We start from the raw sequence: 106931 nt of genomic DNA on the forward strand, positions 1-106931 counted from the left end.
TTAGTATTCAAAATTGACTCCTATCCTATCGATTATTTATAAACATTTTTTTAAATAAATATATAAATATGAGACAACATCACATACATTACTCTGATCCCAATGTGAGTAGCTAAAGCACTTGTGTTATGGAAAATCAGAAGTAACGAAGGTACTTCTGATTTTCCATAACTTCTGATTTTCCCCTGTTGGACCTTCTGCTCCCTGTTGGACCTTCTACCTTCTGCTGACTTCACATCCGGATGGCTATCAGGTTATCGTCGATCCCCCTCTGGGCTCGTCTGACCACTGTCTCGTCCGGAGTACAGTGCCGGTTGTGCGGTACTCACGGCCTCGCTTTGTTGGGTGCCGCCGAGTATGGCACTACAAGTCAGCAGATTGGGATGGGATGCGGTCTTTTTTTGCATCTTACCCATGGGGGCAGATTTGTTTCTCGCCGGATGATCCGAACGCTGCTGCTGACTCTGTTGCCGATGTGGTGCTTCAGGGTATGGAACTATTCATTCCTTACTCTGCAGTACCCATCGGTGGCAAGTCCCAGCCTTGGTTTGGTCGCTTCTGCAAAACGGCATCACGCCGAAAGTGGGAACGCTATCAAACCTGGGCTAATGCATCTGCGTCTCGTGATGTAAATACCAGCGCATTTAAAAAGGAATACAACTCTGCCTCTAGGTCCCTCAAAAACGTGATTGCTAGGGCGAAGACGGAGTACATTGGCAGAATTGGCGAGAGACTGGTGCGTCTCCCTTCAGGAACACGAGCGTTCTGGTCTCTCGCTAAGGCTGTCTTAGGGAATTTCTGTCAGCCATCTTTTCCATCTCTGCACAGAGACGGTGAGTCATTGGCCCATACCGCGAAAGAGAAAGCTGATCTTTTAGGCTCTCTCTTCGCGTCGAACTCGACTCTGGATGACCAAGGAAAATCTCCACCAACAATTCCGCGATGTGATACCACGATGCCGGAGGTTAAATTCCGGCAAAGTGCAGTTCGTAAAGCACTTCTTTCCTTGGACATTCATAAGTCGAGCGGACCCGATGGTATCCCTCCAATCGTGCTACGGACATGTGCTCCCGAGTTGGCACCGGTCTTAACGCGTCTTTTCCGGCAATCCTACACATTAGGCGTCGTCCCGAATTCCTGGAAGACAGCTTTGGTGCATCCGATCCCTAAAAAAGGCAACCGCTCAGACCCGTCCAATTATAGGCCTATAGCCATCACCTCCTTGCTCTCCAAGATAATGGAGTCCCTTATAAACTGCCAGCTCCTGCGGTATCTAGAGGAGAACCAGCCGATTAGCGACCGCCAGTACGGTTTCCGTCGGGGTCGGTCAGCCGGTGATCTTCTAGTTTACCTTACTCACAGGTGGGCTGAAGCAGTTGAGAGCAAGGGTGAGGCATTAGCAGCCAGCTTGGACATAGCGAAGGCCTTCGATCGTGTATGGCACAAAGCGCTTCTTTCGAAGCTTCCTTCCTATGGGCTTCCCGGGAAATTATGCAATTGGATTACTAGCTTTTTGGCAGATCGGAGCATCAAGGTCGTTGTCGACGGTGCATGCTCTGACTTAAAATTCGTCAATGCTGGTGTTCCACAAGGCTGCGTTCTATCACCCACTCTGTTTCTTCTGCATATCAATGATTTGTTGCAAATCGGGAATGTTCATTGCTATGCAGACGACAGTACCGTTGACACCCTATACACCGGCCGCGCTAATATTTCTCGGGAAAACGTCGAAGAGAACCGGAACAAACTTGTGTCTGAAATCGAGTCTTCATTAAACGAAGTCTCGAATTGGGGCCGGCTAAATCTAGTCCATTTCAACCCCAAAAAGACGCAAGTTTGCGCGTTAACCGCTAAAAAAACACCATTTGTCGTATCTCCACGATTTAAGAACATTCCGATAGCCGCTACAGGTAGTATCGGAATACTTGGCGTTGATATTTCGAGCCTCGTTCAGTTCCGCGGTCAATTGGAAGGCAAAGCCAAATTGGCTTCAAAAAAGCTGGGCGTGCTCAGCAAGGCGAGACAGTATTTCACGTCGGCCCATCGCCTTAAACTTTACAAGGCGCAAATTCGGCCTCACATGGAGTACTGCTCTCACCTCTGGGCGGGTGCTCCCCAGTACCAGCTCCTTCCATTTGACCGCATCCAACGTAGAGCGGCTCGAGTTATCGACGATCAAGCTCTTTCCGATCTCCTTGATCCTTTGGCTTTGCGTAGAGATGTCGGATCACTCTGCATCTTCTACCGAATGTTTCACGGGGAATGTTCCGAGGAATTGTTCGGATTAATCCCGGCTGCTGAATTTCACCTTCGGACATCTCGCCAAAATTCTAAGTTTCACCCGCACCACCTTGATGTCCGAAAATCCACAACAGCGCGATTTCTCAGACATTTTCTGCCTCGCACAACCACTTTGTGGAACCAGCTTTCGCCGGCGGTTTTTCCGAACCGATACGACATGGGAACCTTTAAGAAAAGAGCGTACTCCTTTTTGAAAGGCCGGCAACGCACCTGCAAGTCCCCTGGTGTTGCAGGTGTCCATGGGCGGTGGTAGTCACTTTCCATCAGGTGAGCCTCCTGCTCGTTTGCCACCTATGCCATAAAAAAAAAAAAAAAAAAAAAAAAACCCCAAACACCCCGACCCAAGACAACATAGAAAACTTATGGTAATCTACATCGACTCGGCCGGGAATCGGACCCGGGACCTCGGAGTGGCGTACCCATGAAAACCGGTGTACACACCACTCGACCAGGGAGGTCGTCAAATACATCTTCAAACAATCGCACATCTGTTCATATTTAATTTAATTATTTACTAAATTGAAATTTTCAAATTGTCTATAAACAATCCTCGTATGATACGTCTTCAAAACGTCACTTCTCTGTAGATAGACTACACGTTTTTAATAAAACATAAATGATACATACATTTAAACGTTAACATAGGCTCTTTGTGATTTTCACGCGAAATAATTTTAGTAAAGATTTTCACGCTTTTCCATAAAAAAAAGTAAATATTTATACATATTTACTTGCTTCTGTTCCAGGTTTCAGTAGCATCGCAACAAATTGCGCTTCGGCTTTGTTCATAAAGGCTTTAAGTGGAGCTACGTTTTCCACAGAGGCGAAAAAAAGGTTTTTAATAAACAAGCAATTCGAAAAATTGGTCTATGCTAACGGAAAATTCTCGATATAGAAAAAAAACTACGGCTCACGCGTATATTTTTAAAATACGTTGTTATTTCAACTGACGTGTGGAAAGAGTAAGCCTATAACAGATGTTAAATCCAGATAAAATTCATAGCTAACTAATAGTTGCAAAGCTACGGTAAAAGAAAACATGTACAACAATAACAACAGCCTGTAAATTACCACTGCTGGACTAAAGGCCTCCTCTCCCTTTGAGGAGAAGGTTTGGAACATATTCCACCACGCTTTTCCAATGCGGGTTGGTGGACATGTGGCAGAATTTCTATGAAATTTGTCACATGCAGGTTTCCTCACGATGTTTTCCTTCACCGATGCACGCGTTTTAACCCAGTGGTTAAAATGGCCCAGTGGCCATCTCGACTCAAAAGAAAACAATGATTTTTACCATTCTATATTAATATTATAAATGTGAAAGTCTGTCTGTCTGTCTGGCGTTATTTTAGGACCAAACCAATGTACCGAATTTGATAAACTTTGGTGTGAAGTAAATTTAAACTCGAAGGAAGGATATAGTCTACTTTATTGGCTAACACATGACAACCGTGCGAAGCCGCGGGTAACAACTAGTTAACTATAAACAAACAAAACTTAGCTTAATTTTGTAATTCTAAATTAAAATTTAAGAATATAATATTATTTTTATTTCGGTTTGCGATACACAATACGGAGTTTTATCTGTATCTCACAAAGCTATAGTTGATATTTAACGCTACTCGACTGAATTTCAGTACACGTAAAAGTACAACTTGCTTAACAATTTAAATGAAATTTAAAACACCTATAAACGAAGACACGATAAATATTTTATATTCGTGAAATTAATATTTCCAAACGAAAATATAAATTCAATATTATAATAAATCATTTTTTTATTAATTACCCGAGATACTATTTATATACGTCATTTAATTGCAGAACGTAAATAATGTTTCTTCGTAACAAAAGAAAAATACAAAGCATAAAACTAAGGTCGAGAAATAGTTTAATATGTAGGTTGATAAGCACTGTTCTGTTTCAATTTAATGCTCCTAACAAGCTTAGAATTGTTTCTCTTTCGTCTACCCACTAACAAATCAATAGATTCTTAATAGATGAACGCTAATTGATTCTTTTTACTGGAACTCTATGTAATGAATATAAGAAACCATTTAATTTGATTTTGTTACATTAAAAAAAAAGTTTCTTGCTGTTTAAGTTACCTAACCTACTAATAAATTATTATTATTTTTAATTATCTCATATACAATTACTCAAAGTATGGTATTAAACCTATTCTTAACTTGAACTTTTAACAATACCTATATTTTCTAAGAAAAATACGTTTGAATGTCTCGGTTTACTTATTCGCCAATGTATTAGTATAAATACTCTAGCATACTATAAAAAGGTATATCACTGTGTTGAATAATAAAAATGAAATTTATAGTTCATTTATAAAATGAATCTAAATATTCTGGACAGGTTTTAAATGAAAAATATATCGAATATTCGATTTCATTTCATTATTTTTTTTTATATAATAGACCATCTGATGGTATGTGATCATCACCGCCGATAAACGTTGGCGCTGTAAGATATAATGTCCAATCTTTACTTCAGACAAATGCGCTACTAAGTTTAGGAGATATGATGTCCCTAGAGGTGTCCCAAAGCCAGTAAATATTAATATATTTCATAAATATACCTCAAAAAGATTGTTTTAATGACTTCTTTATGTCTGATCATATAAAGAAATTAAATTAATATATTTAAAAATTCTGAGCTATGATTCTATGTAGTTTAATGACTATTATTAAAAGCCGGTTCATTTACTCTCACTGAAGACATTTCTATTAAACAAGTCCTATAGAAGACCAGTTATTTCTCTTACATTTTCTCGTCTCCACAATGTACATTAATTACATACTAAGTACTAAGAAAAATTTTGTGACGCTTGTTCCAGAGCAAATTCTACTTCTGGATCTTAAACCAAGTTAGTTTACTTATCATTAGTTTAGTTCTTGCCATTTTCATTCTTAACATTAAATGTGAAAGTAACTCTATCTGTCTGTCTGTCTGACGCTCTCTCGCGATCAAACTGCTGAACCGAATTTGATTAAATTTGGTGTGAAACAAACTTAAACTCCAGGAAGGCTAGGCTACTGTTTTGCCTGACACATGACAACCTACACTCTAAAACCGGCGTGAAGAGGCGGGCGACTTCTTGTCTAATATACAACCTGAATAAAAAGCTACATCAAATGATAGATAGATTCTAAGTAATCTTTATATAACGAACATATTATTATTCACTGATGGAAAAACATTTCTGATCTTTCAAATCTGTTATAAAAATGATTGAGAGTTAACCTCATGACGAACATTATTTCATCGTTGTAATAAAACTGTAATCCTATGAGAAATGTTCTAGCTAGGCAACATCGCTCGAATAAATACTGCGGTGAAATTGTATGCCCTTTCATTTCGAACGATCCACCCTCTATTCATTTCGACCGAGAATAATATTTTTTTAAAAAAGTTTCAACAAAATCCATCCAGTGATTGCCAATAAAATTGTAGCTTAAATTGACACATTAAAACTATTGTTATATTTGTATAAATTTTTAAATGTGGTAAATAATCATAAACAAAATATACAAATAAAGTTCAATCTAATACATTATATAGAAAGGGTAGTTTTTACAATGAAAACTAAAAGAGCTAAATCAGCTTTAATAAAATAGTAACTATTTAACACCCTGTGCATGTGTTATTGTGTAGACATATAATGCAAAAACACAAGTAACGGACTATATATAAAGATTTCCTTCCGATAGTTCGGAAATCCAATACGACTGAAGAGAAACCAACCAAACCAAAGGGTGTACTTATTTTCCGCGGAACGAAAGTGTAACTTTGGCAACGACTTAATCTCCGTGATGCTACTGAAAATATTTTTGACCGAAAAACCCAATAAAATTTAACGGTACATTTCATCTTTACTAGGAGTCAGTTAAACCAATATATAAAAAAAAATTACTCAAATGTAAAATCTCTAGTAATTGATAGGTGTATTTACACAAGGTTATATTTTTATTTAGAATAAATAGGTACATTGGTAAAACGGTCATATTATTGTAGTCGACTCTACTCAAATTCCCTTATTCAATATGGAAGTATTACACTTATTTATTTATAGTCAAATAAACACTACCACCGGTTCGGAAAAGGAAACTCCCAGACCTGAAGCTCAGTGTTTCTCTTTTTTTTATAAAACCAGTTATACATATATATTAAATATAAATAGAAATAGCCAGGAGCCGATCGTTTCATTCTCAAGGTGTGGTATCAATCATAAACTCTCTAATTGTATGGTAATCTTTCACATAAGCGTTCCTTAACATATTTTTTTTATTTAGCAAATGAACCATTTTGAACGCTTTCTGGGATCCTATTGTCGAACCGCATAGTTTGCCCCACAAGAGTTACTGACTGCATGCAGTCGAGTAACAGGAGTAACAAGTTTGTGTTTGTTCCTTGTACCGATGCTATGAAAATTACATTTTCACATAAGTGGTCATCACCGCCCATGGATATCTATATGACACTAAGCATTATTAACCATCCCTTACATCGCCAATACACCATCAACCTTGGGAACTAAAATAAAGCTACCCAAGCTGTTATTATCAATATAGCATGTTGTTCAACAACGTACTAAGTTAATAATGTGCAATAATTAAATGTTTCGTCAACTACGTTAGAAACTATCATATTAAATAAACATTGCAATTGGCTTTTTACCATTTAATTATAGTGATTTTAGTTTAAAATTGAACTCATATCTATTAACACGATACCAGTTACAATAATCACTGGTGAATTTAATTTTTTTAATTTTATCTGTTAAATAAATGTTTTAGGAAATAGACGTAATTCTCTTAAAATATTATGTACATAAAATAATCATTATAAAATCTATGCGTAAATTATTCTTTTAAAATTTTAAATTATTTTTTTAATTTTTAACATTCGGCACAAAAACTAAAAAATCTTAGATTTTTGATTGATCAAATCTTTAATTAGAAACAAGTGTAAGTTCGTTTAAGAAAATACTTGCTACCTAACAATCTTCGGTTCTTATACAAAAACAGGATTCGAAATTCAAATAAAAACCATTCAATTAAAAAAAAATCATTAAGTCTTACGAAAAAGTACCACAAACACAAAAAAAAGAATCTTAATAAGATAATATGTATGTTCCATTTCGTGAAACAAAAAGGTCGCCATTTAATGTCAACAGTTTATTCTGCACAAATATTTGAACGCGAAAGATCGTTTACAATTCCCAAATAATGATCACATAATTAATTGAGACCTTTTCTTAATTTTTAATAACACTAATGAATCATATTCCGGAGTATATCAACTAAATTTTTCTTGTAATAAACGTGTGACAGTTATCATGGACAAAATACTTAACTATATATGTACATACTTGTAACAAAATCCATCGTTGAAATTTTAGAGAAACATTAACGTTAAATCTTTTACACCCACAAAATAATCTTCTATATCTTATTTCTAAAAGTAAACCGAAACATCCCAAACGAAAAATAATAATCTAAACTACAATTCCGCGTAACAAGATTACCTCCGAAACGTTTTCAGCTTGTTTCAGAATTATTGCTATCATAAAATAAATCATGTCGTACATGTAAAGTATCGTGCATGTCGGTAGTTCAGAAAATTATGCATAAACTGCTTCGGCTCCGCGATGTGTTAGATCAGCGGGTCGGGAATTTGATATCGGCGCTGTTACGCAACCATCACATACGATGCATTCATATTAACCCTAATAATAACAATTAACCAACCCATTTCGTAAAACAACAGTCTTATGTTAATAGGTCCTTTATCATATATCATGTCATATCATAAAAACCGCTTAGGCCTATAATGTCTTATGTGTAACGAGTAAATCATTAAAAAATAGCAAATAAGTAAATTTATATTTTTTTTAATTACTTGTGTATGATTATACATTTTAATTTTCATAAAAAATATAAATAAACCGCAAGCGATTCGATTTATTACATTAGACATTTCAATTTGTCATTTTCTCACCTTAACTTTTGCATCCATTGAATCCGACACCGACTTCAAACGAATTGAAAGTCACAGAAACTATTTCTCAGTCCATGTCCATTCAACGGCACGCACTGTTAACTGAAAGTTTATTTAGTCGGCGCGGTTACGAAGCTGCGGGCGGGCGAGCGTGTGGTAGTGCCGCGCGCCACCCGAGTAGTGGCGGCTACGGCCACGGTAGGCGGGGGTTGTATCGAACGCATGCGTTTTTCATCCGTGCCCGGTCCCGCTGACGTCACTCGCAATCCGACGAGGGCAAGTCAGACCTCGGCCTCGATATCCTCGAACCGCACGTTCTAACCCTAAATTAACAAAATTCTGTATATCTGTTTAAGCAAAGGCAAATTATAAATAATATTTTAACATTTGACTTAGAAAATAGCTTTCCTATCGGCTTCACTTGGCCTACGATTAATATAGGTAATGATTTATATTAAGAATATTTAAAGAATATATATTCCTATCCCACGCGACTTTTATGCCTATTTTAATAAAATCCGCCTAAAGTGTGCGTCGTAATCGCAGTAATTTAATGGTATACTAACCTTTGATTTTAAATGTATAAAGCAGTATCATGTAAAAAATATTTTTCTTCTTGTAATTTTTAAAATTGTGTTGATAGTTATAGAATATATTAGGTACTTAATATGAATCAATAACTATGATATTTGAAAATATTGGTGAAAATTATAGGGTTAGGTCGAGCTCATGGAAGCTCCATTTAACTGAAATGGAAAGTCGTTTACGGGATCGTCACTTTTAAATGGGCTTTTGCTTAAAAGCGTTGAGTACCTACTTATCACCGTGACAGTAACTTCGCAGAAACATCGTGAAACTTGGTCATTGGGTTTATTTGAACCTCAGTCCGCGGTCCCCGAAGAATAGAGTCATATTAACTACTTAGGAACGTAGAATTTTGTCAGAAAACTTGGTACATTTTGTTCGACTTAGGAAGCAAATTAATGGCTTAAAATATTACATTGTTTCAGCGACGGATTATTTTATTTTACATTTTACAGGCAGGTGAGCAAATAAATCACTTGATTTAAGTGGTCACTATCTCATGTAGGCACAAGTTTAGTAAGTTTTAAGTAATATTAACTGCTCCTATTAACGATTATTCAAAAATCATCCTTAAAGGAAGATGAATAACCGGAGCATTATAATCAGTAATTATTTAAAGTATTCACCACCACCAACCCTGGAACTACGGCCACCCGCGATTACAGTTCAAATCGGGACTCACTTACAGTTAAAACCGGGACTTAAAAATCCTAAGTCGTATACACTACGTACAGTACATAAATTTGACTATAAAATAACTCCCTCGCACAAACTTTAACACCAGTAAAAGGTACACAATATTACCGTACTTTTTTACTATAAGTAATAAAATATATATTAGTTGAAACAACAATTTACATCCAATTAACATGCAGTTACTATGTAAGCAATACGAATATTACACAACCACTAATTAATTAATACAATCAAAGCATATTTGCAACTGTGATGTAACGGGTTGGAATATGGCGGTGGATTTGCAATATCTGAAATAAAGGGATTCTTTTTACGTTACAAATATTTAACAAAGAGTGAACAGTGAAACTTATTACATTATAAGTGCCGTTATTTATACTTACATTATAAATCTAAAGAGGTTTGTTTGGACGATTTTATATGGTACGATTTATATATATATATATATATATATATATATATATATATATATATATATATATATATATTTGCGTACAAATCCCACACTCAGTAAAAAAAGGTTTTATAATTAAATAACACCAAAGAGTGCATAATATTTAGAGCGGTTGAAACCGTGTGTCACAGTTAGATATACGCTTAAATATTGTATACTTATTATTCTGTAGCAACTTATGATATAGCCTTATGAATTTATTTAATACAGTGCCATGAGTCATCATTCAGTTGCCCTTATTCTATTTTTTTGAGGTCGACCAACTGTTTTTCTTTTCCATTTTTCTATATCGTTAATGATATATTCGTAACCGCCTCCTTGAAAATGACATTCTACAGACGATTTATTTCATGATCAAATAAGCGTAACAAAAGATCTAATCAAATTTTCAAATAATTTTAAATCATAAAATTTAGCTCATAAAAACATGCATTCACATGAATCACAAATCATAATAACAGTAAAAATATACCTTGGTACGTTTTTTCTGTTAAGTAAGGCGTCTGTAAATATTTCAGAATTAAAACTCATCTGGAAGACATTGTTTCATTAATTTAACATTGTTTTAAAAATTTTATTGTATTGGTTTAAAGCGATACTTGGGTGTTTTCTCTGTTAAAAAGATATTGTTGTATATTTCAATTATTTTTTATTGGCTGCTGTATCAATTAACATATGCAAACAGTTGAATACAATCGGACATATTGCCTGAAGGCGGTTAACATGTACACATAAAAGAATTTCGGTATATATCAGTTGACGGTAAAAAATATTAAACATTGTGGTGTTCTCTGAACCGATTTGGGAAAAACCGATCTCTTTCAATGCAGAAGTATTCACTTATAGACCTCTCCAGTTATTAAGGCTTCCCCTGTTACATTATTATATATATTATATTGAATGGGAATGAAATAAGTAAATGAAGTATAAATCGATTACATTACAAATTTAGAATAATAAAATACGCAATGTTATATGTATAACACGTAATCGCTCGGTCTTGTCAATGTATATAACCCTACGTTAATATCCAGTCGCTAAACACATTAAAATAAAAAATAAAAACAAATGAAAAATTAGGTTCACCAAACGCACGGACAATGTCTATGGACTTACAGCTGTTTACTGTACAATAGGTATAAGATATTGTATTTTTTTATGATATTTTGGCGGACGAGCATATTGGCCACCTAATGGTAAGTGGTCACCAGCACTCATAGACAATGATGCTGTAAGAAATATTACAATTCCTTACATTGTCAATGTGCCACACACCTTGGGAACTGAGATGTCGTGTATCTTGTGCCTGTAGTTACACTGGCGCACTCATCCTTCAAACCGGAACACAACAATACTGAGTACTGTTATTTGGCAGTAGAATAACTGATGAGTGGGTGGTACCTACCCAGACGGGCTTGCACAAAGCCCTACCACCAAGTAAGTAATTACCGCTTTAACATAAACTGAAAACAATGTCTTACTAATATTCAATATTTGTTAAATTTCAAAACGGAACATTATAAAATTCATCATCAAAACAGAAACTGCCATAGAGAATTAAGTCACAAAATACATATACCGCAAATTGTTCCAATGTACGAGCTAATTGTATGATTCGTTTGATTAGCGACATATCAAGTAAAATGGATTATAATAGATTTATCTGAACAATCCATTCGCATGTGTACTCCATAAATAATGTTCTTGTTTGCAACGTTGTTGGCAATTCATCAAGCGAATGCTACTCGTATAAATAAACATTTACGTTGCTCATACCTACGTGTATTTTTTGGTTTTTAATTGTATGATATCATTTCGTCAGTTTAACATATTCATATTTTTATTTTTATTCGTAAAGAATTTTACAAAATATACCAATACGAATGACAGTATTAAACTCTCAAGCGCTTTGAACTGCTCACTTCTGAAGAACTCAACTTAATTCTGTAGAAGATATTTTGATTCGTGTATCATTTAAATTTTATAATGTCACTCTCTGACAGTCGAAGTCTGCGGTAAGTTTCGAAATTGTTCTTACAGAATAGCTCCACAGGACTTTATTCCTGATCATTAATAGTTTCCCAAGAAATTAGTTGTTCCATTTCCATCAGCATCATTTTCTTTTTCGCTTAATGGAATTGGAGTTTTGTATTATATTAGTGAAATATAAGAGTATTTTTTTTTCTTACGAATAATATAAACGCAAAACTTTAGGTATTTGTTTGATTGTCATTCATTGATTCTTTCGGATTCAAAATTAATTTAATGTAAATATTGTGGAATAGAACAAAGGAATATTTTTCCTCTGCACATTTGATGAAGGACTAATTTTTTAATTTATTTTATTAATCAAATATTTTAAACGTATATTCGACTTCCATTTGATGATTTCAGTTCAAGATGCTCTTAAATGAAGTCACTGATATTATTTAACTACCTTTAATTTTGTTTTTAGCGTACTTTTAAACACGGTTTTTCTTAAACTTAGAAGGAAGAAATAGCTTCTTTTTTCAAAAAAAAAAACTTAAATACATTTATAACTAAAATAATTGTCACATTTGAATGTATTTCAAGAAAGATGGCAATAGCGAGCATGATATCATTTCATTTGAAAAGCTTATTATTTTTATCCCGATGCAATAATTTTAAATGCGTTCATCTCATCGCCTTTTTTACATACCTTGACAGATTAAAAATTACCATAGTATTTGTATACAGATTAAAATTTCATGAGTCGTTACAATAGAAACAAAACTCTCGCGTTCAGTACTTATGTTCTACACAGTATATATTTTCTCTAACACTTTATGCACAAGTAATATCACAATCTGATAATCAATAAACAATCCAAATTAAAATTAAATTTAGTTATTTAGACCAGTAACACATTGCATTCGGCAATATCAACAAACTGTATTTTAGTAATTTAGCCACATTAATCTAACTTAGGTCAAAGGCTGATTTGTAAACACATGTACCATAGAACAATAGTCCACATAATGACAATCAAATATGTGAAATTCCCTTACGACCTATTTAATTAATTTCAAATATAACATACCTTTTAATCTGTTATACAGTATTCATTTATTTTAAGCGTGTTATATATCGCCTATGGAATAAGCCAAAATTTTAAAATAAATACTTTTTTTAAAACTATTTTTTTACAATGTAACTAAATATTTGGTTGATTTATTTACAGTTGACTGCAGTAAAATAGTTAGTTATTTAAATTATCGTAACACTAAAACACAATTGTGGTAATTTTGAAAGCTTTACGCGATCGTGTTGTAAATAGAACTAAAATGATGTCGAAACAAGCCGTGGAATATTTGATTGGCTATTATTTCAAATGTAATAGTTTTGAATAAAAATATTTTTATTACATATATTTTGCTGTTTCAGTTTTGGAATATGATTTGAATTATAATTAATTTAATATCAAAAAAGTAATAACATGATTTATAGGGCATATTTCCTCTAGCTTTGTTATAAAAAAAATCATATTTTTTATCAAAATGTTTTATATACGCTACTTAATGAAAACTATATATTAATACATGTAGGTATATTAACAACAAACTGCGGTAATGATTTTATTTTAAAAGAAGTAAACAAACTATCGCCGTATTACCTTAATATACTTAATATATTAGCCTTAATATACGCGTGATAGAAATTATAAAATGATTTTTTTAAATTGTTTTTAACCTGATACCCTCGTTTCACAAGAGCCTAGGTAGCCCTGTGGAGAAGATATAAGAATCTTAAACAGTAATCATTGTTTAAGATTCTTATATCTTTTCCAACCCATCCCTAGCAACAACGGGCTTTGATTTGTTTAATTTTTATTTATAAGTCATCTCGTGCTAGGCGTTGAAATAAAATGTCGTCAGGAAAGCCCCATATTCCGGATGTAAATTAATTACTAATACAATGTGTATATGTATCTAACAGCATAAACTAGATCAAGAACAGAACTGGATCAGTCTCTAAACATTCTCCTCATATGGAAAAAAACCTCAGCCCAGCATTAAGACGCTTACAGAATGTTACTTTATACTTTACATAATTTTCTTAGTGTTGCATACTATATAATAAATATCATTTCGATGGGCACAACACTTTAACAAGTAACCATGGTTACCTATACAAAATAAAAAACTAATTTTCTTGAGAAAAGTTTGATAAAGGAATTTAATATTAAAAATTCTTTTATCAAACTTTGCTTCCGAAGATGATCGATCACTCATATTCGCTTCACTGGACTTTTACTTTCCGCTTTGCGGCATACAAGTGGTGTAGCGCTGATTCGTTTTGCTTTATGAATTACAAAGTACATGAAAAGAATGAAAAATTGTGGATACGGGAAGAATGATAACTTTAACTTGAAAGTCATTCTTAAAAATCGAAGACCTTATGCTATTAATCTAGTGGGAAAGAGAGAACGATCGTTTAAAAATATTTCTCAGTCGAATGTACTCTTGGAACCAGCATCCTTATTTAATCTTGTAAATTAAATATCATGAATGTCTCATTATATGTGCATAACAATAAAATCCTAAGTGTAACTGAAACTTTTCTTATTAATTTTCTTTCCTTCAGAAAGGTACCCAGGCCTCGTGGGACAACAGGGTGATGTGAGATTTTTACTCACTGAAATGACTACGATGGCTGTATTAGACACGAATAGGCTATTTGACTGGTTTTTAAAATCCATTTTATATTATTTAGTAGAAGTTAAGGAACCCAGTAAAAGTTGTGTTTTTTATTTCTAGTTCATATTTGCCGAAAAATTTCATATTAAAAATTCCATATTTAAATAGCGTGTAAAAACGCTACTTGGACAATATGGCGCTGCAATGAGGTCAGTGACTTCACTTTCCTGTACTTTAATCTGTGGTACATATAGTAGAAAAGCAAAGTTTACAAGAAAGTGACTTCATCATAAGCCCGGCCAATCAGGAGCGTTTTGTGTCACGTGACAAACGTTTGAAAAAATACATTTTTATTTATGAACTAGCTATACCCACCCGCTTCGCTGGGCATTAGTCGTAGAAAAATTTTTTTTTTTTCATTTTGTAGTTAATTACTGATCATCAACAATGTACAAATAATAAAGAAACAAATAAAGAGAAAAAAACGTGCGAGATCTAATCAAATTCTTAAAAAAAAAAATATTCGTGTTCTATTTCATGTTCTTCAATGATGTTCTCGATAGAATGCAGATTGGTCATAACACCTATAAACTTATACTATGTTGTATAGGTACGATGAAATTTTTAATTAAACTTATATTATAGTCTGTAAAAGTTTACATCAAACCAACAACACGTCCTTTTTTATCCGGTTCTATCGAATATCGATGTTATTAAATTTACAACCTTGTCAATACTTGCGAACGTCCCTCAAAGCATCCTGAGCATATTCGTGCACTGTACGAAGATCTTTGTCCAATATCAGCAGTTACTTTATCATTCGATATTGTATCTTGTAAATAAATTTACTCTTTGGCTCAGAGTTTTGATTGGTTGTATCGAATGTAGTTTAATCTTTCGTTCTCGACCATAGCATACATGTCAACAAAGAATTGTAAAAATAGTTGACGACACTTCAGAATATCTCCTATCATTATACGATACGCAAAAAAAATCCATACAACTAACTCTTCGATGTCACAGAGCCTGTCGTGAGAATATCTTGATACAGTCCGAGATGATATCCATCTTTTGCTCCCATAAACATAATTGGATAATCTTAATAATTGTCATACGATTGATGTGTTTAAGCGACCCCTTGATTGTTTTTGTATCGCTTAGTGATAACAATACCTCGTTTTGTAATTTCTGTACGGACAACTACAGCTGTGACTTCAAAACCTACGGCAGCATTAAAACGCCTTTGATGCTCTGCATTCAATTGCGTTCTATCTGCATTGATTGAATTATTTGTTTTTTCACCTTCTAGAACAGTTTTAAAATCTTTAACTAAACATTTATTTTCATAAAGCATACCAAATCCTAAATTTAGCGATGATTTCTCGATTAGTTGCGGTACTGAACATGCATCGAAGATCAATCTTTTTCTACGTTTCCATGGAATAAATGTCCAGAAACTGGATTTTATTTAGATACTGGAAGAAGTGAACCAATCATATGTACACTTTAAACGTAGACGCGAATATTTGTTGCTCCAAATGATGTCATTTCAAAGCAAGAATTGTAATTTCTAATATGCTTAAGGAAATATTCAGACTCCTCAGTAGTTCCCGTAACGTAAATCGTAATCGTAATCGAAATCGTAAATACATTTTGCCAGTGGAGTAGCACTATACCAGCAGTTTATTTTAAACATCATAGCGTAACAATATGGGCATACTATATTCATTGATCCAATGATCACATCGGGATTTATTGAGATTGTTTCTAATTCTTGACTTAGTCTATTTTAATCGTTGATCATCCAGTCGTTGGGTTCGCTCGTCAGGTTTTTCAGTATCTCTTGATGAAGATGCTTGTTCGAAGATCTGGAACTTGATCATTACGTTGACTAACTGTTTTGGCAACTCTCATATTAGAAATTCGGATTCTATTTGTTTTTAAACGTATTTCTTGTTGGTATGTTGTTTCCGTAGCTCTTTTGGATGAAGCTGCGCATATATTGTTGATGTTCCGATCTTTTGCTTCTTCAATGTCATAGTAGTTTCTATTTATATAAATTATTTTATTCAATGATGATCAATGATTTTCATTTTTATTTCATATTTTATACTTATCGGTTGATCGACATAGAAATGCATCGTGATACTCGTAAGGGCCATCTGTTGGTTATTATTAGTGATACGGATGAAATAATCACTTTCTCCGTGAAAAAATACTTGTACGTACTCATTTTCATGACAATCGGTTGAACGTTGTAGATATATTTATATCGCAGCTACCTGGTGGCGAGTTACATCAATGGGGAGAGCATAATCTCTTCATTCATTTAATCTTAATGATCGATCAAATAGTTTCTGAGTTTATCGATCACTCACATACAAACACATCCACTTTTGTATATAGATATATAAATAGCCTATCTGTGCCTAGCTGTGCGCAAGCACATGTTTTTATAAAGATCGGTGCATCTGTTCTCGAGTAATAGCAGAACATACAGACAGACAAAAATGTCAAAAATGGTAAAAATTATGTCAGTCAATCATAAAAAAAAATACTTATGACGAATTACGACAAAAATAAGTGTACAGACAGACTCAAGAGATTTATAGAGTAGTATAGCTTTTAGTATTCTCGTGCGATAGCTTTATTATTAGCATATTTCATGTATAATTTTGGTGTTTCGATACCGATTTCTATGCTTCTTTTTTTATGCAATAGTTAATACTGTTAACTTATTTAATTTGGGATGATTGAGAGTGTTATAAACGCAGGAATAGACAAAAACAATCAGAAAGCTTCGAACAACTAAGCTATTGGGAGTGACACGTGTTATTGTGAATCAACCATGAAAGATAGACCAAGGCTGTCAAGGGATATTTTTTATATAATTTTAAGGAGAACATTTCCGTAATACACAATTTCTATGTAGCTTTAACCATTAAGGCTAAACACGCGACGGAAGCTTAAAATATGGAGTAATTTCTCCTGTTTTTCCGACATTTCCCTTCACTGCTCTGCTCCTGTTGACTGTAGCCTGATGAAAAGTATACTATAACCATCTCAGGAGTATGAAAAATAATTGTACCAAGTTTCGTTAAAATCCGTCGAGTAGTTTTTGTTTCTATAACGGTTATACGGACAGACAGACAGACAGACAAAATTTTTTCTGATTGCATTTTTGCCATCAGTATAGACCCCTTTTCAACCTCTGATAGTTATTTTGGAAAAATATTTCATGTACAGAATTGACGTCCCTACAAATTTATTATAAGTATAGACTTTTGAATAAATTAAGTATTATTTTGAACTTTCGTTAGTAAATGACCATTTATAAAGTCATAGTATACACTGATTTCAATAATTCACAATTTATTTTTCGCATTGTCAAATAGCCTATTGTAGAGATTGCGAGATCGTGGAGATAAATCGCCTCCGCGCTACCATGCATCTTCACCGAGCTTGCTCCGCCGTTTCGCCATAGAAAGCGGCGAAGGCCCTTTACGTCGATTCTCTGCTAACTCCTAATGATATGATAAGGATCTCCTGATCCAAGTGAAAGCATTGGGAGATCCCAACCCGCGTTCCAGCCGGGGACTCAACTCAACTCAAGCGTATAAGCAACTTTATTACTATAAACTAATAATATCAAATACCTCTCAAAAAAAATCAGATTTGGTTAAATAATTATTTAGTCAAACTGATACCATTTTTATTTGTACAAAGAACGACATCTATTTTACAATCCGATAAACAACTCAGTTATGTCAAGTAAAAGTTAACATCAATTGCAGCGAGGAAAGAGAATATGCCGTAGTACTAGAATAACATACTAGATGGCGTTACTGAGCAAACATATATGTAGTTTCAAGGTGTTAGTTATTGGTGCCTTTTAATTGAGTTTCTTTTTGCTTTAACAATGTTAAGAGAGACTTTATGCGAATCGTAATTGTAGTCAATTGTCTAATGATATTACAGCGCTCGATCGAACGAAAAATACCTACACAAGTTATTTCGATTTTAAAATGTAATATAATAAGACTGTCTTAAAAATGTAGGTACTCAAATACTAATAAATTTGAATGCTCTTAATTTTTTATTTATGGCATCTTGTAAAAACTACCTGTTAATCGTGAATGGCTCAGACACCTGCTACTCTTATTCAGCTCGTCAAGTCGTCACTTTGAGAGTGCTATGCCATATACTCCATTTTTTTGTTTAACGAGGAGGAAGTGCGTTTACGCATGCCGCCCGGTCAGGGGGGGTATGTGGAACTCAACCGGGGCCATAAGGGCCCAGTGCCAGGGCATAATGAGGTGGCTGAATGACAAACGTGGAAAGCGTGCCTAGTGCGCACCTTTCCCCTCATCCACATGGTGCTTATGTGACGACGCTGACCGCCGGTGTAAAACAACTGGGAGGCTCGAGTAGCGAGCCCTCCCACTCCCTCCTAGCCAACGAGGCCACTCACATGGTCCGCTCTGACGCCAACCAGGAACGTATCAGGAGCAGCCCCGCGGCATCCCTCCCGCCAGTCTTAGCCATGACCGACGAGCAAGCTCAAGCCGGTCCCGTTGCCCAGGGTGCACCACGAGGAGGTGACTGACATGCATCCCATACCATATGCTCCTAACTAGTGTTTACGGCAAGTCGAAAACCTCCAACAACTTTAGGAACACACACGTACCTTTTCCAGTCAATACACACATTTCATAAGGGGCAAAAAATCGCATAATCTATTTGTCGTAAGGCTCTTCAATCGTAAGAGCCGCTAAAACTTTAATGTAGCGCGTACATAGAAAACTACGAAGTATATACTGGGAATGAAGCCAACAGCATAAGCATTCTCAAGCAGACCTCGTGCTGGCGGCCGGTTGTATAAGTTTGCTGAATCCTTTCTTCACGAACATGACATATCTTATAGTTCATTTTGCTTTGTTAAGTTGTTCTTGGAAATTACGGTACAAAGTACATACATATGAAGGCGAGGAAATAAAAAATGGAATTTATGTAATCTATAACAGAGGTCAACGTGAATTTAGATTTATTTCATAGAAAGTAAAAATGTAGTTAGGAAATGACAATAATATCTATAATAATTCCCTAGCTCAGGGTCAAATTATTTTTTCACGCCAATTTCCATATCATTCGTCGCAATGCTTTGATTTCTTTATTTACACGATCATATCGAAATCGAATAACGAAATATTACTTATTCAAATTAAAAAAAATCTCACCTAGAATCATGAAGTTACCCTTAACGCAAAAACTTAAATAGTTCAAAGAAAAAATTAAAAACGCTAAAAAAATTAACACTAATATATATTTATGTATATAGTTTAAAATATTTTACTTTATTAAAATTTTACGTATTTAAAAATATTTTGTTGGAACTGAACGGAACAAATAGGTACGTTTTAAATAATTAAATTTTAAAACTAAATGCACAAATAAAACAAATGAACGTGTATAAATTGTTGTGTGTCGATAACATAAAAAAAAAATGAAAAGAAACTCAAGCTGCGCGACCTTGATACATAATATTTGACGGGTTTCAAGTTGACCAGTCTCCGGTTACTAGCGAAATGCCAGTGTCTTATGTACCTCGCAAATGTGCCTTATAACAATGCTATTTTTATTACTTTAATTGTTTTAACAACACGTTGCTTGTTAATTGGTAGAAAATGGTAGTATGTGTGAATTTTCATGCTTACATATCCGCCGTTATATATCGGAGATAGCGTATTTTACAAGTAGAACGACGAAAGTTCAAATCCAGACACCCACTACAGAATTCAAGTAGGGATAAACCGAAAATACGTTTTATATTTCGTATATTAAACAGGTTTAGTGGAATATTGCATTACAAATTGCTAACTTGATAACATACGACATAAATAATACCTTTTATAAAGTTGAACACAATAGGAATTTTCATATATATAATAATTTAGTTATCATTTGAAGTAGTGTTACTATAAATTGACAAAATATATCCCAATTGAAACTGAAAGACATTTAATTATTATACACCAAAATATACGGGGTAGGTGGCGGATTATTTTCAGAGTAGTAAAGAGTTCATATATTTTGCATGAATGAAGAGTTTTGAAGTACTTAATATTCCAAATGACACACTGTCAAGTGCGTTAAGTGCTTGCGTGGTAAGAGCACACGCTGTTCGCGGTGGCTCATTAATATTAGTACATAATGGCATACTTTATAAATCTCAAAAAGACAGTATGTAGTTTTTTCTATCGAACGTACGATTGAACTATTTTTTGTAGTATTTCAGCGTTATAATTTCCTTTCTGAGATTTTAGTTGTTATGAGATTACTACAGTGACGTTCTTACAACTATTTGTTAAATAAATTGATTAATAACTGTTTGTGGTAATTTTAACGTAAATTTCTTCAGAGAAACAATGTTTAAGTTAAGATCGGTAATCTTGTTTAAATAATTTATATTTAACAAATATTGTGAACTAACCAAGATAACAGCCTCCAGGTCAGTCTTCTTCGAGTATTAACAATATCTTTTGTCACTGCAAAATATATAGTGTATTCATTATAAACAGTCTTACTCCCGAATATTGTTATCAAAATGTTTCCACGGAAGACAAAATCATAATAAAATCACGTAAAACAATATGTCTGAAACAGTTAAAAAATTAAACAGTTAATTGCGAATAAACGACAAAGGATCTTGACAAATTTTATACCTCTTTCTTTAAGTTAATAAATTAATTTGAAAGTATATTTAAAATAGAAAAAACTTTTTATAGAAATGTAATTGATACATAGTAATTGGGCTACGATTGTCATGTTTTTAAGTAGAAATTAATTATATCAATTATGTAACGTGAGGCAATGGAACCATGGTCACCTTTGTGGAACATGAACATTATCTAAGCGCTATTGAGAAACCATTCAATTGGTTTGTACTTATACTCCATATATTTATATAAGAAATTAAATCCTTAATTTCGTTATAAAAACAAGGCTACATAGGATGAAAATCAATGGTATTGGACCCTTAAAAGAAAATATATAATAATGAAAACTAAGAAATGTATCTGCATTTTTATTTCATGAAAGCGTGAAATATGTATCAAAATTACTTCTTACTCAAAACTTTAGGAGCCTGATAAATAAGGCTTCTATAATAAACGTTTCATTGAATTCTTTGATTGACTTGATTTTTATTCTGTTAAAACGCAGAAAATTCTGTAAAATAAATCTTACCATTATGATTACCATACCAAATGATCAATCATTTGGTATGGTAATCATAATGGTAAGATATGCTAGTCGGATTTATTACAATAATTTATCTTTTTTACCTACTGCAGTTTTATTTAGAATTAGGTTCATTAAAAAATATCAAAATGCTCTGACTTCACAGCTATATTCAAATATTTTGCTTGAGTAATCGTTAGTAAAATTAAGTAATTTGTATTAAGCATAATAACATTCTTTTTTCACTTCTAAATTAGGTCAAGCGTGTTTTTAATTTTTTTTTTTTTAAACTAGGCACGCGTGGTTTATGCAATTGTGCGTGTGGGTGACCGTAAGTTAACACTTTTCTTTAAATTGTTAAAAAATAGTATTTGTGTAAAGATAAAATTGTGGACAGTGTTACTTTTTTGTACTGATTGATCCTTAAGATTATTATTTTATTTATATAGGAAGATTACACGATAGATAAAAACCAAATCATAAAGATTTTTCTGTTTCATTTGAAAGTATGATCAGTAGTTATTTTACTATAATTTATAATAGACGACCATTATGTTAAATGAAAATGTACTCATTTAAATTACTAAATTAAACACATTATATTGGAAATTAGTAAACAAGAGATTTACTTGTGAACGTCCATATATATCTATCATATATCTCGGAAACGGTTCTAACCATTTTCCCCAAAAAAAACCACTTATTATATTTATAACTAACAAATTATAAAGCGATTAGAGCGAAACTCGGTCGCCCAAGTACTTTAAAACAACAAACAAAACGAGAATTAACTCGTTTAATATAATCTTACAAAAGAGAAAAATATTAAAGATTATTTTCTTTGAATTAATTGTTTCAAGGTTGGGAAAATAGTAAAAAAAATTTGTATAAAACTGGATCGCAGTTGATTATTTTCTTGGTTCGTTTGCTTCGTTTCGTATTTCAGTAATTCCTCTTACACGCATGCTTGTCAGGTCAAGTCCATCGAGTTTACAGAACGCTATTCGAAAGGGAGTTTTGCCCTCGTAGGCGAATTAAATATAATATAACATAATTATAATATAATATAACTTTACTGAAAAAACGAATACTAACTCCAAAATATTTTGTCGTCTTTAGATCACATTTTAATAATTAAAATATTCTAAATCATTTTTTTTTATAATTACTAACTAACTAATACAAGACAACAACACTTACTCTGATTCCAATGTTAGTAGCTAAAGCACTTGTGTTTTGGAAAATCAGAAGTAACGAAGGTACCACAAACACCCAGACCCAAGACAACATAGAAAACTAATGGTAATCTGCATCGACTCGGCCGGGAATCGAACCCGGAACCTCGGAGTGGCGTACCCCTGAAAATCGGTGTGCACACCACTCGACTAGGAAGGTCATCAAAAGACATTCGACGGTTTTTGATGCGGTATTCACTGTTAGAAAGAACGATAAACAAGACGGGTTTATATATGTCATAGAATGTGTTAATCTTCTATAAATTATTTAAAAAAAGGATTAACGCGAACCATTTTTCCCCAATGCGTTATTAATGCTTATTTAGTTAAATGCATTAACTACCTCAAGCATTTAATATAGATTAATATTATCTTGTATATTCGAAAGAGTTTAAAAAAAAATTTAAATTGAAATTCTATTTCAAATTTAATCAATGTGAAACGAAAAAATCGTGCGCTGCAAAACGGTCGCAACGGGCTGTAATAATAAAATTTTGACCTTCGCAGGTAAAATTATCCAAATTTGAAACTATAATCCGTGGTAACACATTTTGATCAATGTTTCTCAATACCATTATAATATTTTTTCTTATTTTTGACATAATTATATATTCCAATAAATAAATAAATAAGCGTTATAAAATAAATATGCCTACTTATTATTTTCTTGCTAACCGTACAATGTGCAAAGTCGGAGCAGGACGCTAGTATAACAATAAAAGGATGTTACGAATACATACCGGCGCGGCGTAACATACTCGCTCTTCTTACATGTAAAGTTATATTCGCCTAAAATTTCAATGAACCGTGACCGACGCTTTACGTAGTAATAGCTATTAAAAATGTTCATCAATGCATAATCGTCTACATTTTTATCGGTAATGCAGCGAAAAGAGAGACCTCTGTTTTTCTCTTTCGCGATCGTAAAGGTAGAGCCGTTGCGCGTGCGCGGGCGCCGCAAACGAGGTCTCAAGCGAACCGCCTAGAGCAGCAAGTCTCGTAAGTAAAAGTAACTTTTAACAATACCTTGGCAGCGCCTGCGCGCTGCGTATGTCAGTTTTGCTTACTCCTACCGCGCGGTAATACGTGTTTCACGATCGTTTACTTTCGGCCGACGTAAACCTCGCCAGTGTCATTTTCATAATTTGTTTTTCTTTACGTGACCTTCAACTCTTTCCCTATGGATTGGTTCAAACTTCACAGTGAATAAATTCCATTTGGGTGGTTTATTAAATACCATATAACGTTACTGATAAATTAAACATAGTTACCGCCAATTTTGGATGTTACACTCAGTAAAACGTAAGTTATTTTATTTTATTAATAGTTTGATAAATTTAATTTTTACGCCGACTACATATTTAATGCAATAGTTTGAAGTGGAGCTGGTTGCAATTAATTTATTATCACTCGTTTATATTTGTGTTAAACGCGTTACGAATGTAATGTCGAAAGTGGATGTCTATTTCCCGCCAGTGAGTGGTCAGCAGGCTAGTCGGTAAGCGAGTGATTATGACCAACTTGCAATCGAATCATTAAAACTGGTTCCATTTATTATAGACACGTGTTGCCTTGTCTCGGACATAAACCAGTATATCACAACTGTCACACAATGCATAAACCTGATACTTGTTATGCAGTCGTGAGCTAAAGACACACGCCCTACGAAACCCATCCCGTTGTTGTTATTCAGCGAGGATGGTACTTAAGCGCATCTTTTAAACTTCAATTCAGAATGTCCAGACTCTACTCGGTAAGACGTACGTACGTAATACCCAATAAAATCAAACTGTTGGTGTCTTATAAACAATGAAAAACAAAAATTAAAAATTCAATCGAGTAGGTGCACGTTTGTTATTATTATTTCCAATACTGTATTTGTAATATTTAAATGTCTAATGACAAATATATCTCTATTGTGTTTACAATAAAATCTTGAAAGTAGCAACATATGCAGTGGGCATGTAAGGTTGGACTTCAATGACAGAAGATTGAAAGTAAATCCTTATTAAACACCTGGCGACTATTTCGCTCACGATTTACCCATACGTGTCAATTTGCTTTCCCCTTATCTGATTTGCAATGCAGAGGACAAACGCCCACTATATTACTTATACCACTTTAGAATGCAGAAATACACAAAGCTCTCATGAATATCAATATCGTACTAAATTTACTTAATTAAGGATGGAAATGTGAATAATATACTTATTAAATTGGTCTAAAAACAAACTAATGAACGTATTGTCGTAATTACAGTCGTCTTCCCGGTATTAATACATGCAAAGATATCGTGACGATAAGGAAACTTGTTTCGCTTTTCTCTTTATAATCTATTTCCTAATACTATTTTCACTTTTAATCATCACATTACAAATAAATAAAACAATAGATATACGAATACTAAAAAATACTAAAATATCTTAAAACAAGTAAAGAATACATTTCATTATGGACTATTGGATGGCATTTGCTTCATAAAAATTACTCCTATCACAGAAGACAATCAAAAAATATATTTTTGAAAACAATCAACCAAGTTATTTATAATAACTTATAGGACACTCACGAACACTTGAAATAGATTTATCATCACAGACCTATTCCAATTGTATAGTTTTATTGTACATATATAATATTATATACAATCTAAAGTATAATCTTTGAAATGAACGGACTCATTCTCAGAATTTCGTTATGAATATTTACTATTTAAACCAATTCAAACAATCTATTTGTGTTTAAGTGTGAATATCCAAGTGAAGTTTTGAGTTTGTGAGTCCGGTCACGACGCGAGTTGTCTGATTATACACCCAATACAACATTCCTCTTAGTTTGCATTTAGGATCATCTGTATTCGAATATACACTGCTGAATACATATTCTGAAATCGCAAGGAAACATAATAATCAGATTAATGATCACAATTATTGTCATATATGAGCAACAGAACAAATTTATATAAAACGAATCGAATATTGTACCACTCTTTTTAATTTGTCACAGATCTTATAAGAATTACGAAAGACTTTAAAAGTACACTCGAATTAGTTTAATCGATTTAAACGATTTTTTTTTGGATTTATACATCAATTTTATTAATCGATTCGCATTCGACCTTTAGAAGTGGCGCAACTATTAACGTGCTTGCGACTCGCTCCAGCGAACACTTTCGAACGAGCCTGTCGTGTACGCAAAGCCTGAGCTCCTTAAGATTTGATTTCAGAAAAATTGTGACCTTCAAATGTCTTTAGATAAAAATGTATTGTCCTCATCTTAATTAAATCTAGCGCCATGTCAGAAATTAGACAGCCATTTGAGATCTAATCGCAATAGATAATTTATCTTGTATTAAAAAACCGTCAACGGAAGTCGTAAATCAAAATATATGAACTCGAATACATTCTCACATCAAATCTAACAACTAATAAAGTTCGGATAAACTATAACTTTTATTGTTTGATTTTTTTATACAATTTGAATTCAAATTTCATTTTCAAGGTCAATTCCAAATAAATAAATTGTAATTTTTTGATCAATATGCTTTCGTGAAGAGCCACTTCTTAGAGAGGTCGTTTATTGGATCAGTGATCCGCGGCGATTCCGCTACCCTCCGAGACCACTCCCATTTAAATATATTACTTCGAGGTATTATAAAAAATCAAATTCCATTCCGAGTTCAGTTCTTGATTTGACACCAGCCAGCACTGCGAAGAGAACACTTTGTATAACAGCACAGGCATCAACACTACACTCACACACACACACACACAACACTCTCTTTGACTTGCTAGTCGCGACCAGTCTCCGCCGATTTGCTTCCCGCTGCTACCCGTGTTCTGATTTGTTACAACATGCGTTATCTTCCTCCACGTCTTCGGATTTACGTTTAAAAAGTCTGCAAGGAGGCGTTACGGTTATTTCGGTTCTATGACAGTTTTCCATGACCTATCAGATCGTTTTAGTATTATATATCTGAGGATCGATTACTTCTACACGAATATTATATTGAACAAAGAATGTCTTCTTAATGACTATATTTTTTGAAAGAAACATTATCCTCTGAGACCAGTATTTATTACAGTGTACGTAGAATGATACAAACCATTGATTTTTCTAGATATGACCTTGAAATTGAAGTATCCGGGTAATTTATTATTGTCATAATTTATATTAAAGCGAAATACATTATTATTTATAAACAAAATCAGACCAACGAGGGGTAAGGGCTAAACGGTATTACAGCCGAAGTCTTTCCAAATTCCTTCCTCATTCTCGTTATACAAAACTATGCAACCACAATCTTAATGTATGAAATATCTTTAATGATTTGAAATCTCAATTATTAGTTTTAAATTAATTATGTAGATCGTATAATAAATATGGAGATCTTATAAAAAAAATAGGGTCATATCATAATCATGAAAAAAATCATAGCAATTTTTATCTGTTACATAATAAAATATTATTGAATGTTTATATAAAAATGTATTTACATTTGGCAAGTACCATATTTTCATTTGCGTCTTTGGCAACTGTTGTTGTATCGTTGATTGAAAATTTAATACTATTATACATACGTAATTTTCTTACGTTATATTATCGTTTCTTTGAAAAACGGTCAAACTATTATAAATTTACTTTATATATGTATGTATAGTACGGTTTTAATTCACTGAAATCATTTATTATGTATGTATTCTTATTCAAGGAAACAAATTTTAGTCCAAGAAAGACAGCCCAATGCCAAAAAGGTAAATCTATTACATAAAAATCCTTATCATTTTTACCGTATGACGCATCACTTGTAAAATATTTGCATAATCATATTTTTCAAGGCGGTTGCTTACGCTCACCCTAGATGAAAACTTAGTGCAAGATCGAAGCGAGTGAGTCAGTTAAGTTACAAGTATAAACAACAGCACATTAGAAAAAAGAGAAAATATACCTAGTAATATAAACGTGTTAAAAGTGCTTCTGTGGGCCTATTCAAATAAAGAATATTTTGTTTTTATTTTAAACCAAACACTCTGAAATTATAAGCATTTTTTCCTATTACCGTTCCAATATAGCAAGCTCCGTAAAATAAATAGGAACCATTGTACCATCTTATTCAAATCTCTATATACATATGTGATCGAGTTTTCTTTTAAAAATAATGTATAACAGCTTTGATTGTGTACTTAGCGCTAAGCTTCTTACATGCTACTCCTTTCAATTCTTCGTTGACTAGTGCAATATGTGTTTCCCAGCCAATTGGATAATGAGGTGTTTCGACAGGTGTTTAACATTCGACCGGCCTCTGACAGACGCTCTGTCCGACAGGTTTGACACATACCGACCTTCACATTTGTAATAACCCGCATCATAACGGATAATAGACGAGGCATCAAAGTATTGCGGCGAGCTACCATTACCATCATAAAAAATATAAATAGTGTTATTCGGTTCGGAATTTGATATTGGAATTACATATTTTTTCCTTGTTTGTGTATACTTGTCGACTTCCAGGCAGAATAAATTACATACATATATAATTGTAATACTACTAATAACAAGACAGTATTTTTAAATGTTGAAAAACAACTACTGAGTTTCTTGCCAGTTCTTCTTGGTAGAATATACTTTCCGAACCGGTGGTAGCTTCACTTAAAATAGTTGTTAAATGACGATTCAAAAGTGCTTCTAGCCAACTTGAATAAACTATATTTTGATTTTAATTTTAAACGTATGGTTTATAACTGTTACTTAAGCTAAATGTATTTGAGTATTGTAATTTAAAAAAAAATGTTTGCGTAATGCCTAGGAATAAATGTTACAAGAAAGAGGGTTGAGTGTAGGTGCATGACTAGCATCTGAGAAGCCCAAAATATGGACAGACGGATGACATAACATAGATTTTATCGATTTAAATCTTAGTCACGTTTTAAATATAATAATAATAATAATATGTATACTGTGATATTTTTTTGCATAAGATATTAAAACTACAGAAATGGCTCTTTCATTCTTAATGAATGTATTGATTATTTAAACAATACATTACATAATCATAATTTCCCGGAACGGTATGTCTATTATCGTAGTGTTACATCTGAAAGTTACTATTTATTCTGAACAACAGCGCACTTTGCTACGGCTCGCCAAAATTGTAACCAAAAACATGCTTTATGTAATCCAAATCCGTCCCGGTGATGTCTCTATAGTATGCACAATGTGTGTTACAAATACCGCTATTTTGTTACATTTGAACCTTTCTGTATAAAAAATAAAACCTTTAACAAAAACAGCAATTAGAACAACATACCTTAATAACTATTATAATTATTATAAATAAAGATTTATTTATGATTTAAGTAAGTACATTCTTCTAATTTCAAATTGTTACGTATTATTTTTAAATTAAAATTTACATAACTGGCACATAAATATCTTTGAAAAATGTAAGCGTTCGAAATATAAATAAGAAAGCTATTGTGACGTGTCAATTTAAAATGATAAAAATATCTAACGGAGCAGGCATGTCCGAGCGCGTTTTTAAAAATACATGACGTCAGCACAGCTGACGTCACGAGTGTCAGAGTTTCGATCTTTAACCATCTTCGGTGGTATGAAATAAAACTCAGGAAATTATCCTCTTTGATTTATTCCAATATGAGACGGTCCGATCGCTCCGACGGCTCGACCAAGTCTGTCGATACCGGCGGGTGCTTGATCTTTTATAACAAAAATAGGTGGGTAGACTTATTCACTCAACATAACAAATGTTTACAAACATTAAAATATTTCAGAGTAATTTAACATTTCAAAATTCACTAAAAATTATTCATTTAACAATGAAACAGTTTTAAATTATTAAAATAATCATTTCTGGACACGTGTTTTTCTTAAATTCGTGGCTCCGCGCCGACACGGCCATTCTGACAGGCGGTGCGCGCTCTGCACCTGCCTAAGTTGTGCGATTGGAAATCTGCGAATCAAAAATATTTTTGAAGCAGGTATCTGTAAGCAACACATCATGTTGACCTTTGATAATTGTTTTGTAAAACAGTACACAAAGAAATCTCTCATGCACCTTTATTGTAATAAATATGGGAAGATTTTACGCATACTATGCTCATAACTGTGTCATAATAACTGTTAAAGGTTCTCGTAGATCTGTGGTGTATACATGTCTATACCATGGTCCACAAGGTCTCCCTACGGTATCTCATGGTTCTCTGTGGATACATCAAGGATCCGCGGGTAGCTCGAGGGTAACACGTGGTTAGCTCAGAGGTATCACTCTCCAGATTACGGTATATAAATGGCTACCACGGCTCCACAACGCCTCCCAACGGTATCTCATGGTTCACTTTTGGATACATCAAGGATCCGTGGGTAGTACGAGGGTAACACGTGGTTAGCTCAGTTAGTTAGGTATCACTCTCAAACCGGAGTGTACGTGTCTAGTTATGGTTGCATGAGGAATCTCAATGGTAATTAATATTCAAATTTTTTTTTTTTTTTTTTTTGTTATTGCTCTTTTTTATTTCTTTAGATTTTAAGAGGTAAGATAAGTAAATTTTGCCTCACAGTTTTATGCGATGATTAGTTCTCGTCGATGCTGACCACTCGCACTGACTGACCAGCTCGTGATATGGACGACAACTCCCACTGTCACGGCCATTCTGCGGGACGGTGCGCGCTCTGCACCAGTCACATTTCTTGGTCGCCCGGCTGCGGTGCACGACGAAGCTGATCACGAGCGCCCTCTGCCGACCACCTTCTCCACTGTCGTTATTCTTATGAAACCTGCAAATCTCGAAAGACACAATTAATTAATCACATCAAGTAATGGTGGTTACGTGGACTCTTTATTAATGTCGATCAGGTTTAAGAGGTTCAGGTGGTATGCAATGTTTTCTTTGTGTAAAAAGTGGGTTGTGCAACTCCATATACTAGATGCACTGTTCGGTCTCGCAGTTCTTCATTTTTATTAACTCGTTTTTGAGGGTAGTAATAATTCTTTCCACTTGGCCATTTGCTCGGCTGGTTCCTGACGTGTTGTTTATCTTAGTGTGTCTCATTTCCCCGTGTTATCCATGATCTCCGTGATCTCCATGTGGATCACTTGTTGAGTTTTCAATTAAGATGTTCCACACATATGAACAGCATGGCAAATGAGGATGCCCTTGAAGCGTATTGTTCTTAATTGTAAGAAGTAGCCGCCTCAAGTGTTGACGAAGTGGGTACTCCCGCATTAATCGGCTTTGGAGCTGATGAATGATTTACTGGATCCGTGGTTTGCGGTCCTCCCACATAGATGGGCCCCATTACACCAGGCAGTAAGTGTACAGTGCTTAGAGATCTTCTTATCCCTTCGCAATATGGTTCTGTCTTGTAGCGATCCTTATATGACAGGTGGAACCGAAGCGGATGAGGACGTAGCAGAGATCGGAGCTTGTTCCAATCCCGCTTCTGATAACGGAGCAGGCATGTCCGAGCGCGTTTTTAAAAATACATGACGTCAGCACAGCTGACGTCACGAGTGTCAGAGTTTCGATCTTTAACCATCTTCGGTGGTATGAAATAAAACTCAGGAAATTATCCTCTTTGATTTATTCCAATATGAGACGGTCCGATCGCTCCGACGGCTCGACCAAGTCTGTCGATACCGGCGGGTGCTTGATCTTTTATAACAAAAATAGGTGGGTAGACTTATTCACTCAACATAACAAATGTTTACAAACATTAAAATATTTCAGAGTAATTTAACATTTCAAAATTCACTAAAAATTATTCATTTAACAATGAAACAGTTTTAAATTATTAAAATAATCATTTCTGGACACGTGTTTTTCTTAAATTCGTGGCTCCGCGCCGACATATCAAATATATCTGCATATTCATTTCAATTTAATAAGATTTTTTCGCACAAAAGTCATAAAGGTCGTTGAATTGCCAATGGAACTCGCGATGCGCTCGCGCAGTGTCGTCGCGTGCGAATTGACGCAAGCTATGAAGCAACATCGCATGTTACGTGACCGCGGATCACTGATCCAATGTACGACCTATTTATATTTTAGCTGCATCAAAAAACCTATTAACATCATTTAAATATAATGAAATAATTATTTAAATAAAAAAAAGTATTAATATCAAAACCATAAAATTAATTAAAAATATTTACCGTGTAAAAATAAATAAATATAATTAATTTGTAGCACGATTATACATATGAATATATATGCCAGAGCTATCAATTGTTTTATAATATATAGTAAACTTACATTGTATTTTATCCGTCGGAAATATATCGTGCATGTTATATTAAATAAAATCAAGACAATAAAAATATTTAGGTAACCGAATTTGTATCATTACGATGTCATAAAACATACTTACCATTATGTAAGATCTTATTACAGTTACTTGTAAGCTAAATAAAATAGAACGACGGCAACATAATTTTATGATTTTACGTTCAAAACGATAAAATATCACGAAAATATTGCCAATATATTAAATGTATATCCGTATACTTACATTGCGCGCACGCAGTTGTAAGTATAAATTTTAACATAAATAAGTCATAATATAAATCAAGTAAGAATTAAGCAGATAATGAGCTATATAAAAACCACCTGTACGTGTTATCATGTATTGTTAGTGACTATTAATAACAAGTGATAAATAATTGTGCCGTCTCTCACGACATCAGACACACGGGTCGTCGACCCGTCTCTGGGTTTATTCCAGTGTGATCCCAGAACTGATTTTAAAATTAATTACAAATTACAAAATACCGTTAATAACACTGTTGTAAATATATATTATTTTATATGAAACAGAAAGTTGTCCAAGGTCTTCTTTGAAGTGACTTGTTGTTCCTATAATTTATATATTATTTCTTATCGACTTTCAATTTTTTTCCGTTTAATGTCACACAAACAGCTGACTGACCTGTTATCCGAATACGAAACCGCAACGCTTATTCCTGTGGTTGACGACCAATCATTTGTGTACAAATAATGTGGTTATAAAACAATAATACAAAGTAATAAGATCGTTGACCAAGTCATACTGCAAGATTCATATCCAGTAATGCTCTTATGACAATGTCAATGGCAAGAAACAAATATGACCACTAGTAAATAAATATACCTACAGCCCTACACTTAACATGTTTATGGAAGAATTCGTTTATGTGATATGAATGTTGCTTGAACAAGAATTTTATAATCGATTGTAAGCCCGCTGGTACTTCATGTAACTGTATATTTCTATTCATGGCTGTACACACCAGTGTGTACACAGAGATATTGACATCTATACATATAATAAAATTGAAGTGTCTGTTTATGATATTATATTGTCTGTCTTTTGTGCCACCTAACAACAAAAACAGCCTGTAAATTCCCACTGCTGGGCTAAAGGCCTCCTCTCGCTTTGAGGAGAAGTTTTGGAATATATTCCACCACGCTGTTCCAATGCGGTTTGGTGGAATACACATGTGGCAGAATTTCTATGAAATTTCTCACATGCAGGTTTCCTCACAATGTTTTTCTTCACCGCTGAGCACGAGATGAGTTATAAAGACAAATTAAGCACATGAATCAGCGGTGCTTGCCTGGGTTTGAACCCGCAATCATAGGTTAAGATGCGCGCGTTCTTACCACTGGGCCATCTCGACTTTTTACCACCTAACGGGTGGACTGATTTTGACGGGATTTTCACTGGTAAAAAGATGATGTTATGAGGAGTAACTTAGCCTACACTGATAACTTTTTAGGTGTCGCTGGCACAGCCTTAGTAAATATTTTATTTAATGACATACAAAACATTGGAGTTTAAGTGGTCCCAACAATATACAGTGAATACATTACTTAAAGTCATCCAATCTGTTTTTAAACCAATAACCCAACCAATTATATAATTAAAGTGCATTCAAAAATAATAATTCACTCTACATAAAGCTTTCCATAAAACTGTATACGCTTTTTACTTCTCTTGCAAATATTAAATAATATTTGGTAATAAAACCCGTAACGCCCACAAACTATTTGAGAAATGTTCAAATATTGAATAACAAAAATCATTCAATCATATTTTGTCAGAGCAATTTACATAATAATTAATATTTCTGTTGAATGTTATCGTTCAGTTCTAACCGAACTTTGGGTTTTCAAATTTAGACAAATCTCAAAAGTCGACATTATTTTCAAAGAAATGTATTTTTTTTTGTTAAGCATTTTGTATTTGCAGATATTTCGCAATTAATCCTTTTAAGGAAACATTTTAACAACAACTGCAGTCCAATTTTATCTGACGCATAATAGCCCAATCCACAACAAATTAAGTTTTTAACTTTTCAGTAAATCCGATATATCCGTAGACAGTGTTCAGGCAAAATTACATTCACGACCATTTTATTATTTATATTTGTTGCATATTTTAGTGCAATAATTAGAGATAGTTCGTAAAGAATAATATTAAAAACAAAAGCGTCATACCGACTCGGATCACGTAACAATAACGAATAAATTGATCATGATGAAAACTGTTCCACGCCGTCGCATGCAATGCCGCGATACTACTTAAACGAACTCATGTTACAAAAGACCTAACTATTACCAAAACCTATTTTAATCAAGGAAAATGAAAGAGTCTTAAACTCTATTTTAAGACCATGTTTACTTCATTATAAGGTAACCTACTTGATAGATAATTCAGATTTAAATGGTAAAGTTTGTGACATCAAAATAAGATCATGACTCACAAGTTCAGAACATAATTGCACTTTATCGACGTTTGCAAACACGCGTATCAAATCTATTATTGACTTGTTATTTTACCGAACATCTTTAAAATTGACGTCTTTATCCCGCAAACAATCTCGACGCTTCGCCAATCATAACAGTTCACGAACATTTGCGATTTCTTCCGATCGCATTGAATAGTCCGCATCACAATACGTTGATTGTCGCATGTGACAGGGCTATTGCGAAGGCGGGCGATTGTGCCTGCGTCCATGTGATAAGTTATCGACATCTTCGCTGGTCACGATTCACATTGCTGACTTGTTTGATTTAAACTTTCTACATCAAGCGGTACAGTTATAAAAAGCCGACGACATGTTACATCTTCTTCAAATGCCGCATTAGATATACTATACTGTCTTGTTAACATTCAATGTCATTTCAAGTATCAAATAATTGATGTCTAGTAAATGAAAATCAGGTTTCAAAAGTATTTTTAAGAACAAGCAACGGTATCTTTTTACCAGAAAACATGATACCTATATTTATAAATTTGTAACGATTTGTATTTGTAGCAGAAGCACGGTTATAATAAGGTTATTATACGCAGACAGCTGCCAGCGAAATACGGAGTGATGAAGTGGATGCATTAGAACGGATATCTTGTCATAACTGTCAATCAGCTCAGTGCACCTTTGACCTTGCACGTAGTACTTTCAAAATGCCGCATTCCTCACAGTAACGCGGCATATTCACGATCTACCACAATGCTATTGTTCCTAACTAAACTTACACGGTGTTATTCTTTAACCAAACTTTATTAACTCGTATTTCGTACATGCAAAAACGATTATCGGTTACTTTGGAACGACCTTTAGAAGTTTTGAAATTACTATCGCCTTTGGTTATATGTTATTGAATAAACCTTGTTACTAGGTAGGTTCTTTATTGAAGATTGTAGCGACATTAAACGTTATTAAATCTTCAAATGTCAAAATGAATATATCAACATTTGTAATATTAATATGTTAATTTAATTGTGCCCTGAAACCAGTGATATATTTTGATGTACTTAATTTTATAATGTAATATATGTATTTTATTTTTATTTTAAATCGATAATAATTATTTAAAGCCTATAAACTTAGAATGTAGAACTATTTTATTAACTTCTATTAAATATTCTTCTATATGAAAAATAATAGATTACCCAATAATACCTTGTTTATTATTTAATGGTTTATATTTCGATTTAGAATGTACTTACACTTCTTATACTTTAAATGTGAATTTTGGAGATAGATTCTTCATTAATATATAATAAAGGATGTAGATGTATATATTGCATGATACATATTTATAAAATAAGGTAACATATTGTAAAATCAATCGCAGTTAGAAAGTTCATCTTGCAAAACAAATAGTTGTTATCAATTAATAAATTATCGTGAAAATGCAAACTACTTTTATTCCAAATATTTTTTTTCATTTAATCGAATAACTTGAAATTGAAATACAGTTCAGATTTGATTATACTCAATTGTGTAATATATAATAATATGATTTAATAAAGAAGTAAAATTAGTTTTTATATTTTTGTATGTAGAGAATAATCTCCAACACCAGTGATCCAAAGTAATAAAAAACCAGTGGTAAAAAAATACATTATGCCTGTTTGCTTCAGGAATTGTTCGTCTTCATTGGACCCTTAATTTTGGGTAAATTAGGAAATCGTTTTATAAGTTAACGTTTCCTCTAATTACGAATAAGATATATTTTTTCGATACAGTGAGTGACGTTTTAACGCCTTAAACATATAAATAAATGCGAATTCGTGCTGTATAAAAATAAAACTCGATTTTACAGACTACTGGGCTTAATAGCTATATCGTGCCGTGACGTTGGTCTTCCGCCAGGTGCTAGAAAAAGTTAAAAATCGACTCATTGTTAATCAAATTCTTAGAGTTCCGTATTGAATTATTTATATAGAATTACTTTAAATAGTATAACTGAACAGGAAAATTGAAAACATCGCATGCAATGCAAGTATAAGTTGTATGTATTTGAAGAAATGAAATATATTATATGTTTGTTGATGAAAATGTTCTTGCATTTCACTTAGCTTATAAGGTTAGATTCTCAGGTGGTGTGTTGTGATGACGATTCAAAAATTGTAAAAGCCTACTTGAGTAAAGTAAATGATTTTATTTTGTTATGTTTTTTTTATGGTATAGGTTGGCGGACGAGCATATGGACCACCTGATGGTAAGTGGTCACCATCGCCCATAGACAATGACGCTGTAAGAAATATTAACTATTCCTTATGTACAAATATGTAGCCTATCCTTCCATTCGGTTCAAGTTTTCTTCCATATCAAATTTCACTCAATTTGTTTCAGTGGTTTGTTTAAACATTACAAACAGACAGACAGAACTACATTCGTATTTATAATATTAGTATATATATGATTTGTTAACGTATTTATTTTCTTTGTGTAATCATATAATGCTAGATTAGAGACTAGTAGCAGTTATAACAGAATGTCAATGTCAGACCTCAGATGCAATTACGATTGTCGAAAATCCATGACCTCTTGAAACTTATGATTTACTTTTTTAATTAAACGAACAGTTCTGTTTTAGTAGTAGTAGTTCACGATCGTGTTATGTGATGAATGAGAAGTTTTGTTATTATATAATAATTCTACATATTCATTTTGAAGAAGAGAAGTTGTTACCATGTATAAATGCTTATATCTTTACATAGTATAAAACAAAGTCGCTTACCGCTGTCTCTCCTTATGTATACTTAGAACATTGAAATGACGCAATGGATTTTGCTGCGGTTTTTTTAAATGTATAATTTGATTCAAAAGGAAGGTTTTTTATATACAATACATGGACAATATAGTAAAGATTCACTGATAATTTTAGAATAAACACATTATTTGCTTTAGATCGCAAACGCTGACTTAACCTGACCTGAAGCCGGGCGGTTTGCCAGTAATATAGTAAAATGTATTTAATTTGAATACGGTACTTTAGAAGTAAATCAATAAATATTATATTAATATACAAGATTAATTTATACTGAACCCTAAAATTCCGGTAGCAGAGCAGTCGTGACTGAAACTGGTGTTTGGTGAAATTTGTGGTGGGCCAGACATTGTCTATTATTTCTTGTCTATTATTAAAATAATACTTTATATGTCGTCACAATTGTGTGATTAGCTTAATTTCAAATCTGTTTTCTCTTTTTTTACGAACGCACTAAGATGAATAAACTATAAAAGTTAATGAAAGGCCTAATCATCATATCATGTAATTAATATAATTCATGAGAATGTTACTTTTTATATAGAAAAAAGTTATATAATGTTGGCACTAGTTTTGAATTTAGTATTTTTTCTAGCTAAAAACTCTGTGATAATTGGACTTTTGTCAAATTTTGGCACAGAACACACAATGTAGGTTTTTATTTGCGCACATAAATTTGTGCGCAAGCAAATACAGCGTTATTGTTTTCTAATAACTTACTTCGTATTCCGATTGTGTTATGTTACATGAAACCAATTTCATTTATAAGTTATTAAGATGCATGTATGATTGATATCACATATTACTTCCCGATATTTCATGATTTTCTTCTGTTAGAAGTTCAAGTTTATTCTTAAGGACTAGCTACCTAGCACTAGCTCTATATTATGTGGTCGAAATTATGATAAGCGCAAAGAGGCTTTACGTGATATCTAAGGCAGTGGAGTAATTCGATGACATTCCGTGACTCCATGATGTTGTAATGAAATTACTGGACAAAACATCTACGAACTTTTATAAGCGTGGTCATTCGAACATAAGACCTTTGCATCTGCAAAAATACTACTCATTCAAAAAACGATTTTTTAAAATATTTATCATAATAACCTTATCATACAAAATATTGAGATAAATCACTATATGTTCGTAAAATACAATAATCAAAACCTCTATGTCGTGACCGTTTTGTTTTATATCATTTGAATAATTGTCAGATATATTATCATTGGCGACTAAACAACAACTAACTTTCAAAAATTGCAACAGGAACTTTATACAGGCGGATTTATTTTTTGTCAAGTTAAGATTCTTATGTGAGCAGAAGTGGGCGTGCTATCGTGACTCGTTAACTATTTTAAACATACGAGTACACAATGTATCCTGTTTAATTCTTGTCTAACTCCGCTTCCTGGGGAATAACATTCTTATTCATTAAAATGATATACCTAAACATAATTTGAATTTAGAACACAATTATAAAAATGGAATCCCCCGAAATACTTTAATTTTACGTTAATATTGAGCTATAACAAGTTATGTCTGAGTCGAAATTTATTATAATACATGCAAAACAGCGCGATTATAATTTTAAAACTCGAGTTTTGTATCGAAAAAGAAAGCAACAAAGGAAAGTTCTATCAAAGAAATATATCACATACAGACATGGTCTACTATATGCAAAGAATACTGATACAGAAAATAGCGTTTGAAGTAAATGATTAATGCAATTTGTTCTCCTATGTGTCTTGCGACTGGATCAGATTTAAAGTAATTAACCCACTAAATCCGTTTTGACCTGCTTATAACGCTTTATGTTGAAATAAAATTGATACACCAGTCATAATTATATGACTCTCATATTGCGTGGGCCTAATACGGACTTTATAAGAACATTAAAACGAAATGAAAGACATTAAACGATCATTGCGTGATTATCGAGTTTAAGATACATAAAAAATATAACAAGCTTATATTATAATAATGTTGAACCGAGATGGCCCAGTTGTTAGAACGCGTGCATCTTAACCGATGATTGCGGTTTCAAACCCAGGCAAAAACCACTGTGCTTAATTTGTGTTTATAATTCATCTCGTGCTCGGGGGTGAAGGGAAACATCGTGAGGACACCTGCATATGTCTAATTTCATAGAAACTCTGCCTGTTGTTGTAGTATTATTAGTAATAATGTTTAGTATTTTTTGACATAGAAACCCCTCAGCTATACTGATATACTTGAGCATTTTTTTAGACATCGTAATCATTTATATCTAATATATAATATAAGTGATAATAAGTTAGATTTAGAAACCGTGACGCATTCGAAATTTACTTGCGTAGATTAATATGTATTTTAGCGATAACAATGAATATTTTTCATTTGTAACACAACAACGCAAAGAGTAATTATTGTCTGAATAATTTTAATATCAACTATCTAATATCCATCAATATTGTCTTTCATAAATTTTATTATAACGAACCTTTCCGTGTTGTTTAAATCATTAACAAAAAAAATTTATTATAAAAAAAAATTCCCTATAAATACAGACTCTACAAATTAAGATAAGCGCGTTTACTGTATTCCAACACGGCTTGACCAATTGTGATTTTTTTTCTACCTATGGTCACCTCGATTTTACCAACAGCCACATCTTTGTTTTATTATCAGTTTTAAATCTCTTATTGGGAAAAATATTTTATCTGTACGAAACCGGGAGGGACATTACATTATTCTTTTAATATCTTGTCTATGGTCTATAACGATTCTAGAAAATAATTACATGCGTGTACTCGCTAGAAATAATAAGCACGACTGGATATAACAAGAGAATACTTAAATTATTATTAATTATAATTAAATTAATATGATTTATAAATTAATGAAGCGTTAAAGAATAAACAGCTTAATAGACGTTTTTTTTTTGGTTTTAAACTAAAAAGAAACTGATCGTTATTGTTAGCTTCAATGCCACCCGTCTATAATTGGATATAATTCACTGTTTTAACCGCATTCGTTATACAATTATAATGTATAAAATTATTTCGAACCATAAACAGATAATAAAAATAATATAAAACCGCATTACGGAGACTTAATATCGATGTGATTATGTTTTTCCTTTAAGGACAAAGTTAGAAGGTGTTGTTTTGATATTAGTGGGCCAATGAATATAAATGTGATATGTTATATGTTTCTTTAACCATACAGCTTGCAACACACCTGCAATAATACATTTAGTGTATGATAATGTATGTGGGTACGAGATAAAAACGAGATTTTCATCCAGTTTCACAGTTTTAATTCGAACTATAAAAATTCGGTTAGTGACAAAAAATTAACTATTAAATATGATTTCGATTTAACCAAAGATGAGATATTTTTAAAATTCGAATGTTTTGACGACCTCCATGGTCGAGTGGTGTGTACACCGGTTTTCATGGGTACACCACTCTGAGGTCCCGGGTTCGATTCCTGGCCGAGTCGTTGTAGATTACCATTAGTTTTCTATGTTGTCTTGGGTCTGGGTGTTTGTGGTACCGTCGTTACTTCTGATTTCCATAACACAAGTGCTTCAGCTACTTACATTGGGATCAGAGTAATGTATGTGATGTTGTCTCCTATTTATTATTTATTATTATATTTATGGTTTGATTTTTTAAATATGGAACTGCTTAAGAAGCGACCCATTATTTAATAATATCTACTATGGCAATTTATTTAATTTATTTGTTTTAATATAATATGTAGGTACGTGTATACATAGCTTTCTGTTTCATTTGAACTATAATGTGTATAAACGTGTCCTTCTGAATGTTTTCGGCTGTGATTACTATTCTCATTGGAGTTTTAAACGGAACTAATCGTAAGAGGCGTTAGAATGCACGACTCTCAAAGCCTCGAAGAATGTTAACACGACAAACTCAAATGACTTTTAAACCCGAAACTACAACCTTATGATATACAAAGTTACAAACACACATTCTTTATCGGACAAATATATCCTGTATTTTATAAAACAAATTTCTTTATACCAACATTCACAATACAAAAATCCACAATAGCGCGATTTCTAAGACATTTTCTGCCTCGCACAACCAATTTTTCCAAACCGATACGACATGGGAACCTTCAAGAAAAGAGCGTACTCCTTCCTTCATGGTCGGCAACGCACCTACTAGCCCCCTGGTGCTGGCGTCCATGGGCGGTGGTAGTCACTTTCCATCAGGTGAGCCTCCTGCTCGTTTGCCACCTATCACATAAAAAAAACCAACAGCATGACATTTACTTAATTATAAGAAAACGCAATCCAGTCGCAATCAGATTGTCAATGATATGTATTACTGATTGGAACTAAGAAACATTGCGTCAAAGGGTAATTATGACAAAACCAGTGATTAGCTAATTGTGTCAGTTTTCGTAGACTTTCCAACACCGTGACTGACATTTTGTTTCTATAATGTTAAATGTTAAATGTCATATTATAATTGCTATCTGTTTGGCAAAATAAACTTAGATATCTTTACCTAATACATACCTTCGAGTCTAGAAGCAGGAAGTTCTTATAAGAGAACCTAAGATGTTTATATACGAAATTTGTCTATTATTTACCAAACGTAATATACTTGTAGAAAATGAACAGTACTTTAACACGAATGCTTAATGAATAGGTATTTTTGGTTTTATGTGTGTATGGTATCTTTTTTATTCCACTCGGACGATCAATTGGTAAATAGACCATAGACATTACATTGTAAGAAATATTAACCAATACCTTCCATCGTCCATGCGCCACCAATCTTGGGAAAAGATGTTTTGTCCCTTGTTCCTTACACTGGCTCTAATCAACCTTTTAACTGCAACACAACAATACCGAGCACTGTTGTTTGTCAGTAGAATTGACGAACGATTAGGTAACTGGCGATTAAGAAATCGGTCCATAGACAATACAAATAACTTCAAATATTTGAATGAGGAAATGTCAAACACATTTTCTTTTTTATTTACTAATCGACTCAAAATATGAAATAAATTTAAACGGATCGTATTAAACATTAAACTATTTTAAATTGAAAGTAACAAGCGGACAATTTATGACCGCGAAGCTAATTTATTGGTTAATAAAACCACATTGATAATGAAACTGCACGCAAACGAATATGTAAATTCACACTAGCCGCTTAATCTATTTTGAAACAATTGTGTTGACAACTTAAGCCTTGATATTATACAAACTAGCGAAAATCGCAAGAGAAATTTATATAAGGTAGCACATTAGTTTCGTATTTATGTATTCCTTTTCTTCCACAAAAACAAATTAAAGTAAAAAAAAGTAAAGTAACAGCGTGTAAATTTCCCACTACTGAATATATTCCACCACGCTGTTCCAATGCGGGTTGATGGAATGCACATGTGGCAGAATTTCGATGAAGTTAGACACATGACGGTTACCTCACGATGTTTTCCTTCACCGCCGAGCACGAGATGAATTATAAACACAAAATAAGCTTAGTGGTGCTTGCCTGGGTTTGAACCCGCAATCATCGGTCAAGATGCACACGTTCTAACCACTGGGCTATCTCAGCTCAAAAAAAATTAATTAGCTTAAGAAAATTATCAACCATTTTTATCTAGAAACGATTTTACATACATGTAACGACACTTAAACGAGATTTAAATAAATATTTTATTGATTTTGTTGTATTGTATATTATGTTATAATTCGATGAAATTTGGTATGAAGCAAACTTGAACTCAAAGAAAGGACATAGGTTACTTTTTTGCTTGACACATGACAACCAACACCCTAAAACGCGAACGAAGCCGCGGGCAACCACTAGTCATATATATAGAGAAAATATATATACTTAGTACGATACGTTACACTATTCTATGTGATCATCATTCGCTCATCTTTTATTTATGCGTTACCACAGTTTCTTTTTTGAAACAAAACAACAGGAAAATGAGCTTAACAAAACTTTTACGACCGACAGCCTGTCGAACCCACCACATCGTCCACTTTCAAATTATTTTGTTGGTGGTAAGTTACCCGCCTTCATTTCAAGAGTAACATTAAATCGATAATAACGGAATCGATAATAAAGAAAAAACAGGAAAAACTATCTTTAATTCTAATGATTCAGGTTGTTGGACAAAACACAAATCGTTTTTAAACGACTTCATTTATCTCATAAGATAAAGAATGACACTAAAAACTGATACTGTTGCCTTATTTAAAAACAATAAATTCTGCGTGTTTTCGCATTTCAAATCCTTTTGATCGTAATAACTCACGTAACATCATTTAGCAGGATCCGGTGCTACTGGTCAATGTATTTCGCAATCTATATATCTCCGGCGACTCTGTAGAGTTATAAATTTATAGACCATCGTTGTTTTTAAAATACGCAAAAAGAATAAGACAATCGTCATTAGAAGAAATTCAATAACTAAACTACAAAAAAATACGTATTTTATGACTATCGTTATAATTGTTTATGATTAAAATAAAATATTTTTCCTGATTGTAAAATTACAGAGGCTTTTTTTTCATTTTGGACATTGGAATTTTTGTTCTTAAAAGTAATCATAGAAATTTTCTTTATTTTTAATCGGCAAATTAATAAAATATTGAAATATCCTTATAAATAAAAATATAAACTTGTCTCACATTTCTTTAGGTACAATATTTGTCGTTACCGTTTCGTTAGATCTCAAATTTTTGATTTTAAGACATTTCTGTATCTTTAATAGTCTATTTTGATATTTGAAAGACTGGTTTGCACTGTCGCGCCTTGCGTGTTACGTGCGGGTTAGGTAACGAAGATGCGACCGAAGCGCGTTGGTCGCGTAAATGCCATCGCGCTTCCCACGACTATCATTGTACGCGGAGTGTGTCTAGTTCAACAATTAAGCTCAATATTTATTGCTATGCGTGCTCCGTATATAATATTGTTGCGGTATCTTAGCTACGTACAATGCGTACACAATATACTCGTACACTAAATACTTTAAACCGTACATGTTTCTATTTAGAATCGTCACTATTCGAAGATATTGTATTATGTAAATTTTTATTAATTTGCATTTTATCAAAATGAATGATTAATTTCAGAGATTATACTCGGGTTTCGATTGCGATTTTTCCTTTTTATTAAAAGTAGTGGACGCAATTAATTACTAATAGAATATAAGAGATAAATTGGTTCGAAATATGAAAAATAATGAGTGTAAATAGATTAAAAATTGGTACAAAATAAACCTGAGTAAATATAAAAAAACTACTTGTTCCTTTTTAATATGATACAACAACAAAATGTGTTGTGGCATATAAACCTAAACTATTAAAACTTTATTTTATTTATTTTTAATGATTTTGTAACTAGTTACAAAGAAGGTTTACTTTAACAAATGTTATACGTTTCTATACGAGCAAAATGTTTAACATCTATCATTTAAATATTATATTTTTTTGTTATCAAAATTATTTCGTATTAAAAATAAATTCGTTTAAATCATTGCATTTTTTGTTAATACGATTACATTGCAACACTGATAGTGTACTGTAATTTTTTATTATTGCAATATATTTTTTCTTAAAACACCCACGAGATATTATTAGACACCATTTTATTTAGTGAACGGAGGAGAAACAATTATTGGCAAATAGTTTCATGCGCTATTATATTACTTCTAGAGCGTACACAATAATATAATATCGTAATTCCAGCAAAAAATAAACGAATTGAAGGAAAGATAATACGGCATTAAAAGCAATTGTGAGATTTATAAGGCATTGTCTGGCCGTGCGACGCGGAAACTAAACAAATATTTCTGAACCTGCGTACAGGCATTCGTTTTCGTCAAGGTTCCAAATAATTTAATGATTATTGTTTATAAAACTACGATTCGCTCCACTAATGGATATAATTGATAATTGTACTTCATAACTACATACATATGCTCACTCGATATTCGTCATATTAGCTATTAACCTTGGCATAACGAGATAATCGAAAAATCGGGGCTAACAATATGTATAAGGTACTTTAAAAACCATTAGCACAACACGAAATATTTATTATCTGTTAAACAAGAAACGCCGTATTTAAATTCTCTAAGTGTGTTTTACAAATGTAAGTGATAATTTATAAATATTTATGACAAAAACTTTGTGCTTTGAATTTGATTGATCGAATCATAGGATACATTAATAAATTCAAATATAGTTTTTTTTTCTTGTATTAAGTAGAAAATGTGGGAGCGTTAAATAATTTGCAATTTTAATAATCTATTATATAATGGTGTTATATAGAGGCATTTTTTGTGTGTTCTCTAGTAAAACACATTAAAATAAAGCAATTATGTAACTCGTTTTGATATAAGCGTTTATATATAGTATCAAAATTGATGATACCAAACTAAAGGCCATTGACGTATATATTTAAAAAAAATGCTATAAACAAAAGAGGTTTGATATTCGGCGATCTATGATAAAATCTATTCAAATTCGAATATTTTGCTATCTCCTTAAGTGAAAGAATTCTCGCAACGTTTTATTTTGTTAACCACATTTTTTTTAACAAAATTGAAATTAAATTCCAAAAACTAAATATGTACATAGTTTGAAAAATTTATCCGTAAAATATATTTTTATCAAATTATTTTTTTAAATTTAATTTTAATGTGATTCATTAAAAACTAATTGGACTTAAATATTATTTTTATAAGAGTATCGTATTCATTATCATTTAATTCCAAACCATTCCGTGACACTAGGCTTAAGACACGCAACCCAATAAAAAAAAGTCTCAAGTAACTCGCAAGCAAATTTACTTGTATCTGTCAGCTTAATTTATGGTGGCTCCAGTATCGAAAGAGGTGAGATAAATTCCTTATGAACACGGTGAATGAGCAATTATTGTTATTGGTTATTATTCGCCCAGGCGAGGTCGCAGCGAGCGTGCGGTGCGCGACCCCGCTACGCGCCTTGGTACAATGTTTTTTGCGCCCGGGGACAATAGCCTACTTAGTTACAAAAAACTAAAGCACGCTTTCATTTCAACTATCTACGCCTCTGATTTAATTTACTTAATGCAACGAGTGCTCGTTAAGACTACAGTCAGGTACGATACCGCTGCGATAAGATCTCTCTCAGGTTTATTAATAAGAAACATTTAAGCTCTTTCTGTATAAAACTTTTTAATGATTTTATTTTTTATTTGAGTTAAGTAATTGTTGTAGTGTTCATAATTTTTATTGTACTGTCTGTTTTTTTCGTCTATAGTAAATTTATATCCCTGTTATGTTTGAAGAAATTATCTTTTAAGCAAAAAGACCTTCTTATTCTAGCCTATATGTGGTTGTGTGTGTTTGCTGGATGTGATTTACAATAGTAGAGTACATCTATCTATTATCGTTTCATCGTTTTATGTAAATCGTTACGGAGGAACAAAACAGCGGGATCTAATCTAAATAGCAGCATTCCATCTGAATGTCATCGGTATTGAAACCTTGTAAACCGCTACTATACTCGTTCGACATTTCGCGTTGTCGCCAAGCACTTGATTTGTCAATAAAACGAATATCTCGCCAATTATATCATCTCGCATGCCTTAAAGGCGCAGCCGATATTAAACGAAACCGGTCGGATGACATTTGACTTATCAACTCTAACATTCACATAACCATATTTAAATAGTCTAACTCGAATTATGTATCTCAATTATTTTGATCGATAAATAAGATGTATATTAATTTTAAAATAAATATAGAATATTATTATAATTAAATTTAATTTGATCGCTGATTCTTAATCTGTAACATAATAGAGACTGCCTTGACGTTTCTCAGTACTGACATATTTTAATACTGTATTACCTAATTTTAACTACCGACATTACTTCAATATATAAAAATAAAAGTAAATGAATAAATCAATCACCTTCATTACTGTTACCAAATCATCTGCCGCCTGTTGGTAGGAATACTTAGCGTTGAGTGCTCGACCTCTTGTTTTTTTATGTGGTAATTTAATATGTCTTAAGTTACGAATTTTGTTTAAATATCAGCGAACAATTTCTTTTTTCCGTTTCAACATATATAATATATTGTAATAGGTAACAGCTAAAATGTCCTAACTCTAGGCCTTCTTAAAGTTTGTGTAGAGAAAATGACCGAAAAAATTTACCACTTGCATGTTATTCTGTCACAAATGCATGTAAATAAATGACAACCGATTCACACAGGTTCCCTAATTATGAGTACTTTAAATCCAAACATAGGACCAGAATTTGAGCACTCGCATGAATACCAAAATAGCGTTTTACGGCTAAGATATATATTTCTAAAATATTACTTTATTAATTTACTTGGTGGTAGGGTCACTCATCAGTTATTCTACCGCCAAATAACAGTACTCAGTATTGTTGTGTTCCGGTTTGAAGGGTGAGTGAGCCAGTGTGGCACAAGGGACATAACGTTATAGTTCCCAAGGTTGGAAGCACATTGACGATGTAAGTAATAGTTAATATTTCTTACATTGTCATTGTCTATGGGTGATGGTGACCACTTACCGGCAGGTGGCCCATGTGCTCGTCCGCCAACCTATACCATAAAAAAGAGTTTAAATAGTGTGACGTATGTGTCGATATTTAAGCTAGGTGTTTTAACAGACATGTTAATATAACTATTTTGAATATTAAATTTTGCTGTCTTTGAAATGTAATTTATATATCGTATTATTATTAGCGTATCCGCAAATTGTATACACTATCGAAAATAATCCAGTAAAACATTCAAAATCCCATCAATCTTTTCAAAGGCTTGATGTATTTATAATAATCATGTCAGCGTTCACTACAAAGCCCGGACCGACGATTTTCTCTCAGACGCCGTTGACTTTATTAAGTTTATCTCCTAGAATGTATAACACATATATATCTATGACCTGATCGTCTAGGAACTATATAACGGTTGTAGATTTTTGTTTTAAAAATATTTCAAATGTGATAAAATTTTTAAATGATATACTAACTTAGAATTCATCTGTATTAAATATATTTTTTATCAATTCTTGATTAAATGATCAATTTTCACCAAACTTTAAATTTGTACGAGTGAAACTATTTTTATACCATTCTTATATACTGTTGATTTAATTAAAATTTGTCACACATTTTGTGCTGGTAACAAAATTAAATTCGTAAATTAATAAAATTAATACTTATTAAAGAGAACTTTATTCCTTTTTTAAACGAACTCATTAATCTTCTTACATTTGTGATAACTAAGCCTTTTTTTTTCAATCACATATGATAGCGAAGTCACAAATACACATATGACATAAGTATATAATCGAATCAAAATTTATAACGTTGTATGATTATGAATAATGACCGCATACCTGTCACCCGTGACAGCAATAAAATGGGATGGTATATATTTTATAAAGCTCTTTCATTTGTATACATAAGTACTATGAGTGAAACAATAAAACACAATGGAAGAACTAGTTTCTTTAAAATATAATTTTCACAAGAATATATCAGATACGGTAATAACTGTCAAGACTTGACATTAGTAAATCAAAAACAATTAATCATAACGCTATTTAAATAAATGTTTTATTAAAAATATAAGTGACCTATTACGTATTGCTTGACCTTTGTTTGAAGATTTCATCGAAATGGAATAAAAATTGTTCAAAGAAATAGCAATCGTGGCTCCGGAAATCATAACCAAATGTCACATTGATGTCAAGTTACGTCGTCTTATGTCAAATAATATGAAAGAAATATCTGTTGAGATTCATTGATTTTATATTATTTCGATTGAATTGTATTATGTAAATAACCTTTTTATTCAAGATGACCCAATACTTAGAATATGTAATTCGTTGCCGATGATTGCGGGTTCAAACTGAGGCTTACATCACTGAAGTTGCCTATATTTTAGATTATTATCGTTCATCCCGTGTTTGGAGCTGAAATGTTGAGAGGAAATATGAATGTGTTGTATGAAAATTTACTACGAGTGTGACTAGACATTAGATCACTATAGTGAAATTATCTCCAAAGCCTCTTAAAAACAGAGGAGGCCTTGCCCAACAGTGAAACATTTACAGACTGTTTCTGTTTTATACCTTAATTAACTCATTTGAACAATAATTTGAAACCAATAAAATATTTGAATATAGTTCAAATCTTATCGTTATAAACATAAACTAGCACAATACAATAAAATAGAAAAATAATCGGATCGAAGTTACTATCCCTAGGTTCTATAAAATTACAATAATTACTTATGAAACAGGCGAAAAGCGGAAGAATGTATCGATATAAGATTAAATAGTTTGTAGAAGAATCATATGTGAAATTCGATCAGTTTGATAAATTTGTTGTTTACTTTTCAGAATATGAGCACCTGAATGCACCTGAGCTAGTCTACTTATGATATGACGTAGAACGCGCCGCCAGCATCATGCGGGCTTCACGACACACAACCGACTAGCTGACATTCGCTGCACGTTGCTGTCACACTGAGGTAAGATTGAGACACCCAACATGTATACGATATAAGAAGCAGTGTGAATATCACTTTAAAAACACATTTAAAACTACACACGCGGTGCAATGTTAGAAAAGGATTTATATGGACGACAATCTACCTATAAAAATTCTGCTTGTAAAAGTAGTTCAAAATATTTGAACACTGCTAGTTGAAAAACCATCGTCGCATTAAATAACAAAATGATTAACGTAATTGGCCGAGAAATGACTAACCTGTTATTAGACATTTTTCGACAAAACTTACGAATCATTTTTACTATGAATAAAAACTTATGCCCCCATTTAGTTGAGAGAAACTAAACATGCTTGTGTGCCAAGGCCGGCGGACAAATTGATATTACATCGGGCGAGAGTTTGCCGCACCAACCTGCGCTTGCAAATTTGCCGCTTGTCACGTTTTTGTACGACTGCAACGCTCACCAATTATAAACTCTTCTGTCACAAGACAACTCATTAAGGATGCAGCAACAGGCTCTATGAAATGGGGAAATTCCTTAGACATATTTGACACAGGATTTTGAATAAAGAATAGGTAATGGAAACGTTTAAATCGATACAAATCACAAATCAACAGGTCAATGAGCCGGCGCAGCGTTGTGCTAAAATTAGCCGAGGCCACTAATGTCTAGATAAAGAGTTCCACAGTAATCGTCTGAAATATGACTCTGCCATCCGGACTCGATTAAATCGAGTTATTTTAACGCATTTTTTATCAAACAAATATTTTTAACTTGTTTAGAGAATATTTTATTAAAATTAATATGTAGCCAATTCAAAATATAAATTTGGCCATAACGAACCGGCAAGAATCTCAGTATCTGTCTTTCTTTTCTTTCTAATCCTAGAATATAATTTTTTCGTTTAAAGAAATGAACCGAATATAATAATAGAAATTTTTTTAATCATTAATACATATATTCTTCTACTGTGAAAATTTTATTAATGAATTTGTTCTTAATTTAGAATCAAGTACTTTTAAGTGCAGCTTTGCTTAGCGCTATCTTTGCGTTGATTTTGCAACTGGAAGAATACTTGCGAGACAACAAAAAGCATATTGCAGTAGTCATTTTATCACCACTCCTGGCTTTTAACCGCACTTAAGCTAGGTTGTTAATTGTGTTCTTGTTGCAGTAATTTTTATTATGAAATATATAAAATGTAAACAAATACATAGATTTCATTTTAAATCTTTAACAAACATGTTGTTCAGTTTGTTAAATATTACGATATAGATAATTTTAAAATAAGCACCACCGCTGGGCTAAAGTCCCACCCTTGTCCCTATGAGGAGCCGCTGCGCTGGTCCCATGTGGGTAGACATGTGGCAGAATATCATTGAAATTCGACACTTACTGGTTTCCTCATGTTTTCCGTCATCGCCAAGCATAAGATTTAAAAGATAAAATAAGCACATGAAACTATTGGTGCTTAGTTAGTTTCGAACCCGCACACATCGGTTACAATGCACGCGTTGTAAACAAATCAACTCTATCTATCCTTACGTAAACAAAATTGATACTTGCTCAATAGTGACAAGAATCTATTAAATGCGTACAGCATTGTTTTAGTCCATTTGATTTGGACAGCTCATTAGTCATTCTACCGCCAAACAGTATTAATCTGTATTTCTGTATATCGGTTTTGAAGGGTGAGTTAGCCAGTCATGAAAGTCACAAGGTTCATGATGTGAGTTCATGGATATCAGTGCATTGACTTTGTCTGGGTTAAGTATACTTAGCCAAATCTACCTCATTGATATACTACCGTAATAGAAAAAAATCAAATAAAAATCACTTGAGTTGTTCCTATGATATCCAAATGTTTACAATATACGTACGGTGGATTGCAAATGCTTAAAAACACAAATAGAAGAAAAATAACATCAAATAACAATCACTTGAGTTATTGATATGAAAAGGATATCCAAATTTTTATTATATACGTACGGTGGAGTGCATATGCTTCGAAACACGAAAGATATGAGAATTGAAAATCATCCAATCACTAATGCGGTTCCGCGCACTTGAACTGAATAAACATTCATATGACCGTGCAAAATGCTAATTCCGTGTACTATTGCAAGTGATTGCGATATAATCGATCCTCATCAATCATGGGTCGTAGTGGAACGAATGCTTATTAATGACGTGGTAATGATGATATTCAAATCAGGCCTTTGAAATCATATTGCACTCCACCGCTTCTATAACGGTTCCAAATAGCGCACTGTAATGAATAGCATTGAAGAAGTCTTCGAATTATAATTATTATGTAAAGCCTCTGATTTCTTACTCTATTGAATATGTATGTTCTCTCTGACATAATAACCATGAAAGAGCTCTTGTTATAGTCCAATAGTGTACTTCTCTAAGCTATTTATTATGAAAACTCGAGTGTAGTATTAAATACCGGTTATACTGACGAGTCTAAGAGTCGAGATGGCCCAGTGGTTAGAACGCGTGCATCTTAACCGATGGTTGCGGGTTCAAACCCCGGCAAGCACCGCTGATTCATGTGCTTAATTTGTGTTTATAATTCATCTCGTGCTCGGCGGTGAAGGAAAACATCGTGAGGAAACCTGCATGTGTCTAATTTCATCGAAATTCTGCCACATGTGCATTCCACCAACCCGCATTGGAACAGCGTGGTGGAATATGTTCCAAACCCTCTCCTTAATGGAAGAGGAGGCCTTATCTCAGCAGTGGGAAATGTACAGGCTGTTACTTTACTTTTTACTTTTTTTATACTGACGAATATAATACTTTATATTTCTGTGTCCTTAATCGTTGCTCTTTAAAGGGTGGGTCATTCTATTGACTTGAAATAAATATAATGCTCCTTGATCGAGTAATAGTAGCTTATTTGGTCCTAGGTCTCGAAGTCCGAAGTTTTAGAAGAGTCTGTAATCTGGTAGGTAATACTTACAGTTCCTTGCCTGGGAAAGCATGCAAAGCCTTTCTCCTGAAATCAACTCTGTTGACGGAAGAAATAGCGAGTGCACTTAAGTTTTTATGAACCAATCCTATATTCAACTTGGTATTTTACATCCTATGAGAATATTTACTAAGCTAGAAAATAAAAATAAATAGCAAATATCGTGAACAATACGATTATTCATTTCTCACGTCACGTCGTCGTCACACGTCGAATATGATTATTTGAAAGTGATTTGTGCTTATTTTTTTTAATAAGTGAGTTTACTCAATATACACTGAAAATTGTAAACAACTCTTACCATTTTACATAGTTCAGTAGTTTTCTATACCAATATTTATATAACGATATAATTTCTTACGGCAAAATAGTTTCTTGCTCAAGCTTACATCACAACACTTTATAATTTACAAGGTTGTAGGCTTTTGGCAAATCGAGAAAACAAGAAAAAAAACGACTGATTTTCCGATAGAATAGTACTGTACCATTTGTTCGAGGCTTAAAATAGCTCTCGTGTAAAGAACTTCGGTTGAAGACGAAAATATCCAAGATGCTTAGATAACAGTTTGTCAAGCAAACAGTCTAACACTTTGGATAGCACTGTCAACAGAGAGATAGGCCTAGGTATAGTTAGCAATGTCAGAAGGTCAGTCAGGATTAGTTAGTTTTATTTTTAATTTAGATACTTCCATAGTATACGTTGACACAACAAGCAAATAACAGTACCTAACTAAATTAAACATTTAAAAACATTACCAATTTCACGGTAGATGTACATCAGCGTCTTTCAAGTTCTTAATGCTGAGACCAAAAAAATATGCACTTGTATAAAAAAGTAACACGTAATTACGACGTTAAAATGAGCAGATAATTAGTTCAACTAAGAAACATGATCAGATAGTCACTCGCATTGGTCACACCAACAAAGTTCAAGACATACTTACCCACTGACATAAAAAGTTTTCACAGTTGAATGATACTGAATTTATACCAACTCGTATCCAAGTATAATTAAGTTGATCTCTTAAAAAGGACTTAATCAAGAACCAAACAAGAAAGCATGGTAATGTTATTATTGATATGAAAATTTAACTTTGTCCAGTAATAAATTTAAATCTCATATTAAAAAAGTTCACTAAGTAATTAGGCGTGTTACCTACTTAAAACGTAAAAAGCGTTAAGTTAACCTTCGTTGATTTCCACGCAGGATAAATGATAATTCAAATATATTTAGTTTCTTATTTAATTACTGTTTGTTTAATTTAAACGCGCTAAATGACGATACTACAATTTTCGTAAAATACTTAAATAAAGTATAATTTACAGTATACTAGCGGCCCATCCGAGCTTCGCAGGGTAGACAAAAGTTTTTCACATTTTTACCTTTTTTTTATTATATCCCAAAATAATTTGCAGCGTTTTCGGTGAAAACTCACTGACGGCTTGATTTTTTTCGAAATGTTTAACAATTGTGGATTTATTTCATCTTATTTACAGAAAAACCTTAATTAATTATATACCTAAAACTTCCTCAAGAATGCCTCTGTCTATTGTCTATTACGATTATTTTATAATGAAAACCGCATGAAAATCCCGTTAAGTAATCTTGGAGTTTATCTACACCTGGGGGACTTTGTTTTATAATGTGTTAATTGTATGTATGTATATAGTTAATTACAAACTATAATAGTAACGCAGTAGTTCCTATGTTTAATATAGTTATTTATTTAATTAAATAATAAATCAAAGCACTAAAACTAATTGTACGTCAACCTTGAATGCCTCTCAGCTACCGTACCGGAACCGAGGCTTGCAAATAGATTTAGTAACAACATTCGTGTGCATATTAGCGTTACTATCTACAATGAAAACTTTAGTAGTAGTTCTAACTATTTGTTATTGGCAATCAGAATAATTAGGAAATTATGATACAATGTACTTATAAACATTGTTATGAATCGATAAATAACAAAATTGAATACACTGATGCATTTGATAAGTCATTGTTACTGAAGTAACGACTGCTATTTATAAGACCGAAGCTCACAACTCATTATATATACTACACTTATCAATAGTTTTCTTTACAACTAGCTAGCCACGTCGTTGTCGTACAGATATAATCATTATCAATGTCATACCATTTTCCTAATTACCTTTCCAAATAAATAAATATGAGACAACATCACATACATTACTCTGATCCCAATATAAGTCGCTGAAGCACTTGTGTTATGGAAATCAGAAGTAACGACGGTACCACAAACACCCAGACCCAAGACAACATAGAAAACTAATGGTAATCTACATCGACTCGGCCGGGAATCGAACCCGGGACCTCAGAGTGGCGTACCCATGAAAACCGGTGTACACACCACTCAACCATGGAGGTCGTCAATGATGTATTAGTAAGCCTAAGTATTTAATGAACTTTATAGTTATAAATATTGAAGACGTCGATAGAAGAAGATAAGAAACTACGTGCAACACAAAAACTTTCCTTCGAAAAGGATGGTCAATGAAAACAAAACAGTAAGGCTGTAACAACAAATTTGACCTGCGCTTTTAATATTACCCAATTTGAATCTATAAGCCGTGTACTGATTCTGATCTATGTTTCACAATAATGTTACGACTCAAACCAATTTTTATATCATTCATATTTCTCATTTATGACATACTTATGTAAACTTATAAATGAACGTTATAAAATAAATGTAACAACATAATATTGATATGCGCACTTCTCAATTTCCTTTTTAGTAAGTTGCAGCCGTGAGAAGTTCCGACTTCTCACTTCTCTTCTCGGATCGGTGCGCTAGTGTATCTATAGTAACTGTCTGTCTGTCGCTCTTTCACGACCAAACCAATGAAGCGAATTTGATGAAATTTGGTTTGAAACACGTTTGAACTTCGAGGACGGACATAGGCTACGATTTTTGCTTAACAACAACAAACTACAACAACAGCCTGTAAATTCCTACTGCTGGGCTAAAGGCCTCCTCTCCCTTTGAGGAGAAGGTTTGGAACATATTCCACCACGCTGTTCCAATTCGGGTTGGTGGAATACACATGTGGCAGAATTTCAATGAAATTTGTCACATGCAGGTTTCCTCACGATGCTTTCCTTCACCGCAGAGTCCGAGATGAATTATAAAGACAAATTAAGCACATGAAACAGCGGTGCTTGCCTGGGTTTGAACCCGCAATCATCGGTTAAGATGCACGCGTTCTAACCACTGGGCCATCTCGACTCGACTTTGCTTAACACATGACAACCAATCCCATAGAACGCGAGCGAAGCCTCGGGCGACAACTAGTTATAAAATAGATCAGTACTTCATATTTTAGATTTCTAGATTAAATAATGTTGGCAGTGCATGTGTTGTAATAGACAGGGCAAACGATTTTAAATAAACGATGAAGCGGTTGAAATATAATACACCAGCTTGTCACTTTCTGACAACGTTAATTCAACATTGAAACGAAATTACAGCAACCATCGACTAACTCTACATCTACCTTAGCAAACTGGTAAATTTGTACAATTTTGGACATTGAGAATTTTTTGCTGAATCCGCTTCTATCATCTCGTAACTCCTAGGTTCCGTAAGCATACTATTGTACAGAAGTGTACAGAAGTTTTCATGGACACGTCACTCCGTGGTCTCGGGTTCGATTCCCGGGCCGAGTCGATGTATAAAAAGTTTATTAGTTTTCTATATTATCTTGGATTGGTGTTTGTAGTACCGTCGTTACTTCTGATTATTCATAACACAAGAGCTTCAGCTATTTACATTGGGATTAGAGTAATGATCAGTCAATATGTTTTTATTTAAATAAAAACATATTGATAAGATACATCCTTATTCAAAGACATTACAAATTTAGTCTCTTAGACGCTATACGGATATATTAGCAGTAAAACTTGAAAGCAATATTTAAAGGTCTTCACAGACGTGAGTGAGACTGGAGAAGTACGAAATGTCAAGGGCGAAACGACGTCAAACGGTTCATATTATCTGGATGTTGACATTTTTAGTCTAATGAAAAAAAAAATTGAATTCCTCAAAAATTACTCACAATTCACTCTTACGCATTTCAATCATATTTAATTCAACTTGATTCATTGAATAATTAATTAATGCCACGTGCCTATATAACTTTTACTTGTTTCTGGCATATTTTTGACATAAATATTTTTTAACGAAATATTATTAAAAGACATTTTCCTTTCTACTCTAATTAGTTTATATTTTATTTACCCTTAATTGGATGTTAATATTTCAATATGTGTACTAAGAACAATTAGTGAATATTAATTGTAATATTTACAGTCGTGATGTATGAAAATTAGTTTTAAACTTGACTAACGCAATTATCGTAATTATGCACCTGGGGACAACCCACGTAGATTACGTGTGGAGTTGTTGACTGACTTTGACATTTCTACCTTTGAACTACTTCACACGAACCAAATCAGTCTCTGGTTTCAATTTATTTGCAAAGCTGATTTGAGATAGAAAGATATTGAATAAAATATCATTACATATGATAATAAATCTATAAATAATCGTGGAGAAAGAATAATGATACTTTTTTGCTCATTCTAAGCATTACGAAGAAAGTAAAAGTTGCGTTACCTTGCATAAGGAGGTGCCGGTTGTAGCCATAAAAGTAGATTGATTGCATATACTCAAGTATTTACATTTAAAAATTTAAACATACAAACGATACGTGTCTCAAATTTTTATAAGTCCATATGATATAATGTTAAATAAACATATAACTCGTAAAGTGAGTTAGCTGTTCAGTTAATACTAACCATTACATCTTGCAAAATATATAAATCGATTTAATAGCAACGCTATTTAGTAAGATCGGTCATTGGAATGTTACAAAAACAGACGGTTCTACGTGAATACAATTTTTGATACAGTTTTACGTAATAAAAACGTTCCATGTAAACTGACTGGTGGTAAAAGCGGGTTGAGTGCGTTCCGATGTTGCGCAACGTTGCGCAGCGCTCCGTCACGCGTCGGACGCAAATGCTTGCTATGCAATTCTGTATTAGACTCCAGATATCCTCTTCGGAATATACGACCGACATGGTGCCAAGAATTACAGCTTAATTTGTACAACGTTACAAGTAGGTCGCAACCTTTAGGAATTTGTCCTCGCATCGGTCTTTGCCTACCTGATCTAGATGCTTAATTTATTAAGAAAATCTTGAAAACGAAAACGCGAAGTTTGTTTATATTAAACTAGCGACCTGACCTGGCTTCGCACAGATGCAATGCTGATACTAAATATAGTTGAGAATTTCTAAATTATCAGTGTTTCTTTGCAATATTATCCACGTCTTATATTCAAAAACCTTCCTCTAACATTACTCTATCTACTAAAAAATCGAATCAAAATCCGTTGCGAATTTTTAAAGATCCAAACATAGGGACAGACAGCGGTAAGCGAATTTGTTTTATGCTATGTAATGATAATAATTTACTATCAATCAAATTTTAAATTTCAATGTTTGAAAATACTCTTCCCTCTTCTGATTATCAGCCGATTTTCGTTTTTTTTTTGTTTCATAACTATTTAAGAGCCACGTGTGTATCGATAAAAATAATTGTATATAAGAATAAAACAGCGAAATTATCAATGAGATATAATAGAGAGCTGTCATACATGTCAAAATCCAAAGAAACATTTCCGGTAAATGTCTAACACTCGATTACATACCTACTCGTATGTAGATATAGAGGCCTACGCGAACATTAAATTAATCTTACGATCAGCGTGCTTCTAAGGAATTACGGCCTTGGTTAAAATAAGGTATAGAAAACGTTACTGCCCTTGGCTTACAGCAACAACGATTTGCAGCAATGCACAACGCACGCCTGTACATGCCACCTACAAAATTGTGCGTTTCTCATCCATTTGATGAATCATTACACTGGTGTTCGTGTAATCAGACGTAATATCTGGTCATGTGATGACACATACCTATCATAATAATAAACAGAAATTATGATTGATATTTGGTACGATTTTTTTAAATCAATGATTTAATTTTTTTTTTATTGTCAGAATGAAAACCCGCGACGTCAACGTACTTCCCCAATTAGTCTAGGTTTCTATTTAAATATTTCAATATACATACTTTAAATACTTGATCCATGTACACTACTTTATAGGTTTTTATAAAAATTAATGAAGTATATTTAAATGAGTCGTTTTATATATATGTACAGATTAAAAATTATTATTACAATTTAGAACTGTTCACACACTTGGGTGCCCTTCCACGTTCATTCATTGACTTGCATTATGTAATATGACGTAATTTGTATTTTTGGTGAGTACTACTACTACATTAGTTATCACACTCACACTATGATATTTTGTAAACACGAACTTCACTCATACTAATGCAAACAAAAAATGTAGTGCGGAGGGGAGCATCTTCGTCAGTGAATAGATCTTTAATGGCTTTACTTATAAATATCGGTTTGAGACCGATTAGCTAAACGACGCCTTTTCTTTTGAATGTCATAACAATGATGAATGAGAGAAATCAATGATTTACTAAATATCCGTTAAAAACGTAAATAATGCAGATAAGAGAAAATTTATTTTTTTCGAATTAGCTCTTAATTTAAATGTTTTCAAATAATATAAAGTAGATACAAAAAAAAAAACAATTTAATTTATATACGAGTACAAAATTGCTATTTTTTATTATTATCGATCACTGACATTGAAATGTCTTTTCGATGTTTAATAAGAAGACATGACGTCTCAGAGAAATGAACTGATTGTCACTTTCTCTATTGTTACGGTTAAAACACCGTAGCAGAACAGCGCAGACATTAATTTGCCTCTTGTCCGTATTGTACTCGAACGTTGACAAAAAATATGACATGCATGTCACGAGCGTTCTAACATCGACACATCTCATCACAACACACCTCTGGATTCAGTGCGACTTTAACTAACAGTCTCCATAATTCCATTCGTTTTGAGGACAACAAAACAAATAAATAATAATATATAATATATATATATGAGCGGAGACGAACCAGTGATTTGAACACGTGCATCTTAACCGATGATTTCGGATTCAAACACAGGTTATCACCACTATATATGTATATATATGCTTAATTTGTGTTTATAATTCATATCGTTCTCGGCGGTGAAGGAAAACAGCGTGAGGAAACCTGCATGTGTATAATTTCGTTGAAATTCTGCCACATGTACATTCCACCAACCCGCATTGAAACAGCGTGGTGGAATATGTTCCAAACACTCTCCTTAATTGGAGCCTTAGCCTTAGCCCAGCAGCGGCAAATTTACAGGCTGTTACTTTACTTCACTATATGTAATAAAAATATAATTATTTTTTAATTAACAAAAATTTATGGAATCGGTATTTTATAACAAATCAATTTAAAAGTATATAACGGAGCAGGCATGTCCGAGCGCGTTTTTAAAAATACATGACGTCAGCACAGCTGACGTCACGAGTGTCAGAGTTTCGATCTTTAACCATCTTCGGTGGTATGAAATAAAACTCAGGAAATTATCCTCTTTGATTTATTCCAATATGAGACGGTCCGATCGCTCCGACGGCTCGACCAAGTCTGTCGAAACCGGCGGTCGCTTGATCTTTTATAACAAAAATAGGTGGGTAGACTTATTCACTCAAGATAACAGTTGTTTACAAACATTAAATTTTTCAGAGTAATTTAACATTTCAAAATTCACTAAAAATTATTCATTTAACAATGAAACAGTTTTAAATTATTAAAATAATCATTTCTGGACACGTGTTTTTCTTAAATTCGTGGTTCCGCGCCGACACGGCCATTCTGACAGGCGGTGCGCGCTCTGCACCTGCCTAAGTTGTGCGATTGGAAATCTGCGAATCAAAAAACATTTTTGAAGCAGGTATCTGTAAGCAACACATCATGTTGACCTTTGATAATTGTTTTGTAAAACAGTACACAAAGAAATCTCTCATGCACCTTTATTATAATAAATATGGGCAGATTTTACGCATACTATGCTCATAACTGTGTCATAATAACTGTTAAAGGTTCTCGTAGATCTGTGGTGTATACATGTCTATACCACGGTCCACAAGGTCTCCCTACGGTATCTCATGGTTCTCTGTGGATACATCAAGGATCCGTGGGTAGCTCGAGGGTAACACGTGGTTAGCTCAGAGGTATCACTCTCCAGACTATGGTATATACATGGCTACTAAAGGTACTCGTAGATCTGTGGTGTATACATGTCTAACCACGGTCCACAAGGTCTCCCTACGGTATCTCATGGTTCTCTGTGGATACATCAAGGATCCGCGGGTAGCTCAAGGGTAACACGTGGTTAGCTCAGAGGTATCACTCTCCAGATTACGGTATATAAATGGCTACCACGGCTCCACAACGCCTCCCAACGGTATCTCATGGTTCACTTTTGGATACATCAAGGATCCGTGAGTAGTACGAGGGTAACACGTGGTTAGCTCAGAGGTATCACTCTCAAACCAGAGTGTACGTGTGTAGTTATGGTTGCATGAGGAATCTCAATGGTAATTAATATTCAAATTTTTTTTTTTTCTTTTTTGTTATTGCTCTTTTTTATTTCTTTAGATTTTAAGAGGTAAGATAAGTAAATTTTGCCTCACAGTTTTATGCGATGATTAGTTCTCGTCGATGCTGACCACTCGCACTGACTGACCAGCTCGTGATATGGACGACAACTCCCACTGTCACGGCCATTCTGCGGGACGGTGCGCGCTCTGCACCAGTCACATTTCTTGGTCGCCCGGCTGCGGTGCACGACGAAGCTGATCACGAGCGCCCTCTGCCGACCACCTTCTCCACTGTCGTTATTCTTATGAAACCTGCAAATCTCGAAAGACACAATTAATTAATCACATCAAGTAATGGTGGTTACGTGGACTCTTTATTAATGTCGATCAGGTTTAAGAGGTTCAGGTGGTATGCAATGTTTTCTTTGTGTAAAAAGTGGGTTGTGCAACTCCATATACTAGATGCACTGTTCGGTCTCGCAGTTCTTCATTTTTATTAACTCGTTTTTGAGGGTAGTAATAATTCTTTCCACTTGGCCATTTGCTCGGCTGGTTCCTGACGTGTTGTTTATCTTAGTGTGTCTCATTTCCCCGTGTTATCCATGATCTCCGTGATCTCCATGTGGATCACTTGTTGAGTTTTCAATTAAGATGTTCCACACATATGAACAGCATGGCAAATGAGGATGCCCTTGAAGCGTATTGTTCTTAATTGTAAGAAGTAGCCGCCTCAAGTGTTGACGAAGTGGGTACTCCCGCATTAATCGGCTTTGGAGCTGATGAATGATTTACTGGATCCGTGGTTTGCGGTCCTCCCACATAGATGGGCCCCATTACACCAGGCAGTAAGTGTACAGTGCTTAGAGATCTTCTTATCCCTTCGCAATATGGTTCTGTCTTGTAGCGATCCTTATATGACAGGTGGAACCGAAGCGGATGAGGACGTAGCAGAGATCGGAGCTTGTTCCAATCCCGCTTCTGATAACGGAGCAGGCATGTCCGAGCGCGTTTTTAAAAATACATGACGTCAGCACAGCTGACGTCACGAGTGTCAGAGTTTCGATCTTTAACCATCTTCGGTGGTATGAAATAAAACTCAGGAAATTATCCTCTTTGATTTATTCCAATATGAGACGGTCCGATCGCTCCGACGGCTCGACCAAGTCTGTCGAAACCGGCGGTCGCTTGATCTTTTATAACAAAAATAGGTGGGTAGACTTATTCACTCAAGATAACAGTTGTTTACAAACATTAAATTTTTCAGAGTAATTTAACATTTCAAAATTCACTAAAAATTATTCATTTAACAATGAAACAGTTTTAAATTATTAAAATAATCATTTCTGGACACGTGTTTTTCTTAAATTCGTGGTTCCGCGCCGACATATACTTTTGAATGCTTTTCGATAAACTATAAATATTATAATTATCCCAATAAAAATAGGTAATCAAAATGCCTAATTCTTTATGTTCAGAAATATATTACTGCAATTACACTTAACCGTACGAGCACCAATATTATGTAATCATACAAATCATTATCGCATCAGAACTAAATAGAAGTAATAAGGTAATGTTACCTAATTGTTACTCGTAGATCAGACAGATGTAATCATCTATTCGGTATCTTGAAAGGAAAATAAACCCACAATAACTTTTCAGTCACGTTTTGAATGATGTTCTCTTGTCAATATATAAGTTTCACTTAGTCATAGACTAGCTGTTACCCGTTACTCCAATTTATTTCTCCGTTGGTCTGTAATTGTCCCGCAAATGCTTTGATTGATTGTCATCCTTTTCCAAATTTGATTTGACATAGAATCCAGGGCTATCTAGTTGTCAAATTTAATTACAATCACTTGGTAGGCTTTGTGAAAGCCTGTCTGGGTTGCTAACCACCTATCACATATTGTACCCCCAAACAGCAATACTTAGTATTGTTGGGTTCTGGTTGAATGGGTGAGTATGCCAGTGTAACAGGCACAATTCCAAGGTTGTTGGCGCATTGACGATGTTAGGAATTATTAGTATTTCTTAAAGCGCCAATATCAGTGGACGGTGGTTAATATAATTAGTAGTCTGACTCTTCCTATCTGTGAAAGCGCTTCCGATATAAAAATGCGAAGTTGAATTGATTTACCTGTAAAAAAGGCTTAACTCACAGCATTCGTTTAATCCCAAAAATATATAAAATCATGTTAATATTGTATATGCAAGTGTATATATTGTAGACTTCAAAATTATCAGAATCGTATTGTGATTTTACATTCCATATGACCTTTATCAATTACAGAACTATGTAATGTAATTTTTTTCCCAAATCATCTGGTATATCATGTGATGATACATAATTTTGTATGTAAGTAATTGTCAGTGTTTTCTTCGTCTCTGCTCTCCCGGCACTCCAGACTTTATTAAAGTCTTTCCCCTTATTGTAGCGTGATATATTGTAAACATTAAAATGATAATAACACGATTCATGTACTTACTGCATTGCACACAATTATGTTTATGTAATATGTACTCATATTGCTGATTTTACATTTTCGTTGCAATATTTTAATAGGTATTTCCGAAAATCTATGTACATATATGTCATAAGTTGAGGTCATAAGAAATTAGCGTTGATTTAGCTCAGATAATGTCGTCATCTTCACACAGATTCTTTCAAATTAGCAAAATTACGAAAAATACAACCGGTTAAATCCGAGAATAAAATACCGATTCTAATATACATACAAGAATATATGTATATACCTATAATAAGAAATAATATACGTATTATATACACGTGTGAGTTAAATCGATAACTTCATTATATAATTTTAATATAATTTTGACATTTATACGCATTTTTTAGATTTTTTTTGTTGCTTATTTTATCAAGTAATATAAATAACAATAATTAAAATTATATAGTTTTATTTTCTTTTAATTCTTCTTACAAAATATGCCATCGATTGTCATTCGTTAGATATACTTTAAAAGGATATTCTGTTTTAATACAGGCGAACTCTCTATTCTCTTACTATCAAAATCCATGTTAATAGCCTGACACGTTAAACCTCTGTTCAGGTCAACGATTTAATGTGCTGTTAATGTTTGTCAAAACTGTCAATTTCAAAATTTTCGAATAATATAAATCTCGCCATTATATTCCCAATAACTTACCGTTGTCTCGACCCATCTGCAACGCATCTATTAGGCACTCTATTGTTGCAGATCCATAAGCGGTGGTAGTCACTATCCATCAGATGAGCCTCCTGCCCGTTTGCCACTTTTTATCATAAAAAGATGACCCGAAGCATGAACCTAGGACGTTCTGTATCTTCTTAAGTCACCTAGACTACTTAGTTTTGTTTTACAAGGAAATTAACGGGTATAATCTCAGGATTTATTTTCATTTAAGACAATTATTATACTCAAATATCCCTAACATCTAAATTTCCCTTCGGTAGCTACGATATACAATATATGTATGTCATTATTATATTGTATGTAGTAAACAATTACATAAACAATAATTCGGAAGAGCCGTGTCGGTTAAAAAAATACACTAAATGAAAACGATTAGTTTACGAATGGCCACCAAATAAAAGGTCATGGGAAATGATTTAGTGTTGAAACTGTGAATATCATCAGTAAATAATGACAATATAACTTTTAATTACTTAACGTAATGCAGGAACATAATTATAACCTGTGTTAAGGCCGACTCACGGTAAAACGTGATGAGCGCTCCACGAAAGCAATAAAACTCTCTAGACAAGTAACAATAAACAATATCGAGATACACTTTTGATATTTATCTTGCCCCTAAATGTAGCTGTCATCGCTATTCGGGATTTCAATCATAAATATTGTCTCACACAAAAATGTCGGTATTCTATTCATTAATAATCTTTTATGATTTTTTTTTATTTCTCATCCAACTACAACTTTTATAACATTTAAGTCTAAATCTAGTTCTCTCATAATGAATCAGTTATTGTTATTTTATTGGCGGAAGGATGTAAGAGGCAGCTTAATTATAAACACAGAAGTCATTTCGATCTCACGGTTAAAAACGTCTATTACGATTACGTCTGATATTGTCAAGGACCTGCGAACTGCCATCGTCATTAGAATGAGAATGTTTAACAGGCGCGGCGTGTCCTCCACGTATTATTTCACTGACATATCTGGTGGATATCAATTTTTTGGCGATAAAATAAAAATCGACGTCGCTGTATAATATAAATTGTTCATCGACAAAATGTTTCTTCTAATAAGATAATCTTTAGTGTTGTGCATTTTGATCGAACTTATTTATCTTGAACGCAATCCAAATTATAATAGTTGAAGTGAGGGTAAAATTATATCGACTAATAACTAAATTACTAAGTCCCTTGAATATACCTTTATTATTTATGTTCCGATATTTTTTATCATTATCGACGAGATAATTCTGCTATGGTATATAATTATATTGCACAAAACTAACTCTACTCCTTGACTATTTTTTTTTTGTACGCTATCATTATTGACTTGATAACATACATATAAATATCGCACAAGATTTCAAATGCATGTCAAAATTTAATTACTGCCCGTCTACTCAGCTCTACTGTTCTCTTTGTTCTTTAAAATTATAGACTTGCTACTTAATAGACATTGATTTACTTGCATAATATCATATTAATACTTGCATCTATTGTAAGACGGTTGAATAACCGAATGTCGGCTATTTACTATACCCAAGACCTGTTTAAACTGGTTTTAACCAGCACTAAATAAATCTTGTAACACGATAATGATTGAGTCAAATTTTTCATTGTTGCTTTATCTTTTAGAATAGTAAATTACGAGAAATTAATGATATATAATAATTAAATTAATGATTTTAATAATTAATTATATGTATTTTAAATAGGAATTAGATAATCGTCGTTATTTTTATTTTGAATAATTAATTCGCAATCCAAATTGTTTATTGAATATTTTATTCATGGTACATCTTGTGGGTGTGTCATTTGCGCTTCATATTGTAAAACGTATGTATTACGACATCGAAATGAAACATCTGACCACATAACATATTACGCAAATCTTTGCAATTAGATAAATATACTGCTAAATATAATACAAAACATCTTTGTGAAAAACTTATAAATCATATTATTACACACATACATCATCGCGTTTCGGATGATTCATTCTCTAAATATAACCTTTTAAAACTAGTCAAACCCAGATTGAAAAGACAAATTTATTCAGCAAAGGTTAGATGATCTTCAGTTAAAATATTATATAATGACTAGTCCATGGGAACTTTTCTTTCGAAATTGCATATAAGATCTAAATGCCATTACTGGCAATGCTATATTTGGCCTGCAAAATGTTTATATACCACAATTATGTATGAAGTAATATGAACGTGGCAATTTAAGATATATATGAAATAACGATATCCGTCGATATAATAACGTTTTATTATATCGAAAGATATATTTAATAAATGCCGCTAGCTTATACGGCTCCAAATGCCTAAATTTTGTTTTCAAATCCCGGATCACCCCAGTAAATTGTAACCGTTTTTTTTAATATAATCCTCACAATCGCCAGGTAATACAACTTTCTTATTCTTCTTCTATATTTGTTCCAATTTCATAGTTATTTCTGACTTAAAACAAAATAAAGCTAATGTAAGTAACGTTGATAGATGTGGTTTAAGAACTTTATTAATTCCTCAAAAGAAATACATATATTTCACTTACTGAGAAACTATATAAAATAAAACAATTATAAAAGAAGCGTACAGAGATAACAAAGTAAAGATAAAATAAAATATCACACAAAAGAGGGTAGACAGATCTTAAAAAATTAACACCGTATACATGCATGTTTCAATTATTAACTTCATAGATTAATAAGTACCAGAAGTGGCATTGATGGATATTGTTCATATAAATTACCTAAGCCGGTATATGTGTGTATATGTATAAATGTTAGTATGTTTTGTAGTGTAAGTGCATGCAATTATTAATATTATTATTTTTTTTTATTATGTTTATTAATTAAATTTAAATTAAATTTTAGTGTAAATAAGTTATATTTTTTGTTTTAAGATATGAAATTTGAGTAGTTTTTTGAAACTTAACATTGATTTAGTCTCCTTTATTTCCTTTGGTAAAGAGTTATATAGCTGAGCACCTTCATATTCAATGTTCTTTTTACCGTAATTTGTTCTAGATGGGCGTAATATTAGATTGTTAGCATTTCGTAATTTAATTTTTTGCACTTGTGATTTTTTAGTAAATGTTATCTTAGTGTGTATGTCCCGGTTTAAAATTTTTCGTACTAATATACATGTATAATATTTGTATGTTTGTTTTATATTCATAATTTGTGTGCCCGTGTAAATCTTTTGTGTTGGTGTCCGAAAACGATAATTAAATAGTATTTTAATTAATTTATTTTGAGTTTTTTGTATTATATTTAAGTTTGACTTAGCTGCCGTTCCCCAAATTTCTATCAAATAGTCAATATGCGGCTTGATTAGGGAATTGTAAATGATATATCTTACTTTTCGCGGTAAACATTTCGTTATACTTCGGATAGCTCCTGTGAGGGAGATTAATTTTGACTTAATTTTTTGCAAGTGCGGTTTCCAATTCAGGTGATTATCTAAAGTTAGACCCAAATATTGTTCATGCGTTTTTCTCTCAATAATTTCATCGTTTATCATGAGTTGAAAGCTACTGTCAATATTTTTGTTTTTCGCGGAAAATATAACATATTTTGTTTTTGAGATATTAATTGTTAGTAAATTGTTTAGAAACCAGTCACTTAAAGTATTTAAATCATTTCTTACTTTAGGCAAAATAGCGTTAATAGAGTTGCCAAAATAAAAAAGGCTTGTATCATCTGCATATAGAGATATGTCCCCATGAAGACCAATTTGGGAAATATCATTTATGTATATTAGGAACAACAATGGGCCCAGAATTGATCCTTGAGGGACGCCATATTGAATAGATTTAGTGGAACTTTGGTGTTGCCCTATTTTAACAATCTGTTTACGGTTATGTAAATAAGATTTTAATATTTTAAACGCGTTCCCCGTCACACCAATATTAGAAATTTTTCTCATTAGTATTTCATGACTGACCGTATCAAATGCCTTAGTTAAGTCGACGAATATACCCAAACCTATTTGCTTTTTATCTATTTTGTTTTTAATTTTAGTGATGAGATCAATGGTTGCCGATAGCGTGTTTGAGTGTTTGCGAAAACCGTATTGCTGTTTATAGAAGAAATCGATAGAATTTAGGTGATTTTCTAATCTAGAGTAGATAACCTTTTCAAAGATTTTGGAAATAACGGGAAGTACGGAAATGGGGCGGTAGTTACTGGGATTCGATTTACTTCCAGATTTATATATCGGAGTAACTTTTGCGACCTTAAGACTGTCTGGAAAAGTTCCTTCGTTAAGGCATCTATTTAGACATAATGTTAATTTATCTGCTACAATATTTTTAATGCATTTTACAGCTTTTGTGTTAATACCATCAATACCAGAACTAGCATTAATATCAAGATTATCAATAATCTTAATTATTTCGTTCGGTGTAGTAGGTGACATCTTGTTTAGCTGAATTTTACTGTAGGTGGGAAGTGGTTGAGTTTGGACTTGACTTTGATGATATTTGTTCGGAATTGCATTTGCCAGAACTGATCCAATTGTTGAAAAATAACTGTTAAAGTATTCGCAGATTTCTCTTTCGTCTGTTATAGTACCCGAATCGGTAACGAGCTTATCAACCAATGGAGACACATTTAATTTATTTTTAGACAAATCAAAGATTAGTTGCCACATTTTTCTAGGTTTATTTTTGCAGTTTATAAAGCTATTATAGTAGTAGGCGTTTTTCGTTGTCTCTATATTTTCTTTTACTTTAGTTTTTATTGCATTAAGCTCTTCTTCTATATTTTTATCAGTTTTATTTCTTTTATAGTTTTGCCATAGTATATTCCTATTGTTTATGTCTTCTATAATGTTTTTATTTATCCAATCTTGTTTCGGTAAATTGAGAATTTTATATTTTGTTATTTTACTTTTTAACAGGCAGTCCATCAGTTGCTTTTCTAACATGCTATATTCGAAGTCTTCTTCAGGGTTCTTTATGTTTTCAATTAATTTGTAAAAATTTTCATAGTTGACAGCTGAATATTCGACTCTTCGTAAAGGTGGAGGTTGGTATCTTTTGATTTCGCAAAATATTTGTTTATGATCCGATATTGCCGAATCAATGATAGCTAAATGAAAATCATTATGTTTTAAGTTGCTGCAGACGTGATCGAGGATTGTTTTTGTTGTCGTTGTCTCACGCGTGCAGTGTTGATGGTCAAGTTTATTTAATATTTTAAAATCATTCTCCTTTAATATATCTTTGTAGTTTCTAGTTCCGCGTTCGACGTCAAGCAAATTATAATTAAAATCTCCAAATACTACTGCTCTTTTCATTTTTTGAAGTTGAGAGGAATATATTTCTATGAAATTATTGTCATTAGTTCTTTCAGGTTTGTATATAGCACCAACATCTAGTGAGAATTTGCTTACATGTACCCATAAATAATGGTTATCATCAATACAGTGATCTTCAATAATACTATGCTTTAAATTGTTATGTACGAATATAGAAACTCCACCCCCTCTTTTATCTTGTCTAAAATTATAGTAATGTGTATAGCACGGTATTTGAATTCTTCTAGCTTCATCTTCAGTTTTTATCCATGTCTCCGATAAAATAATTATATGTATTATTGTTCGAAACGATTCAATTGAGCATCTCAATTCATCCAGTTTGCCCGGCTTAGTGATACTGCGTATATTGGCATAAAAACACTTCAGAGATTTTTTTGTTGTAACTATATCCGTATACTTAGAAACTACTTGATAAGTGATTTTCTCAACTGACGGTTTTATTAGTTTTTTGTCTTTTTATTGGATTCTGTCTCTAAGGTCTTAATTATTTTAGGTATACCTTTTATATATTTAATCCGAATACTTTTTTCACCATTATCAATGCGGGTTTTAAGTTCTTCATGTAATTTTTTAAAGTAATTCCGTTGATATGGTGTTTGATCAGAAAATATTTTGATTCTATCATTCTTTAGATCAATTTTATTACGCAGTATGTCTTTTGCTGCTTTTTCAGAGGGCAAACATATTTTAATGTTTCGAGATTTATCCGTCTTTTGCTTTCCGAGTCGATATATTGTTAAAGGTTCAGGACAATTGCTATTAATCATTTTTAGAATTTTAACTACTTCGTGCTTATCACTATCTTGTTTGTCGCGAACAGACACGCTGGCCTCAGGAATTCCAGCAATGATAATATTTTTAGATCGTGCGTGACGCTCATGAATTTCTGAGAATATTTCTTCACAGGACATTTTAGTATGGTTGGAATTAGATGCATAGAAATTGCTATTTATTTGTTTGGCATGAGATTCTAACTTTTCTACTCTTATCTTCGTGTTATTCATGTTAGTTTCTAGGTTTTCTACTGTAGTTTTTAAATTATTTTGATCTATAATAATTTTATCTATGGTAATGCTAATGTTGTTTACCTGGTTTTTTATTGCAGCAACATCTTGACAGAGTTTGTTTATATTTTCTTTTTGGATATTACTTGTAGACATTAAAGCCGACATCATTTCAGTCATTTGTTTTCTTATCTCAGATAATTCATTTTTAATATAGTCGCTGTCATCAGTTTGTTTTCGTTTGTTTCGAAAAGTTATTTGGGAGTTGGCGGAATCAGTATCCATATTAGAAGTTGACAGGTTTGGGTGAGAACCGCCAAGTCTGATGCCACTTCCAGTCGGCGATCTTCGTACACTCATTACCGATTTGTATGTACACTTGCGTTATTTCGTGTGAGTGAGATAATGAGTTACACACTTAAGGTCCCGTCTCGTTTACCCGAAGTGGTGAAGAGCGGTTACCGCATCGATGCAAAAAAAAAATTATTATCGTCTTTGAATGTAACACTTGCTTAGGCAAAGATATTCTTAAAACTTAATTAATATGGGTCACAATTCACTGAATGTTTTATTTAGTATTTTTTTAAAAATTTGTAACACGTCTACTCTGTGCGCTAGTCTTTGTTGTTTTACTCAATAAAAGATATTAATTTATAAAATATAAAAAAAATAAAAATTTTATTTACCGACGTCCTGTATGATAAAAATGGTGGAAATGAATAATTTTTATTTTGCTTTTGAAGAAACAGTATTTATCTCATGCCGTAGGTTTGACCTTTTCCGTAACATTTAGAATTACCGACTAATCGATATTTTTTTAAATTATAGTTTATCAAATCCTATAACAATTTATTATTAACTCATATTTTACGTACCTTAATACTGACTGAACACAATAGCTTAATACGAATAATACATTACATTAAAATGTTATGTTTTTCATTTAAAATCAGCAACCTAATAAAGATTTCCTCTATCTTTGACTTTCTTTTGAGAATGTATAATAATACATTCTCAAAAGAAAATGCGAAGCCATGTAAACCGGCTATTTTCTCTCCTACAGAACAGGACAGGTCAGGACGAGTAATTACGTCAAATAATGACCTTGAAGTCATAAAACAAAGAACAGATAGTAAATACTAATATTTCTAATAAATATCCATTTTTTATCTGCTTAGTCCAGACTCTCGTAGACATTTATTATCAGATTCATATGGAACTTTCATATTGTAATAAATTACGGTTTATGAATGGATATAAGTTGTATAATATGTTTATATGACTCTAATATATTTTCACTCAAGAAAGTTAATGAGACTGCAGGTCTTGGGTTCGAACCCCGCGTCTGCCAATAAAAAGTTAATGGGTTTTCTGTCTATAAATTTTCATTAAAACGTCCTCGTCATTCAAAATAATGTAAAGCCATCGGTCTGAACTCTATCTGGGCTGTGAGAGTTGAGGAATAGAGCACTGGTGTTTGCGCATAAACTTGAGTACTACAATGTAAATTGCACAGGGGACTATTCTCTGAAGAATAGCAACTGTAGACAAATTCGGTCAGATGCAATATATTTTTTTTAATATTCTTCAAGTAGGAGCTTTCAAGATTTCGAACAAAAAATTTGTTATAGTTCTCTTAGTAATTATTAACTAAATTAAATTAGTAAGACCAATATCAAACATACAAATTGTAAACAACGATAACGCTAGCACATAGTTGTGATTTTGTTTCCATAAATATAAACATTATACATTTATAATTTACTCAGATCAAATCAAAAAAACAAATCCATATAAAAATATGAAATACTTGAAATTCCACTTTTATACAGATATACATTTAATGCAAACGTTTTCCTTTTCGTTCAATGTTAACTCATATGAATATCTCATCTACTTGAAAGAGCAACGGATACAGTAATCAAAGTAATTATTCCGACGTTTATGTGTGAGTAAACAATAAAAACTTCTAAGAACGAAACAGGAAGTGTCGCGGAATTCGACGGAGGCGGTAGACGACCGGTAGTTCAGTTACAGGGCTTTTTACGCTAATCATGTTATTAGACAAAGATGCTATCTTGGGAGAGCTGAACTGAGATGGCTCAGTGGTTAGAACGCGTGCATCTTAACCGACGATTATGGGTTCAAACCCAGACAAGCATCAATGAATATTCATATGCTTAATTTGTGTTTATAATTCGTCTCGTGAGGAAACCTGCTTGTGTATAATTTCCTCGAAATTCTGCCACATCTGTATGCCACAAACCCGCATTGGAGCAGCGTCGTCGAATATGTTCCAAACCGTCTTTTTAGTGGAATAGGAGACCTTAGCTCTACAGTGGGAAATTTACAGGCTTTTTCTGTTACTGCTATTTTGTGGGCGTGAAGCCTGACGTTTGATTTTAGGTAGAGCACAAAATCTAGTCAATTTGAAGGTAAAAAAAAGACAAAACTTACTATATGAACTATGTATATGTGACCCCTAATAGTGCATCCGAAGGTTAATTATAAAAACGATTAAGTTGTAAAATAATCTTTACCTAAATTTACTAAAAATGCAATTATTAGCCCAATGTGCTATCCGTCACGACTTCTTATTATTCTAAGAAACTAATTTTTGAATAAATTTAAAATTTATAGTTTTTTTGCCTTAAATATATACATCCTTATTAAGATGCATTCTAAAAACTTATAAAAATTAAAAAATGAAGTTTTGCAACGTCTAATGTGACCTTCAGCTGCATTCCGCATCGTATCATCCAGGATACAAACTATTTGACTCAGGGCAACAACCTCGACAGTCTCGGCTAGACAGGCAATCAACACTAATTACAATTTTACTTAAAACTGTCGTATGCGGAAAAGTTAAAGTTATATCTTTTTTTATTTGTGTATACGCAACAACAAAAATCTAATCAATAGATATATCTATATTATTTTGACTTTGATTTGAAGGTACAGTCAGATCCATATCTAAATATATTATCGAGGCATAGATAAATGAATATACTTTATTCTACGAACAATTGAATTAGGAAATTCTGAATGAATAGGTAACTTTGATCTTTTATGTTAACTAAGTAAGTGTCTACAGACAATATAAAAAATATGAATAAAATAGATAAATTGATCACCTAATATTATAATATATGTTAAATTATCTATATAGAAGCAATTTCCTAGATATCGACATTATGCCTACTTTGGTAGTCCTTAAAGTATGTGGATAAAAAGTAATAAGTAATTGTATCCTGTTTATTTACGAACCGGTGACGCGTAGAACTGACTCACTGTCAATCACATTCATCTGAATGTATAGTACACATTGTCACGACATTCATTCTACGCATTCACTATAGACCAGTAACCGTTTTCACTTCTGTAAGGAATAAAATACGTAAGTTTTTCATTTTATTCGCTTATATTGCAATTGCCTAAAACTGTTCTTTTTGAAATATACATTTACTGAAATTAAATGAATGTGGAAATAAGAACAAATGTAATTCACGTTATAAAATGTACCATAAAAGAAATAACAATTGAATGCGCTGTGTAGGCGGCAGCGACGGTGTAATTGATAAGCATAATCAGTGAATCAGGCCTGGAACAGACTACATAAACGGTAGTTAAATGATCCTTATATGGCTTCGATATCATTTGGCACGCGCGCCGTAGGTCACTATTAGCGCAATTGTCTCAAGGCGTAGGCGATCTATTTTTCGAGATCGCACGTGAATAAGCTTAGCGCAACCTGTTCAAATGTTTTAAAATATTTATTTTTTTCTTCAAGGAAAAAAATCTTTTGCGTATATTTAGCAATGAAAGACACCGATATTTGTTTTTCTATTTAATGCTTAATATATAGTTATGTATGTATATATATTAATTATTTAACTTTATAATAATTTGCTTGCCTTTTGCGTAACTATAAAATCTCTGTACTTATATAGACTGCTCTACTAAAAGCAGGTATATGGAAACAGAATATTAGATAACTGGTAAGTAGCATTTACACACAGCTTAAAATTATTTAAACTTGACACTGTAATCTAAATTTAGTTAAATTTGGACGACTGGTTGCTAAACATTTAAATCAATATTTCTACTACCGTTATATTTCCCTAATATAAATGATCATTAGTTATTATCATAATGAAAGTCTTATTATGAAATTGGATCAATTTCGTGACTGACCGTCAACCAACTCACATTAAGTAAGTAATGCTATGCTGTATTCAATACAACTGCTCTGCACTTTTACGAGTTATTTAATCATGTATTCTAATCTCACAGACTAAAAAAGCACGGAAATGGTTATAATGAATGCAAGTTATATGAAGAAAAATATTTGATAAAAATGGCTAAGATTTAAATGTTTAGTTCACACTTTCATCTTTTGCTCTACAATGATGCTCTTTGACCTCATCATCGGAACAATTGTTGTTTAATTTTAATTAAAATCAAGTAATTTTGTGTTACAACGAAACATCTGTGTATAAATAAGCGAAGAGTTCAATGCCTTTTTTTTCACCAGTAAGTTAAATTTTTGTTTTTTTAATTTGGAATTGAGCAAAAAAAAATCGAACAAGCAACAACAATATTGAATATGTATATCTCATATAGTGCTACACTATTATAATTCAATTTAATATTCATATGAGTTATTTATAATTGAGTTGATTCGATAGACATCCTCTTATTTCACGTTATGTAAAACTCATCAACGAATTCTCGATGTTATGCGAACGTTGATGCTCTAAATCTTAGTACAGTAGGCTTGTTATGTCTGTATATTTATAACGTTGTATGGTCGCCGAAACTTTCTTTTTTGATTTCGTGACTATTATCTTAATTAAAAAAACCTATAAGATTACTTTATAACAAAAATATTTGTTAATTGTTTTGATAGACATTAAAACTGGCGGACTTAAAAAATAACTATATAGAACAAATGAAATTTACTACTTTTATAATGTCAACAAATTTAAAGTAAAAAGTAATCGATCTTTATTTAAAAGAAAATTAAATAGCAGATAAATCAAGCAAAAGCCTGTAAAAAGAATTTCAATTATCAAATTAGGTATCAAATTATTGATATAAACAGTTGGGTTCATTTAAATGATATTAAATGTTCTATAAGTACATCACGCAATGCCGGTAACACAGTGACCGCTATGCGCCTGCGCCGGTGAGTACCTACTCGTTGAGTTGCTGACATAACGGACTCGCTCACTTGCCCCGTTACTCTGTACCTTAATACGTAGTAATACTGTAAGTTGTGCTTATATTTTCGCACAATGAATACACGGAACAAAAAAAAACTGATATAGATCCAGTTTGACGAGTATTTAGAGCTCCTTGCCATTATTTCGCTTATCAATAGATACGAGTCATGATAAAAAATATAAATTATCATCAGATGATTACATATTAATAGATTCTATTTTAGTCAAATTTAAGTTAAATATTTTAATTAGTTTTGCTTGTGTTATTCGCACCGCGTATTATTTGTCTTTCGAATACTTCAAATAGTATTCATTCTACTATTGGTATATAGTGATAGTATTAAAAAATGTTATCACGTCGACCACCGAAATAATGGAAAGTCTAGCTCAATTTTCACTCGTTGATTCAGAAATACTTTTAGCATTCTTGCCATCATTTCACAGAGTCATGTTTGAACAATTACTTGCTTTCCAAATTTTTGTATATTTTTACTAGGTTTCTCAAAAAACAGAAATTCTTGCACGTTTCTTATTTCTCCTTATTTTCTAATCTCTCATTCTAATAATTAATTATAGGAAAAACATTGAAATGATTAATTTCAAAAACATATATATAAAGTTAATAAAAAATAACTCTTTAATTTTGTTAGAAATAAGAAGAAAAAATGGCTATAATTTATCATGAAAATTTGTCAAACGACAACTTTCTAAAAAAAACGATTTCTGCGAAAAGAAGATTGTTACAGACGAACGATTCTATAATAGTTACGCTTTTTGTTATGTTTTTTTGAAATAAAACCCCTTTCTTTTTAATCACTAATCGATGGATTCCCTAAAAAACTAAAAACAACATCATTAAAAAACATTGTGTTCGTTTATTTTCAAATACAGAGATTTAGAGATACAATACAATATTACGTTATGAGCTTTATAAAAAGCGATCTGCAAACTTAACCACATACGGAGCACGCAACGCAAGGCTGTCAACTTCCTACATCCAGAGTAGGTACTAGGTAGATAATAAGATGTTTTTAAGAGAAGAATTTTGTCCCAGCCGTATTTCATGTCGAGATGGCCCAGTGGTTAGAACGCGTGCATCTTAACCGATGATTGCGGGTTCAAACCCAGGCAAGCACGTGCTTAATTTGTCTTTATAATTGGAACCCGCATTGGAACAGTGTGGTGGAATATGTTCCAAACCTTCTCAAAAGGTAGAGGAGGCCTTTAGCCCAGCAGTGGGAATTTACAGGCTGTGGTTGTTTATTGTTGTTGTATTTCAAACAGCATTTGACACAAATTATTCATCCCTATATTGTGTATTTTTACTTAGACTGTTGAACTGAGACTGTCGAAGACAACTCGCACATAATATCTTATTAATGAAGCGGTAAGTGATAAAATAATTAACGGAAATATAATATAATTTCTATATTCCCAGAATTGTGATGCTGCCTGAAAATTAAAAATCTCAACTTATAGACACAATAAAAAATATAGTAAATTAAAATAATAGAAAATATACTCCACAAGAACGACCAACGTATCTTGAGTGTTTATGAAAACAATTGCTTTTTCTTTAAAAGAAAAATAAACTATAAACTTCTTGCTGGCTGGATGTTGTTACGGTAGCCTTAATTTTATCAAAGTTGTTTACAACTTAATTTCTATAAAAAACACTTAAACTACAATTAAATTAATTTTGTGATAGCAGACAAATTACTCAAATGCTAACTGGTAAGCTGTAAGTAGTCTTTGATCAACAAATAATCTCCTAATCTAAAGAAAGCATTGAATCTAAACTTCTCGGATATAACTACCGAAACGATTTCATAAAATAATATGTTTTAAACGCAATGATGTTCTAGTAAACAGATATGTTATTAATGCACAAAAAGTGAAGACTAGAAAACGTCCTAATTGGGACGTTTGCCTTTAGTCGTTTTACGTAATACGTTTTGCGTAATTAAAACATCTAGTTATCCCTTTTACTTATAATTTTTATCAATCTAACATTTTTACTTGTAAAGAAATGTAAAATAAACGGTCCCCGGCACGGCACACTTTTTTCTGTTGTTTAGTATAGGTATAACATATCTGTTTATTAGAATATCATTGTTTAAACGTTTCTGCTTTGAAATAAATCAAGTTAAGACATGAGACAAATTGAATAGTTGAAGTTTGTTTTACGTTTCGTGTAGATCAAAACATTGAACATTCTCTCGTAGCGTAAGCACTTGTGTAGTTTGTCGCGGTGCTCCAATTTGGTGCCGGTCCACTGCTTCAGCCTTACGAGGAAGCCACGCCCCAAGAAAAACTGACACAACTAACGCTAAAGCAATAACTTTCACAATAATAAATAATCACATTAAATTATATTTATATGTTTACATGATTTCTAACTATTGTATGTCTTTTGTTTCTCAGCTCTATAACATCATAAGTATTAAATACCACTGTATGCTTTTAGCCATTGATGTCACAATAGCTGTAATGTTGCTACATAAAGAACGTAGCTATTATTTTAAAAGCAATTATACTAAGTTTGATAAGGTAACATATTAATTACATAAATTGTATAAATAAAAATAGTGTAAATTTAAGAAGTATCCACATTGGCTCTTACGAAATGAAGAAAGATTTTTTTAAACGATTTATTAAATAAGCGTTTGCTAACATTGGCATATACGTTATTTAATTTAAACATAGCACATTATTATATAATACTTTATTTGTTTTTATAACAAGCGATTTATTTTTATATTTCTTTAAATTCAAATCAATCCCATTATAATAAATCAACATATATTTTTTTCAAAACTTACTAACACTTAATATAATACATAAATGTGTTGAATATTTCTATACTTAATACCACACTAAAATAAATTATTACGTATTAAGTAGTGAATAACGATTTAACAAAATATGTCGGGGAATCGAAAACGATACCTTTGCTTAATTAATATTGAAAAAAAAAATATTTCTATTATGTTCTTATTTCAAATTTTGTCTCGAATAGCAGACAGATAACATATAATAATAAAATATATCGTGTTACGTTTAAGACAAAGTTACATCATGTATCATCATAATATTAGTCTCGTTTATTTATTTAACATAATAAGAATATTAATAATGCCGTTCACTTTCTGATTATAGCTTAGTTTTGTTGAACTAATACGTAGTAATTTGAAAGGTATTACATCACCAAGTAATCGCTCCCTAATCCTGTCAGTTTCAACGTACGATGAATATTGCACTACTGTTGTAGCATATGGCTATAAAATATGATGCCATCTTTTTAATGAAATTATCAATTTATTAGTATTATATTTTTTTATAATATAGGTAGGCGGACGAGCAAATACGCTACCTGATGGTAAGTGGTCACCACCGTTCATAGACAATGGTGCTGTAAAAAATATAAACAATCCTTCCATCATTAATACGCCGCTTAGGAACTAAGATTTTATGTCCATTATACCTGTAGTTCCGCTAGCTCACACACAATACTTAATACTGCTATTTGGCGGTAGAATATCTGATGAGCGTGGCCAGATGGGTGGTATCGACCAACAATTAATAAAGCTTAAAGATGATATGACTACATTACGTTTGCCACGAATATGAACGACAGCTTTTTGACGAATAAGATCATTGTTATAATCAAAGCGTTAATATGAAGTGTTATACAGTTTTTATATACTTGGCAGAGCAACAATAAAATAAAAAAAAAATTAAATATTTTGATGTTGATCATTTATGAGATATTATAATTAAGATAACGACATAAATATTTTACAGAATTTTATAATTTTCAGCCATTTAAAACAATATCGCGAATAAATTTTATTTAACTTGTAAATTTACTAGACATTTCATTGTTGCTACGAATCTATCAACTGTGCAACAGACACAAGGGATTTCGCTTAGTTCTCAAGGCTACTGACATATTAGCGAAAGGTTTGCTTTAATATCTCTTAAATTGCTAATATCTATGGGCGGGCTGAAAACATATATTTTAAACCTTTTCTAATATACGATATATGGCCATTTAAATTATATTATTTGAACCAGATTTTCAGTTATATTAAGCGTTTATATATAAAACACTTACGACACAAAAGTAATCTGTCGACATTGTTTTTTTTAATTAAATATCTTGCAATGAATTGGATATTCATACATGTATATTTATATCATCATCATACATTTATATTTTTTTATTTGATTTAAATCTTTTTTTACTCGTAAAAATGTTTTAAATCCGACACTGGCTTCTTTACCTAAACAATAAAAAAAACACAAAACCGACTTCGATGATTTTAAATACCTAGTGTAACATTCATGTGTTTTATTTAAAAATTATATTATATGTAACGCTCTATTATTCGTTTCAATTTGCCATTCACTGTATAATTATTAAGAAATATTAAAAACCGAAAAATGTATATTTAATAATAAAATATAATAATAAAACTGCGACCTCCTTTACTATTAACATTGTAAAAGTAGAACACTTTTACATCAAAATGTTTAATTGTTTTCTTATGCAATTTGGATGAGGCATATCGGAACAATTCATTGTTGATAGCTAATTGTAAATGTCGAAAGGCTGTTGTTATTTTATGAAGCGCGTGCGAAAATTCCGAAGCAGCTATTGTTAAATGGGATATTATCGCTGCGTTATATCAAGCCCTGTTATTAGAATGCAATACAAGTAAACATTGATTACATGGTAAATTTTTCAAACAACTGCCAACCTTAGTTATTATAGCTATACAGTTTCGACAGTCACAAAATGTCGTATAATAATAATCACGCCTCCAATAACGTATTATTACTAACATACAATAACACTATTGATGTAAGGTATTCGAGTTTTTCGTTTGTAGGGACTAATAAACTACTAGATAAGGTTTTATAAAAATATATACAATTAGGTACAGATCGATCAAAAACCCAGAAAAAAATCTATAAAAGAATATATAAAAGAGTAATAACTATATATATATAATAATTGAAACTGTTTATAATAATTGAAAATAGTTTTTAGTTTTAAGTTCTTATACTAAGTACAGCTTAAATTTTAAACGCTGTTATCTCAAGGACTTTTGTATAATGCAATTTAAATCCCAAATACCAGTTATGAAAAACTAGATTTGGTATGAATTAAACTTTTAGATTTTACTTAGTTCACATTTTATGTACCTTAATAATTACAGAAATTAGTCTTTCTTATATAATAATAAGCCCAGTATAAGGCCTCATTTTATAAATTTAATGGTAGTAAGAGCTTACACAACTTGAGTAATCTCAATGTGAAAATAAATTAATCATCGGGATAAAAAATATTCCATGTGATTTATATGATAAACTAATAAAATTGTAAGGTTGCAAAGCACTTAATTTTGTTGCAATTATTAATACTATAATGATTAAAAAACACAGTAAATTTAAGTAGTTATTAAAATAAATAATGAAAGTACCTTACACCACGGAATAAATTAGCTTCCGTTTTTGATTATATATTAGCTTTTGTTGCAATAATATAACGTTTCGTGCCGTCTATTTTCATTTTCTTTTAGAATAATCCAAGAAGCAGTGCTTTTATAATGTTTTTCTACCAAGACTTTAAGTTCGTTGTGCTCATACACTTACTGCTATTGGTTTGTAATATTATAAATAACATAGCATAATATATATCTCGATTTAATATTTCCATAAGAAATCTCTGGTCATAAAAAATAATATTTGAATATTCACATGAAGCCGACGACAGAAGCACGTTACAAACAAGATAAAATAATTTGTTAATGTGTTTTATTTCAGATGAGACGGCAGGCTCGGATCTCAGCCGGCGGCACGCTTGTTGTGCGTTCCGCCTCTGCGTTACAAGGTGAATAATACATCAAACATTTTCTTACATCTTCGTAATTACAACAAACTTGTTTAAATTATTTTTATTTGTGCTCTTAATGATTTTTTGTCAAATTTTGGACTCCTGACTATGCGAAAACCTTTCTGTGATCCAGTTTACGATATTAAAGTCAATAATCCCAGATTGTTTTAATTTTTTTATCTTACTTAATTATGTATAGTACGACACAACTTAGATGCAGCATCAGCAAATTTAATAAAAATCGATTGCTGCTGATTTATACAACCAATAGAAATAGCTCCCTATCGCGCCATTCGACGCTATATCTAGTGTTCTTTGGTATCTAAAATTGTTTTTTTTTTGTTTTGCAGTTTGGCTGTGGTTGCTGCTTTTTGTATTCCAAAATGAATTTCGGATATCAAGGTCCATTAAACCGGGGGTAAGTTGACTCATCCTTTATATAACTTGAACAATTATTAAAGAAATTAACATAAATATCCTACTAGCTGATTTATATTATTCTTAGTACTTCTCCATGAAAAGAACACAAATATGACGCCAAGCATTTTATATAGAGTTTATAAAATACATATACTTAATGAATAACAAATGTTTATTATCATTTACAGTATTTGGACTTCGATAATCTACCCGAGACTAATTTCACTTGTACCGGGAAGGTAATCGGCGGTTACTACGCTGACCTTGAGACCTCCTGCCAGATGTTCCACGTGTGCACGGTAGGACAGCAAGATGAGCCCATGGATATCAAGTTCCTTTGCCTTAACGGCACTGTTTTTGATCAGGTATTACATATTATACCACTCTTTAATTTAATGGTAAAAAGTATTATAAGTACATATTATTGCATATTTAAATGCTATTTCAGGAAACACGAGTTTGCGAGAGAGTCGATGAAGTAGACTGTACAAAGTCTGAAAAGTTTTATAGTCTAAATTTAGAATTATATGGAAGCACGGCACCGCCAATTATACAACCAGACCAAACGAAACCTCCAGCAAAACCAACAGAGCAACCACGTCCACAAAGCAAACCTAGTACGACAGATGTTTCAGAAACGTATGCTAATGATTCACCAACGACACCTGAAAAAATTATAAATATATCAATAGATGTTATTGATTCTACTGAAGATCCTATTCAAGAAATAAAAAAGAATGACAATAGGAATTCAACAAAATTTTCATTATTTCCATCCAAGCAGCAAGAAGGAATCAATGACGGTATTAATTTATTTTAAATTATTTTTCCCTGTCATGTTCGAAAAATGCCAATTACTGCTATGATATATTAATTCATTTAATTTGTATTACTTTACTCTGAACAGAATATGAAGAAGATGGCGATGAAATCGACGAAGAAAATTCAGATTATGAAGAAGAATACTCTCACCCACTAACAACAACAACAATTCAGACTATTACAACAACATCAACAACAACAAAAAAGCCCATGACAAGCACCGTGTTACCACCCCCAACAACGCGACAAGCAACTGTACCACATTTAATATCGTCCCCATCACCATCTGTATCAAGTTTATCGCCTTCTATTCACTCATCTTTCGCACCATCTGTATCTCCTTCATCAACTTTAGACCCTTCTTTATTGTCACCTCAAGAGTTTATTTATCGTCACCGAGGTCCTGGATCTGAAGCTATTTCCTTTCAACGTCAAAGTTTTCGACCAGCTGATGGAGTTTACATAACTCATGCACCACCGCAACAATATGATCACTTTCAATATGAATCATCAAGAACTGCTCCAAGACCTGCTCCTCGACCAGTGCCATTTGTTCAACGCCCTCAACCGACGCCATTTCGCCCTACTACCAGTGATCCACGTGATCAAATTTTACGCCCTGTACCTAATACTCAATCGTCAGAAAAAGTGGAAACTTCCATTAAACACCGCCCTCAATCATTTCCATCACATTTACCTCCTCAGCCACCTTTACCCTTTAACCCTTTCTACTACGATCGTAAACGAAGTGATGATTCAATTCCTGAGAATGAATCATCTTTATCAGCTAGATCAGTAGCACCACCAAATGTAACAGAACGCCCTATACCGAAACCAAAAAGTCCACCTCGCGTAATAGTTACAGCTAGCGCATCTGTAAGTGATAGCAATGGAAAAAGATTAAATTATACAGTTGGTAATGTGGTCAGTGCCGTTAAACCAATAGTTCCGATTAACTATGACGAAGAATCAGAATATATATTTGATCCATTCTTTCTCGATGTGCCAAAACTTAAAACGCGACGAAAGACAAGATCTAGTAAATATAGAAAGGTTGTTACTGTTCCTGCGCCTGCTACTATATCAGATAAGGTTTCATCCCTCAAAACTACTACTACAACAACTTTCTCCCCAGTGACGTCACGTGCAACTACTACAAAAGTTACGTCTACCACTTCTACTACTACATCAACAACTACCGCAGCTTGGAACCCTGAGGACTACGTAGATGATAATTATGAACCGCACGCATATATTCCACCTGTTCCTCCGTTAGCAGTTTTAATGACACACGATAACTTACATTTTAAAAAACAAGACAGATCATCATTGAATGATGTAATAGCCGGTAATAAAATCAAGGAAATTAAGTCGGAACACAATCGCAAGGAACAACCCAAGCCGACGACGTCTGTGGCGCATACAATCTCTAGTCAAAGTGTGGGCACTGAGGCTACGGTGCCGGTCACCTCACCGACTCCTATCGAGGCGCCCGCCTGCATCACTTCGCGCTCCACTGACTGTCGGATTCGTGCCTAATATTTAGCTCACTTAATTCATAGATAAGTAGAAGCATATTTAAATAGATAGTTAAATTTAATAAGTTCAGATGATTGATTGCCTACTTCTGCAAATAAAATAATTTTGTTGTAGTTGTAGGGTATTTAAATAAATATTAAATAAAGCGAAGTATACTTTCAAATCTGAATATGCGCAAATTTAAATATTTATGTAATACTTTAAACTTAACTACTACACAAGAGTAGATAGAAAATTACTTTCAAAAATAGACATTTTTATTAATGTAAAACTTCTTTTAATTCTTATGTTTTTTTAAATAAATCTTGTAAATATGTATTTTAAAATAAAGAATAAGTTTTTGATAATTATGATCTCTCTTATTAGTACCAACCTAAAATCTGTATCAACCTTTAAAAGTATATAAACTCAAATGAGCTTAATTTAAACAATATTGTAAAAAAAAAGCATTAATATATTGTCTGGTGACATAATTTTATTCTACATTTTGTTGATGTGTAGGTGACATAAATCAAAAATATAATAAGCCAACTTGAATTGGAAGAAAATTATAATTTCTTAAATAAACAGCATATATTTACATAAATTGAATAACAAATATTACATTGAATTCATATTACAAGATTTTGTATTTTAAAAATGACAGACACCAATATAATGACAATTAGAGAAATGATAGATTCTGCCTTTGGAGACCCAGATGTAAGTAAAATTGATTTTAGATATGCACTGTTATTATGTTATAATACACAAATAATTTAATTAAATATTATTTAATTATTTATTCTAAGCTTTTTAAATATTTTAGTGATATCAATTTTGCAGGAGAATATTGTTAATTTAAAACTTGTCCAAACAGTATTATATATACTTGCCAGACAATTAAGAGTTCTGGAACGTCGAGTTGGTATTACGATTGGTCCCAGTTTTATTCGTTCTACTTCAAGTATTTCTATAACTGAAGTTAAATTACTGACCAATGTTAAAAAGAAAAAAAGAAATATTAGAAATGCGAGTTCTGAAAAGAAAAAAACCGATTCGTCCTCAAAATCTACAACAGATAGATCTTCAGAGAAAAGTGTTTCTAAATCAACAACTGAAAGAACTACGTCATCGGGGCCATCTTCGTCCTTAAAAACATCGACTACACTATCATCCTCTGATAAAACTAAGTTGTCTTCAGATAAATCGCCATCCAGGAAAGTCGACAGTGATAATTACAAAAAAAAGGTAAGGCATTCATAAATAACTCCCAAGTAATTATAAAGCTTAAGCAATTATAGGTACTAATCAAAGATCGATTCAGTTTCCCTCGCAGGAATATCATCATCTTTTGGAGAATATAGAACAGCAGAGAGAACGTGAACTACGAATCGTTGATCAGGTGCAACGAGCAAGATATTTTATTGTTTTTTTGTTTTTTCGTTTGTTTTTTTTTCATAGCTTTTGATCGAGATACACAGGTGAAGTACAATTTGTATATTACTCTATCACCTATAGGTAAGAATAAATGTATTTTTACTAATTATTATTAAATTATATTAATAATTGTATATTTTAATAATTTAGTGTAATATTTTAATAATTGTTTTTACTCTATAGAGAGCTGACTCCCGAGAGGAAGCAAAAAAGGAACCTACTCCTATGGTGTCATTAGATTCAATGGGTAATTCATCAACGAACTTAATTAATCTCTATTGGTTAAATAATTTATAAATATATAGTCGCATTCAATTTAAGAAAGATAAGTGATAAAAATAACCAAAAGACCTTAGGAAGACTAATGCTATGTACGTTTAATTAACTTCATTTACAAACGTGATTCTCTTGATAACAGAACAAAGACCCTTGTTTTTCATATTTATTCAATTGGATAAAATAAAAAAAATAGGAAAAATATAACTTATAATATTCGATTACCTAAAATAATAATTCTTGAAGTAGATAATTCAAATCGATTGTAAAACACAAATAATGTAAATTTTTCTCCACGGACCTTTGAAATATCGTAATAAGAAAAACATATCCTGAAAATGGGTATTAAAAAATTACACTTTATTGACAGAAACGCAGTTCGAGAAGCTACTTATTGGTGAGTATTTTGTTCTTTATATAATTGATTTAACTCTTAATGCGAACACTTATTTACTAATTGTAATAACAGTTGAACGAGTATCTTCTGAAGACGGTGAAACAAAATCTGGTAACAATAAAAATCGTATCACAAGTACGCAATTACTTGGCTCTAAACTATTTATTATATTTTATATCATTATTTAAGGAACTTTTCGTGGCAGCAAAGATCTCAATTTATCCATTGTAACCAAAGACCAATTTGACAAACTAGCAGAAACAGTTAAAGAATTACAAGAAAAATTTAGTTTAACTGGGAAAGTCATTTTTCCTGAGAATACGAAGCTAATGGAAGACCTTCGTAGAGGAGCATCTCTTACTGACGCAATGGCAGCCTTACAACTATCTGCTAGACTTGATGCTGCAGAAACGACATTACAACAAATGTTGGCACTTATCACAGATCTTGCCGTTAGAAAAGGTATAGATATAACGGACACCCGGGAGGTATTATAATACATATATTAATACCTAAGTACTATAAAAATAATATTATTAATAACATCTGAATAAAGAGATTATTTCAGTAAATATTATTTTAGAATGAAACAGAAATGAAAGAGATTCTTGATGCCCCTAGTCGTGTAACGCAAGTTTCGCGAAAGTCTACAGCTCGTAAACAATCATTGAAAGTCGAGAAAAAAATACAAGCCATACCAACACAGTCTGCAGAAACATCACACACTGAAATTATTGAACATTTTGTTGAAGAACCAACACCAGAAACAGCAGAAGCAGAAGAACCCAGTGTAAAAAAAGATACAATTAATGTTTATGAAATGGAGTAAGATAAGGCACATCATTTTATTAAATAGAATACTCATTTTCTCTTATTTATTTAACGTTTTGGTTTTAGCAATGCTATGCAGGAACTGTATGATAGTCTTTTAAAGACTGTAAAAAATATGACCAGCAAAGTAGGGTCTACTGCAGAAAATGCCTTAAAGATAGCTCATAAATTAGGTTAGATTATAAAATTATTATCTATCAGCCACCCTGGATTTCTAATTTATAACTTTAATTAACTTCACAGAAGAAAAGGTTAATAATGCAACAACTCTAGACATTCGTATGGATGATGTAGAAAATTTAGTATCTGATTACGCAGAGAAAATCAACACGTTAGATACAGGTCTATCCTCGCAGGTATTTTTTTTACCATGATAAAAAAAACCCTTCTGTCACTGTACTAGAACGCTACACGCGGATATATAAGCGGAAGCAATAATTTTATATAAAATAAAATGATTACTCCCGCTTTTAAAAACATATTTCAAATCGCCCTATTTATAATATCTAATTAACTTACTATTTTATTTAAAAGGAGTATAAATATATTAAAAAAACACGTTTTATTTTTTATAAGAATTTTAAAAAAGTAATATCGTTTGTTATAATTATTCCATGTACTATTTATACAAGTTCCTACATTAATAGATGACGAACTATCAAGAGCAGTTGACACAAATGCAACATGATTTAGAAGCAGGCTTGGAATCCATGACTGAAGCCATTGCAAATACGGGTGGAGATACAACTGGTATTACAAATTATTTAGAGCCAAATATATTATTTATGACTAAAAAGTTATTCACTTTAAACTCATTGTATTTCGTTTTAGCTATAGCCGAATTAAACTTCAGTTTTAATAATCTACAAATAGATTTTGATGCTACCAACCAAAAACAAAAAGAATTGAGGGAAAATCAGGATATGTTTTCATCTGATCTAACCGTAAAATATTTGTTTTCCTACATGCGATTTAAAATTATATTTACCCATATCTGATATAATGTTTTATGTAGTCTTTATGGAAACAAATTGAGATATTACGTGGAACAAAATCTGATCGAGATGAAGTAGCAGACGCTTTACGCGATAAGGCTGGAATAGGTGCTTTAAATGGTCTTGTAACGCAACAACAATTTGACGCAGTCAGAGGTGATTTCGAGAAACGTATTGCAGCCTCTTATGACAAGTTTAATAATCAGGAAATTATTTGGCAAGTAAGAAACACATGCAATTAACTATTAAGTACAATTAGTAATTAAAAAACACTTATACAAAACATGAAGGTATAAAATAAATAGATAGATAATATTATAGTAATTAGAGTGACTATTGCAGAAAGCTATAGATGATCTACTTAGAGAACTTAACGAAAAAGCTGGTTTAGAGCAAATAGCATCTCTGCGTGATGATATAAATACTAATCTCCAAAAATTAAGGAATAAAGTTCATGCGATGATGGAAATTGTTGGTGAACCACGATCAGCTGCCACTACAAAAAAAATAATACGCGACACAGCCTGCCTCTCATGTGCATCTCCAGCACAGATGGATATGATTGAACCCAATCTTATACCACCACTACCAGCGTTACCATCAAAACGTTCACCTGCAATAGAAGCTGACAATTTTACAAAGCCCAAAGAAGATGGTGATCGCGTCTTATGCTATCCTGGTAGACCAATTCAACATCCAAGAGATCCCAGGTATACATAAAAATTTATCGTTTAAAATAAACTAATTATATTCGCAAATAAATCAAATCATACCTTTATATTATTTTTATTTTACTCATCAAATACAAGAAATAATTATATACGTTAATTTTATTAATTTAGGTCACACTATTGTCAAAGATATTGTGGTGGGTCGCATACAGTGGTAGATAACACGTCAAAAAGAGCTCCAGCTGGAATGATTATAAGTTCGTTTCATCAAACAACTTCAGGAATCGGCGTGGATGGAAAAGTATAAAACATTTCATATATGTCTTCGCATTTTCGATTGATTTTAAAATACTAAGAATCGCCTATTCTTTATAGACTTATAAAATTGATGACCCAGAGCCTATACTGAAGCCATGCATACCTTGTAATTTACCAAACGTAACTCCTGCTCAATCTGAAAATGAACAAGGTTTAAATAATGATACAGGTACAAATAATACATAAATAGATTTTACTGTTAAAATAAATTAATATCTAAATCGAATCGTTAAATAAATTAATATCTTTTTTTTTCAACTTCACTAGATGAATCGCTTGACTTTGCAAGAACACCTATTATGAAAACTGATGGCAACGGCGTATCAGCAACGCCACCTGTAGCTTTTGACGAAGACTAAGTAACATTACAATTATATAATGATTTACTATACAATATGTTGATTTAATTGTCATTGAAAATTATAAGCATGCCTATTTCGTTATTGTAAATTAATTTCTTTTTTATAAATAATATTTACTTAAAAAAATCCATAAGTAGTACATTACTGTACAACTAAATATTAAATACATTATTGTATAAATACCGAATAGATAGATTGTCATTTAAACTGTGTAGTATATCAACATTTTTGTTACGTACGATGTAGCATCGACAAATTAAAAAAAAAAACGATTACTGCCGATTAACACGGCCAATAGAAATAGCTCCGTATCGCGCCATTAGACGCTATTCGTTGCTATAGATTCTCGCGTCAGTTCAACCCGAGAAAGCAAGTGCATGTAAATCGACGTGTCAAATTGACGAATATATTAGGTCATGTCATATTACAAGAAATTACGTTTATGTAAAGATTAAAATTAAAATTAAATATTGATAATTTGAGATAGCGTACTAAATTCGGATGTGATCGGTTTTACGAATTTTGCCGAAGCTACATCTAAGTGGTGTCGTACTGTATCTATCTATCAAAGATCAAGTAGCGACTATTGCAAAATACTCATATAATTACAAACTATATATACTAATAATTATAAAATGACAAATATATTTACAAAATTAGTGTTCATAAAAATAGAATTATGAAATAAAATTTTACAACTCGACTCTCAGCTACTTGAACGGCTACATTCGTACTATACGCATTATATTCGAGTAATTCATAAATTATTTTAGCTGATTTTACTCGTATATCAGACCCCCTCCCCCCTTGTAGATTATGAATTATATTAAAACTAGTTATTAAAAAAATATTCTTGGACATAATTAATAATTATAGCATCAATATCATTTAAGATAACCATTCAGTAATAATGCTAAATATAAAACGTCAAATGTTTTAAAGTAGAATATAAAGATAGCACGGGTGGGTAACTGTGAGCCCGTGGATGTTGTTAAATTAAATAAAAAAATAAAAGATTATACCACTCCTGACTCTGTGGTGCAAAATTTTGTCTCTTTTAAGTCAAAATCATAGTACACTTATACTGTCAAAATTGACAACTGACAAATAAAAAAGTGACGTTTCTAAAAAGAAAGAAACATTGTTTAAAATTAAAAATCGTATTTATTATAAATATTTTAACTAACTAAGTACTTTATTCAAAACGCATAATTTAATATAATTGTATGTTTTATTCTAAAGTAACTAAATTATTAATTGTTTCTAATTTTAATCAGGTTAGGTTAGATTAACTTAGGAAAGCTTCACAGATGCATAAAATACTAGAGTTTCAAGCTGTGGTGTTAGCAGCAGGGAGAGGTTCCCGCTTGCCTGATGTCGGAGGAACAGTTTCGAAATGTCTCCTACCAGTTGGACCATACCCAGTCATTTGGTATTCATTAAATATGCTTGAGAGATATGGATTTCAAGGTCTGCAAATAAGTACCTTTATTTTAATTATTTTTAAGTAATAGTTTTATATTACCTGACACACTACAACTCACTGCTACTTAATTTTTAATTACATAATAATTACACACAATACAAAAGCTTACATGTTTTTTTAATACTATTATATATTTAAGTGTAAATAATAATTGGCTGAAGAATATACGTTGTATATTTTTTTAACAATTAGACTAGAGTAAACCTTTAATTTTGAATGACATATATTATTGATAAAATTATACCTATTATAATTATTAAAATATTTCTATTGTTTTTCTTTTCAGACACTATGGTAGTGGTTCTCGACGAGGACAAGTCAAACATCTTAAATGCATTAGAGAAGTGTCCCTTAAAAATTAAATATGAACTCATAGTTATTCCCTCGGATGAGGACTGGGGCACTGCAAACTCTCTAAAACATATAAGTAGTCGAGTGACTACAGATCTAATAGTTATATCTGGAGATCTTATTACTAATATTAATTTAAATGAAGTTTTAAATCTTTATCGTAAACATGATGCAGCTCTCGCTACCTTATTCTTCAACAATGGACCAGAAGAATGGATTGAACTGCCGGGCTTGAAGAGTAAAGCCAAACCAGATAGAGATCTAGTTTGCATTGATAAAGAAACAGAGAGACTTGTCTTTCTAGCTAGTGCTAGCGACTTTGAAGAAAATGTAAAAATACCTCGTGTGCTCTTAAAAAAATTCGGATCCATTAGCTTGTATAGCAGATTGTTAGATGCACATGTATATGTTATGAAAAATTGGCTTATAAGCTACCTTGTTGAATCAGATAAATTTACGTCTATTAAAGGAGAACTAATACCACACATTGTGAGAAAGCAACTCTCTAAACCTAAAATTCCATCGGAAAAAAAAGGAACATCTGAAAAAAATGTTGAAATTGGTAAAGATATTTTTGATTTTGCCATCGACAAAGGATATGAAAGTAAAATAAGACAAATGTCCGCATATAATGATCATAAACTTGGCAGTAAAGGAGTTTACTACAATGATATGTTGAGATGTTATGCTTTGATTCCTGATAAAAATACTTTTGGTATCAGAGTCAATACTTTATCTTCATTTTATTTATCGAATAGCAAGGTAATAAATAAGACGCACATTAATCATTAACTTTCTATAATTTTTACTTTATCATAAAATAAAATCTATCATTTTAGATACTCTCGAAATGGGAAGAAGTAACCGGTACAGTTCTCACAGATAGAATTAATCTTAACAGTGAAGTGAAAACTAAACAAATTGATGAAGCAAGTACTGTGGGAGAGAAAAGTGTTATCGCTGAGAAGACATCCATAAAATGTACATTTGTTGGAGCAAATTGTGTAATTGAAAATAAAGTTAGATTGACTAATTGTATTTTAATGAACAATGTCACTATAAAGGAAGGGTAAGTTATATATCCAGAAGTAAATCTATCTGAAAATAATATTAAAAATTATACATGTATTTCTGTGATTCTGTTTTTGATATTGATTTAGAATAACTGTTTTGTAATTTCATAGAAGGCAAATAAGCTCCTCAAAATTAGAGGCCTAAGCACTTAGAAATTACCGGAATTTTTCTTATTAGATTTTTTTTAATGATTAAATCAAATATTCTTAAAAAAATTCCTCTCCCTCAGGTGTGCTCTTCAAGATTGTGTTGTCTATACTGGAGCAACTGTAGACACGGGTTGCAACCTCCAGTATTGCCTTGTTGGTCCTCATCATGTTGTTCCATCTTCTACTTCTGGAAAACATCAACTATTTGCGGAAACAACTGACAATATGATTACTCTGGGATAATGTTAAGAAATCAAAAAATATTTTATATTTAATCTTGTTTTATTTATACCCGACAGATAACATTTTAAAGTTCTATTGTTAAGTAAAATATCTATGACCTTATAAAAATCGATAATGATAGTACCGGAATACATATTAAGGCCCGTACATTTTGCTACCATGAAACTCTTTGCCTGATATATTTCTATTTGATTATGAAACTGTTTTCATCAGCTCCAGACATCATTTGCTCAATTCTGCCAAATCTAACGACCATAGATAATTATACTATTGAGTCATTTCACATGAAGTCGACAGCAGAAAAAAACTTCATATTTCTGCTATTACTTATGTTCTTTTATAAGTCAGAAATGTATGACATAAAAATAAAAAATCAGACGATAACCTAGAGGTTATGCACTACTTCGAAGACTAAAACTCGTTCTTGTTTAAAACGGTACACCAGGCCATTTCGAGTTTCAGTTAAGATAGAGAGATTCAGCGCAATGGTTACAAATAATATTGTGATATGTGTAAAAAACAGATAGCGATAGTTTTATAATATTGTATATGTAATGTAGCTATTGACCACTTAGCTGGGTATTCAAAAAGGGGATAAGGACCAAATATATATTTAATAGCCATCTACGGGATGCATTCTTTATTTACTAGAATCTCTTTACAGAGAATAAAACTAAGAATTATGGCATTGATTTTCAAGCTCGACTTTTAAAAAAATAATTTTATGCAGCGTATATTTTAAACAATGTACTATACTAACTATTGCTAACCGACACATATGCCCAATGAAGTTCTAGTAAAATATCATTGTATATGCCCATGTTTTGCTAATACATCGTACAATACGCACGGCATATTTTCTGCACAGCATATTATTTACATATCTCGTAATATTTTAAAAACAACTGGTTTGACATTCAAATGAAAAACGCAACATTACCTATTTTACATAAAACGCTTAACATTGACATATTAATTGTTTTGATAAACATTGAATTCATTTTGGATGGTGATTTGATTTGTGGTCACAAACCATTTCATACATTTGATGTATGAAATATCCATAATAAAATTTTAAAAGATTATTGTTTATAACAGTTTCGATGTTTCCTACACGTCTATGTTTACATCATACGTTATCTAATTAAAGTGATAATTTAAAAGAAATGGACTAAACATATTATTTCTTTTTAATTACTATACTACTTATTCATATATTCTTAATAAAAATGTGATATGTTATTTTCCAAATAATTTTAATAAAATTTAAGTAATGTTCTTAGGACTTATTGAAATCATATCAATTAATATTTCAATCTTAGCAATCACAATAGAAATAATATATAATAGGTTGTATCATCCTCATCTGCAATTTTCCAAATGCTTAAGACATATTAGAGATTTATAAAACCTGCTTAATTCATAATTGTCGTGCGAGAAGTGAAAAAGCGCCTGGATCGAAGAGTATGTACACTTTCGTGCCTTAAGTAAAGCACGTAATGTCATTGACCCACCGCATGAATGTTTTCCGGTTTTGTTAAATTTGCGGTCTCATCGGATTTTGAGAGTGAGGGAAAACTGTAACTGTGTAAACACTTGTGCTCTGTAAATATATCCTGCACAGTTGGATCTAGCTCCCTGGAACACTTTATCAGCTAAAATGCTCTTAAGCTTTTTCCCTACGTGAAGGGATCTCACATACTCCGTGTGGAATTCACCGAGGCAGATTACATCTGGTGCGCCCTACCTCACAGGAATAATAATAATAATGGGGGGGGGGGGGGGAAGGGCGCTTCCATCTAAGCACTCCAAGTCAACAATAAGGATATTCTAAGGAGGCTGAGACAGAACAGTCAGCATCCGTGTAGGATGTTGACTTAGGGCGCCGGCGACTATGTATCAAGTATACCAACGATGTCACAGAGCATAACTAGCTAGGTTCACTACGCACTCACGTGATTTGAACGAGGTAGCGTAAAAGACGATTAACAACAATACAAGGTACTTTCTGAGGTCTACTAGACGAACACAAAATGCAACTGGAATATCAAAACGGCAACAAAAATCACCTTCATCTCCATCACCCACTAACAGTTTATTCGAATCGATAGCTTCATCATCACACTCATTTCTAGCTTATCCAATCCAGAGGATGTTGTGCAGATGACACTCGCTACAAATTCTGCACTCATCCCTGGCCAAAACAGTGTGCGAAAGAAATGGACTTCTGAAATGAATGAATTTATTTGGCGCACATACCTTATAACTAGTGAATAAGAATCTAATCCTCATTACCTAGATTTATTACATTCAAAATTTATAGACAAATTTAAAAATTTTAATGCGTCAAAACAAAGTTAGGTGACCAAAGAAGAACCATCATAAGAAATAAATATTTACCCCAACAGACTTTGGATAACATAAGAAAAAAGTATAACATAAATTACAAAGCAAAACTCAATCTCTGACTCTATCTAATTCTGGCTCAGCTTCCTCAAGACTATGATGGACCAATGATATTAATTAGTGTTGCCCAAATGCAAGAACAAGACGAGACTTAGCCAGTCTTGGTCTTGGTCTTGCGCCAATACACCTGGTCTTGGTCTTGGTCTTGGTCTTGCGCTCCCAGTCTTGGTCTTGGTCTTGCAGCAAGAGTCTTGCAAGTCTTGCAATTACCTATTAGTCTATTACTATTTATTACAGTTTATTTTAAATCTTATAAAAACGTATTAGAATTGGAACATTGTGAGCTTGAATTAACATAGCCATAATAAAGATCAAGCAGATTAATAAATTACTGAAGATTTGATAAGAAATTTGAAAAATCAACTGACCTATATGTCGTTTTTCATGGAACTGTTTCTTAATAATAATATCTTACGAGTATAATTAAGAAACAGTTACTTCCACATTCCAATTTGTTTTTTTACATGTCTTAGCAAATACATCTTACATTTGAAGAGTTTGTTTGTATGTTTGATGCCAGACGTTTTAAAATAAATAAATAAATCCTGAACGTCACTATACCTCCAAAGTTACTATTCCTCGTGGACGAAGTCGCGGGCACTGCTAGTAAATACTTACTCTCATCATCTCTCTCAGAGATATTCGGACTGGTAAGCAATACAAAACTCTTATCGCAGGCTTTTTGTTTTATTAGTAGGTAAGTATCTACGCTTTTTATATTATTTTATTTATATTGAGTATACCTACGTCCTGTAGCGGCCATAAAATAGTGTCAAATGTTATGATTTCGGCGCGGCGGCAACGATTGTTGTATATGATTTCAAAAGAAGCCGCCGGTGCGTGTATCATAACCATGTACTTCCGAAAAACGGCAAATTTCTTTGAGAAGTAAGTACCTTTGATGCCGCATTATCAAAGTGCCGATGATTCAAACATAACTATGCATGCACTCAGTTTGATTTTAATAAATATTTTTTTATTCGCTATGTAGGTATGTTTATGGTATTAGTCGTAATGCGCATAGGTCCAGTTTTTCATATTCTTTGATACAGTTTTTTGCGTCTCATAGAATTTCTAAGCGTACCTATACACCGAACTGTTACACCTAACTACTCCGTGAAATAGCGCTAAGTCCTAGCTGCAAGACGCAAGAGTCTTGCAGGCTATGTCTTGTTCTTACTCAAGTCTTGCACGGTCAGTCTTGGTCTTGGTCTTGCTAAAAATACGCGGTCTTATTCTTGGTCTTGGTCTTGCAAAATCGCAAGAACAAGACCAAGACTGAATTTGGGCAACACTAATATTAATGAAGCTTTAATACTGGAATACTTTAAAATTAAACAATGCGAATCAAATAGCATATCGAAAGCCACTGCATACTGCTATTACACCACAATTCCCACAAATATCACATGTATCTGAGCAAAGAATTGCAGATCAAAGAAGAGTTATTGTTAATAACAAACGCCTAACAGAAGAAGGAATACAAGAAATCCGTATAGAAGTAGAACAAACAGTGATAACATTATCAGCAGAGATTTACACTAATAATAATGAAGATGACAACAACATGACTTCACCAAATATATTAACCGAAAAAGAACGCAGAACATATAACGTAACAAGAGAGTGCACACAAGCTACTACAGAATTTGAAAGAAAAATACAACTTATATTTGAAACGACATATGAGAAATATAAAAACAGTGATCCAACCCTAAGACCATTTATTCCAAAACAAAATACTTCAAAAAAGCCCTTATAGCAAGTCACTTAGATAAAAAAATCTTAATCAAATACCTCAATACATCTCCGTTAATCATGATTTTATCACAATCCAAACAGTAATACACTGTGCTACATATACTGCAATGGCACTAAAATAAAAGAACCACAAAATAATACAAATTTAGAACTTTGAAATAAGCCAAATATGATGAAAGAATCCCTTAGAAAGGATATAGATAAAATGACATAGTACATTAGAGGAAATAGAAATAATAGGCTTATTCAACACATAGCAGCTATTAAAGAAAAATATAAAGTTCATTCTAAATATGAAGAAAATAATATAAGTAACGAGCAATATCTTGAGAGCATGAAACAAAGGCTCTCAGCCACAAGTAGTAGGCTTAGAAGGTATGAAAGCTGTACATTAAAGAAAAGCGAAATACACAATTCAGAAATAAGAAAAGATCATTTTACAGGCAAAAAACAAGCAATACTACACAAACATTAGACACTACACTTCGAAAACAATTACCATCCCCAACTGAACTAAAAGTTTATTGGTCAAGTATTTGGGCTAACCCTGTACAACACAATATGCAAGCAGAATGGCTTTAATTACAATCAGAAAGGAAATGCAATACGCCAGAAATGACATAAACAAATATCCCGGTGGACATATTTTCAAATGTGCTGAAAAATACACACAACTGGAAAACACCAGGTTTCGACCATATTCATAATTACTGGTATAAAAAAACTGACCTGACTCTTTATTAAATGTATATTTAATTATGTTTATCCTAAATCCGAGCTCAATGCCAAAATATATAACACAAGGAACAATTTTCATGATTCCAAAAGACAAAATGAAACACATAATCCAGCAAATTACCGACCAATAACTGGCTTACAAACTATGTACAAAATACTCACTCGATGTATTAAACAACTAATTGACACACATTTAGCTAGCAATAATATACTTGCCCAGGAACAGAAAGGATACCGAAAACGTAGGGTGTAAGGAACAACTTATAGTAGATTCGGTAATTGTGAAACATGCATATGCAAATAAACAAAATATTTGCAGCATGTAAATTGATTACCTTAAAGCTTTTGATTCTGTACCTCATAGTTGATTAATCCAAATTTTAAATGTCTATAATATTAAACCAACGGTGATAAATTTCCTCTCATATACAATGCAATCCTGGATGACTAAACTTAAAGTAGAAATGGGTGTTGACATCATATAAACTGATGAAATACCAATGAGGCGAGGTATATTCCAAGGAGATGCTTTAAGTCCTCTTTGGTTTTGCCTTGCATTAAACCCTCTCTCTTATCCCCTAAATAAATGTAATTCTGGGTTAAAAGTACCAAATAATAGTTTATCTCAAACTAAAATATCACATCTTCTTTACATGGACGACATTAAGTTATACAGTAACAATGTAATATACCTTCATCAACTCGCAGACATAACACAACAATTTTCAAAAATGTTTCAATACATATGGAATTTGGCGTTGATAAATGTAAAACATTTTCATTTATCACACACTAAATTTAGGAAAAAATGGACGCAATGGTGATTCCAATCAATGGAATCAATGGATCAAAATGATTCATACAATATTAAGGTTTTCAGCGGAATCGGCAAATCTGTGAAAAAGAAACAAAAAAAGACCTTACACGTAATTTTACACATATAATTAATTCAATACTTAAAACACAACTCAACCCTCGGAACAATATAAAAGTACACTCAAACACACAAACAATACTCACGTATTCTTTTAGAGTAATTAAATGGTCACAAAGTGACTTGAAAAAGCTTCAACGCATTATCAATACTTCAACGACAAAATATCGCAAACATCATCCACGCTCCTGCATAGAAAGATTGACACTCCCAAGGGAAGAAGGAGATAGAGGACTTATTGATATAACCAACCTTCACAACAGACAAATTAATACGTTAAGAACATTCTTTCATGAACGCGCAGATAACTCGGAATTTCATAAGTCAATAGTAAACGCCGATAAAAACTTTTCACCCCTTAATTCATTAGACAGGAACCCTCAACTAAATGAAAAATTAACGGATAATAAAGACAAGATAAAAAATAAATGCCATTGCAGCCCAGAAATAAACCATATAACCGGCGCGAGTCTATATCACAAACGGATTACAAACACCGCCATGATCAAGTTGCAGCCATAATACACCAAAACTTAGCTTATCAATATAAATAATTTTTTGAAAAAGTACCATACTACAAATATAAGCCACAATCAGTACACGAAAACAACAGCTTTAGGATATACTGGGATAGAACTATAGTTACTGATAAAACCATTTACAACAATAAACCAGACATTACAGTATTAGATAAACAAAATAGTTCAGTTTATTTAATAAATGCAATTTTCAACACCAATAACTAAGAACACTTTTACCGAAAAAATATCTAAGTACACCAATATATCCATAGAGATAAAAACACAATGGAATGTTAAGAACACCAAAATGATACCTATAGTTCTATTCTCTACTGGAGTTATGTACATCTCACGTTATACACTCTACCAGTCTGAAATTACTAAATATCAATAATTCTACCCTCACACTTTTAGAGAAAGCCGTAATTTTAAATACATGCCGTCTAGTTAGACAATTTTTAAGGTAAAAAAAATTTGTAAGGTAACTCCCCTAGCTATGCACTTGGCTCAGGCCCGTGCGTATATCGTTGTATAATCCTTTTTTTAGTAATGAAGAGAATTAGCTATGCTAAAAATACAATAATAATAAAGCTTTATTAATTCCATACACTTCTACATTATAAAATAATATAATAAATATAAAGAGTGTTTAACAAATATATAATTAGTGGTAAAATTAAGTTTAAATACATTACATTACAATAGTTGTGTGTATAATAATTATATATTTCATTATCATAATTTCTCATTCAATTGATTAGTATCTAATCTCTATTAAAAATTATTGTTAAACATTAAAATTAATTATAAGCCTTTTAATATAACGAATAAATACTAAAATTATTTAATAATAATAAAATTATTTATCACAATCAACTTTTGAACACCAAAATTTAAATAAATGGATTAATTATATTTCTTCCATTTATATTTAAAATTTAATTTATAATTGAAAATCAGTTATTATATATTAAAATAAATCAGTTGCTTGTAAAATATTTATGCATGGACCACTTTCGGGTAAAAGCCTCCGCCAAAGAATGCTAAACGCCTCTGACTTTTGCTGTCACAAAGTCCAATTTCAGGCCACTGACACCTGACACGGTGCATGGTCGGCCTCTACTTCTTTGAAGGGTAATGGTCTAATTTTCCCGCGGTGACCAGCCGTACTGGGAGATATCACAGGAATACCCACTAAAAAAACCAACAGTAGGTACCCAACCTGTCTCTTATGGAGGCATTACGGGATCGCTTGCGCAGGCTACCGTGACGCCCTGACGGTTGGGCCAACTTAAGGTCTTCCAAACCAAAGGAATTCCCGAGGTACAGAAAACCCCTATACGTACTAAAAGGTACGTACATATATCGTAACAGCCGTCTTCTCAGCCTTCTTGACAAATCAAGAATCCTGTCCGTCCTGAAACTGTAAAAACATGAACCAAACCAATCGACTACTTTTAACGTGAATAGGAAAACTAAATGTACGTAATTATTTTAATACTTATATTTTACACAATTGTTTAAAACATGGAATGATTAATAAAACTATTCTAAAATTATGTAGGTAAATTTTTAAAAGTAAACATTTTTCTACTTTTACACTTTCACAATTTAAAATTATTAGCTGTTATCAAGTCTTGTATTGCGTTGTTATTTTCTTGATTTATTGCATAACTAATAATACTACATCCGCTGATGAATGAAGCGCAAAAACAGCAAACTATTCCTAATAAAATTAAAAAGTAACAAATAATATACTACCGAGAGAGAGAATGGACATATACGTTAATAACTCTTATAATATAATAACTATTATCATTTAAATAAAACTATTTATAACGGATTAATCGCGTATATTAATTATTTTTAAACATCCCGACGTTTCGAGCACTTTGCAGTGTTCGTGGTCAAGGGCAGTCTGCCCGTGACCACGAACACTGCAAAGTGCTCGAAACGTCGGGATGTTTAAAAATAATTAATATACGCGATTAATCCGTTATAAATAGTTTTATTTAAATGTGTAATCATCGCGAAAATTTAAGACAACTATTATCATTCCATTAAACAAGTATAGCGAAACCTTATTAGTAAAACAAACTGAATAATACCTTGCTACATCTAAAACACGTTCCACATCCTGTCCAACAATTACGAAAAATTACGCGGAGGTAATTGCAGTTGGTTCATGGGTCGTAAGTGATCGAATAATGTACATAGAAACCATTTGCCCGTAAGTGATAGCTGGCTTCACATAATTGTTACAGGATATAATCCTAATAAAATATATACCTATTTCTGTTTCTTTCATTCTTATCTAGTACAGTAAATACTGACGAAAGCGATTTCAAAAATCCCTCCTTTTTTACTCAATTGTCTAGACTCCCTATATAATCATTATGAACAAGAACAAATGTATATTAGATATAGGTAAGTGCATATAGCTCATGCTTGTATTTTATTCCTGTGACAAATGTCAAAAAGTCATAGGTTTATAATTAGAATGGTAAAAATCCGTGAATAAAATTGACTGCCAACGAATTAATTTACACTAACAAAACTGTGATGTAGTAAAGTGTGACATCATGTAGGAAATAGACAACTGACACGTATAGAGCTAATTGGATATTAATGAGAGACATACCCCGGATATTTAGTCAGCGATGGAACAGATTACAAACCTTTCATAGTATTAACATGCAGTATACGTCAATTAGTGAAGTAACAATGAGAAATTACCAACTATCACGATGTATTCGGAAACATTTACATGGACACGCGGTTTACAGGCTTAAACAATTCTACGAATCATGATCGATTAATTCATTTTGAAAATACATAAGAAAATTAATTCTTATCTGAAAAACTAGGTAAGGTAACTAAAACACTTTTCAATCTGGAAGTATTTGACGAAGGATTTGTGAGTAACCTAACTTCCAGAAGAAGCCAAGGAAAATAGGTAAGTTAATAGGTTGGGGAAAAAGTTTCTTCGTATTTTATATGAAAATTCAAAAAGTTTTTTTTATAGTTTATTTACATTTGACTAAAGTATGTAGGTGCCATTTTGTTCCATAACTTTTTGCCATCTTGTTGGTAGTGACATGATCCCATTGCTGTAAAAATTTTGGGGCTTCTGATCGAAAAACTGCGACTAGTGGTTTTGGCAGTCCTCTCGTGATGTTAACCTGACACTGCCTAAGGAATTCTGCAGAGACCGAAACAGATGAAAATCTGAAGGTGCAAGGTCAGGACTATACGGCGGATGCATTAATACCTCCCAGCCAAACTCTCGTATTTTTTGTTGAGTGGCTAAAGATGTGTGAGGTCTAGCGTTGTCATGGTGAAAAACCACACCCCTTCTGTTGATCAATTCTGGCCGCTTTCTCTCAATTTCTTGCTTCAATCTCATCAATTGTTCGCAATACAGTTCTGAATCGATGGTCCTGCCGGGCGGTAACAGCTCATAATGAATGTTGCCCTTCCAATCCCACCATACACACAGCATTACCTTGTTGCGAGTTAATCCGGGTTTTGCCACAGTCTGTGAAGCTTGACCTTGTCGTATGTGATCCACTTTTCATCACCAGTTATCAGTTTCTTCAAAAATGGTTCGGTTTCATTACGTCGTAATAAAGAATCACAAATGAGTACACGGTTCATTAGGTTTCTTTCAGTGAGTTCATGAGGCACCCATTTATCGAGCTTTTTTGTGTACCCAGCTTTATTCAAATGAGTCAAAACCGTTTTATGGTCAATTGCCAGTTCTTCAGCTACATTGTAACTACTAATATGCCGATCTTGCTCCACTTTTTCAAAAATGGCATCAATTTTGTCCGTAACAGGGCGACCAGAGCGAGATGCATCTTTGATATCAAAATTTCCGGCTTGAAAACGCTTAAACCAAACTTGCGCTACTCTCACAGATACTGCATTAGGTCCATAAACATCACAAATTTTTTTCGCGGCTTGAGTTGCATTTTTACCTTTTTTATAGTAAAATTTTAAAATGTATCGAATTTCTTCTTTAGATTCACTCATTTTAACAACAACAAAAACTAATGAAAATCACCCAAATTCCTAATTTGAATTTGGAAGTGCCTTCTTTAAAATTAAAACTTTTTAATGATACCAAAACCAGCCAGATACAAATGGTATAGCCAAAGAGCATTTATTACAAGTTCATACATACTATATGCGAAAAGACTTTTTCCCCAACCTAATATTAACTATTTTCCTTGGCTGAAACGTAATTAGATACCATCCAGGTGATAAAGTTTAAAACTCAATATTTTAATAAGTATTGCATAGAATAAAGCTCTGTGTACATGTAATACAGGCTATTTGTAGAGTAAATTTGTAATTTAAATCTTACTTCAATTTTCTTATACTAGTTTTAATATAATAATACTTTAATATTGACTCCTATTCTTCACAACAATACAATTATTTAACAAATACATCATATCAATTAAATTAAAAGGAAACCTACCAATTACGTTTTTTACACATCAAGAAAAATAGCCGTACTTGTTAATCGAGTTAAAAAGATTACGTAATACCATACAATTTTAAGAAAGTCATATGTTTTAAATATACGTTTTCGTAGGCAATCAATAAAAAAATATATGTTGAAGTAGATAATGAAAAAATAATTAGCGCTGATGTTGATTTTGTATTTGCGTGTTGTAATTTTAACATGCTAATTGTCCTCTGAAAATATAGTTCTATACTGTTGTTAGTTAATATACAAAAACTGCTAAATAGCTTTGTATTTAATAATTATCTGTGGTATTTTATTATATTTGAACAGGCACTAACAATATAAAAGAAAAAATATCAAATGTTAATTCAGGTTTTTCCAAGTAACTACAAATATATTAGAGTAATACGTGCCGGTGGATAGCTAGCCTTTGCGGAGAACGCGATTACATAAAGATGCAGCTCATCGGATTGGGTCACAGTTATGCAGGCTATAACTAATGTTGCCATATTTCCTAAATAATTATGTGCAATCAAAGTGCTCTTAAGCTCTCGTGATGAAAAAATGTTGTAACTCAGTTTGTAACAAAAAATAAGGAGACTTCAAATTATCATAGTAGGTACAATATTTTGTTATTACTATTATATTATTTAGAATAATTAAGGAAATAAGTGTTTTAAATTTCTGTAAAACCAACAATACGAATTAAGAATAAGTATTCATATAAAGATTGAATTATTTTTAAATAGTTTTGGTAACTTGGAAGTAAACCAACTTTATATACATTAATGTATATATTCGTATTGTAGTTATAGATTTTATCGTTATTTTTTTTATAACATTGTAAATTAAACAGCAAATTTGGCAATCATATCAATGACATTCGTTTATTCTATAAATAGTTTGACTTTTACTTATAATTTGGTTATATGATTTAAGCAAATATTTCTATTTACTGTTTACCAATGTAAACAACCACAAAAGTTGATGTGCAATTTTCACCATTGCACATTCATAGCGTTTTATAATAATTGAGTATACAAAATTGAAACAATAAAACACCTCACAAATTTAATTGTATATAAAAAAAAAATTATATTATACATATATTATGTCTATCAAAATTTTAAATATTATATACTTTATTTTGAAAATCATCATAACAAGCTCGCGCTCCATTCATTTGAAGTCGGCGCTTGCATAGGATCTGGCCAAAATTTATGACCTGAAGCTGGAATCCTTGGGAAAACTTTAATTGGTTAAATCCGTGCTACTTTGTTCATAGAAGTGTTTAGCTTTAATATTTCTCAACTAGCCCTTAGGACAAAGACCTACCCTACCTGGAGTTAGGCAGTTAAAACATTATTTATTTAGGAAAGCTCTTATAAACAAATCTAAATAGCCATATTATTATTATTGCATGGCTATAAGTTACGAATATTTACAAAAGTGTTAGTCAAATATTTTATTCCTATAATACTGCAGTAATCTCTGTTATACACGTATTTTTATCATCTGCAGAACCTCGTAATGTCTCATGCATAATAATCAAGAATATTTTGTAATTTTAACAGAACTCTATTTCATAACAATCATCGAATATTTTGCTTAAGTAATTCATGGTGCTTGACCTTACAACGCGCTTAGGTCAAGGTTACAGTACCTGATTGGAATCCATAAAACTTTCTAATTTATCAATTTGTGACTCTCCGAAGTTCAATTGTGTTTCTGAACCGTAATCCTAATAAAAAACTACATATTTAGAATTCACTTCTATATTCATTTCTATATGTCAAATTACAATTAGAAAACAATGATATGTATTTAATGAATAATAATAGGTGTATAAAACTACTATATTAATTGATAATACCATAGAGAAATCACGGTTATGGAATTTGTTTTGGTTTGGGCTAAATTAGTCAAAAAGTAATTGATATATAAAGATATCTCAGTATCACCATGTTAAAGAGAAAAATGAGTCATTTTAATAAACTATTTTAAATAGACTGAACTATCCAAAAACAGTGACCATACAGACCATCCAGAAACAAAACCAAAAACAGTGTCTATAGCTTCCACAAGTTATTAGTTACGTCCTTTCGGTTACTAAATATTTCGTAGTTACTCAAGCCTCTAGATGAACATCCCAACAGATTTAATTATATACATATGTC

At 32.4% G+C, this 106931-nt stretch overlaps 3 protein-coding genes across 6 annotated transcripts; all 3 read left to right on the top strand.

Annotated features, from left to right (window-relative positions):
• Positions 1–24199: 24199 nt before the first annotated feature.
• LOC124530319 (pollen-specific leucine-rich repeat extensin-like protein 1) lies at positions 24200–85556 on the top strand. Of its 2 annotated transcripts, XM_047104439.1 has the most exons (7): positions 24200–24485; positions 50154–50284; positions 82435–82501; positions 82855–82922; positions 83113–83289; positions 83373–83727; positions 83832–85556. In XM_047104439.1, exons 3-7 carry the CDS (start codon positions 82435–82437, stop codon positions 85283–85285), a joined length of 2121 nt encoding a protein of 706 aa, XP_046960395.1. In that variant the 5' UTR covers positions 24200–24485; positions 50154–50284; the 3' UTR covers positions 85286–85556. The 2 variants fall into 2 exon arrangements, with proteins under 2 accessions (XP_046960395.1, XP_046960396.1); XM_047104440.1 differs by lacking the exons at positions 24200–24485; positions 50154–50284 and adding an exon at positions 74754–74774.
• Positions 85557–85708: 152 nt separating this feature from the next.
• On the top strand, positions 85709–90606 carry LOC124530318 (myosin-9-like). Its single transcript, XM_047104437.1, has 17 exons — positions 85709–85987; positions 86111–86515; positions 86592–86669; positions 86888–86951; positions 87351–87377; positions 87450–87488; positions 87567–87865; positions 87961–88202; positions 88275–88381; positions 88452–88564; positions 88856–88958; positions 89040–89152; positions 89224–89424; positions 89546–89913; positions 90046–90175; positions 90250–90361; positions 90460–90606. The coding sequence occupies exons 1-17, from the start codon at positions 85925–85927 to the stop codon at positions 90549–90551; spliced, it is 2556 nt and encodes an 851-aa protein (XP_046960393.1). The 5' UTR covers positions 85709–85924; the 3' UTR covers positions 90552–90606.
• Positions 90607–91661: 1055 nt separating this feature from the next.
• On the top strand, positions 91662–93889 carry LOC124530564 (translation initiation factor eIF-2B subunit gamma). Of its 3 annotated transcripts, none has more exons than XM_047104768.1 (5): positions 91662–91778; positions 91865–92024; positions 92327–93153; positions 93231–93460; positions 93695–93889. In XM_047104768.1, the coding sequence occupies exons 2-5, from the start codon at positions 91865–91867 to the stop codon at positions 93855–93857; spliced, it is 1380 nt and encodes a 459-aa protein (XP_046960724.1). In that variant the 5' UTR covers positions 91662–91778; the 3' UTR covers positions 93858–93889. The 3 variants fall into 3 exon arrangements, with proteins under 3 accessions (XP_046960724.1, XP_046960723.1, XP_046960722.1); XM_047104767.1 differs by having other exon boundaries at positions 91705–91723; positions 91832–92024; XM_047104766.1 differs by having other exon boundaries at positions 91777–92024.
• The last annotated feature ends 13042 nt before the right edge of the window (positions 93890–106931 follow it).

The sequence above is a fragment of the Vanessa cardui genome, chromosome 6, assembly GCF_905220365.1.
Source record: "Vanessa cardui chromosome 6, ilVanCard2.1, whole genome shotgun sequence".
Classification (NCBI taxonomy): Eukaryota; Metazoa; Arthropoda; class Insecta; order Lepidoptera; family Nymphalidae; genus Vanessa; species Vanessa cardui.

Coding starts and splice junctions, on each gene's coding strand:
- LOC124530564 (XM_047104768.1), top strand. CDS start 91,865: ATGCATAAAATACTAGAGTTTCAAGCTGTGGTGTTAGCAGCAGGGAGA. Junction 92,025..92,326: donor TGAGAGATATGGATTTCAAG/GTCTGCAAATAA, acceptor TTTTCTTTTCAG/ACACTATGGTAGTGGTTCTC. Junction 93,154..93,230: donor TTTATTTATCGAATAGCAAG/GTAATAAATAAG, acceptor CTATCATTTTAG/ATACTCTCGAAATGGGAAGA.
- LOC124530318 (XM_047104437.1), top strand. CDS start 85,925: ATGACAGACACCAATATAATGACAATTAGAGAAATGATAGATTCTGCC. Junction 86,952..87,350: donor GGTGTCATTAGATTCAATGG/GTAATTCATCAA, acceptor CTTTATTGACAG/AAACGCAGTTCGAGAAGCTA. Junction 88,959..89,039: donor TACGGGTGGAGATACAACTG/GTATTACAAATT, acceptor ATTTCGTTTTAG/CTATAGCCGAATTAAACTTC.
- LOC124530319 (XM_047104439.1), top strand. CDS start 82,435: ATGAGACGGCAGGCTCGGATCTCAGCCGGCGGCACGCTTGTTGTGCGT. Junction 82,502..82,854: donor TTCCGCCTCTGCGTTACAAG/GTGAATAATACA, acceptor TTTGTTTTGCAG/TTTGGCTGTGGTTGCTGCTT. Junction 82,923..83,112: donor CAAGGTCCATTAAACCGGGG/GTAAGTTGACTC, acceptor TATCATTTACAG/TATTTGGACTTCGATAATCT.